The following is a 144,179-nucleotide window of genomic DNA, read 5'->3' on the forward strand; positions in this document are numbered from 1 at the left end:
ATTTGCCAATTGCCCCTTTGGTCCCTCAATTTGTACCACATTTTTGGATTGTTTGTCCAATATAAGGCCCCCTATACCTTGAATGTGTCCACCCACACTTTGCAAAGGCCAATGTGATGGCCAATCTTTCTTAGGTACAATCATGATGTCTGCCCTTGTGTCATAGACTGCTTTGATGGATGTGGCTTCCCCATCCATTTTTAGCTTGCATTCTTCTTTGGGCTTATCTTCCCCTATTACCACAACAGCATTTACTGTTTTATTGCTTTCACTTGTAGATGGATAAGAGGTAGGGATTAAGTGGGCAATTATTTGCCCTTTGGGAAGAAACACAGGTGGGTTTGTGCAGTACAACCAGACAACCAGGCTCTTGGGATTAGATGACAATTGCGCAGGAGCAACCTCGATGTTTCGCGGGGTGTACTTACAATCCCCAGTGACCACGAAGTCACCGTCAATCACTGACCAAGTTCCTCTCTCTGAGCTAACAGAGGCAAAGTGCCAGTCAGTGTCACTCAGAAGCAGTGGCTCGGTCAGGCTCAGCCTGAAAGGCTCGAACAATGAGGTGGTTGTTAGAATTGGCTTTATCAGGTCTTGTGGAACACCCAATTCTGTCTCTGTGCTTTCAGAAGAAACTGGAGTTAAATCCTGCTTACGCAAAGGAAGAATGGTGTTATTTTCATTTTCATTTCCCCTCAGTTCATCTTTCCCCTCTTTATCTCGGGCCACCCACTTTTTGTCTTCACGCTGGGCAGGCTGACGCTCCCGCATCAGTTTTTTTGAGGGGCTTTTGAGGGTTTACCTCCCTTTCCACCCTCCCCCCCCCCCCCCCCTTTGAATTTTTCAAATTCTTTTTTCATTGGACAACTTTGGCATCAATGGCCTGTTTTCCCACACAACATGCATGGTCGATCAGAACTGGCTTTAAAGGGGCGCTTTTTTTGGGGTGAGGAGTGGGTAGCAGGTAAGGTGTTTGACATTTCAGTATCTGCAACAGCAACAGATTTGACATTAGTTAGTTTCCCTTGGTGATTTGTTGACAGGCTCATCCAAGGTATTTTTTCCTCACAAACTTTTAGCATGTCTTGAAGTGTCAGCCAGGGGCTCATGGGTAAGGTTAGGATTGCTGCTCGACACTTATCATTAGTGTGTGACAGCCATTTGCTCTACCAGTTTCCTTTTTAAGTCTGGCTGTGGGGCTTGTAATTCAACAGCCTTGGAGAATTTATTAATGAATTTTACAAATGGTTCGTTTATGCCTTGGTAGATATTGTCATAGGGTGGCAAAGGACCATGAGGTTGAATGCGGAAAAATGCCTGAATTGCTGCATCTTTAATTTTGCCTAAAACAGAGACAGGAATGTCTGAGGCTTGGGTTTCAGCTAACTCTCATTTGTCTTCATCACACAAATGCTCAATGGTAATGGGGTAGCTGCATTTTGTAGCAAACCAGGGAGTATGTTGTTGTGGTTTGAAAGCAAAACGAATGAGAGGCTCCAAGTCAGAGATATAATTTAATAAGAAGAATGGTAAAAAGGTAAAAGCAAAATAAAATAAATGCAATAACACGAAGGATCACTGACAGAGTCAGAATACAACCTGAGCAGGATGGTGGAAGCAGTCCAGGTAAGGTGCTCTTCCTGAAGCAGTGATCCTGTAGAAAGGTCTGGCAGCCCTGCTCCTCTGGGAATCCAGTGGATAAGTGCCCTTGCACTGTCCCACATACCAGCTTATATCCAGGTGAGAATGCTTGGCTCCTCCCCCTGGGCAGAGCGTCTCACAATAGCATGAGAAGTGTGAAATGGGTCCTTGATGGCCCATTAACAGAGATAACCCCTGGAGGGAGTTACCTGTGACTCAAGGGTCATTAGCAGAAGACACCCCAAAAGTCATTAGCAGAAGATACTCCAAAGGCCATTAGCAGAAGAGGCAGGGGGCTTGGGAAAACACTAGCCCACCTGGTTTGAACAGTTCATGAAGATGGCGATAGAATAAATACTTTGTGTACATCCTACACTGCAACCCAGGACATAATCCACCCCTTATTCTATTACCATCTACATCATATCCAAATCAATACATTCTTACAAAGATATGCATACACATAGAGAATAAAATGTTACACACTGTTCTCACTCAAAATTAAGTCTCCCTGTGGTACACTGTCGTCCCTGCATTTCTTGGTTTCAAGTGTTTGAGTCTTTGCAGCAGCTTCTCACGCTGCTTCATGTAAACAATATTTTATTCTTAGAAATTATCAGTATGTCTTGCATTCTTGTTCTCTGAGAGAGAACTTGACTGATGGTCATATTGACCAATGGAGTCAGGAGGTTGTAACCTCTTTGGGCCAATCTTGGCCCTCTGTACAAAATGTATATAAGCCTATTAGAGTCAGATAATAAAGAGCTTTCCATAATTCACCAAGCTGCTGCCTGCTGTCCTCTGTCAAGGTCCACTCCCACGTCTCAACGTGTTGCCCCTCAAAAAACCTGAAGTAACAGCACACAATGGGTTTCCCCATCTTTCTGCATTACCCACCAAGTGTGACCAGGTCCTTGAGCAAAGACAATCCCATGGATGGGTCTGCCTTTTCCTAAGGCGGGATTAATCCAAACAGTCTTCCCTAAAATGCCTTTCATATGTACTGCAGGGACTTTATCCCCATTCACTGTGTGCAAGGGTTCAGACTGGGCAGGACCACCTCGATTAATAGACCCTCGGGTGTTGACCATCCAGGTAGCTTTGGCTAAGTTCATTTCCCAATTCTTGAAGGTCCCCCCGCCAAGTGCCTTCAGGGTAGTCTTTAGTAGTCCTTTGCACCGTTCAACTTTTCCGGCAGCTGGTGCGTGATAAGGAATGTGATATATCCATTCAATACCATGTTCTCTGGCCCAGGTGTTTATAAGGCTGTTTTTGAAATGGGTCCCATTGTCCGACTCAATTCTCTCAGGGGTGCCGTGTCTCCACAGGACTTGTTTTTCCAGGCCCAGGATGGTGTTCCGCGCAGTGGCATGAGGCACAGGGTAGGTTTCCAGCCATCCAGTGGTGGCTTCCACCATGGTCAGCACGTAGCGCTTTCCTTGGCGGGTTTGGGGAAGGGTGATATAGTCAATTTGCCAGGCTTCCTCATACCTGTACTTCAGCCATCGTCCACCATACCACAGAGGCTTCACTCGCTTGGCCTGTTTGATTGCAGCACAGGTCTCACAGTTGTGGATGACCTGGGAGATGCTGTCCATAGTAAGGTCCACCCCTCGGTCACGGGCCCATCGGTATGTCGCATCTCTTCCTTGATGACCAGAGGCATCATGGGCCCAACGAGCTAAGAACAGTTCTCCCTTGTGCTGCCAGTCCAGATCCACCTGTGATACTTTCACCTTGGCAGCTTTGTCCACCTGCTCGTTTTTGTGATGCTCCTCATTAGCCCGGCTCTTGGGTACGTGTGCGTCCACGTGTCGAACCTTCACGGTCAGTCTCTCTACTTGGGCAGCGATGTCCTGCCAAATGTCAGCGGCCTAGATGGGTTTTTCTCTGCGCTGCCAGTTGGCCTTTTTCTAGCGATTCAGCCATCCCCATAGAGCATTAGCTACCATCCATGAGTCAGTGTAGAGATAGAGCCTCGGCCATTTCTCTCGTTCAGCAATATCCAAAGCCAGCTGGACAGCTTTAAGCTCTGCAACCTGACTCGACCCACCTTGTCCCTCGGTAGCCTGTGCAACTTGTCGTGTGGGGCTCCAAACTGCAGCCTTCCATTTCCGGTTAGCGCCTACAATTCGGCAGGAGCCATCAGTGAAGAGAGCGTATCGTCTTTCAGTCTCCGGTAGCTCATTGTATGGTGGGGCTTCCTGGGCACGCGTTACTTGCTTTTCTTCTTCTTCAGACGATAATCCAAAATTGTCACCTTCTGGCCAGTTTGTTATAACTTCCAGCATCCCAGGGCAATTTGGGTTTCCAATACGGGCGCGCTGTGTGATGAGAGCAATCCATTTGCTCCATGTGGTGTCAGTGGCGTGATGTGTGGAGGGAACCTTTCCCTTAAACATCCACCCCAGCACTGGTAATCGGGGTGCCAGAAGCAGCTGTGTTTCAGTACCAATCACTTCTGAGGCAGCTTGAACTCCTTCCTAGGCGGCCAAGATCTCCTTCTCTGTGGGAGTGTAGTTGGCTTCGGAGCCTCTGTAACTTCGGCTCCAGAATCCCAATGGTCGGCCTTGAGTCTCCCCAGGCACCTTCTGCCACAGGCTCCAAGACAGACCGTTGTTCCCGGCTGCAGAGTAAAGCACATTCTTCACATCTGGTCCCATCCTGACTGGGCCAAGGGCTACTGCGTGAGCAATCTCTTGTTTGATCTGAACAAAGTCTTGTTGCTGTTCAGGGCCCCAGTGGAAATCGTTCTTCTTGCGGGCAACCAGATAGAGAGGGCTCACGATCTGACTGTACTCAGGAATGTGCATCCTCCAGAAGCCTATGGCACCTAGGAAAGCTTGTGTTTCCTTCTTGTTGGTAGGTGGGGACATGGCAGTGATCTTGTTTATTATCTCTGTGGGGATTTGGCGACGTCCATCTTGCCACTTGACTCCCAGGAACTGGATTTCTTTAGCCAGTCCCTCAACCTTACTTCATTTAATGGCAAAACCAGCTTTCAACAGAATTTGGATAATCTTCTCTCCTTTCTCAAAGACCTCCCCTGGGGCGTTCCCCCATACGATGATGTCGTCGATGTACTGCAGATGTTCCGGAGCCTCACCTTTCTCCAGTGCAGCCTGGATCAGCCCATGGCAGATGGTGGGGCTGTGTTTCCACTCCTGGGGCAGTCGGTTCCGAGTGTACTGCATGCCCCTCCAGGTGAAAGCAAACTGGGGCCTGCACTGTGCTGCCAAAGGAATGGAGAAGAAGGCATTGGCAATATCAATGGTCGCATACCACTTTGCTGCCTTGGACTCCAGCTCATATTGAAGCTCTAACATGTCTGGCACAGCAGCGCTCAGTGGTGGCGTGACTTCATTCAGAGCACGGTAATCCACCGTCAGTCTCCATTCTCCACTGGACTTACGAACAGGCCATATTGGGCTGTTGAAAGGTGAATGAGTCTTACTGACCACCCCTTGGCTCTCCAGTTTACGAAACATTTCATGTATGGGAATCACAGAGTCTCTGTCAGTGCGGTATTGGCGGCGGTGTACTGTTGTTGTGGCAGTTGGTACCTGTTGTTCTTCGACTCTCAGCAGTCCCACAGCAGAGGGGTCATCTGAGAGACCAGGCAAAGTATTCAACTGTCTGATGTTTTCTTTCTCAACTGCGGCTATCCCAAAAGCCCAGCGATATCCCTTCGGGTCTTTGAAATATCCATTCCTGAGATAGTCTATGCCGAGAATGCATGGGGCCTCTGGGCCAGTTGCAATGGGGTGTTTTTGCCACTCGTTCCCAGTTAAACTCACTTCAGCCTCTAATACAGTCAGTTCCTGGGACCCTCCTGGCACCCCAGAAATAGAGATGGATTCTGTTCCTACATACCTTGATGACATCATGGTACATTGGGCCCCAGTGTCAACCAACGCCGTATATTTTTGTGGGTCAGATGTGCCAGGCCATCGGATCCACACAGTCCAGTAGATCCGATTATCCCTTTCCTCTTCCTGGCTAGAGGCAGGGCTCCCCTATTCCTGGTCATGGCATACATTGTTCTCCTCCTGTACGTATGTTTCTGAGGTCCCTTCCAGAGGATCAGTCATGTCATCATTCCTGTACTGTCTGGAGTTCTGAGAGACTGGGGCAACCTTGATTCTAGATGGGCTTCTTGTGGTAGGTGTTCCTCTTCTCAGTTCACGTACCTGGGCATCTAAGGAGGAGGTGGGTTTTCCATCCCACTTCTTCATGTCTTCTCCATGCTCTCGAAGAAAAGACCAGAGGTTACCTCGTGGTGTGTATCCTCTATCCCTGGCTGGGGGACGCCTGCTCCTAATGGCAGAGACTCTCATCAGCTCTGGTGAGATATGGTAAATTTCTTTCTTAAGTTCTTTTAATTTCTGATGGCCTTCTTCAATCAAGCTCCGGACTTGCTCAGCCAATCTTGTTTCCACAGACGAGACATGGATATGAACTGGGGCAGTGATAGTGTCCTCGTAAATTCTTAATTTATTAGCCAAGACACCCACCTTGTCCTCACCTTCCCTCCATTGCAGTGTTGCCAGGTAACGTGAGTGCATCTCTGGTCCAAGCCGTGCAAGTCTCAGCCACATCCGTGACGTGCACTGGACATCATCTGGGTTTTTAGGGAATCTCTCGTTTTCTGAAAAATGATCTCCAGTACAGCCAGTTCCCTCAGGCTTCGCATACCTTGTTCTATTGTGCTCCATTTGCCTTGGTGCACTTGGAGGTCTTCTTTACAAAGGTATCTGTCTTTCACACTTGTCAGCAGTCGCTGCCAGAGGCTGAGAGGTTCTTGGGTTTTCCCAATCCCCTGGTCAATGACCACATCCTGGGACAGTGATCCCAGTTGCCTGGCCTCAATTCCATCCAGAATGGTGTCATTGGCTGCAGCGTCCCAGATGCGGAGCAGCCAGGTCAGGATGGACTCGTTGGTCTGGTGGGTGAATTCCCTTTGTAGGTCACGCAACTCACCCAGGGATAGAGAGCGAGTAATAATCTCTATCTCTGTCTCCTCTGCTGGCTGTGAAGGTCCTGCTGCATCCTCGTCAGTCACTACGCGGACTGATTTGCTCCTTGACTTCTTTTTCTGAGTGGTGGCAACTGCTACTGGTTTAGGTGGTTCCAGTTCAGTAACGGTTTGTGTGGAGATGCTCACGGCACCATTGGTTCCTTTCTCCTCTGTGACAGTCTGCATAGATGTGGACACTGTTGCCTCACTTTTGGCTTCTTTCTCCTCTGTGGTGGTCTGTGTAGATGAGGACACTGTTGCCTTGCCTTTGGTTCCCTTCTCCTCTGTGACAGTCTGTGTAGATGCTGATGATGTTGCTTTGCTTCTCTTTCCCTCTTCCTCTTCCTTAGGAACACGCTGTATCACACCAGGTAGTGTTTTGATCCTAAGCATGGTGCAGAAACAACAAAGGGCTGTGCAGAGACGACAAAGCAGGGCTGACAATAACATAATACTGTCCTTGGCATCCAGAGGGTACTCAATATTTTCAAAAACTGCTGTGTGGTGCCTAAAAAGCTGGAAAAAATCATTCTTTACTCCTCCCCACAGGAGCTGAGTGAGATTGTTGAGGCCCCAGATGTAGCATCCTAGACCAGGACATGAATCCAAAACTGGGTATATATTCTGAATGCTGTTCATTGCCTCGGAGTTTATCAAGCAATGGACATAGTAGACCAATAAGGCAATTTTAGTACCATACCCTGGTCTACGCAGGAGCATTAAGACCGGCAGATAGTACCCCATGTGTGGAAAAATATAGAGAGATAGGTATAAGACACATGTAAGCATGTTGAGCATCATAGCAAACAGGTGTCTTCTCAAATACAAAACTGTAGTTCTGACTTTTCTCAGTGCCTCGTGCCCCACGTTGGGCACCAAAAAATGTTGTGGTTTGAAAGCAAAACGAATGAGAGGCTCCAAGTCAGAGATATAATTTAATAAGAAGAATGGTAAAAAGGTAAAAGTAAAATAAAATAAATGCAATAACACAAAGGATCACTGACAGAGTCAGAATACAACCTGAGCAGGATGGTGGAAGCAGTCCAGGTAAGGTGCTCTTCCTGAAGCAGTGATCCTGTAGAAAGGTCTGGCAGCCCTGCTCCTCTGGGAATCCAGTGGATAAGTGCTACATGCACTGTCCCAAATCCCAGCTTATATACAGGTGAGAATGCTTGGCTCCTCCCCCTAGGCAGAGCATCTCACAATAGCATGAGAAGTGTGAAATGGGTCCTTGATGGCCCATTAACAGAGATAACCCCTGGAGGGAGTTACCTGTGACTCATGGGCCATTAGCAGAAGACACCCCAAAAGTCATTAGCAGAAGACACCCCAAAGGCCATTAGCAGAAGAGGCAGGGGGCTTGGGAAAACACTAGCCCACCTGGTTTGAACAGTTCATGAAGATGGTGATAGAATAAATACTTTGTGTACATCCTACACTGCAACCCAGAACATATGTCTTTTAAAATACCTTTCCATAAAGCTAACCACAATTCATATTCTTCCTCCTCACTATGGCATTGAATTAAGTATTTTAAATCTGCTGGGAGAACTGTTTTTCTTGATAATTGGGCATTTAAACAGCCTTTAAAAAAAGGGGGGTTTTTTTCCACATTTTCTCAAAGCCTTGCAAAGATCCTTTACTGCATTTTGTGATGTAGGTTTCCACTCTGTTGTTGTGTCCCCACACCTGGTTTGATGGTATGTAACAGGAGTGACGGTAGCTATGAGGTTGGAGTTTGAACTGCCTGATTCTGTGTCAAAGCAGTCAGTTTCGCAATGGAAGAAGGGGGAGAAGGGGGCGTGGGAAGGGGGGAGAGGGGTTGGGCGACCATGGGAACTGAGCTGGGGGGCATGGGAATCCGAGTTGGGGCGGGGCCCCCGAGCCTCGGGGGGAGTGGTCTGGCCTTCCGATGATGTCGTTCGGTAAGCAGACCTCAGGGCGGGGCGGGGACGGAGGGAAAAGCTTGTGGGAGCTGGACTGGGACGGGGTTTGGGACTGCGAGGGATGCTGGGAAGGAGAAAGGGGACAAAGAAATGCCAAAAGCCTTTGCACATGGCTTTCACCATCTTTAAATGCCCACGTGGCTCAGTGCGGCATGGGAGAAGGCTGCTCCGAGCACTCACTGGGATGGGAAGCAGCCCACGTGGTCCTCTCGCAGAGGCAGAAAGCACGTCCACTTGCTGCACACCGTGGGGGAGTGGGGTCGCTCCAGTCGTAAACTGTGAGGGGTGGGCGAATGAGATTGCGTTCTCTCTTCACGGCTCTGCAGAGGGGGGATTTGCCCTTTGTGGCAGCCGTGGCAGAGCGAAGGAGCCGCCTGCGCCGCGCTACGCTCCCTACAGGAACCAAGAGAAGGAGACTGCCATGCATTTACTGCGGTGAGGGGAAGGTGTTCGCCGCCACTCCAGGCAGAGCACGGGGGACTTGAGCCACTCACGCCAGAAAAGCGGGGATGGCTGGTGCCGCTCGCCGCTTTTTGATCTCTCGGCACGGCGCGGGGTGGGGAGCAGCTGCATCTGCTCCGGGGGTCTGCCGCAAGGATTTGGGGTGGGGGCTGACGGCACTTGGTCTCCGTGGTCACCGTCAGCTGCCTCCCGAGGGAGGGAAGTGGCAGCGCCGCCCAAGCTGTGTTTGCCATTTCGGGGGGGAGGGGGGGGAGGGGGATGGGGCCCGCTGCTTTTTCATGTGCTTGGAGGGAGGACTGGGGGAAGGGGATTCGTCTCCACCATGGCGCCGGGGGGAAAGCGACCCCCACATGCTGCCTTCGCTGCCACGCAGGGATTCCTGCCACTCCGAGCAGAACGTAGGGAAGCCGCACATTTTGGGGCTTCTCCACCGGCGCGTCTCAGAATGCTCTCTCCGCCCGTACCACTCAGGGCTGGGCAAAGAGGACTTTCCATGCCATGGTGAAACAGATTTCTCTCTGCCGTTCATCTCGGGGCTGAGAGGGGGGCTTCCCCGCTCGTTCCGCTTGGAGGGACATAGAGATTGGGGGGAAAGGGACCGGCCGCTCTGTGGTGAAGCAGATTCCTCTCACCTGCGAGTTCTCTCACAGCTCCGCCACCTGCCCAGCTCGGGGCCGCGTGGAGCCAGAATTCGCTCCCGTTCAGAACAAAGAGAAAGTGACTGCATGCTCGCTTCACGCCATGGCAAAATAGATTTTCTCCGCCTACGGCATGGGGACACGGAATTTCACCGACTCTGGTCGCGGCTTCCCCCACGGGTTTTCCATCTACGCTCCTTGGAAGAGACCAAGGAGTGCCTGCATCGCTCCCGCTCGGACAGAGACAGCTCTCTGTGCCAGAGGGGCGAAGGGGGGGTTGGAAGCGGTTTCGGGAGGGGGAAGGGCACGATTGTATTTTGTTGCCGCCTGGCGCCACCGCCCCGGAGCGCCTGCCGCTTCCGCCGCCTGCGCCACTTTTTGGAGCCGCATGGCCACTAAAATTAAAATGAGCTCGGCTTTTAACAACTGGGGAAGGTTGGGAAGAAAAATTCTGATCTGCCTGGCCATGGCTAGAATTGAGTTTTCGGGAAGAATGGCCAATTCTGCCTGAATGAGAGGGGAGCTGCATTCGCAAGAAGTCAGGGCAGAATGGAAGCGAGTCTTTTCCTATACTCGCGGCGGCCAACCGGTTCTGAGCTGCGTGGGACCGTAGGGACCGCTCCGATTCTGCTTCCTGCAGAATGCCAGGCTTAGGGAAAGAGGGGACGGGGCTGGGGGAATGGAAGACCCGAGTGAACAATTCCTTAAGAGACTGCTCTTTTTTTCCCATCTGGCCGCGTGCCAAAATGACCCGCAGCTGGTGAGGCCATGTGACAAATTTTGCAACATGCAAATCACCCGCGTGGCTTAAATTTGTGAAAGTTTTGCACACCGTATCCCAAAAGCATGCACTACTACATAAATCTGTGGTTGTATCAGGGAAATGAATGAACAGAATCTTAACGAATTTTTTCAGGTCCTTTTCAGAATACTTAACTTTTGCTGCTGTTAATTCAGAGCAAATTCTCAAGAAAACACTCTTTTTGGTAGCAGAAACACTTGCACTCATGTTTGTTAGATGTTAAAATCTGCTACACTGGAACACACACCGCAAAAAGCAGAAAAATGAATGTACAGCAAACACACACACCTGACCACGTGGTGGGGGGGGGTGGCCGTGCCTGCCACAGCCACCAGGTGTCGCTGTAGAACAAAGAGAAAAGCCCATAAATTTGTAACCAGCCCTGCTCAGTCACGTGGTCGTGGAAAGAGAAAGAGATAGAAAAAGTTTCCACGGATGGATTTCCCCAAAAATAAATGCACTTTCACGAATATTTTACGATTGCACAACCGATTTTCCCAAAATCCTTGCTTCTCAGGGGAAGGGACCCTAGGCATAAAGCCTCGTTCCAGTAGGAACCCAAAGTTACCTCAAAAAAAAGGTAACTTGCTTACCGTCCAATGAGGAGAGAGAAATTCACGATGGTGTTGCTTCCACACCTCTGGAAGGACCCTCTCTGGATGCCGAGGGGCCTGCTCTTCCTCCGCTGAGGGTGGTTTTTCAGCGGTGAAAAACGTGCCAGAGTTTTTTTGCCGATTCCCGCAGTCGGGGTTTCGAGGTACCTGTATTTGCGTGGATCGCCTTAAAATCGACCTCATGGTGGCAGCCTTGCTCTCATGCTTGTTCAGCACACCCTGAGACCTCGTGCTTACTTTTTGTGGCACGGTGCTCTCATGGGTACCTGAGTCGCCAAGATTCAAGCCTTGCCCCATGTCTGGGCGCCAGATATGTTGGTGTCCTGAGCTGCTTTACCATCTAGCTTGCTCTCTGACCAACATATAAGGAAGGTTTGGTGGGTTTGAACCTCAGGCTGGAGTGTGATCGATGACATGGGAGAAAAGAGTGGACTCTTCATGTGGGTTTCACTAGGCTTTATTCCACTCAGGGAGCTGCCCACGTGCAAAAGTGAGCTCTGGCCCTCTGTTCTCACCTTAAGTACCTGGGGGTGTACCCCGAGTAGGGGAGAACCTAGAACCAATCGAAGAGGAGGGAGGGTGTGACCCAGAACAGGGAAAGTTAACAGAACAATGAAGAAAGGTGGTACCTCAGTACCTTGCTGAATCACAGGGCATTTTCACTAGTATCTTCCAGAACTTTTCAGGTGATTGTAAAGGTCAGTCACCAGGGAAAGACCACCAGGGGGTTTGCGGATGGGGGTGTCAGAACAAACCATTATAAACAAATAACAAAACATACAGAATTACTGAAAACCCAAAATGCACACCGCAACAGGGAAGTCTGGTGTGTGCCTTGAGGAGATTTGATTTGGGGTGAGAATAGGCAGTGAATTAAATTGTGTTATGCTAATTTCTATATAACACTATATATTTTCACTTCTCTGGTGGCTATATGCCCATCACTGCACTGGGCATCTTGCAGTGCCTGTCTCTACCACTCTAGAGATAGGGATCATAACTCAACTCCCTTTTAATTGCCATATCAAGAATATTTTAGTAAAAATCACGTAGGTTAATAAAGAATGAACTTTGATGAAACTGGACAATCACAGTAGTGATGGAACCAGAGCTGGTTTAAATATGCGACAATCCAACACTATATACCAGCTTTTCTGCACTGAAAGACTCTTATGACAGGTAGAGCTCAAAGTCATGTACTAAATCTGGACAGGCTGGATCAATGGGCCAAGGACAGTTGTATGATTCTATTCTATGATAGATGGGAAGAGGCTTGTGGTATGAGGTTCAAGAAGGCCAAATTCCAGGTCCTACACTTTGGCCACAATAAACTGCAGTGCTACAGACTGGGGCAGAATGGCTGGAAAGTGGCCCACCAGAAAGGACCTGGGGGTGCTGGTCAAGAGACAGCTGAACATGAGGCAGCATATGACTAGGTGGCCAAGAAGGCAAATGGCATCCTGGCTTGTATCATAAATAGTATGGCCAGCAGCACCAGGGCAGTGATTGTCCCCCTGTACTTGGCACTGGTGAGGCCACACCTCAAGTGTTATGTCCAGTTCTGGGCCCCTCACTACAAGACAGACATTGAGGTGCTGGAGTGTGTTCAGAGAAGGGCAACGAAGCTGGGGAAGGGTCTAGAGAGTGAATCCTATAAGGAGCAACTGAGGGAGTTTGAGTTGTTTTGCCTGGAGAAAAGGAGGCTCAGGAGACCTTATCACTCTCTACAACTACCTGAAAGGAAGTGGTAGCCAGGTGAGGGTTGGCCTCTTCTCTCAGGCAACTAGTGACAGGACAAGAGGACATGGTCTTAAGCTGTACCAGTGGAGGTTTAGGTTGGACATTAGGAGGAATTTCTTCACAGAAAGGATGATTAGACATTGGAATGGGCTACCCAGGGAGGTGGTGGAATCACTGTCCCTGGAGGCATTTAAGAAATGACTGGACATGGCACTTAGTGCTATGGTGTTGTTGACAAGGTGGTGATCAAAGGTTGGACTTGATGATCTCAGAAGCCTTTTCCAACCTAAATGATTCTGTGATTCTATAAATCAAATCAAGGGGCATTTTATAAGGATGGTTCATAGACTAAGGGAATAATATCTATGTGTATATGTCAAACGATAGAAAAGGTGATGCTGTATTGAGAAGTGTGGGACTTGGTATGATGCAAATGGTTTGGAATAAGGGATGGATACTCTCCTGGGATAGAATTAATTTTCTTCCTAGTAGCCTGTGTTTTTGACTCAGTATGAGAATAATGTTGATAATTCACTGATATTTTTAGTTGTTGCTGAGTTGTGTTTATACTAAGTCAAGAACTTTTCAGCTTCCTATGGCCTGACAGAGAGAAGGCTGGAGGGGCACAAGAAGTAGAGAGGGGACACAGCCAGGACCTGAACTGGGCAAAAACATATTCCATACCCTAGAACATCATGCTCGGTATATAATCTGTGAGGAGTTAGCCAGAAGGGGCTGATCACTGTTTGGAAGTGGCTGGGCATCAGTAAGCAGGTGGTGAGCAATTGCTTTGCGCATAACTTCTTGGGTTTTATTCCTCTCTCTCTTTTTGTTATGCCCCTTTTCATTACTGCTGTTATTCCTATTATGATATTTTACTATTTTATTCTTATAATATTTTATTTTGCTCCAGCACCTCAGTATCTTTTGTGAAGTGAAGGGCCCAAAACTGGACACAGTACTTGAGGTGCAGACTCACCAAGGCCAAGTACAGAGGGACAATCACTTTCCTGGTCCTGCTGGCCACAATATTGCTGATACAAGCCAGGATGCAATTTGCCTTCATGGCTACCTGGGCACATGCCGGCTTGTATTCAGCTGGCTCTTGACCAGCACCACCAGGTCCTTTTCCACTGGACCTCTTTGCAGCAACTCTTCCCAAGCCTGCAGCATTGCAGGGAGTTGTTGTGGCAGAAGTACAGGCCTCAGCACTTTGTCTTGTTGAACCTCATTCCATTGGCCTCAGCCCATTGATCCAGCCTGTCCAGATCCCTCTGCAGAGCAGATCAATGCTCCTGCCCAACTTAATGCTGTCTGCAAAAATACTGAGGGTGCACTTGATTCCCTTGTCCAAATCATTGATAAAGGTATTAAACAGGGATGGACCCAATACTTAGCACTGGGGGACACCACTAGTGACCACCCATCAGCTGGATGCAGCACCATTCAGCACCACTCCCTGGGCCAGACAGTTTTTAACCCAGCTAAGAGTGCACCTGTCCAAGCCATGGGCTGCCAGTTTCTCCAGGAGAATGCTGTGGGAGACAGTATCAAAGGCTTTACGGAAGTCCAGGTAGACACATCCACAGCCTTTCCCTCATCCACTAGGCAGGCCATCTGGTCATAAAAAGAGAACAGGCCGGTGAAGCAGGACCTTTCTTAAACCTATGCAGGCTGGGCCTGATCTCCCAATTGTCCTGTATGTGCTGAGTGATGGAACTCAAGATGGTCAACTACATAACCTTCCCCAGCACCAAGGTCAGGGTGACAGACCTGTAGCTTCATCCTTCTGACCCTTCTTGTAGATGGCCAATGGGATGCCCAATCTCCAGTCATCTGGGACCTCCCTGGTTAGTCAGGATGGACAACAAATGATGGAGGGTGGCTTGGTGAGCCCTTTCACCAGCTCCCTCAGTACCCTCAAATGAATCCCATCCAGCCTCACAGACTTGTTAGTTTCTAAGTGTCTCTGCAGGTCACTAGCTACCTCCTCCTGGATTGCAGGGAGTCTGTTCTGCTCCCCATTTCTGTCTACCAGTTCAGGTGGCTGGTTGCCCTGAGGATAACCAGTCTTACTGTTGAAGACTGAGGCAAAGGAGATGTTAAATACTTCAGCCTTTTCCTCATCCTTGGTGACAATGATCCCCTCCACATCCAGTAAAGGATGGAGATTTTCCTTGGCCCTCTTTTTGTTGTTATTGAATTAATAAAAACATTTTTTATATTCTTTCACAGTGTGCTGGTTTAAAAAGTAAACCATTGGGAGAAATGAACCCCACTCAGCTGCCTCAAGAGAGACTACAGGTTGGAGCTACAATTTACTTAAGAGATTACAATAAATACAGTGATACAGAGAAACTGGTTTTTACCCACAAAGGCAGAGTATAACCTAGAACCCTGTTGGTCAGTGATGGTCACACTCCTGTTCAAGTAATGGTTGCAGTCCTGTTGAAGCAACAATCCTCCTCCAGATCTATCAAGTGGTGCCAGAAGTCCCCAAGACCAAAGATTATATATGCTCAGGTTCAGGTGGGAATGCTCAGAACCTCCCCCAGGGTGGGGATGATGTAATAACACTGGGAGTCATGGGAGATTTTGGGAGTCTTTGATGGTCTAAGTCCTTGCAGCTGCCTATTCTGTTGGTGCCATTGAATCCATTATGGCTCATTAGTAGAGATGACCTCTCAGGCTGGGTGCAATTGTGCTGGTGCTTCCCCATAAGGGAGTTATCACAGATGAGTCATTTGTGTGAAGGAGAAGAAACACTACCCTGGTGGCAGGGTTTGCTTTTTTCCTTATCTCATTTTACACCCAGCTTGTAGCCTGAGGTGTCAGGTGTTCACTGGGCAGCTACTGAAAATGATCCATCATTGACAGTTCATCAGAAATTATATAGAGGGGGGGTAGAGTACAAAGTTTGGTTCTACCCACATAGTGCTAAACTGGAACTACTCCTGTAACTAGGACACACAGCTGTGGCCAGATTGAGCTCTAGTTGAGCTTTTGCCTTTTAAATTTTCTCTCTACGTGACCTAATGACATCCTTGTACTCTTCTTAGAGTCTGGAGCACAAGTCCTATGAGGAGCAACGGAGGGAGCTGGAGTTGTTTTGCCTGGAGTAAAGGAGGCTCAGGGGAGACCTTATCACTCTACAACTACCTGAAAGGAGGTGGTAGCCAGGTGGGAGTCAGTCTCTTCTCCCAGGCAAGTAGTGACAGGACAAGAGGACACAGCCTTAAGCTGTACCAGTGGAAGTTTAGGCTGGACATTAGGAAGAAGTTCTTCACAGAAAGGATGATTAGACATTGGAATGGGCTACCCAGAGACGTGATGGAGTCACTGTTCCTGGAGGTGTTTAAGAAATAACTGGATGTGGCACTTGGTGCCATGGTGTTGTTGACAAAGTGGTGTTAGATCATAGATTGGACTCAATGATCTCAAAGGTCTTTTCTAACCTAGTTAATTCTGTGATTCTGTGATTTCTGAGTGTCCTGACCCTTCTTCCAAATGTCATAAACTCTCTTTTTTTCCCTGAGTTCCAGCAAAAGCTTCCTGTTCAGCCAGGACAGTCTTCTTCACCACCAGCTCATCTTTCAGCACATAGGGACAGCTTCCTCTTGTACCTTTAAGATTTCCTTTTAAAAGTATGTCCAGCCTTCCTGGACCCCTTTCTTTTAAAGGGCTGTTTCCCAAGGGAATCTCTCAAGCAATGTCCTGAACAGGCCAAAGTCCACCCTCCAGAAGTCCAACCTAGCAGTTTTATTGACCCCCTTCCATACTTCACTGAGAATCAAAAACTCTACCACTGTGTGATTGCTATGCCCAAGACAGCCTCTGACCACATCTCCCACCAGCCCTGCCTCTGTTTGTAAACAGCAGGTCTAGCAGCACATTGCCCTTGGTAGGGTCCCTTACCAGCTGTGTCAGGAAGTTCTCTTCCACACACTCCAGGAATGTCCTGGAATGTCTCCTCTCTGCTGTGTTGAGGCAATTTCCAAATGCTGGAAGTCAAGCAGATGAGGCAGAAGGCCAGCTTGGCTGAAATAGGATCATCTCTTGGAAATAAGGCAAAAAAGGAAGGTGTATGGCCAGTGGAAGCAAGGTCAGGCGATGTGGGAAGAATACAGTGATGCTGCTTGCCACTGTAGGGAGAAAATTTGTGCAGCCAAAGCTCAATTGGAGTTGAAGTTGCCAGAACTGTGGGGAACAATACAAAGAGTTTTTTCAAATATATATAATGGCAATATGTCATCCCTGCATTTCTTGGTTTCAAGTGTTTGAGTCTTTGCAGCAGCTTCTCACGCTGCTTCATGTAAACAATATTGTATTCTTAGAATTTATCTGTATGTTTTGCATTCTTGTTCTCTGAGAGAGAACTTGACTGATGGTCATATTGACCAATGGAGTCAGGAGGTTGTAACCTCCTTGGGCCAATCTTGGCCCTCTGTACAAAATGTATATAAGCTATTGGAGTCAGATAATAAAAGAGCCTTCCATGTTTCACCAAGCTGCTGCCTGCCGTCCTCTGTGAGGTCCGCTCCCACGTCGCAACGTGTTGCCCCTCTAAGGGCAGGGGTAACAAGTGGTGACCCCGGACGTGTGGGAACAGGGGTCTCCCATCACAGTGGTGACCCCTCCGTGTCTGGACTGCAGCTCGGTCACATCTGCTGACCCTTTGTGTCTGAACGGCACATCTGGACACTGTCCGTGTCTGAACGGACCCCTGACGTGGGAGAACAGGTCACACCGGTGACCTCCGACTGTGAGAGAACTGCACGTCGGTGGACCTCTGTGCTCAGTGAGAGACTGTACCTGCTCTGCCTGAGGTATCGTGGTAAGAGATAATGATCTCTAAACCCTCCTCAGATGAGGAAATCCTCATGTTGGACCTTTGCCTTGAGGTCCTGAGGAGAGAAGAAGTCTCCTTTCCTGGAGATGCTCTCCAGAAATTGTTCTATTATGCTAGAACTCATGGGTTTTTTTGCAGCCTTGAAGAAGTTTTTTCTACAGCAGAGTGGAAGTCTTTGGGTGACTATCTGCTCCAGGTTTTCTTTGCAGATCGCAGTGTGAAGCTTTTGGAACTCATAGCCACCTGGAGCAGGCTGGAGAAGGTGCTGCCTAAATTGCAGCTTTCCAGCTCTGAGGACAGCTCCAGCCCCATCGGGCTGGGTTCCAGGGAAGACGGTGGAGTCATTCCTCCTGTTCCTGCTCCGCGGAGGCGGGCAGGACAGCCGACCCCCCTTCCTCGGAAAGGCAGCAGAATGGCGGGAAGCCTGCCTGCACTCAGCACAGCTGCTGAGGCGGGCACAGGGTCTTCTGTAGAGCAGACCCCTTCCGCACCCACGCCTTATCGGCGCTGGAGTGTGGAAAACCTTGGGGCTTGTGAAAGCCCCGTGGGACTGGAGAGATCAGCACTCCCGAGTCCCGTGCCGAAAAAACGGCGGCGGAGGCGAAAGATCGCCTCCCCCACTTCCCTCCCTCCCCCGTGCTTTCCTGGCCTTGGAGGCACCGGGAGCGCTCTTGGATCAGGGGGGCGGGGTGTTTTTTGCGGGCTGCTCGCATTGGGGATTTTCCATAAAATATTCCGTGCAGCAGGACGGCGCAAGGCTGCGCTGTCCCGGGGCGCCAGGCAGGGCGGTCCTGCACCCCCGCAACGGGGACTTGCACGGCACACACAGGTTCGTGCAGTTTGGCGACAAGCCAAGTGCCCCGGCGGAGCGGGGGTGGGGGCCTGCCCAGCCCGTGAGGGGTGGGCTAGCCCCGCGCCGAGCGGCAGCGGAGCCATCCGGCATCGGAGCCGCAGCCGCGGCTCTGCTTGGGAATGCAGGGACGGGACACCCTCCCAGCCCCCCCGCTCCTCCCTTGGAGGCAGCTGCGGGCTCTGCGCTGTTCGGTTTAAAGGGACAGCGCAATCACAAGCGGGTGTTCCCCCACTGCAGAGGATCCCGGGGTGCCGGGTCCTCCTCAGTCTCGCATGATGTCACAACCGAGGCTGATGCTGTGGGTGGCCATGGGTCAGCCCGGCGCCCCCTGCAGGGCAGTGATGGATTCTCTCGTTCTCTAGGTGCAGTGAGACAAGTTCTCACCCCTGTCCCTGTGGAGCACACGGGACAGGATTCAGAGGCCCATGATGCCTCATCTAATGCTCAGGCCAGCAAGACTAATGCTCAGGCCAACAAGAAACAAAGAAAGAGAGTGCAAAAAAGAGGAATCAATCCTTTGCTTCTTTGTGGGAGGTGTGGACGGCCAAATCACATGGCAGATGTTTGCAAGGCAAGCCATGTGAAAGGCCAACCTCTGTCAAAAGGGCAGTGGGATGCAAAGAGGAAGTGTGCTCGGACAGAAGAGTCTTCCCAGTCCCCACAGCCGATGGAGGTTTGTTGGGAAGGTTTAGTCCCACACCCACCTCTCCCTGTCAGTGTCCCTGAAGGGACCAAAATTGTTTAATTTGTGTTTGAGTTTTCTGTTCACAGGACAAAGAGTTGGTGGTGAGAAGGCAGTTTCTCTGAAGTATTGAGCTGCCTGGATTTCACTGGACTGTTGCTCTGATCAGAGACTGTCCTGGAACAATTTGGAACGGACATTGCGATTTTTTCCTTTGCTGTTTGGCAGCTGGAATGGACTGTCTTTCAAGATCCATTTGTCACCCTTGGTGACTTGGTTTGGGAGCTGTTGGAACAGGATCATCTGGAAATTTCAACCAGTCCTGGGACGTTCCTGTGTTCTGCATCGAAACAGAACTCTGGGGACTGGAGGTTTTTTATAACACCTCCAAAAAGCCAATCCTCAATTGTGAATCTGAATGATTGTTTTCTGTGATTCATTTGTATCCTGCAGGTATCACTGGCTGATGAATGTCCAATTCCTTGCACATTCTGGAATGGGTCATTTTTGCCCCATCTGCCACAAGGCGGCAAAATATTGTTTGAAAAAATAAACAAACAATCAAAATTTTTTTGTTTGAGCTAATTATTGCTCGATTTCAGCCGCAAAAATGGCAATCAATCATTTTTGTATGAGCTCATTGCTCGATTGATAAATGCAAGCAACAATGCTTGCGAATTTGATGGGTGCAGATATTTGTAAAATTCATACTCTCAGTACTATGGGAGGAATTTGAATGGAGCTTTGCAAGCAGTGTTTCTCTGCCAAATGCTCTGGAGCCATGAGCTGTTGCGAGTGGCAAGAATCCTTTGGATTTCCTTTTTGCGGCCCAAAAAATATTCAGAAATTTAGTGCAAGGACCCACTGTCTTTACAGACAATTTGGGAGGACGAGGTAGGCCAGTGTTCCTTGGAAGGATGATTTTGAGGGCAAATTTTGGAAGCCCCTGAGGATGGGCAGCCCATTTGGTTGTATCGGGGCTGCTGTCATGGCATTTCCACAGTTTTCCCAGAAAGTTTTTCATTTAGTCACGGATTTAATTTCTGTGGTTGACATGGCACACAGATGGGTTGTTTAATTTAAAGGGAGTCAGCAATGTTGTTTGTTCCATTGGCTGAAGAACCTGTGTTGTGCCACAGAGGCCTGGTTCTTCAAAAACAAAAACGGGGAACGCAGGGTGAAACCCCGCAAATTTAATTGGCAAAGGCTTTGCATGCCATGGAGCACCTTACAGGTGCCAAAGAATTTCACTAACCCCGCAATGTGAAAAGCAAGAAACCGCGACCGAATGAAGGTCAACAGAGGAGGAACCACTGGTCCTCCCATGGGAACAGAAATTGAACTGTAGTTCATTTTCTTTTTTCCTTTTTTCTTTTTTTAAGGTAAAAAGGGTGAGATGTCGTCCCTGCATTTCTTGGTTTCAAGTGTTTGAGTCTTTGCAGCAGCTTCTCACGCTGCTTCATGTAAACAATATTGTATTCTTAGAATTTATCTGTATGTTTTGCATTCTTGTTCTCTGAGAGAGAACTTGACTGATGGTCATATTGACCAATGGAGTCAGGAGGTTGTAACCTCCTTGGGCCAATCTTGGCCCTCTGTACAAAAAGCTATTGGAGTCAGATAATAAAAGAGCCTTCCATGTTTCGCCAAGCTGCTGCCTGCCGTCCTCTGTGAGGTCCGCTCCCACGTCGCAACGTGTTGCCCCTCTAAGAGCAGGGGTAACAGCAATAGGCAGTGTAAAATAACATTGGCCCATTACAGGATGGGGATGGTCACCTCACAAATAGGGACAGAGATGTTTAGTACATTCTTTGCTTCTCTTCGACACAGATGATGGACCAAGGGGGTCTCAGTGCCCTGAGCTGAAGGACCACGACTGTGAGAATGATCAACCCCCAGTCAACCCTGAACTACTGCTCCACTTGGATCCCTACAAATCTATGGGCTTGATGGTATTCAGCCAAGAATCCACAACAAACAGCTGATGCCATTGCAAAACTTCTCTTGATGGTTTTTGAGCAGTCTTGGGACTCTGAAGAGATCCCACCTGACTGGAAGCTGGCGAACATTGCCCTGATTTTCAAGAAGAGCAAGAAGGATGACCCCAGATATGGTAATACAGGTAGAAAACAGGACTGAAAGCACTGCTCAGCTTGCCACTGACATAGATGTGCTAAGCCTAGTAGGCTGCAAGCCCTGGCAAGTCAAGGCAGAACCCTGAAGGAGGAAGCAAAAGATAATGGTGTGTTTTGTTTGGGACAAATCATGCAAGACCGTACATGCCTATGCGAGTCTGTGCAAAGCTATGATTTAGCAATGTTACTAAGAGACATGATTGTTGCTAAATTTAGCTATAGTTGAAAAGGTATCTATACTGACCTCTGTAATTAATAAACTGGCTTCATGCATCCAAACCATGGAGACTCCATCTCTTCAATCACCCAACACCCAGAAACTATAGGCCTGTTAATCTCACTTCAGTGACTGGTAAAATAATGGAGAAGATTATTCTGGGAGCTGTTGAAGAACACCTGAAAGACAACAGTGATCAGTCACAGCCAGCATGGCTTCATGAGGGGAAAGTCCTGTTTATCAAACCTGATTTCCTTTTATGACAAGGTTATCCACCTAGTTGATTAAGGGGAGCCAGTTGATGTCATCTTTTTCGATTTCAGTAAAGCTTTCAATACTGTTTCTCCCACGATCCTTCTGGACAAAATGTCCAGCCCACAGCTGGATAAACACGTCATGTGATGGGTGAGCAACTGGCTCATGGGTCAGGTGCAAAGGGTTACAGTGAATGGGGTGACATCAGGCTGGTGACCTGTCAGTAGTGGGGTTCTACAGGGTTCCATCCTCAGCCCTGTGCTCTTCAACATCTTCATTAACAACTTGGATGCAGAACTGGAAAGGATACTAAGCAAGTATGCAGATGATGCAAAAATGGGAAGACCTGTTGACTCCCTTGAAGGCAGGGAGGCCCTGCAGAGAGACTTTGACCAATTAAAAGGCTGGGCAATCACCAACCATATGAAGTTCAACAAGGGAAAGTGGTGGATTCTGAACCTGGTATGGGGCAACCCCGGATATACGTATAGACTGGGGAACAAGATGCTGGAAAGCAGTGCTGCAGAAAGGGACCTGGGGGTCCTAGTCAATGGCAAGTTGAATATGTGCCCTGGCAGCCAGGAGGGCCATCCATGTCCTGGGGTGCATCAGGCACAGCATCAACAGCTGGTCAAGTGAGGGGATTGTCCTGCTCTGTTCTACACTGGTATGGCCTCACCTCGAGTACTGGGTGCAGTTTTGGGCGCCACAATATAAGAAAGATATAAAGCTATTAGAGAGTGTCCAAAGGAGGGCAATGAAGATGGTGAAGGGCCTTGAGGGGAAGCCATATGAGGAGTGGCTGACGTCACTTGCTCTGTTCAGCCTGGAGAAGAGGAGACTGAGGGGACATCTCACAACAGTCTACAACTTCCTCAGGAGGAGAAGAGATGGGGCAGGCACTGATCTCTGATGACCAGTGACAGGACCCAAGGCAATGGCCTAAAGTTGTGTCAGGGAAGGTTTAGGTTGGATATCAGGAAAAGGCTGTTCCCCCAGAGGGTGGTTTGGCACTGACACAGGCTCCTCAGAGAAGTGGTCACACCACTAAGCCTGACAGTTCAAGAAGCATCTGGACAATACCTTTGGGCACATGGTGTGACTTGGGGATGGTGCTGTGCAAGGGTTGGAGTTGGACTCAATGATCCCTGAGCGTCCCTTCAAACTCAGCTGATTCTGAGAGTTTCCAGAACACATCCAGCTGGTTAAAGTCTCCCACAAGAACAAGGACTGGTGATAGTGAAACATCAGACAGCTGCTTGTAGAATAATATATCCACCTCTTCATCCTTGTTGGGTGGTCTATAACAGACTCCCACCAGGATCTCTGCCTTGTTGGCCTCCCCCTGATTCTTACCTGTTGGAGTCCAGGGCATCCCTCTGGGCGCCCTGGAAAGTCACAGGCCTCAGTAGAGAGGCCTGGGACCCGAAGAAGAGGGTCTGGGGTCTGTGCAGGGGGGTTTGCCTGGCACAGAGCCCAGGAAGACACAGTCTTTGATTTTGGTCCATGAGAAAAACTTCTAACACAGAGAAGAATTGCAAGTCACAAATGTGTGACAGACAGTAGTGTAGTTATCACCAGGTAGAAGATTTTGTAGTTTTGGGATTTTTAGAATGTAGATGCAAGGGGACAAGATGGTGGAATTAGGGTGGAACCCTGAGTTCTTCTTCTTCTCCCTTGACATCCATCTTCTGCAGTGATGTGGGCACAAAGTAGTTTCAGTGGATTGGGTCAAAGTAGAAATGACCCTTCTAGTATAGTTACTAGGCATTGGTATGAAATAGTAAATAATAAGCATGTAGTTATCTGAATAAAACCAGAGTGACCTCCCATTACAGGGGGGAGTCACATCATGTCCAAGCTACTGTGAACACCTTGGCCGGACACAAAGAACTTGCAAGATAAGAATTAATAAACAACGCGAGAAACCAAGAAAACCAAGGCCTTGAGACTCTGCTTCATTCTCGCGCCGAGCACAGACTCAGACTTAAAACCTTCAGAGGTCGGGGAGGGAAAAATTCTCCCTTGAACTCACACAAACCACCAGCCTTGGACTCATGGGCAAAAAGAAAGAAACATTAAACCCGAGACTTACCCAGACACCTAACCTGATCATCACTATCCTTGAGCTCTATACAGTCAAAACACTCCCTAGTATACAGAGCCACTTCACCACCTCTCCTTCCTTGCCTGTCCCTTCTGAAGAGCTTGGAGCCATCCATTGCAGCACTCCAGTCATGTGTGTCATCCCACCATGCTTCTGTGATGGCAAGTATGTCAGAGCTTTCCTGATGTACAATGGCTTCCAGCTTCTGTTTGTTACCCACACTGCTGCATTGGTGTAGGTGCACTTCAGCTGGGCTATCAATTTAATTCCCAACATTGGCCTGCCAAATAATGATTTTGAGAATAGTGGAGTAGAAAGGTCAGAGGAACTGCTTGCCTTTTTTTTTTTTTTATTCTGCCCTTTTAAACAAAACAAAACAATATGAGTAACAACAATTTTGATAAATGGAGAGGACAAACTAATTAGAAAATATTATTTGTGAAGATAAAACTTATTCAGAATTTTTCACAACTTAATGAGGAGAAAAGCTTTCAGGCAATTTCCATTTGTAGAACTGATATGTGTAATAGGTTTTATTCTAGATATTAGGCATTCATATTTAAAACTTTTTTTCTTTTATGTTTAAATATTTTTAAAATATCTAATGCATCCCTTTGTATGTCCTTGTATGATAGCATATGGAGTCTTAAAAATGGAACAGCAGTAAAACAATATGCCTATCCCATATCTTTGACCTCTAATAATGACAGTGATTCAGAGCACCCAGTCTACATAGTCAAAAGATCTAAATAGTTCATGAGGAAATGTATGGGCTTCCAGAAGGTGCTCAGAGCTCCTAAGCTGGATTTTAAACTTTTAAATAATGAAGCTCCTTCTGCATCACTGCCAAATTTATGGAGCTGTGAAAGGTAAAGAAAAACTGATTTGCCCAGGTCTATCTGGGAAGATCTTCATACTTAAAATATATATCAATTTGCAGCATAAAAATTTGCAGAGCATTTTGCAGGCATATTATTCTGTGAACGTATTGTTATGATCCTGCAAAGGCTTAAATACTATTTAAATTAATGTGCTTAGTTTTCAGCATGGTGAATGTGCCCGTTTGTGATATTATGCTTAGAACTTTACAGGCAAGATACCTTTGCTAAGAGTCATTAAAAATGCAGAAATTAGCAACAAGTCTCCAAAGTAACTAATAAAAGGAATCAGTAGCTGGAATGGTGTGAAAAGAACAATTTCAGGAGCAAGTAAAAGCTGAATTTTCCAATCAGTGAGACTAAATTGAAGTATGCATGAAGCTTTTCAATTTGTAGTACAGTAAATATGGCATGTGCTTGTCATGAGAGATTCCTTGTTATTTGTAAGCAATCATCCTAAGAAAAATCTATATTCAGAAGCAGTTGTGGAGATCTGCCATAATGCTATTTTCTCTTTTTGGTGACATAATATACTGGCCACTGTGAAGAAGCTTTTCTTTTGAAAAAAAAAAAAAATCAGTAAAGAAATCTGTGGTGCAAGATTCAAAAAAAGAAAGATGAAAAGGAATTTTGTACCAGGAGTAAGAAAATTAAACCCATAGTACTGTGTGCTTTCCTCATTACAAGTTTATATCCATCTTTTCTTGGACTGGATTCACACATAAAAGTACTTTTCAAAAGCAGGTATTAGAAGGAAAGAATTATCAGAAATATACAGATAAAATATCTGTAGGGAACTTTAAAGTAAATTAAGGAACTGAACCAGAGTATTCAATGTTGTAATTTGTTGTTTGCTTTAAAACTAAAAGGAATACAAAAGAATTTGGCCGGCTATTATAAAATCCTGTTACTGTAAATAATTCCATTACATCTAACACTCCTACTTGCATAAAGCTATAGAAATAATTTATTATGTTCAGGCTCCAGAGTCCTACTGTGTACCAGAGAATTGAGAGATTAAAGATCACAGAATCACAGAATCAAGGAATCACAGAATATGTAGGTTGGAAGAGACCTTCAAGATCATTGAGTCCAACCCAGCCCTAACACCTCAACTAGGTCATGGTATTAAGTGCCACATCCAGTTTCCTTTTAAACACATCCAGGGATGGTGACTCCACCACCTCCCTGGGCAGACTATTCCAGTATTTAATCACTCTTTCTGTGAAAAACTTCTTCCTAATATCCAACCTATATTTCCCTTGACGCAGCTTAAGACTGTGTCCTCTCGTTCTGTCAGTTGCTGCCTGGAGAAAGAGACCAACCCTCAGATGTCTACAACCACTCTTCAGGAAGTTGTAGAGAGTGATAAGGTCACCTCTGAGTCTCCTTTTCTCCAGGCTAAACAACCCCAGCTCCCTCAGTCGTTCTTCATATAGCTTGTTTTCCAATCCCTTCACCAGCTTTGTTGCCCTCCTCTGGACATGTTCAAGCATCTCAACATCCTTCCTAAACTGAGGGGGCCAGGACTGGACACAATACTCAAGGTGTGGCCTCAGCACTGCTGAATACAGGGGAAGAATGACCTCCTTGCTCCTGCTGGCCACACCATTCCTGATACAGGCCAGGATGCCATTGGCCCTCTTGGCCACCTGGGCACACTGTTGGCTCATGTTCAGTCAGCTGCTGACCAGAACCCCCAGGTCCCTTTCCTCCTGGGCACTGTCCAGCAACACCGTCCCCAGCCTATAACGCTGCAGGGGGTTATTGTGGCCAAAGTGCAGGACTTGACACTTGGACTCATTAAACTTCATTTTGTTGGACTCTGCTCATCAATCCAACTGTTCCAGATCTCTCTGCAGAGCCCTCCTATCTCCCAAGCGGTTGACACATGCTCCCAGCTTAGTGTCATCCACAATTTTACTAATGAAAGATTCAATAGCCTCATCCATGTGATCAATGAAAATATTGAACAGAGCTGGCCCCAGCACAGACCCCTGAGGAACACCACTGGTGACTGGCCGCCAGCTGGATACAGCACCGTTCACCACTGCTCTCTGGGCCCGGCCATCCAGCCAGTTCTTAACCCAGCAAAGAGTGCACCTGTCCAAGTCCCGGGCTGCCAGCTTATCCAGGAGTATGATGTGGGAGACAGTGTCAAAAGCCTTGCTGAAGTCCAAATAGACAACATCCATAGCCCTTCCTGCATCCACCAGGCGGGTCACCTGGTCATAAAAGGAGATCAGGTTGGTCAAACATGACCTACCTCTCCTAAACCCATGCTGGCTGGGCCTGAGACCCTGGCCATCCTGTAGGTGCTGCATGATGACACTCAGTATAAACTGGTCCATTATCTTGCCAGGTACTGAGGTCAGACTGACTGGTCTATAATTACTGGGATCCTCCTTCCCACCCCTTTTGTGAACGGATGTCACATTGGCCAGTTTCCAATCTTCTGGAACCTCACCAGTGAGCCAGGACTGATTGTAAATGATGGAGAGATGTAGAAGCCCCTGCCTCTGAAGAGGACATTGAAAGGGTCATGCACCCTGCACTCCCTTGGAGAGCAGACAGTGCATGAGCACCCCCCAGCTATGGATTGGCTACCCCAGTTCTGTTCCCTGGTTGGCCAGTTCTGTATCCTTCCCTTGATTGGTCCAAGTTTCGATCCCCTAATTTGTTTATTAATGTTCTCCCTGATTGGTCCCTTTCCTCAGTTTCTAACCCCATTGGCTGTTGGTAAAACCCCACCCCCTTTGGTAGGTGCATAAAACCCTGACAGCCGAGCCCTTCGGGGTCTTTGGTTCGTCGGCAGAGATGAAGTAAAGAAGCCTCCCGGAGACCATCCCTGGCTCCTGTGTTTCCTTCTGCACCGCTTGGGATCACCCCCTCAGGAAGAGCAGCCTCCAACAGCTAGAGCCTTGTCCGGACTGACAGTCTTGGACTTCACAAAAGAGCTGAAATCTGCCGAGGTGCCCTGCGCCACCTGGGCTGAGGCTGCCTTACTCAAGGCAACTCGCTAGGGAAGGTCGCTGCCCTCAGAAGAGCTAACCGGAGGCAGAAGCGGGTGGCGATAGCGAGAGGCTTTGCAAGCTCATCTGCCAGCTCCCTAATAACCCTGGGATGAATCCCATCTGGGCCCGTAGATTTATGGGTGTCCAAGCATCTCAGCTGTTCTCTGACTGCCTCCTCTTGGATAATGGGGGGACCATTCTGTTCCCTGACACCATCAATGAACCCAGGAGGACAGTTGTCCTGTAAGCAAGTTGTCTTCCCACTGAAAACTGAGGCAAAGAATGCATTAAGCACTTCTGCCTTCTCCTCATCAGCAGTTACTAAATTCCCTCCCTTATCCAACAGAGAGCAAAGGTTAGCCTTACCTTTCCTTTTACCATTAATGTATTTATAGAAAGATTTTTTTATTGTCCTTTACAGAAGTCACCATTTTGAGTTCAAACTGAGCTTTGGCCTCCCTATTTTTTTTCCTACATTGTCTAGCACCCCCCTTAAATACTTCCTGAGGGACCTGGCCCTCCTTCCAAAAATTATACATCCTCTTTTTATTTCTGAGTTCATCCAAAACCTCCTTGCTTATCCAGGCTGGACGTTTGCCTCGTCGACTGGTCTTCCGGCACACAGGGACAGTCTGTTCCTGTGCCCTCAAAAACTCTGTTTTGAAGAACACCCAGCTTTCCTGAGATCCTTTGTTTTTAAGGGCTGCTTCCTAAGGAAGTCTCTGAATAAGTCTTTTAAATAGGCCAAAGTCTGCCCTCCAGAAGTCCAATGTAAAAGTCTTATCGATGTTCCTCCTGATTTCACCAAATATCAAGAACTCTATAATTTCATGATCGCTCTGCCCCAGTCATCCTCCAACCACCACATCTCCCACCTGCCCATCTCTATTTGTGAATAACAGATCCAACATAGTCTCTCCCTTTGTGGGCTCACTCACCAGCTGTGACAAAAAGTTATCATCCATGCACTCTAAAAATTTCCTGGACTGTCTCTTTTCTGCTGTATTAAGTTCCCAGCAGATGTTTGGCAGGTTGAAGTCACCTACAAAAACAAGGGCTGATGATCTTGAAACATTCTCCAGCTGCTTATAGAATAAGTTGTCTATCGGCGATTGAAGGAGAGACGGGGAGACCGACCATGATCAGAATCCGATTTTACTCAGGTTTTCCAAGAACTTATATACCATTTCAGTAAGGTTAATAATTTCTACTACAATAATTAGGTTAAAAGGTCATACAAACAACTCATACATTTTTCAACATATCCATGTAGGGGGCTGATTGAATCTTCTTCTCTTGAGCAGATTTCTAATCCCATCTTCTCATGAGCTCAAAGTTCTGTTTGTTCTTTCCAGGGCATCCTAGTCACCAGACTAGATATGCTAATTAAGTCTGTCTTACTCTCGTGAATCCCCACAATTCCCCCTTCTGTATTAACCAAAACCACTCTTTTAACAGCCTTATCAATCAATTTCTGCACACATTGAAGCAAGCAAAGTACCATAACTAACATAATTATTATTAAAATTATAACATACATTCCTATTCTAAGAAAATCTTTTAGCCAAGGTGTCAAACCCCAGCCACTAAACAAGTTATCTAGCCATGATCCAGATTCTACCTTTAATTTAAACACACTATCCTTCAGCAACTGAATGCTTTTTTGGATAGATTCTGAATGGTCCGAAAGGTTCATAGGTCACAGACGACAAAGACAATTCATCATCACAATATTCATTAAATGCATGCAAGCTGCGTCTTATTCTGCAGGGATACTTGTGCTGTAAAATCACGATGCATTAGGTGTCAGCACAGTCAGCCGTCCCAAACTACAGGGACCTCCCTTGATGTGTGAAGGGATTGCTGCCCAGGCTCGATCTCCACACACCAGGAACATTCCCGGCGCCAGCCACAGGGGGGCGTTACTGGACTTAGAAGGGCTGCTAGAAGTGTAGCTACACCAATAGGTCTGGTTCCTACACACGAGATGATAGGCAGAAACATCCCAAGCTTTAGACTGTTTTTTTCCTGTGTAATCAAAATTGATACAAAAATCCATTTTTACAGAACCCAGGAGTTCTAATTCTTGTGGCTCCAAGGGAGTTATTGGAAGATAGGGAGTCCACTGATCCCATGTGTCAACAGGATTTGAGCTCTGTACAATGCTTTTAGTAGCTTCTGGTATTGGCCAGCTATCTAATGGCAAGCCTACTAAACAGGTTGAAAATGGATTTTCTGGGGATGCAGTGGCCAGGCATAAGGTTTCTGGTTTGGTTGCATTAGCCAGGGTTACCCAAACATTTGTTTTGGGTTGGTTAACAGGCCATGCTGTACTACCATGGGCAAGCAATGCTAAAAGGCATAACATTTGATTCAATTCCATTTTTGCTTGTTTGTTTTGATCTATGTTGTGGAGAGAAAAAAGATTTCTTTCAGCGTATCCCCCTTTCAAAAATCAGTGAGATTTAAGGCACTTACTTAATTGTTTGTTTGCATTCCAGTTTGCAAATGTGGCTGTGTTCTGCTATAATTAAAAATTTCAATGGCTGTATATCTGAATTATACCAAAAGAACTCTGTAATAACTCTAGTTTTCACACCTTTTGTACTGACAAAGTTAAAAGTTCACAGTTTCCCAGATAGTATAAAAGATCATCAGCTGCAGTCTGGGCGGGGTTCCTCTTCTGTCTCTTCTCCTGTGGAGTCTGAGGTGTCAGCGGAGGTGTCAGCTCCTGGCAAAGGTTCCCGGAATGGCTTCACATTCTTGACTGGGATCCAGCGGGGTCTACTTTCGGAGGAGATACAAGCAAAGCCCCTCCTCCAAGTGATCAAGGGGAAAGGACCCAGGATTTTACCAGATTCTGGGTCACGAATTAGTACTGGTGGTTTTTCCTTGCAGGAAAGCAATTTGGATGAAGCAAAATGTCTAATCATGGGAGGATTTAAATTTGTTATTGAACAGTTTAAAAAATTGAAAACATATAAGGCTTTATACAGTCGTTCAGCAGGGGTGTCTCCAGCTCCCCCTTTTTGTTGTATTAAAAGGCGTTTGAGGGTGCCATGGGCACGCTCTATAATGGACTGCCCTGTGGGTGAGTGTGGTATGCCTCTTTTGTGGGTGATTCCCCATAAGGAGAAAAAATCTGCAACTCTATGGGAAATGTATGCAGGTCCGTTGTCTGTTTTAATCTGTTGTGGGATCCCTAATGTAGCAAAGGCAGCTGCGAAGTGGCGGCAGATGTCTTTTGCTGACTCTCCTGTGTGGGCTGAGGCAAACAAAGCACCTGAATATGTGTCAATGGACGCATGCACGAATTTTAGGGGGCCGAATTCAGAAAAGTGTGTTACATCTGTTTGCCAAATCTGTAGGCTTTGCAAACCTCTTGGGTTAACTCCTGTGTTCACATTAAGAAGACTGCAACGCTGACAGTCGGGACATGTAGCTATAATACTCGAGGCCTGAGCTGAAATCAATTCAAAAAGTCTTACCAGAGCTCCAGCATTTTGATGAAAGAAGGAGTGGCTTAGTCTTGCTTGCTTTATTTTGTTAGGTAAAACATGCTGTACTGGTAAAGCTAACAAGTCTGCCTGGGCGTTACCTTCTCTGAGATAGCCCGGGAGATTGGAATGTGACCTAATATGCATTACAAAGTAAGGAGCAGTCCTTTTGTCTAACAGACTTGTTGCCATAAGGCCTCTGTTAGCAGTAGTTAGGCTAAGGAGTTGGTTCCTGTGCAGGCCCATGAGAATGAAATCTGAGAAATGAGGCCTGAGAATCTGCTGATGCAAGGAACAACGTTTAAAGGACTTAGTAGAGCATATAGTACATAGGTATACAAATTACTTGTGAAATATGATTACATGGTTACCAATAAAATGTTTCTATGGTGGGAGTTAAGCTTAGAGAATTAACCTTTATTTTAGCTAGAGCAAGCGTGCAAAATTTATAGCCTTTAGAAAGGTTACCTGCAAGATGAATGTGAATGTTTAAAGTAAAATACGTAGAAGGCTGCACGTAGGCTGATGAAGTAAGATTTGTAACAAAGGTATAAAAGATAAGCATCTTTTGTAACCAACTCGGGACCCTGACTTTGAGACGCGAGTCCTCAAGGTCCTCGGGGCCCCTAAATAAAGCACCGCATAAACTGACACTCTGTTGGTTTGTGTTTTCTCTCGGGATCGGGCAGCAGTTTTCTGGCGATTTCTGGGGAGTCATCGACCCGCGCCCGACCCCGCGCCTGACGGACGACTGTGAGAAGGTAAGCCCGAAAGGTGCTTTATTTTTTTTAAGGTTTGGGTGCCTGCCTAATAAGACGGGACGGCGATTCCCGCAGGGTTGGGCGAAATACGTCTATGGTCTGGGAAGCCTAGGCGCCGACCGTCAGACGAGGCGAAAGCCTCGCAGGCTCGGCACTTGCCCCTCGCGGCGACGAGAAGTGGCAAGATTGGTATTGGTATTGGTACTGGTATTGGTATTGGTATTAGTATTAGTATTGGGGTGTGTGTGTGTGTGAGCAACTTAAAGTGTAAAAAAAAAAAAAAAAAAGAAAAGAAAAAAGAGAAAAGAGAAAAAGAGAAAAAAAAAAAAGAGAAGAAAAGGAAAAAAAGAGAAAAAAAAAAAGAGATGATGCCGTTTAAAACCTTTAAGACTTTGGTACAATCTAATGATAAGGTCCCAGGGAATTCCCCCTTGGGATGTTTACTGGGAAGGTGGAAAAAGGAAGGATTCCACCAAGAGTTACATAAAAGTAAAATGATTGATTATTGTAATCATCGATGGCCGCTATATGAAACTGGTGGCCCAGAGTGGCCTTTGAATGGATCTGTTAACTCTGATGTTATAACCCCTTTGATGTGCTTCTTACAGAATAATGAGAAATGGGATGAAATACCTTATCTTGATTTGTTTTATGCTCTCAAAAACAAACCAGAGTGGCAAAAGGAGTGTGGAATTATGATCTTGCAAAAGACAGAGAATGGAGATGGTTGTTTAGGATGTAAAAATAGAAGTAAATGTGATGAGTGCATTAGTAAGTTAATGAGTACAGAGGAAGACATTTCGTTGCTTGTATCCCCTAGTGCCCCCCCTTTAGAATCCTCTGAAGAAGAGGATGGAGCAGAATGTGTGTGGGGGGAGAAAGTGGTTTCCTGGGACTCGGGGAAAAGTGATACTCAAGAGACACCTGCGAGAAAGGTGAAGGAGAAGCCGAGAACTCCCTTAGCTGAAAGAACTAGAAAAGGGAAAAAGGGTCGGGAGGACCCTCAATTAATGGCCCCATTGAGGGAAGCGATGGGGGCGCAAGGAGAGAAAGTAGTGGTTAAAGTCCCATTTTCCCCAGGCGATTTGATGATATGGAAGCAGTCAGCCGGGTCGTATCGGGAGGACCCAGAAAGAGTGGCTCGTGTGGTTAAAATGGTGATAAAAACTCAGAATCCGGATTGGAATGATTTACAAGTTCTACTAGATACATTAATGGACTCCACTGAAAAGGAGATGGTATTACGGGTCATGACGGAGAAAGCTAGGGAAATGGTGCGGTTGCAGCTGGCTGAGGGAACTTTGAATGATCTGGTGCCAAGAGAGGATCCTGGGTGGGACCCGAACACAAACAGGGGTTGGAAAAGGCTTAGAGACTACCAAGAGTTGCTGATTGAGGGAGTTAGGACTGGAATACCTAAAACCTTAAATTGGTCTAAATTATATTCTGTAAGACAAGATAAAAATGAATCTCCTTCTGCATTTTTAGAACGGCTGAAAGAGACAGCCAGGAAATATACTAATTTGGAAGTGGAAGGAGAATCAGGAAAATTACAATTGGCTTTGATTTTCATGGGGCAGTCGCAGGAAGACATTAGAAAGAAGTTACAGAAATTAGAAGGGGAGGACACGAGGAATTTAGAGAAGATGTTGGAAGTTGCTTGGAAAGTGTATAATAATAGGGAAAAGGAAACAGTGAAAAGGCAACAGTCTAGCATGTTAGCAGTACTACAGCAGGCGGTGGGGGGTGATAATAGAAGGGGGCGGGGAAGAGGGAGAGGAGGTATCAGTCACGGGAGACTTCTGCAAAGTCAGGGAAGAGGGGGAGCTGGGAATATGTTGGGGGTCCAGAGAAGGTTGGATATTAATCAATGTGCCTTTTGTAAGCAGATGGGGCATTGGAAAAACGAATGTCCAGTGAGATTGGGAATGGGGAACGGAGCAACTACTATGGGAAATATGGGAACTTTCGCTTCAGGGACAGCAGACGTCGCTCAAGCATATGTTTTAGGAAACTATCAGAGTCAGAGCTGACTAGACCAGGATCTCAAAGTAACCTTAGAAATTGGGGGACAAGAACATGAATTAAGAGTGGACACTGGAGCAACACATTCAGCATTAAACACAAAATTAGGACCATTAAGTGATACTAAAATTCAAGTTGTGGGGGCTATGGGAAAAATGGAAGAAAGGGCTTTCTTACAGCCCCTAGATATTAAATTTGGAGGGAAGGCGTTTGATCATCAGTTTTTATATTTACCTAACTGTCCAGAGTCTCTTCTTGGAAGGGACCTATTGTCACAATTAAATGCAAAAATAATATTTGAAAAAGGAAGAGTTAAACTGGAAATACCAGATGAACAATTGTCCAAATTATTTGTATTTAAAGAAGTTGAACCTACCCCCGTCCCAGAGGAAATAGAGCAGGCAGTAGTACCTTGGGTTTGGGAAACAGGAGTCCCAAGAAAATCCAAAGCAGCCCAGCCAGTGGTAATTGAATTAAAGGAGGGAGCACAACCTGTTAGGGTGAAACAGTACCCTATAAAGTTGGAAGCCCGGGAAGGGGTAGCCCCTTTAATCGCTCAGTTCATTACGCTAGGAATATTACAGGAATGTGAATCTGAATTCAATACCCCTATTTTTCCCGTAAGGAAGTCAAATGGTAAGTATAGACTAGTACAGGATTTAAGGGCAATAAATAACATTGTCAAAGACATTCACCCGGTGGTGGCCAACCCGTATACTTTGTTAACATCTGTGTCAGAGAAATTCCAATGGTTTACAGTTATTGATTTAAAAGATGCCTTCTTCTGCATCCCACTGGCATTAGAAAGTAGGAAATATTTTGCCTTCGAATGGGAAAATCCGGATACCGGACGAAAAAGGCAGCTCACTTGGACACGACTTCCCCAAGGATTTAAGAATTCTCCTACAATTTTTGGAAATCAATTAGCCAAAGAGCTGGAGGAATGGAAGACGACTCAGGTAAGAGAATCACCCTTCTCTTACGTTCTCCTCCAGTATGTGGACGACATCTTTCTGGCTACAGAACAACGGGAGGTCTGTCTAACCCTAACTATAGAACTGTTGAATATGCTGGGACAAGGAGGATATCGGGTTTCAAAGGAAAAGGCCCAATTAGTCCAAGAGAGTGTGATATACCTAGGCTGTGAAATCTCAAAGGGGGTAAGGAAATTGGGAATCAATAGAGTTGAAGCTATCTGTGCAATACCCACACCCCGAAACCACCAAGAACTAAGATCCTTTTTAGGAATGGTGGGTTGGTGTAGACTCTGGATACCAAACTTTGGGCTAATGGCTAAACCCCTTTATGAAGCTTTAAAGGAGTCTCAACTGCAGTGGAACAAACCACAGGAGAAGGCCTTCCTAGATCTGAAACAGGCCTTGAAAGAGGCACCTGCACTCGGCCTACCAGATTTAAATAAAGACTTTCAGCTATATGTCAATGAGAGGCAGCGACTAGCCCTGGGCGTACTAACCCAAACCCTCGGATCGTGGAAGAGGCCTGTTGGGTATTTCTCTAAACAACTGGACACTGTGAGCGCAGGATGGCCGGCATGCTTGCGGGCAGTGTCAGCCACAGTGATACTGATCCAGGAGGCCCGAAAATTGACTCTGGGGAGAAAGATGGAGGTGTTTGTGCCCCATATGGTACTGGCAGTTTTGGAACAAAAAGGGGGGCATTGGATGTCCTCTAGCAGATTGTTACAATACCATGCATTGCTCAGAGAACAGGATGATGTTGAGCTCAAAGTGACTAATTGCATCAATCCAGCAGAGTTCCTCCGCAGTGAGCAGAATGAGGGCGAATTAACACATGACTGTGTGGAAACCATCAAACAGGTGTACGCTAGCCGACCGGACCTGAGAGATGTGCCCCTGGAAGTGCCAGACTGGGAACTGTATACCGATGGATCCAGCTTTGTAGAGAATGGAACCAGGTATGCCGGGTATGCAGTGGTGACCATCACGCAGGTGGTGGAAGCTAAGGCCCTCACTCCAGGAACATCTGCACAGAAGGCTGAAATTATAGCATTAACCAGAGCCCTGGTCCTGAGCAGTGGGAAAAAGGTAAATATATGGACAGATTCAAAATATGCATTTGGAGTTCTGCACGTACATGAGGCTTTATGGAAAGAGAGAGGACTGTTAAGTTCACAGAGGACATCCATTCGACATCGGAATGAGATCCTGCTGCTACTGGAAGCTGTGTATAAGCCAGTGGAAGTGGCTGTGATGCATGTAAAAGGACACCAGAAAGATGAGGGAAAGATTTTTCGAGGGAATCGGCTGGCTGATTTAATCGCACGAAAAGCTGCTAGAAAGGTCTGGACTGAAATGGCGCTGATTCCAACGAAGGTAGGACCAGTACAACCTTATATGGGACAAAAACCCAGTTATTCCGCTGAGGATGAGAAATTGGCACAGCTGGTCCAGGCCCAGAAGAATGCAATGGGATGGTATGTGACTGGGACTGGCCCAGTAGTGGTCCCTACCAAATTGATGAAGGTGATTTTAGAAACTGAGCATAATAAATGCCACTGGGGAGCAGAGGTATTGGTAAAATTTCTGAAGAGGGAAATTATCTCTAACCAGATGTTAACAATGGCTAAACGAGTGAATGCCATGTGCCCAGTGTGCCTTAAAAACAATCCAGTAGTGAGGAGGCATATACAACTAGGGAAATTACAGGTAGGAGCAGAGCCAGGAGATTATTGGCAGATAGATTTTTCCGAATTGCCCCGATCACAAGGATACAAGTATCTGCTGGTGTATGTCTGCACGTTTTCGGGATGGCCAGAGGCATTCCCTTGCAGAACTAATCAGGCCAAAGAAGTAGTGAAAACATTAATGAGAGAAATCATTCCGAGATTTGGGGTTCCATTAGGGATCTCTTCTGACAGGGGACCTCATTTTGTGGCAGGAGTGGTACAGACAGTCGCCCGACTGTTAGATGTTACCTGGAATTTGCATACCCCATGGCGGCCTCAATCCAGCGGGCAAGTAGAGAGGATGAATCAAACCCTGAAAGGACAGATTAAGAAAATCTGTCAGGAGGCCAAAATCCAGTGGCCTCAGGCCCTACCATTAGCCTTGTTAAGAATTAGGATTAAACCTCGGGAGAGGATAGGAGTAAGTCCATACGAGATACTGTATGGCAGACCATATCATGCTACAGTATTAAAGGGAGACCCTCATGTAGTAGGGAATGATGTGCTTTTTAATTATGTATTGTCTCTGAATAAGGTACTTACTGGCCTAAAAGGAGCCCTGCAATGGAACAGACCCCTGCCGCTGGAAAATCCTGTCCATGACATCCAGCCGGGAGACCAGGTCTATGTGAAGAATTGGAACACAGACCCTCTGAAAGAAACATGGGAAGGCCCACGACAAGTGATCATGACCACCTTCACCGCAGTAAAAGTCGAGGGGATCGACAACTGGATACATTACACCCGAGTCAAGAAGGTGCCGACCCGTTGGGAAGTTCAACCGTTAACCCCCACTCGAATGGTGTTCCGGCCCAAGGACAGATTCTGATGGTTGGGTTCTTGCTGATCTGTTTATTACCTTTAACCAATGAATTTTTAGTTATTACAGAACTCGAACCCAAAATAGTGATGATGGAAGGAATGAATGTGTCTATGACCTGTCTGTTCACGGACAACCAGAAAGTTGGATCCGACGAAATCAATATAAAGTGGAGGAGACAAGGGGCAGAACAAATTCATACAGGTATAACTATGGTTTGGGATGAGGATGAGCAAAAAGGAAATACCACCCTGCAACTATCCAATGTCACAATAACTGACAGCGACGTTTATCGTTGCGTAGTCTGGATAAGAGAGAGTTTTGATTATGGGAGTTTCAAATTGAAAGTTTTACCATGGGATACTGGGAAAATAAGTGAAGAAACTGTAGCTGTAAATGTAACTCCAGTCTCAACTCAGGTGGATATGTGGGACGGACCTCCTTTGAGAATAAATTGTACCTTCAAATTGGAAAAGGAATGTTATCAGGATATCCAAGTCAAATGGTGGAAACAGAATAAACATCAGCAATGGGAAAGACAGCTGGGGAATATAAGTTGGTGGACTCTGGGAACTTATGGGAAGGGGTGGCTGAATTATACTGATCCAAAGATAGGAGAGACAGAAGGTATATATCTGTGCATAGTGTCTTGTGGAGGGAAAGGGAATTTTGGGTTACGAAAGGTGGAGGCAAGGGCCCACTTAGGCTCTGAAATTAAGGCCCAACATGGAGAATATCAAGTGACCAAAGGGAAGGATGTGATTTTTACTTGTGAAGTTAAAGAAGGCCAGCATTTTTCCGAGTATGGATGGTGGTTTGGGAAAAATTTAACATCTGGAAGGAAGTATCAGATAGAAAGGAGATTAGGAGAATCAATTATCCTGATAGTAAGGAATGTGCAGCCAGGAAAAGATGAAGGCATTTACTGGTGTTGGATAGCACAGGATGATTGGTGGGCACATGCAAGAACGATGATGTACCTAGACAAGATGAGAGTGACTCGGCAGGTAGATAATGAGGTAGGGTTACCAAGAAACTCTAAACAGGAAAATCTGGTAGTAGGACTGATACGAGACTTTGGAAAAACTCAGAATGTATCATCCATAACTGCTTGTCTACCTTTACCCCATGCAGCAGGGGATCCCATACCCTGGGGAATTATTCCTATCACTGAAATGCCTCCGATCACCAGAAATGGGACAAAGGAATGTAGGAAAGAGTTGCATAACCGTACTGAGTGGACAGTTAAAACAACAACTCTCCGCAAACAGTGGTCATCACCTGGAAGTAGAGGGGATTGTGAAGCCTTAACCAATTCCAAATTTATCACGATTGGACGATTCAAAAATGTAGGATGGTGTGAATATGATGAGGTGCAATTGCATAAAATGCCCACTACAAAATATTACTATGAAGTAGTTTGCCAGGATGGCAAGGAAGAGTGGACTACATGGCAAGCAATCTGGGGGCCAAGCTTGCTGGAAGCATATAGTTATCTGGGGAAAATTGGATGGTGTATACAATGGACTGGTGGAAAGAACCAGACACATGCCCACGTTCTGACAGCAGAAACAAGTCATAGGAAAATGACAGAGAAAGTAGAGTCATGGAATTGCACAAGGGTAATTACGTGTGATACACCAGGAGAGCAGGTAGGGCTGGTACCAGTGAAGATTTTGCTGAAATGGGGATGTGAATGTAGAGGATACAACCACTCTATAAAAGGAGAATTAAAAGGGCAAAAGCAGGTGAATTGTAAAACTACTACCATAAGGAGTCCAGGGAATTTAGTATGGGTCATGGGGCATGGAATGTGGACCACACATATACCTATAGATGGATTGGTAACCCAAATAACGTTGGGAGTGCCCACATTATGCCCATTCTGGAAACAATCAAGATTGACAGATTTGGACATAGGAAGGAGGAATAAAAGAGAGGTCATGGAAGGAATAAATCCAGAAGATGAGTGGCATGAACCATCAGGAGGGGTCAAATTGGGTTGGATGTTAGAATCATTATTTGCTCCCATATCGACCTATAGAAATAGGGAAATGCTCTACCGGCTTTTGGGACAAACTGAGAGATTAGCATCAGCCACTAAAAAGGGGTTTAAGGATTTGAATTTGCAGCTACAAGCAACTAGTAGGATGGCTATACAGAATCGAATGGCATTGGATATGTTGTTATTAAAGGAACATGGTGTCTGCGGGTACTTACATGATAGAACAGATCATTGCTGTATCCATATCCCAAACGTTACAAAGGAAGTAGAAAAAGACATAAGTCAATTGGAAGATCTAGAGTCTAAAATACAGGAAACCAAAGAAGATGCTGAACACAATTGGATTGGAGCAATATTTAGCTCCTTAGGGATCCAGGTTTCTGGTTGGATATCCTCTGTTATTCAATATGTAATAATGATTATAATCTTGGTTGTGATTGTTTTTGTAGCATATCGTTGTTTCTTAGGAATGATCTTTAGGGAAAGGATGCATACGAGAAGAGTCATGAAGGCCATGACCTGAAATGAAGTCATGACAAGAATTAATCCACCACCATCTTATATGTAGACTGCTGCATGAAGAAGAAAATTGAGCATCTTTGCAACTGGTTGAAGAATGCTCAAAAGGGGGGAGTTGTTGCCATAAGGCCTCCGTTAGCAGTAGTTAGGCTAAGGAGTTGGTTCCTGTTGCAGGCCCATGGGAACCAAACCTGAGAAATGAAGCCTGAGAATCTGCAGATGCAAGGAAAAACGTTTAAAGGACTTAGTAGAGCATGTAGTACATATAGGTGTACAAATTACTTGTGAAATATGATTACATTGTTACCAATAAAATGTTTTCTATGGTGGGAGTTAAGCTTAGAAAATTAGCCTTTATTTTAGCTGAAGCAAGCGTGCAAAATTTATAGCCGTTAGAAAGGTTACCTGGAAGATGAATGTGAATGTTTGAAGTGAAGTATGTAGGAAACTGCACGTAGGCTGATGAAGTAAGATTTGTAACAAAGGTATAAAAGATGAGCATCTTTTGTAACCAACTTGGGACACTGACTTGGGATGCTAGTCCTCAGGTCCCCAGGGCCCTCGAATAAAGCACCGCATAAACTGACACTCTGTTGGTTTGTGTTTTCTCTCGGGATCGGGCAACATTACTGGTTGATATGTCCAACCCAGCACTTCCGGGAGTGGCTGTGCATAATTCTGCGACGGAGGAGACAGAGCCGGCTGGAAACTGTAAGTTGGTTCTGGGAGCTGTGGCTGTGAAGGCTGTGGAGTTTGTGTTTTGTCGTGTTGCCATCTTGTGTTGTGAGACGAGTTTCCCTGCAAAGGTTGGCCATTTTTGTGAAATTTAGAACGACAGGAATTAGCAAAGTGAGGACCCTTCTGGCAACGAGGGCATAAACTCGGTGTTTTTGCCTTTTGCACCTTTCGGCAGTTTTTCTTTATGTGCCCAGGCTCCCCACAGCTAAAACAAACAGACTGTTTCCCGGGCAGTATTTTCAAAGCAGCAAAAGCTTCAGCTATACCTTGCCCTAAATCTTGGGAGGTCACAGCAGTAGTATAATCCAATGTCCCCAGGCGGTTACAAGCCTCGACCATCTGAAGTAGTGTGGGCTCTGGGTCTGAGGGGAGAGTTTTCAAAAGGCGTTTGCAATCTTCATTTACATTTTCGATAGCAAGTTTTAGCATAACCACTTTTCTTGCGTGGTCATTTTCGATCTGTCTTTCCAGAGTTTGTTTCAGTCTGTCCACAAACTGCATATAGGGTTCTTGTGGAGCTTGCTTAATATTTATGAAGGATTGTTGCGGGGTTTTTGCATCAGGCACTTTGAGAAATGCATATTTAGCTGCCTCAGTAACCCCCTCCAGGGCTTCCCTCGGCAAAGCAGCCTGTGCATTTGGATCGGTATGCGCCCCCTCACCAGCCAATTGGTCAGCAGTTAAAGCAGCCAAGGCTTGGTTTGCATGCCCTGCATATGTTAAAATTAAATTTTCCAGTCTTTTTTTCCACTGTGCCATGAATATTGCATATTGTGTTGGGGTAAGCAAAAGGTTTGCCAGGAATTTAACGTCATGAGGGGTCATCAGGTGAGTAGAGAAGGTTGCTCTTAGTAAATTGCTGAAGTAAGGGGACCCCAGACCATATTCTGTCGCTGTTCGGCGCAGTTCCTTAATCTCTGAATGGCTTAGGGGCTCCCATCTCGGATTCCCCCCCCCTCGGGCCGAGTTGCACAGGAGCTACAAAGATTTCTGCCGCAGTTTCAAAGTCTCTGTCCTTAAGGGCTTTCTTTTTTAGCTGTAGCCAATTGTTATACGTTTTTGGAGGGAATGGGTCCGGATCTTTTTCGGGGCCGGGGTCGAAAGACTCTCCGTCGCTACTGGAGTCACTGTCCGCATATTCAATTAACATTTGGCGGCTCCGGGGTCGCTGGTGGGACCGCGGCAAGACTACAGGTGGCGTCTGTGCTCTGTCCCTGGCTTTCGTCAGGGATGGGGTGCGGACGGGAGAGAGAGGGTAGGACCCAGGCTGATCGGGTTTTAACACGGCTGCAGGGCCCGTCTCCGCAGTTACTTCACAGGTCCCCTCGCCTTCCCCCTCTCTTTTAATCGCGTTCATTACCGCCCTCCAAGCAGGGAGCAGGCGAAGCTCTGGCTCGTGGCCAGGCAGCGTAGCCAGGTCGTAGAGTTTTACACCGACCTTGTCCCAGTAGCAGAAAGAAAAAATAGAAGAAGGGGTAGTGTCGGGGAATATACGTGACACCCATCGTAGAAGTGACTTAAGGTCCCTCTTAAGGATGGGGGATCCATGCTTGCTCAGAAGGCGTAGCATGGTTTCATAGACGTCTCTCTCGGTGGACATTCCCTGTCCCATATTTTAGTTCCCCTGGCTCACCTGTCACGTCGCAGCGTACAGGGATTGTGAGCCCAAACGTGGTTCTTTCACCGTCACGATCAGTTCCAGGGGCGTCGCCGATTGCCGTCAGATAGCCGGTTCTTCTCCTCTTACACGGAGCACCAATTATCGGCGACTGAAGGAGAGACGGGGAGACCGACCATGATCAGAATCCGATTTTACTCAGGTTTTCCAAGAACTTATATACCATTTCAGTAAGGTTAATAATTTCTACTACAATAATTAGGTTAAAAGGTCATACAAACAACTCATACATTTTTCAACATATCCATGTAGGGGGTTGATTGAATCTTCTTCTCTTGAGCAGATTTCTAATCCCATCTTCTCATGAGCTCAAAGTTCTGTTTGTTCTTTCCAGGGCATCCTAGTCACCAGACTAGATATGCTAATTAAGTCTGTCTTACTCTCGTGAATCCCCACAGTTGTCCACCTCTTCCTCCTGGTTGGGTGGATGGTAACAGACTCCCAGTAGGATGTCAGCCTTGTTGGCTCTCCCCTTAATTCTTACCCATAGGCATTCAACTCCATCTTCATTAGTTTCAATACCTATAGTGTCAAAAGCCTTCTTAATATAAAGGGCTACCCCTCCAACTCTTCTCCCTTTCCTGTCTCTTCTGAAGAGCTTGTAGCCATCGAGTGCAGTGCTTCAGCGATGAGTCATCCCATCACGTTTCTGTGATGGCGACTACATCATAGTTATGCTGTTGCACCATGACCTCCAGCTCTTCCTGTTTGTTATCCATGCTGCGTGCATTGGTATACATGCACTTCGGCTGGGCTACTGATTTCACCCCTAACTCAGGCTTTGCACCCTTGGGCCTGCTTCCAGGCAGCCCATCTGCATCCCCTTCCCCTTTCAAACCTAGTTTAAAGCCCTCTCAAGGAGGTCTGTCATCTCAAAGATGACAGTTGCTCTTTCACAGCAGGATTAACTAGCTCAGTACTTTTAGTTAGATCTTAACTCAGAGTTAATTGTCACAGATTGGTAAGAATTTTCAATATGGAACTACAGTTCTTAAAAAAATTATACAATCTAGAGGAGGAAAAATTAAAAAAATATCCCAATTTAGAAATATAAAAAAGATGATGATTTTCTAAGCAAAAGAGAGAGTTCATGCTGGCATGAAAAAATGCAACATTTAAGATACAGAAAGGGCATTTCACATTCAGTAACAGGATAAAATATTTGAAATTATACATGAAAAAGGGAGAATAGAAAAATGAAAATCTTCAAGAAGAAAATTTTCATATTTAACTTTTAAATCCCAATATTATTAATCAGTACATCTAATCCTGCCAATATTGCTGTCCTATGGTGACTATGATGCTTGTATCCCCAATTGTCTGTTCTGTGTGTGCTGTATGTTGTGTTCTGTACCTTTAAGATTGGTTCTGAGAGTGAAGCAGGGAAAGAAGAAATGTGCAGTTTATTTTGAGAAAACAGTGTTCACTCCTATGCATTTTTTCTCTGGACTCTGTGTTCATCGGAGGCATGGACAGTGGCCAGACAGAAATCTTTTTTTGTTTTTAGTTAGTTTAGCTACCTGAGGCAAAGAAGTTTCATGGATTGTTTTTTTTTTTTTTTTTCTTTTTGTTCTTGGGACTGTTTAAATCTGCTCTGGACTGAAAAATTCAGAGGAGGATCGGGATCTCATGCCTATGGCCCACTGGGGCCTGAACCTTGGCATTTTCCAGCACTGAAGGGACTGGGACTGATAAGAGACTGAGAGAGCTGAGCTAACTGACAGCAAGGACTTCTCTCAGTTTTGCCATCTCTCTTCAGAGTGGTAAGAGGTTTTGTTGTTTCATATTATTCCTTTATGCTTGTGGACATTTTGTTTGTCAAATAAATAGGTTATTTCCACTTTTCTCTGAGGAAGTTCTTTTCCTGGACCAGCTGAGGGGAGAGGCTGTTTGGGTTTTCTCTCCAGAGGAACCCCATTTGGAGGTTTCCTCCCAAATTTGCCCTAAATCAGGACAATTGTAAATGGGATGGCCTCATCACCTTTCAAAAATCTCATCTAGCTGAGGTCTGAATTAGCACAACAGTACCACTATAACAACCTCTTCCTTTGATAACTCAAAAGAACTTCACAGAAACAAAAGCAGAACTGTAAATACTGTGCATAGGACTTCCAGTCACAAAATATCACCATCTACAAATAAAACACTCCCAAGCCATGCTGCAAATCTAGGAGGGAAAAAAGCTGTGAAGTAATTTTCTTTCCAAGGACAAAAGAAAGTATTGGAGAAACTCTTGAGCTTTTTATAACCGAGCAATGCCTATGGATATAACTTATGCTCATCAGCTAAGTTGTGCTCATCAGATATACTTTATATGAAAAGTCAAAGCCTTTATAATAAAAAGGCCTGAAGAGTGTGCTGAGTTTCAGACTATGGTTTGTGGAATTTTGATTGTTTGGGAGAACAGCTCTTCTGCTTTGCCTAAAATGTCTCTGCTCTGACTTTCTGCATTACTGCCTTTCTGATTTCATGGGGAAATTATAATTTTAATTAATCACTTCAGAAACTGAAACTGTCAGTGGCCTTTTAAAGTTACTAAAAAAACAAAGCACACTTTTAGATGAACATTAATTTTAAAAATATTTTGGTTTATTTTTATGTTTCCCCCCTCCAGTGCAAAGTTTAGAGAATGCATTTTCATACCTAGAGGATAATTACACTTGAATTTTGCAACTTAAAGTTTAGAATTGAGCCTTTTGATCATTAGATTTTTTTTTTAACTGTTAAAGTCCAAGTAAGCAAGCAAATCTGTGCAGAAATAACCCTTTACATTGTTATTATTACATACTGTGGGAATAAATTTTGTTTAAAGTGCATTAATAAAAAGTTAATGAAATTACAGGAGAAACAATCTAATATAGCAATAATTAGTGCATTCACTGTGCATCTGAAAGGAAAAGGGGAAAATGGTTTTCACTCATTTTGGCCTTTAGTATTGTGTCCAGGTTTCCAGGATTCTGACATCAGAACCCAGATAACACTGATTAGAACCATAGGGCTTTACAATAAAAGCTAAAATATTGACCATATGATGGCAAAAAATGATTAACTTATTCTCTTCTAGCTACCCTCTGATGAAGTTGGTGGTGTTGTGGAGGAGGACATCCTTCTTGACAAAGACCATGATCGCTCAGCATTGTAGGCAACATGTTTATGATTTTGTATGTGAGTCTTGAGGAGATCCTTCTGTTGTTGGCTGATTGTCTGGCTAATCAGTTCAGGGAGAGCTTGAATGCTGCCAGTTAGAGTTTCCAGTTTAGTCTCCAGAGTAACAATTCTCTTCTCAAAATCTTCACTTCTTTCATTTAAGTCAGAAATCATATCATACATGATGTTTTGAGTCTGAAAGTAGAAGGATGTAAAAAAGGGTTAGAGAGATCTTACAGATATTGTAATATGCAGTGCAACTCAACAAGGTTTCCTATCTTAAATCCTTTTGCATTTCACAAAAAGAAGATATGAGTATTCTAACAGGATCTAGTCTTTTGAATTCATTTTACTTGCAGATGTATGACAGACTTCCTACTGGTGCTAAATTTGTTGAGCAGAAATGTAACATTGATATGGTGAGTTGCATTTTAAATGTCAAGCTCTTATTGAACTCAATGAAATACCTGACTCATTAGAAGTTTAGTTGCTTAGAAATGCACCATCATAAGATTTGTGAACAGAATTAGTTGTGCAAGCCACAAGGAAAACAAAGCTTTCAAAGTACAATTATGCACCCTTCACTTTTCTCCATTTCCTCTGATTTTTAAACATCTTCGTACTTTTAAAAAGAAAACAATTATCTTGTTTTCTCCTTCTACTGTGCTTGAATGTGTTGTTTTCACTCTTTGCTCTACATTTCAAAAACAATCCACTCAACTACTCTTATTACAAGTGTACACTCCTCTACTTCTACCTTCCCCTATCTATCTGTCTTCTACAAAATGGTGTTTGGTATCAGAAAGTCTATTGGGTAAACCTTAAAATGTCATAATGTTTAGTACAAATGAAATCTGAAGTGTGTTAATTTATAAAGTCTGTAACTTTCTATTTGACTTCCATTTGTTTCTTTTATAATTAATGCAGGGAAATTACTAAAACTAATGACTGGATTTCTTCCTCTTGTTGATTGAGACTTCAGATTAGACATAATCAATATTTAAAATAAATTGTCATAATTCAGTAGATAAACTGACTGAAGTTTATAACCCGTTATAAAGGAATGAAAAATTAATTGAATGACTACCTGAAGTTTAAAGTACAGAAATATCAGATAAGTGTCTATAATGCATTTTCTCTGTCCTGTATCAAGATGATAGCATAATTGTTGAAAGAAAACAAATCTACATTTAATAATATCTGAAAAGTTCTTATCAGTTGCCAGAAGCAGAGTGAAGTGTATTTTCAGTAACTGAAGTTGTCAGGTGTTTCTCTACTACAAAAGAGGAACAAACACTGAAAGTTTGCTTTGATGTTGCACTTTAAATTAATTTGGGTTTTGAGGTGCCTGAAGACATTTGTATGAGAAACTCTTGGGAAAAGTGTATAAATACTCTAATGAAGATTCAAATGAAGTTCATATAAAATAACTGTTATATATTGCAGTCTAATGTGAAGTATGGAATGCTCTCTGTTCAGCAATGTAAGTCTCGTTATTGTTTTCTGTTTTTTTAAAATGCAACATTTAACAACAGGCAAGTAGTGTGTGTTAGGTTATGTGATAAAATTTTAATCTGCACACCCACAAATGAGCAGAGACAGACAACGGCAGGTGGGGGATCTGAAAAATACCTTGTCATGGCTACTCTCAGGCCCATAAAAGGAGCCAGGAGTCCATAACCAGTCCATCTCCACGAGCACAGGGGCAGAATAGAATTGAATCAAATAGGATAGTTCAGTTGGAAAGGACCTACAACAATTATCTTGTCCTATTTTCCGACCACTTCAGGGCTGACCAAAAGTTAAAGCATACTATTAAGGGCATTGTCCAAATGCAGCTTAAACACTGACAGGCATGGAGAACCAACTACTTCTCTAAGAAGCCTGTCCCAGTGTTTGACCACCCCCTCAGTAATGAAACACTTCCTAATGTCCACTCTGAACCTCTCCTGATGCAGCTTTCAATTATTCCCATCCATCCTGCCATTGGATACCAGGCATATCAGCAACTCCCTCTCCATTGCTCTCCTCAGGAAGCTGTAGAGGTCACCCCTCACCCCCCTTCTCTTCAAACTAGACAACCCCAGTGTCCTTAGCTGCTTCTCATAGGACATGCCTTTTACCAACTTTGTTGCCCTCCTTTAGATGTATCCAAGTGTTAGAAACCGGTTTAAACACAGAAGACCAAAGAAAACAAAGTCTCTGTGAATAAAACAGATCAAACCCAGAAAGGTTCAAAATATACCCCAAAACAGGATTAAAACCAAACGAACTTAGATGATGGTGCTCAAAAAATTGACATTTTATTTAATAGTAAAAGAAGGAAAGAGAAAGTGGGAAAGAGAGAGAACGAGAGAGAGAGAACGAGAGAGAGAGAGAGAGAAAGAAAGAAAAAGAAAGAAAGAAAAAAGAAAGAAAGAAAGAAAGAAAGAAAGAAAGAAAGAAAGAAAGAAAGAAAGAAAGAAAGAAAGAAAGAGGAAGGAAGGAAGGAAGGAAGGAAGGAAGGAAGGAAGGAAGGAAGGAAGGAAGGAAGGAAGGAAGGAAGGAAGGAAGGAAGGGGTGTACATGGGTGAGGGGGACAGGGAGAGCGTGACAGTGGTTAGGTAGAAACATCGCCCTTCCCAGGGTCCCAATGACATCTCATTGCTCCCCTCTGTTACAGTTCTCAAGGTGAGGCTGTACCAACACTGACCACACTGGAATAATCACCTCTTTTGACTGGCTGATTATGCTGTGTTTAATGCCCTCTTGGCTGCCAGGGCTCACTGCTGACTCATACTGAGCCTGCTGTCAACCACCACCTCCAGATCCAATGGTATAAATTTTTTGAACTGCATGAAATTTAACAAGGGGAAGTTCCAGATTCTACATCTGAGACAGAACAACCCTGGTTGTGTGTATAGAGTAGGGAATGAGAGACTGGAGAGCAGTGCTGTGGAAAGGGACCTGGGGGTCCTCATCGATGGCAAGTTGAATATGAGTCAGCAGTGTGCCCTGGTAGCCAGGAGGGCCATCCATGTCCTGGGGAGCATCAGGCACAGCATAGCCAGCTGGGCAAAGGAGGGAGTTGTCCTGCTCTGCTCTGCACTGGTGCAGACTCACCTCGAGTCCTGGAGGCAATTTTGGGCACCACAATATAAGAAAGATATAAAGCTATTAGAGAGCATCCAAAGGAGGGCAATGAAGGTGGTGAAGGGCCTTGTGGGGAAGTCATATGACGAGTGGCTGAGGGCACTTGATCTGTTCAGTCTGGAGAAAAAGAGACTGAGGGGAGACCTCACTGCCATCTGCAACTTCCTCATGAGGGGAAGCAGTGGGGCAGGTACAGATCTCTTCACTCTCATGACCAGTGACATGACTCAAGGAAACAGCATAAAGCTGAGTCAGGAGAGGTTTTGTTTAGATTTCAGGAAAAGGTTTTTCCCCCAGAGGGTGGTTGGGCACTTGAACAGGCTCTCCAGGGAAGTGGTCGCAGCACCAAGCCTGACAGAGTTCAAGAAGTGTTTGGATAATACACTCAGACACATGGTGTGACTTGGGGATGGTGCTATGCAGGGCCGGGAGTTAGACTCAGTGATCCTTGAGGGTCCCTTCCAAGTCAGCATATTCTCTGATTCTCTGGTTCTATGATTCTTTGCTCCCTTTCTGCAGGACTGCTCTCAAGACACTCCTCTCCCAATGTATAATTTATAATTTTAATTGTGCCCAGTGTTACTCCATCCCAGGTGCAGAATCCAGCATTTGGTCTTGGTAAATGTCATGCCATTGCTGACTGCCCAATCCTCCAGTCTATCTAGATCCATCTGCAAGGCCTCTCATCCCTCCAAAGATTCAACAGCACCTCCCAGTTTGGTATTATCAGCAAACTTGGTAATGATGCATTCAGCTCTTGCATTCAGAAAATTGATAGAACTGGCCCTATGTGGGAATACAGATAGAGAGCAGAACTGAGTACTGCTCAGCTCATGACAGAAGTAGACATGTTAGCATTGGTAGGCCATAAGCCCTGGCAGCTTAGAGCAGAACCCTGAAGAAAGAAGCAAGAGAGAACAGTGTGCTTGCATGTATTTTGGTATGCAAGTCCATACATGTCTGTGCAGGTCTGTGCTAGCCTAAAGTTTAGCAATGTTATTAAGAAACATAAGATATGGTTGCTATAGTTATTATTGCTTAAGTGAGCAGCTATTTTTAGTTGTAGCTGAAAAGGTATATATACTAAAGCTTTGTGATCAATAAACCAACTTTTTGCATCCAAGCAGTCAGTCCCATCTCTTCCATCACCATCAGCCCTAGAACTGAGTCCTGAGGAATACCACTAGTGGACAGTTCAGAAAAACTACATCCACTGCCTTCCCTTCATCCACTAGGTGGGGGACCTTATCACTGGTTAAATGGGACTTTCCCTTTGTGAACCTGTGTTGACTGTGTCTGATGATTGCATTGTCCTTAAAATGCCTTTCAGTGGTACCCAGTATGATCTTCTCCATAATTTTTCTAGGTACTGAGGGTAGACTAACAGGTTTGTAGTTTCCCTTCTTGAAAATTGGAATAACATTGGCCATCTTCCAGTCAGCAGGGACCTCCCCAGACTCCCAAGATCTTGGGTAGATGATTGTGACAAGTCCTGCCATAACTTCTGCTAGCTCCTTCAGTACTCCAGGATCCATCCCAGCAGGGCCTGTGGATTTATGAACATTCAGCTGATGCAATTGTTCCCTTACAATTTCAGCATCAACAAATGGAAAGTTACAGATATTGGTTTCTTGGGTTTGTCTATTTCTTCCAAATTCTCTCCTTGTCTTGGGTTGGAAAGACAGGTGTCTGCTAAGGAAGGCAGGAGCCTCCCTTGAAATGGAAAATATAAACCCCCTCCCTCTGAATTGTTATAATTTTGAAATTAAGGGTCTCTCAGGCAAAGAGATGGGAATAGGAATAACAGTTCCTAGTAAAGAACTAGGAAAATGAAAATAAAAATGCAGTAGTACAAAAAAACCCACCATTAATGGAGTCAGAATACAACCTGACACCATGTTGGTCAGGGTGTTGGTAGCAGTCCAATTAAATCGTGGCGCTGACGAGGATGCAGCAGGACCTTTGCAGCCAGCAGAAGAGACAGAGATAGAGATCATCACTCGCTCTCTATCTCTGGATGAGCTGCATGACCTACAAAGGGAATTCACCCGCCAGACCAACGAGTCCATCCTGACCTGGCTGCTCCACATCTGGGATGCTGCAGCCAATGACACCATTCTGGATGGAATTGAGGCCAGGCAACTGGGATCGCTGTCCCAAGATGTGGTCATTGACCAGGGGATCGGGAAAAACCAAGAACCTCTCAGCCTCTGGCAGCGACTGCTAACAAGTGTGAAAGACAGATACCTTTGTAAAGAAGACCTCCAAGTGCACCAAGGCAAATGGAGCGCAATAGAACAAGGTATGCGATGCCTGAGGGAATTGACTGTGCTGGAGATCATTTTTTCAAAAGACAAGAAATTTCCGAAAAGCCCAGATGATGTCCGGTGAACATCACAGATGTGATTTAGATTTGCACAGCTTGAACCAGAAATGTACTCACGTTACCTGGCAACACTGCAATGGAGGGAAGGTGAGGACAGGGTGGGTGTCTTGGCTAATAAATTAAGAATTTACGAGGATACTATCACTGCCCCAGTTCGTACCCATGTCTCGTCTGTGGAAACACGACTGGCTGAGCAAGTCCGGAGCTTGATTGAAGAAGGCCATCAGAAATTGAAAAAAGAACTTAAGGAAGAAATTTACCATATCTCACCAGAGCCAACGAGAGTCTCTGCCATCAGGAGCAGGCGTCCCCCAGCCAGGGAGAGAGGATACACACCACGAGGTAACCTCGAGTCTTTTCTTCGAGAGCATGGAGAAGACATGAAGAAGTGGGATGGAAAACCCACCTCCTCCTTAGCAGCCCAGGTATGTGAACTGAAAAGAGGAACACCTACCACAAGAAGCCCATCTAGAATCAATGTTGCCCCAGTCTCTCAGAACTCCAGACGGTACAGGAATGATGACATGACTGATCCTCTTGAAGGGACCTCAGAAACATATTTACAGGAGGAGAACAATGTATGCCATGACCAGGAATAGGGGGACCCTGCCTCTAGCCAGGAAGAGGAAAGGGACAATCGGATCTACTGGACTGTGTGGATCCGATGACCTGGCACATCTGACCCACAAGAATATACGGCATTGGTTGACACTGGGGCCCAACGTACCATGATGCCATCAAGGTATGTAGGAACAGGATCCATTTCTATTTCTGGGGTGCCAGGAGGGTCCCAGGAACTGACTGTATTAGAGGCTGAAGTGAGTTTAACTGGGAACGAGTGGCAAAAACACCCCATCACAACTGGCCCAGAGGCCCCATGCATTCTCGGCATAGACTATCTCAGGAATGGATATTTCAAAGACCTGAAAGGATGTCGTTGGGCTTTTGGGATAGCCGCAGTTGAGAAAGAAAACATCAGACAGTTGAATACTTTGCTTGGTCTCTCAGATAACCCCTCTGCTGTGGGACTGCTGAGAGTCGAAGAACAACAGGTACCAACTGCCACAACAACAGTACACCGCCAATACCGCGCTGACAGAGACTCCATGATTCCCATACACGAGATGATCCGTAAACTGGAGAGCCAAGGGGTGGTCAGTAAGACTCATTCACCTTTCAACAGCCCAATATGGCCCGTGCGTAAGTCCAGTGGAGAATGGAGACTGATGGTGGATGACCATGCTCTGAATGAAGTCACACCACCACTGAGCGCTGCTGTGCCAGACATGTTAGAACTTCAGTACGAGCTGGAGTCCAAGGCAGCAAAGTGGTATGCGACCATTGATATTGCCAATGCCTTCTTCTCCATTCCTTTGGCAGCAGATTGCAGGCCTCAGTTTGCTTTCACCTGGAGGGATGTGCAGTACACCTGGAACCGACTGCCCCAGGGGTGGAAACACAGCCCCACCATCTGCCATGGACTGATCCAGGCTGCACTGGAGAAAGGTGAGGCTCCGGAACATCTGCAGTACATCGATGACATCATCGTATGGGGGAACGCCCCAGGGGAGGTCTTTGAGAAAGGAGAGAAGATTATCCAAATTCTGTTGAAAGCTGGTTTTGCCATTAAATGAAGTAAGGTTGAGGGACTGGCTAAAGAAATCCAGTTCCTGGGAGTCAAGTGGCAAGATGGACGTCGCCAAATCCTCACAGAGATAATAAGATCACTGCCATGTCCCCACCTACCAACAAGAAGGAAACACAAGCTTTCCTAGGTGCTATAGGCTTTTGGAGGATGCACATTCCTGAGTACAGTCAGATCGTGAGCACCCTCTACCTGGTTACCCGCAAGAAGAACGATTTCCACTGGGGCCCTGAACAGCAACAAGACTTTGTTCAGATCAAACAAGAGATTGCTCACGCAGTAGCCCTTGGCCCAGTCAGGACGGGACCAAATGTGAGGAATGTGCTTTACTCCGCAACCAGGAACAATGGTCTGTCCTGGAGCCTGTGGCAGAAGGTGCCTGGGGAGACTCAAGGCCGACCATTGGGATTCTGGAGCCGAAGTGACAGAGGCTCCGAAGCCAACTACACTCCCATAGAGAAGGAGATCTTGGCCGCCTAGGAAGGAGTTCAAGCTGCCTCAGAAGTGATTGGCACTGAAACACAGCTGCTTCTGGCACCCTGATTACCAGTGCTGGGGTGGATGTTTAAGGGAAAGGTTCCCTCCATGCATCATGCCACTGACACCACATGGAGCAAATGGATTGCTCTCATTACATAGCATGTCCATATTGGAAACCCAAATTGCCCTAGGATTCTGGAAGTTATAACAAACTGGCCGGAAGGTGAGACTTTTGGATTATCGTCTGAAGAAGAAGAAAAGCAAGTAACGCGTGCCCAGGAAGCCCCACCATACAATGAGCTACCGGAGACTGAAAGAAGATTTGCTCTCTTCACTGATGGTTCCTACCGAATTGTAGGCACTAACCGGAAATGGAAAGCTGCAGTTTGGAGCCCCACACGACAAGTTGCACAAGCTGCCATGGGACAACTTGGATCAAGTCAGGTTGCAGAGCTTAAAGCTGTACAGCTGGCCTTGGATATTGCTGAACGAGAGAAATGGCCGAGGCTCTATCTCTACACTGACTCATGGATGGTAGCTAATGCTCTGTGGGGATGGCTGAATCGCTGGAAAAAGGCCAACTGGCAGCGCAGAGAAAAACCCATCTGGGCCGCTGACATTTGGCAGGACATTGCCGCCCGAGTAGAAAGGCTGACCGTGAAGGTTTAACACGTGGACACACACGTACCCAAGAGCCGGGCTAATGAGGAGCATCGCAACAACGAGCAGGTGGAAAAAGCTGCCAAGGTGAAAGTATCACGGGTGGATCTAGACTGGCAGCACAAGGGAGAACTGTTCCTAGCTCGTTGGGCCCATGATGCCTCTGGTCATCAGGGAAGAGATGCGACATACCGATGGGCCCGTGACCGAGGGGTGGACCTTACTATGGACAGCATCTCACAGGTCATCCACAACTGTGAGACCTGTGCTGCAATCAAACAGGCCAAGCGAGTGAAGCCTCTGTGGTATGGTGGATGATGGCTGAAGTACAGGTATGGGGAAGCCTGGCAAATTGACTACATCACCCTTCCCCAAACCCGCCAAGGAAAGTGCTACGTGCTGACCATGGTGGAAGCCACCACTGGATGGCTGGAAACCTACCTTGTGCCTCATGCCACTGCCTGGAACACCATCCTGGCCCTGGAAAAGCAAGTCCTGTGGAGACACGGCACCCCTGAGAGAATTGAGTCGGACAATGGGACCCATTTCAAAAACAGCCTTATAAACGCCTGGGCTAGAGAACATGGTATTGAATGGATATATCACATTCCTTATCACGCACCAGCTGCCGGGAAAGTTGAACGGTGCAATGGACTACTAAAGACTGCCCTGAAGGCACTTGGAGGAGGGACCTTCAAGAATTGGGAAATGAACTTAGCCAAAGCTACCTGGATGGTCAACACCCGAGGGTCTATTAATCGAGGTGGTCCTGCCCAGTCTGAACCCTTGCACACAGTGGATGGAGACAAAGTCCCTGTGGTACATATGAAAGGTATTTTAGGGAATACTGTTTTGATTAATCCCGCCTCAGGAAAAGGCAGACCCATCCGTGGGATTGTCTTTGCTCAAGGCCCTCGTCACACTTGCTGGGTAATGCAGAAAGATGGGGAAACCCATTGTGTACCACAGGGAGATTTAATTTTAAGTGAGAACTGTTAAAAATGGGTGGAGATAATATTTTTCTCCTTAAAATGCCTTTATTAATCAGCTCTTACAATGGTTGCTCGAGGGGTTTTGGCAGCCCGTTGCGCCGTGGAGGAGGAGAGTCCTTGTCAGCTCTGCAGCAGGAAGTTCAGCAGGGCTGGAGAACTCTTCCCTCGCTGGGAGTGTTCCCAGAGTTCTGAATTCCCTTTGTTTGCCTCGGGGTCTCACTCCTGATTTGGTACTTTTAAGTCACAGTGAATCACAAAAACTGGAAAAATCAGTTCCTCTGATACTCTAGGGTTTACACGGCCTAGTATTGGTTTTTGTGTGTTTTGATTTTACTTAGGTTTATTTTTATAAGGGGTTTTTGGTGTTAAAAGGGTCCCGAGATGCACCTGGGATTTCTAATTTGCATGTACAGGGTCGCTCCGGGAAGCAGGGGCTGCAGGCTCTAACGAACTCATGGCAGTTTCGCAACAGCCATGGCGTCTCGGAGGTCTCAATGGTGGGCAGCACCGGGGCTGTGAGGTGGGGACGGAGCGTGGCGGGCGCGGGTTCTTTTTTGTTTTTTGGAGCGGGGCGGCGGTCTGGGCGCGCCACATGGTGGTTTTGCGGGCTTTGGGGTTTTCCGCGCCGGGCTTGGGCCGGGGCCGGCTATGCCACGCTGGGAAGGCCGAGGCAGACTCTCGATGGCGGCGGCTGGGGGCGGGGGTCGGGGCCGGGCGGCCCCGCTCACTTTTTGGCTTTCTTGGCGGTGCCTGGGGTCCTCGCGGTGGGCACAGAGGAGCGGCCGGCTTTCCCTTCCCCGGCCCCGGTGGCGGCAGCGCCGGGCCCCGGCGGCAGTCCGGCGGGAGCGCCTGGCGTCGGGGGTGGGGGTGGGGTGCCACAGAGGTGGCTTTTTACTGTTACATTACAAGATAAACATTCAAGATATTAATACACTTATTACATAACAATCAGGGGTTTCAATTCTCCAAATTTAATTTTTATCAAGAACAGTGTGTAATGTTTCATTCTGTATGTATATGTATGTATGTATGTGTATGTCTTTTTAAGAATGTATTGATTTGATGATGTAGATGGTAATAGAATAAGGGGTGGATTATGTCCTGGGTTGTAGTGTAGGATCTACACAAAGTATTTATTCTATCACCATCTTCATGAACTGTTGAAACCAGGTGGGGGCAGTGTTCTTCCCAAGCCCCCTTCCTTTGGGCTCTCTTCTGCTAATGGCCCATCAATGCCTTGCCCATGACTCTCAGGTAACTCCCTCCAGGAGCTATCTCTGTTCAATGGGCCATCAAGGACCCACTTCACGACTCATCATCTCATTGTGAGATGCTCCGCCCAGGGGGAGGAGCCAAGCATTCTCACTTGGATATAATCTGGGATTTGGGACAGTATGAGTAGCCCTTATCCACTGGATTCCCAGAGGACCAGAGCTACCATACCTTTCTACAGGATCACTGCTTCAGGAAGACCACCTCATCTGGACTGCTTCCACCACCCTGCTCAGGTTGTATTCTGACTCTGTCAGTGATCTTTTGTATTATTGCATTTGTTTTTTTTTATTTTACCTTTTTTCCTTTCTTCTTATTAAATTGTATTTCTGACTTAGAGCCTCTCACTCGTTTTGCTTTCAAACCACTACACTGAGCCACTAGGCAGAGCAGTTAACCTACCTGGTCACACCTCCCACAGGAGCTATCACCTATTATCTCCAGGAATATCCTTGCATACACCCCATAATCTGAAGCTTGTGTGATCACATGCTTTTACAGGAGCTGTCTGTGTGACCGCATTGTTTGAACTTATACTGGGTGCTGGAAGCTCAGGAGAAACAGAGGACATGACTTTTTGCCAAGTGGTCACCATGCTTCTGTATGCCTGCCTGCTGAGTACTGCAAAGGCATATAGGAACTCAGATTAAGGATTCAGAGCAAGGAACTCCCTGTCCAGGCCTCTTACAGAGTTGTCTGAGGAGACCCTCAGCCCCAATGCCCTGATGTGAAACCCATGAGGATAAGTCAATGTGGGAACATGTTTTCGACTGAGGGGTGTTGCTGCCTTGGCGTATGGGACACATGATAGGAGGCAGGGGAAGAGTATTTTGGGATTGCACAGGACTCAGGATATTTAGGGAAGGCTCGGAAAGGGAGGAATCTTGGTGATTTGGAAAGGAATAAGTGTGGGAAAATGGTGGGGCAGGGAGATTAAAAATACAGAGTGGCTGCCATGAAAGACAAACCACCCCCATGTTTTATTATACTATATATATCTGGTATCTTCCTTATCACCTTATCATGCGTGTGTCTGTCCTGTGGTGACTTTATGATGCTTGTATCCCCAATCATCTGTTCTGTTTATGCTGGATATTAAGTTCTGCACCTTTAAGACTGGTTCCAAGAGCGAAGGGGGAGAGAAGAAGTGCACAGTTTGTTTTCAGAAATTGCACTTACTCCCCCACATTTCTCTTTTCATGCAGACTGTGTTTTCTGCATCACAGACATGCGGGAGAGAGCTCTCCTTTGCTCTTAGTTCTTTTTTAGCTAGCTGAGGCAGAGAAGTTCCCCGGACTGTGACTTTCTCTTGGAACTGATCAGCCTGCTCTGGACGGAAAACACTGGAAGCTCACACCTGTGGCCCACCAGGGCCCAGGATGGGGCATTTTACAGTGCAAGAAGGACTGATAGGAGACTGAGCTAAGCTACACCTCACAAAAAGGACTTCCTGGATTTGCCATCTCTTCAGAACAGCGAGAGGTTTTATTGTTTAATATTATTCTTTTTTTTAATGCTTGTGAATACTTTGCTTGTTAAATAAACAGTTTTTTCCACTTTTCTCCAAGGAAATCTTTTCCCAAACCAGTTGGGGGAAGGGCCGCTTGAATTTTACTTTTTAGAGGGACCCCATTTGGAGGTTTCCTCCCAAATTTGCCCTAAACCGAGACAGTGTGTGTGTGCAATTTAATAGCCTCTTTTAGTTGATCTCAAGTAGCTTTAAAAAAGAATAAAAAATCCTTATATCAGCCAAGTGAGCAGTTATTATTCATTATAAAATCTTTGAAAAAATATAGGCCTTAGTTATTTGTCTAAAGTCACTCCTTCATAAGAGAACAGAAATGGAAAACCACAACCCTTAATTTCCATCTGTATAAAGGCCTGTTAACGATAGTCCCTCATAGCATAGTCTGACAAGAAACCTCTTTATTACACAGGACCACACAAACATTTCCTAGTCAAAGTTCAACCTAAGCTTTTGCCATGGTTACTGCAGTCTCTTTCAGCTTCTCTCAGGATCACCCCTTCAGTTATGAAATATTTTCCAAATGTTCAAAAAATAAAAGGTACATTCAAACCTTGTTCAGAGCCATAAACAAGATGTTTCACTTAATAAATGTTAACCCAAAGCAAATATATGTTTGTATTTTCTAGAATTAACAAAGATGTTTACAATATTTGCATGTATAGTTCATAACATTTTCACTTATGAACTCTTCATTTGGAAAGGGTGAATGTTGATTCAAAGCAACAATAATTGCCTACTAACCTTTGCCAGGTCCACCAAAGTGTTGGCTTGATCATTCAGTTTCCTTTGTTCCATTTTTACACTTCTTAATCTAAAAAGTGGAATTTTAAGTCAGATTTTTGTGTGTGCCCACATACACCTGTGTGGTTATCTTAGGACTTTTTAAAAGCATGCGTAAAGCTTAGTATGGACAATGCCTCAAGTGCTTTGTAGAAAGTCAGAATTGGTTGTGTTTGGTATAATGAGAAACATGCGTCTTCAACACCACAAAAGAAAAAAAGCAAGCAAATGTCATGTCCTTGAGACTATTGTTTGCCATGGGTAAAGTTGCATTCAAAAGGGGATATAATTTATCCAGATTATATGAAAGCCATGTTCCTCAAAGCCTCAGTGTTGTTATAAATAGATATAGGAAGAAACATAGAACAAAAGATTTTTGTCATTAATGTTGTTACTAATCAAGAATCTTCCCATGCCTACATTACTAGATACAGCTATTAGCCCTGCTCCATCAGAAATGGCTTGAATTAGCAGGTGTTTTAACCTGATGGAAATACAGTGATAAGTGAGTTTCTCATTACATTTAAACAGATCTTCCATCTGACCAGCAGCCAAATAACCAACATGCTGATACATTTGATTTTCTTACCACTCTGAACATTTGTGAATTTAAATATGCTTACATTTAAAAATTACATGAGACATATGTTTCCAATGTACTATTTAACTTGGACTTCTCTATAAAACATGAAAGAAGAATAAAGGGTACATTTTCTCTTTAATGCTTAGCTAACTGCATTATTATTAATTAGTGATGCACATACTCTGAAAGATATGTAGTTGACCTTTCCTAGGTGTTCCCTGAATCAAACTCCATGTCTTTCAGATTAACTATTACATGAGTGATTTTTAGATGTGATTTTAAAAAATAAGCAAATTATCTCTGAAGTATAAGTGGGTTCTCATTTATATATATATAGCACAGACTGGAAAAAATACCTCTAGGTAGTGGTAAGTCTTCAGCTGCAACAGCCAAATTAAAAAATTAAAATGGCAGATGTTTGTACTAAAATTTATTACAAGGAAATAGGAAACATTTTTTTATTTGTATGTACTTCACTTATCACAGCAAAATATTATGATTCTGGATTGCATTTCCATGGCAGCAATCAGACCACTGAAGTTCACAAATAAAAACTTTTTTTGCATGCAAACTGTAGTAAATTCTGCAAATTTAGGAATGAACAGCTCATGTAACTTACTTCCGAGCTCTGTTTTCATTTTGTTGAAATAAAAGAGACAAAATAGAAGACACTGTAAAATACACTAAAACAACCAAATGAGCACCTTCCCATTAACTATCACCTGCAGATTTTTTCTTTTTGCAATATATAAAATGCCTTACCACTGATTTCACCTTCCCCTTATTAAGTGTGCATGAGAAAGAAAAAAAGACTGACACCAGCTGAAGAGAGAAATCACAGGCAATATTTTTAGACTTCTGAGGGGTGTGATTGTGAGTTTGAGATTTATCATTATCTATTCTGATTTCTTGAATAAAGTTGGCCTTGAAAATTCACATCTTTTATTCCTGTCTCCACCCCAATGATTGGGAAGGTGAGGGAGGGGAAACAATAAAAAACTTAGGAATCCAGAAAGACAGAAGAGAGACATTTGCTACCAAGAGGTCCCATGTTTCCTTGAGAAAAGTTCAAAGATGCAAGGAGAGAGAAAACAAATTGCATACAGTACTCTTCTGCAGCAGGAAGCAAGAAGACTGCTAGAACAATGTTTCTATCCATGGTCCATTCCTCAGCATACTGAGAAAATTATCCAGTTTTCTTGCTTAAATACAACACATTTTGGAATAGGTAACAAAGTGCTGAAGGACAAGAGAAAAATATATTATTAACATAGATACTCAAAGCTTGGCTGGCACAGCTAGGAAAATATCACTGGTGCCACCTTCACACACCTCCCCGCCATGATTAATGAATTTTTAAGATAGGTGCAGAACACCACTATAGAACTTGTGAAGCTCTTCAGGGTTCGATTATATATAAAGCTGCAGATCAAAACTCCTATGCTTTTACATTTAGATTCCTCTTTTCATGCACAAATGTATATAAATGCACACCCAGAGAAAACAATAAATAACAAGATTTAAATGTTATGGAGTAACCTTTGCACTCAGAGATTCAAGTCCATAAAGGATATACAGGACATGCCACTTTCTATCCCACAACCCCTGACATTCCTCCCAAATCCTTTAGGCTAAGCAGGATGACAGAACTAATAAAATCCCCTTTCTATCTACCAAAAAATGCCTCAGCTCTATTGTCTCAAGCTTTTCTAAAAGAGCACAGTAATATTTAACCCTGAAAGTTTGCTAAATATTATATAGTAATTAAGGTTTGTAGAATAGTTCATATCTTCTATAAGGAATGCAGGTGGATCAGCTGGATGATACCCCCAGATGTCCTCACAGCCTGGGTCACACACAGTTCCATGCTTAGAAATTATCAAAACCTCCATGTAAAAATAATCTTTATCAATCTACATCTCTCCAGCATGTCATGGAAAACCCATTTCACAGGTGATACAAAAAGGCTGTATAGGCATCTCAAATAGACAAATAGCACCATGGGTCCTAGATATTCCTTACGATGAGTCTGTGGCTGCTGGGGACAAAAGTCTTTATTTCTCCCATGTAGTCCAAGGAAGAGAAACTGAATCACTGTGCAATTTTAGCTGCCTGTGGTTTAGAAAACTCCTACAAACACTCTCAACAATTCGGCATTACCCTGTGCTGGATATGACCAGAGTATTTTCTAAATAGATACTACAGTAAAACTTGGTCTTACTCTGAAAGAGAGAAAATGCAAACTCAAGAGCACAATTCTAGGAAGGGAGAGATTGCATGTGTGAGGGAAGGAGAATGTGTGCAGAAGAGGAAGAGTGCACAGAGGAGGAAGACTGTGTGCAAGAGAGAAAAGGAGATGAGAGCAAGGGTGGTGAGGGGAAGAAAGGGGGAGGGACACAGACAAAAAGATACTGAGAGACAGCAAGAGACAGAATGCAAGACAGTGTAAAAGGGGAGAGTGCTCACAGTTTTGTCAGAAAGAAACATAGAGGGGGAGTGGGGAGGGAGAGAGAGGGAAAAAATGAAACAGAATGAAAGGGAGAAAGTAAGCAAGAGAAAGAGAGAGAGAAACTGGAAAGGGGAAATGTTGCAATGTGCATTTTGGGTTTTCTAAAGTTCTGTATGATTTTTGTTATTAAGTTCCTGTAATGGTTCATTCCTATTCCCACCCCTTTCCTTAATCTCTGTCGTTAAATTTCTCAATAGACCTCCCCCTCTCTATTGTATCTCCTTAATAGCCCTGTCCCAGTGTATTGTATCCCTATTGTATCTTATCTATGGACACTCCCTGGTATTTGATGGTCCTGGCTCCAGGTGGCTCAGCCAAGGCTTCAGGTATCTCCACACCCCTTTTACCCCAAAATGGCAATGTAAATCCCCCCTGTACCTAAATCACTCCCCTTCATTTCCATCAGTAACGCCCCTGTTCATAAAGGCAAGTAAGAGCCAAAAAGAGTCACTCACAGTTACACACTCATGCTCTGACAACCTGGGCCTTCGCCCTGAATAAGCACCTTCCTAAGTAACACCAAGTGTGAGCCGCTCCTTTCTTCCAAGCAAAGTCACGTCTCTGTCTGAAATCTGGACCCAAAGGAATAACTCGTTTATATGATATCTGAAGAGCAGAGCTAGCCAGGAGACAAACTCGGAAGGACCATAGGGAGAGAGAACAACAGGGGCATGAGAGATTGAGAGAGAGGGAGGGGGGAGGAACAGGGAGAAAGAAAAAGGAGTGAAAAGACAGAACAATACAGAGTATGACAGAATAAGAGAGAGAGAGAAATATCTATTGTGACAGAAACTTATAGAGGGAAAGAGAGGTAGGGAGATGGAGAGACAGCCATGTAGCAAGAGAGACTATGAAAGGTAGTGAAAGTATGGAAGGGAACAAGGAGGGGTTGAGAGAGGAATAGGAAAAGATGCTGAAAAGAGATGAGAGAAAATTAGAATGAGAACAAGAGAGAATAAGGAAAAAAAACAAGATGGGAGGCGACAAAGAGTGCTCAGACAAGAAAAACAAGGTAAAATTGTACTTACTGATGAATAGCTTGCAAGAATTTTCGTTGATGTTTTCTTACTTTTGCATGGTCTACCTTTTTAACCAGCTTTGTACTTTTATAAATTAACCATGTTTCTCTGAGTACATTGGCGGCTGCATTTTTCACCGGTTTCATGAAAGAAAAACATCAGGCTGACAAAAATAACATAATGGGTTTTTTCATTTTTTCTAATATAAAGTCTTTCTAAAGCACTTAAGACTGTTTAACTGTGGGAAGTGGGTACATGAAGAAACTGCAGCAGTGAGGCCAGAAAGCAATTGCCAAGTAATTTCCATGTTGTTTATAAAAGTAATATTGGGACAAAGTTTCTTTCCATCTGGAAATTACTTCTCCCTTTTGAAAAGAGTTAGGACCATTTGCTGTTTATGACAATATAAATTACAGTGAAGGATTATTAATTTCTTACTTGTATGGCAATTAACTAGATGCATTTTATAGGATCATAAAATTTATCTCTTTTGTGTTCTATCATTATTACCTTTGTTTCTCTTAGCAATTCAACAGTCATAACTTTTCAGAGCTGTTAGAACAGTTTTTTTGGCTTGTTTTGTTTTTTATATTTTTCCTTATTCTGGCTCTTTTCTTACCATTCTTAGAGGAGATGAAAAAACAACTTGTCAATAAATGTAGTCAGTGTTCTACTTCATGAGTGCTTTGATTTTATTTTTTTTTAATTAGGCTTTTTATAAAATGTTAAACACAAGAATACCTACAGTTCCCTCCTAGGCCCTTCAATATTCCCAAGAATATTTTAAAGCAATAGACAAAGAATTTCAATTAAATAATAATTAGTGACAAAGTTACTAGGCTACTTGCAAAGGCCAGTTCTGGTTGCTGACCTGTATTTTCTCTCGCTCTGGCTTTGTATCATGCCAGTCAATGCAGTGTCAGAATCAACCAAATGTATAGATGAAGACATTTTAGGAATGCTATGCAGTAGCTCTTCCCAGCAGGACCTCCCAAACTTGAAATCATAAAAGCACTGGAGGACTTAGATTCTGACTTTATGGAAGCAGAATCAGATTTGAGAGACTTCCTCAAGACCTCTAGTCCTTGCATTTCCAGAAGATCTGGTTGTCTTCAGGCTGTGAGGAAACATTTCTAGTATCTGTGTAATGGATTTGTGATCTGAGGTACATCTGAGATTTGGTTGCTTGTTTCTCTTGCTTTTCATTTCCTTTGAATTTCATGAGTCTGAAACTCCCAAAACACCACTTGGATACACTATTAAACTGGCATTTAGATTTATATGAAGGATAACTGATTAGAATAAACCTTAAAATTCAATATATCCTTCTCATATGCTGCATAGAAGTGTATCAGTTTAATATGTTAATCTTTATTTTCACATCTTAAATTGTTGGTTGTATCAATTATCTTTCAGCTGCAAGGACCCTCTATAGAAGAATATTCAAATCTTCAAAATCTTCTGAGAACCTGCTGTTGCCCTCAACTTCAAAGAGAAACTTGGAGCATTCAATTCCTCCACATAGCACCTTGCAAAATCACACCCATGAAAAAGTTAGATAAAAAGAATGGAGCATGAAACCATTTAAAACAAATACAGAAATAAATTTAATGCACATTTCCTTTTCAGTTGTGAATATAAAGTGTGACTTACTCTTTTAGTTAGCTGGGTGTCCATCATGAAATTATGTACATGTTTTTCAGCTTTGGTAAGTTCTAATTTCCTTGCAACCACAGCTACCACCAGTGCAGTGCACCCAGCACCCTGAAAACAACAAAACAAACCCTCAAGATGTTACTACTGCATTTTGCAGAGTTTTTAATGGAAGTTTCTCCTTTGCTGTAGAAATATGGTAGGCATCAGGTGATTGATCCCTGATAAACATGCTACAGCAATTTCAGTTCAGAATAATAGAAGTCAGCAATTACAGACTGGTAAACTCCCAAGGCATCAAAATAATTGGTGAGCAGCATTATTTAAAAGTCCTGCTTTTTTATCATTCAAACACATTCCATTTCTAGTGCATAAATAAAGGGAGTGATCAGAACAATTTTAAAGTTAAAACAAGTAATCCAAGGATGATCAAAAGAGAGTTCAAGGCCCTGGGACAATTGGTGAAGAAATCGGGAGCACAGGTTATTTTTTCCTTTATTCTTCCCACATGCAGGCAGTAACACTGAAAGAAACAGATGCACCCAGTCTATTAATACATGGCTCCATGGCTGGTGTCACCACCGAAATTTTGTTTTCTTTGACAACAGAATGCCCTACATGGCACCAGGCTTGCTGGCATCAGATGAGATTCATGTCTCTCAGGAGGAAGAGGATCTTGGGTCTGAAGCTAGAGTGGCTTATTGATAGGGTTTAAAACTAGATATGATGGGGGAGGGGGGGGGTTTCATCAGGATTCCTTGTGATAGAGTGTGGGATGACATGCCATCCTGATATCGAGCCCCTCAAGATTTGAACCAAATGTTACAATTTTATTTTTGTTGTTAATCAGTAGCTATAGCTAGGCAGTTATGATTAAGCAATTACATTGTGACTTTTGTAGGCTTGACTAATCTTTTGTTTTAAGGAAAAGGGAACAGAATCCGAAGATGAATGGGCTGTCGGTGAGAACTAGGAGTGACATCAGCAGGACTGAGCAGTAACTGGGGGAAAGGGAATTGCAGCAGTTGCAGATCACAACCACCAACTCATTGACCACCTACTCAAAACAGACCCCAAACTCAATTGAAGAGAAGAACTGTGCCTGCATACTAATTAGCATGAGAAGCCAGATGTATAACTGGCAAATAGGGGTTTAAGTACTAATTAATGCAAAAGCTATGCAATCTGTAATCAATGAATGCTGATGCCTGTTTGTTAAAATGTATAAATAGTCTAAAGTTTTGATGATCGAGGAGCCATCCTTTCAGGGGTTACCACCTGGCTCCCTACTTTGTGCAAACTAGAATAAAAATTAGAAATACCTCACCTCAGTGTTCAAATTGGCACTGTGCACTGGGTAACAAGCCTGCACTTGGGACAACAATCCCACTCATACCAGTTAAATGCCAGAGCCAGCAAGAGATGCCCAGAGCCTGAAGAGGGATTGCAGGTCAGCAGGAGAGCACCTGAAGGACAGCACCAAGGAATTCCAGCCCCTCCGGACAGAAAGTCATCTTCATTGGGGGCCCTACTTAAATGCCTCTATGCTAACACACACAGCATAGGGAATAAACAGGAGGAACTAGAGATGTGCACACACCTGCAGGGGTATGACCTTGCTGGCATCACAGAAACATGGTGGGTGACTCCTCTAACTGGAGCATTGGAATGGAAGGATATAGGCTCTTTAGGAATGACAGGCAGAGACAAGGAGGCCATGTTGCCCTCTATGTCAATGAACAGTGGGAGTGCATGGAGCGCCTGGGGATGGGTGAAGAGCTTATGGGTCTGGACTAAAGGGAGGACAGGGACAAGTGACATCATAGTGGGGGGTCTGCTACAGGCCTCCTGACCAGAAAGATCAAGCTAATGAGGCTTCTATAGACAGATAGGAGCAGTCTCACATTCACAACCCTGGTCCTCATGGGGGACTTCAACCACTCTGACATCTGTTGGTGAGACAACACAGCAGAGCATAAGCAATCCAGGAGGTTCCTGGAATGTATTGATGACAACTTCCTTCTCCAAGTAAAAGAGAAACCAATGAGGAGAGGTGCTATGCTGGACCTTATTCTCACCAACAAGGAGGAGCTGGTAGGGAATGTGAAGCTCAAGAGCAGCCTGGGCTGCAGTGACCATGAAATGGTGGAGTTCAAGATCCTTAGGAGAGCGAGGATGATGTACAATAAGCTCATTGCCCTGGGCTTCAGGAGGGCAGACTTTGGCCTCTTCAGGGGTCTGCTTGGTAGAGTGCCATGGGATAGAGCCGTGGAGGAGATGCCCAAGAGAGCTGGATGATATTCAAGGATTGTTTCCTCCAGGTTCAGGGGCAATGCATCCCTACAAAGAAGTCAGGGAAGAACACCAGGAGGCCTGCATGGATGAACAAGGAGCTCCTGGAAAAACTTAAACAGATAGCCTACAGAGGATGGAAGTAGGGAAAGGGAGGCTGGGAGGAATACAGAGAGACAATCAGGGATTTGGTTAGGAAAGCTAAAGCATTGGCAGAAGTAAATCTGGCCAAGGACATCAAGGGTGACAAAAAAACTTCTTTAGGTACATCAGTGATAAAAAAGACTAGAGAAGGATATGGGAGACCTGGTTTCCCAGGACATAGAGAAGGGTGAGGTACTCAGGGACTTTTTTTGCTTCAGCCTTCACTAGCAAGTGTTCCAGCCACACCACCTAAGTTGCAGAAGGTGAAAGCAGGGGTTGAGAGAATGAAGAAATGTCCACTGTAGGAGAAGACCAAGTTTGAGACCATTTAAGGAACCTGAAGGTGCTCAAGCCCATGGGACCTGATGAGATAAATGCATGAGTCCTGAGGGAACTGGTGGAGGAAGTGGCTAAACCACTGTCCATCATATTTAAGAAGTTTTGGCAGCCTGGTGATGTTCCGATGGACTGGAAAGGGGAAATAAGGAACGCCTGAGCAACTACAGGCCATTCAGTCTCACCTCAGTGCCTGGCAAGATCATGAAGCAGATCCTCCTGGAAAGTATGTGTCGTGGTTTGACACTGGCTCAATGCCAGGCACCCACGAGAGTCTCTCGCTCACCCTCCCCTGCCACAGTTGGGCAGCAGAGAGGGAAAAAGAAATTAACAAAGGGTTCATGAGTTGAGATAAGGACCAGAAGAAAACATTTCAAGGGCAAAACAGACTCAACTTAAGTTGCAAAGTGAAATTTATTACTAACAGAATTAGAGGAGGATAATGAGAAGTAAAATAAGCCCTTAAAACACCTTTTTTTTCCCCTCCAGTTCCTCCCTCCTTCCCACCAACAGCACAGGGAGACAGAGCATGGGGGTTTTTGGGTCAGTTCATCACCAATATTTTCTTCTGCTGCTCCAGTAGAGGAGTCCTTCCCCTGTGAGACCATGGGGTGCCTCCCACAGGAGACAGTTCTCTGTGAACTTTTCCAGCATGGATCCACTCTCATGAGTAGCAGTCCTACCACACCTGCTGCAAATGTGAGTCCCTCCCACAGGCAGACAGTCCTCCCAAAACTGCTGAAACGTGGGTCTCTCTTCCATGGGGTGCAGTCCTCCAAGGATAGGCTGCTTCAGCCTGGAAGCAGGGGCCCCCTCTCTCCACCAGGTCTCCCACTGGATCACAGCCTCCTCCAGGCATCCACCTGCATGAGCATCTCCCCCAAGAGCTGCAGGTGGATCTCTGAATCCCCCATGGACCCATGGGCTGTAGGGGAAAAACCTGCTTTACCATGGTCTTCACCATGGCCTGCAGAGGAATCTCATCTCTGGCGCCTAGAGCACCTCCTTCTCCACTGACCTTGGTGTCTCCATGTTGTTTTCCATCACACGTTCTCACCTCCTCCTCTTCTCTGACTAGAAGAAAAACTGTGTCTTTGTTTTGATTTTCTTATTAAATATGTCATCACAGAGGCATTACCAACCTCTCTCATTGGCCCAGTTTTGGCCAGCAGCATGTCCATCTTCAGAGCCATCAAGGTTTGAGTCTGCTGGACACAGTGGAAGCTTCCAGCAGCTTTTCACAGGAGCCATTTTTGTGGCCCCCTGCTACCAAAAACCAGGCTGTACAAAACCAACACACTATGCTAAGGCACATGAGAAATAAGGAGGTGATTTGTGACAGCCAACATGGCTTCACTAAAAGAATATTGTGCCTGACAAATTCAGTGACCTAAAATGGAGTTACAGCCTTGGTGGATGAGAGAAGAGAGACCAACATCATCTATTTGGACTTGTGCAAAGCAATTAACACTGTCTAGCACAATATCCTTGTCTCTAAACTGGAGACACAGGGATTTGATGAATGGACCACTCGGTGGATAAGGAATATGGTGGATGGTCAGAGCTGTGGTCAACACTTCAGTATCCAAGTAGAGAGCAATAGCAAGTGGTGTTCCTCAGGGGTCAGTACTGGGACCTGGGGGTGTTCAACATCTTTGTTGGTGACATGGACAGTGGGACGGAGAGTATCCTCAGCAAGTTCACCAATGACGCCGAGCTATGTGGCTCAGTCGACAGGCAGGAGGGAAGGGATGGCATCCAGAGGGACCTGGACAGGTTTGAGAGGTGGGCCTGTGTGAACCTCATGAAGTTTGACAAGGCCAAGTGCAAGGTTCTGCACCTGGGTCAGGGCAATCCTAAGCCACAAGTACAGACTGGGTGGAGAATGGATAGAGTGCAGCCCTGGAGAAAAAGACTTTGGGGTGTTGGACAAGAAGCTCAACATGTCTCAGCAATGTGCACTTGCAGCCCAGAAAGCCAACAGTGTTCTGGGCTGTATTGAAAGCAGATCACAGGAGATGATTTTTCACCTCTACTCTACTCTGGTGAGACCCCACCTGGAGTGCTATGTACAGTTTCTAGGGCCCTCAACATAAGAAAGACATGGACCTGTTGGAACAAGTCCAGAGGAGGCTGCTAAGTTGATCACAGGGCTGGAACACCTCTGCTACGAAGACAGGCTGAGAGAGTTGGGGCTGCTCAGCCTGGAGAGAAGACTCCAAAGAAACCTTATTGCAGCCTTTCAGTACCTAAAGGGGGCCTACAGGAAGGCTGGAGAGGGACTTTTTTTGCAAGGGTATGCAGTGATAGGACAAGAGGGAATGGCTTTAATTTAAAAGAGAGTACATTTAGGAAGAAATTCTTTACTGTGAGGGTGGTGAGACACTGGAATTGGTTGCCTAGAAGTTGTGAATTCCCCATTCCTACAAGTGTTCAAAGCAAGGTTGGATGGGGCTCTGAGCTACCTGGTCTAGCTGAAGGTGTCCCTGCCCATGGAGCTATATGATCTTTAAGGTTCCTTCCAACCCAGGCCATTCTATGATTGTATGATTCTATGATTAATATTAGTAAATAAATGCAGAATACCCTATTTTTAACAATTCTCTTGAATGTACAGGAACTGCTATAGAAGAAATAGGATTATATTAGTATTTATCACACACAAAGTTTTTTTAGTATGTTCTTTAAGGCCTAAAGATAAATTTATCATTAATTTAGTATTTCATTGCTTTAATATATATACAGTCATTCAATGGATGGTTGTAGTACAGGTATTGGTTCTTATCTATGAAGCATAGACTACCAATCTCCTGACAGGGAAGAGGTATGCTCTAGATGAGTATAGTCCATATATTGAATGCATTCCATGAGCTAATATAGTACATGGGGTAAATCAATTAATGTATAATTATAGTTAGAAGGCAAGGAATTTGGGACCCCTGACCCAGGACTCAGGTGTGAATCAGATATTCTTAAGGGAGCCAGGGCCTCTTTCCCTCTGGGAGCAGCTTTTAATGAGTGTAAGAGAGAGGTTTGTCCACAGAGAGAGAATGCAGGAGTACCATCATAGAATGCACTGGAAGACCCTTGAGGAAGGGATCCAACAGCTGAGAGAAGTGGCAGTATTGGAGGTACTCTTTGGGAGGAGCAGATAGCATGATAATGACCCTGACAAGGCCAGGTAAACAGCAAATGTTGTGGAATCTGGCAACTCTAGGGCCATCTCAATACGCCACCTTCATTGCAACAATTAATGCCGAGGACAACTGAGAGACAGTGGGTTCTGTTGCCAACAAGCTTAGAAATTACAAGAGTATGATCAATGGCCTGATGCAGACTCATGTCTCTGCTGTGGTTAAGGAACTCAAAGAGGAGATGAGAGAGGTGAGGGAGGAGATGAGGAAGATCAGTGCAGCACTGAGTCACAGGCCCCAAAGTCAGAGCCCAGCGTCCCCCAGCTAGGGAGAGAGAATACACCCCAAGAGCGGACCTGTGGTTCTTTCTGTGCAACCATGGGGAAGACATGGGAAGGTGGCACGGGAAATCCACTTCTATCCTGGCAGCACAGGTGCGTCAACTCAAAGAGGGAAACACTAACCAAGGGAATTCCATTAAAATGAAGGTAGCCTCAGCCTCCCATGTCCGAGTTGTCAGATATTAAAGAAGTGAGTATGCTCTGTCAGATCCCCTTGAAAGAACCTCTACTATGTATACCCAGGAAGGAAATAATAACCAGTGCTATAGGGGCCCTGACTCTAGCCAGGAAGAGGCACGGGAAAACCGGGTCTTTTGGACAGTGTGGATCCGATGGCCTGGAACATCAGAGCCACAAAAATATGAACCTTTGGTTGATACTGGTGCACAGTGTACCCAAACACCATTGGGACATGTCGGGGCAGAACCTGTTTCCATTGCCGCAGTGACAGGAGGATCACAGCAACTGACCTTGTTGGAAGCCGAGGTGAGCCCGACTGGGAAGGAGTGGCAGAAACATCCAATTGTGACAGGCCCAGAAGCCCCATGTATTCTGGGCATAAACTTCCTCTGGAACAGCTATTAAAAAGACCCTAAGGGACTCAGATGGGCTTTTGGGATAGCTGCTGTAGAGGCAGAGGGCATTAAGAAATTGAACACCTTGCCTGGACTATCGAAGAACCCATCTGCAGTAGGACTCCTGAAGGCAGAAGAGCAATGAGTACCTGTTGCCACCTCGACAGTGCACTGCCAGCAGTATCAGACAAATTGAGATGCCATGATCCCCATCCACAAGATGATCCGTGAGCTGGAGAGCCAAGGGGTGGTCAGCAAAACCCACTCACCCTTCAACAGCCCCATCTGGCCTGTGCGCAAGTCTGAAGGAGAATGGAGATTGACTGTGGACTATTGTGGCTTGAATGAAGTGACTCTGCTGCTGAGCGCTGCTGTGCGAGACATGCTGGAACTCTAGTATGAGCTGGAGTCCAAGTCAGAGAAGTCGTACACCACTACTGACATTGCTAATGTGTTTTTCTCCATTCCTCTGGTTGCAGAATGCAGGCCTCAGTTTGCTTTCACTTGGAGAGGCGTGCAGTACACCTGGAACCGACTGCCCCAGGGGTGGAAACACAGTCCTACCATCTGCCATGGACTTATCCAGGCTGCATTGGAGCAGGATCAGGCTCCGGAACATCTGCAGTACATCGATGACATCATTGTGTGGGGGAAGACTGCAGCTGAAGTGTTTGAGAAAGCAGAGAAGATCATCCAGATTCTCCTGGAAGCTGGCTTCACCATCAAGAAGCGCAAAGTCAAGGGACCTGCCTGAGAGATCCAGTTCCTGAGAGTTAAGTGGCAAGATGGATGGTGTCAGATTCCCACTGAGGTCATCAATCAGATCACCGCGATGTCTCCACCAACCAGCAAGAAGGAAACACAAGCTTTCTTAGGCCCCATAGGTTTTTGGAGAATGCATATTCCTGAGTACAGCCAGATTGTGAGCCCTCTCTATGTAGTTACCTGGAAGAAGAACGATTTCCACTGCGGCCCTAAAAAGCAGCAAGCCTTTGCTCAGATCAAACAGGAGATTTCTCATGCGGTAGCCCTTGTCCCAGTCAGGACAGGACCAGAGGTGAGGAATGTGCTCTACTCTGCAGCCGGGAACAATGGTTTGTCCTGAAGCCCTTCTCAGAAGGTGCCTGGTGAGACTCAAGGCTGACCACTGGGATTCTGGAGTCAGTGTTACAAAGGATCTGAAGCCAACTATGCTCCCACAGAGAAGGAAATCTTGGCCACCTATGAAGGAGTTCAAGCCACCTCGGAGGAGATTGGCATGGAAGTACATCTCCTCCTGGCACCCCGATTACCGGTGCTGGGGTGGATGTTTAATAGAAATGCTTCCTCTACTCACCATGCCATTGACACCACCTGGAGCAAATGGATTGCCCTCATTACACAGGGCACCTGTATTGGAAACCCAAATTGCCCTGGGATTTTGGAAATAATTACAAACTGGCCAGAAGGTGAAAACTTTGGTCTCACGGATGAAGAGGAGCAGGAAGAAGTGACAAGGGCTGAAGAAGCTCCACTGTATAACCAACTGCCAGTGGAAGAAACACATTACACTCTTTTCACTGACGGTTCCTGTCGCATTGTAGGCATGAACCGGAAGTGGAAAACAGCCATATGGAGCCCCGCACGACAGGTCGCACAAGCCACTGAAGGAAAAGGTGGGTCAAACCAACTTGCTGGGCTCAAAGCCGTTCAATTGGCCCTGGATATTGCTGAAAGAGACAAGTGGCCAAAGCTATACCTCTACACTGATTTGTGGATGGTAGCCAATGTTCTGTGGGGCTGGCTGGAAAGGTGGAAAAAGGCTAATTGGCAGCATAGGGGAAAACCAATCTGGGCTGCAGATGAGTGGAAAGGCATTGCCACTTGGGGAGAGAAGCTACCTGTAAAAGTCCGCCATGTAGATGTCCATGTCCGCAAGAGTAGAGCTAATGAGGACCACTGAAACAACAAACAAGTAGATCAAGCTGCAAAGATAGAGGTGTCAAAGATAGACTTGGATTGGCAACACAAGGGAGAGTTGTTCCTAGCTCGATGGGCCTGTGATGCCTCAGGTCAGCAGGGCAGAGATGCCACCTCTAAGTGGGTATGAGACCAAGGGGTGGATCTCACCACAGACAGTATTTCCCAGGTTATCCATGACTGTAAGACGTGTGCTGCAATCAAGCCGGCCAAGCGGGTGAAGCCCCTATGGTATGGTGGGCAGTGGTCCAAATATAAGTATGAGGACGCCTGGCAAATTGACTACATCACCCTTCCCCAAACCCACCAAGGCAAGTGCTATGTGCTGACCATGGTGGAAGCCACTACTGGCTTGTTGGAGACCTATCCTGTGCCTCACGCTACTGCTCGGAACACCATCCTGGGCTTTGAAAAGCAAGTCCTGTGGAGACATGGTACCCCTAAGAAGATTGAGTCTGACAACGGGACTCATTTCAAGAATAGCCTTATCAACAGCTGGGCTAGGGAACATGGCATTGAGTGGGTGTACCATATTCCTTATCACGCACCAGCGACCGGGAAAGTTGAACGGTTCAATGGCCTGCTTAAAACCACCTTGAAGGCACTGGGTGAGGGGACTTTCAAGAACTGTGAGATTAATTTAGCAAAGGCCACATGGTTGGTGAACACTTGAGGTTCCACCAACCCAGCAGGTCCTGCCAAATTGGAGCCTTTGCAAACAACAGATGGAGATAAGGTTCCAGTGGTACACATGAGAGGTATGCTGGGAGAAAGTGTTTGGATTAATTCTGCCTCCAGCAAAGACAATCCCATCCGTGGGGCTTTCTTTGCTCAGGGACCAGGTTGCACCTGGTTGGTGATGCAAAAGAATGAAGACCTGATGCATACCTCAAGGGGACCTTGTTTTAGGGTGAACTACCCATGACACTGTCTGTATCCATATCTGCATGTATACATGTATATAATTTAAAGGTTTAAACTCAATGTAATATGTTGGTATAGGAAAAAAATTTGGAGTGGATAATGTTGGGGGTTAGGTTTGTTCCTTTTTTACTCTAAAGAATTTTCCTTCCCCATAAGTTGCTAGGAGACTAAGTGCTAGGTACTTAAGGGTGCTTGACCAAAACAAAGAGGTGGCCAAAAGCTCGGAGGGGGACATAACACAAGTTTTGGGGCAGGTAAAGGACAGAGCGTGACGCAGCTCGGGCTCTCTGGTTTTCGGCATTTTGGAGAGAGAGAGAGGATGGCCAGGCTACTGCTTGCTGTGGGAGGAGTTCACTGTCACCAGAAAGTCCAGTCCTGGGAAATCTACCATCATCTGCTCGCATGCCCTGGAATTCTGAGCTTCTCCATCTGCCCTGCTGGAGCTGGGCCAGCCTTGCCCCACTGTCACGGCTTCTTCAGCACTGCTCTTTTTGCTATGGTGTGACCCTGCAACCCTGTAGCTGTGTGTCTTTAAGGAGTGGAGCTGAAGCTGAGCCCAAAAGGCCTCTCTCATGGAAAAGCCCCTTGGGAATTCTCAGGCAGGGGGATCAGCTACCACACCTACACACACCACACGGCTAGCTCAGCTTGGAGAAGAGAAGACTCTGACCTCGGGTCAATTCCAGCCAGGTTTATTGCAGGAGCCAAAGAGAGCCAGGGCCAAGAGGCCGAACTCCACCCCCCATCTCCCCTTAAGTAGAGGGTCTAGGGGTGGGGCAAAGGGCAGGTTAGGGCATTGACATGAAGCCAATGGAGACACACTGAGGAAGAAGGAAACAAAAGGCCAAGGAGCCATTGAGAGGGGGCAGAACCGGCCAAACCATTGTGTACAGAGCACATTACAAGTATCTCCTCAGGCAGGATGGGTAGTTAGGGTCTGTCTTGCCAAGGCCAGACCCTGGGTATTACATTGAGTGGCTGAAGGGACTCCACACACTCCTCTGCCCTGCCAGGACACCCTGCCCCTGCTTGCCGGGGACATCCTGCTGTCCCAGCTACCAGCCCGGGACTTTCCACTGTTCCAGCCTGGTGCTCTGAGGGTCCTGCAGGGGCACCAAGACTAAACTGCCCTGGGTTTTTGTGAAGCAAAACCCTCAAGGTTCTTGGTACTTTTTTGTTATTAATGCTGTAGTTGTTGTTTTTGTTTGCTTTGTTATACATACTAGTAAGGAACTGCTATTCCTATCCCCAAATCTTTGCCTGAAAGCCTCTAACTGCAAATTTATAATTGGAAAAGGGGGGGGGGGGGGGGGGTGGTTTACATTCTTCATTCCAAGGGAAACTCCAGCTTTCCCTGGCAGATACTTGTCTTCCCAAACCAAGATAGTCATCACCCCGTTACACACCCATATCTCATCTGTGGAAACAGAGCTAGCTGAACATGGACAGCTTGGAAGAGAAAATTGAAGAGGGTCACCAGAAACTGAGAAAGGAGCTTAAGGAAACAATTTACTACATCTCGCCAGAACCAACAAGTCTGCCATTAGGAACAGACATCCCCCAGCAGAGGAGAGAGGATACACTCTGCAAGGTAACCTATGGTTTTTCCTTCAGGAGCATGGAGAAGACATGAGGAAGTGGGATGGAAAACCCATCTCCTCCATAGCAGCCCAGGTACATGAACTGAAAAGAGGAATAACGACCGCAAAAAGCTCATCTAGTGTCAACTCTGCTCCAGTCTCTCATGGCCAAAACTCCAGGCAGTATAGGAATGATAACATAACCGATTCTCTTGAAGGGACCTCAGAAACATATCTACAGGAGGAGAGCAATGTGTACCATGACCTGGATTAGAGGGGTCCTGCCTCTAGCCAGGTAGAGGAAAGGGACTGTAGAAGCAGTGGCCTGCTCAGACCATCCTGACCTTGATTAACTGCCCTTTTCCCATGGGAAAGCACATACCAAAGGATCAACTCCAGCCATAAATACATATGTGAAATGCTTTGATGTACAACCCAGAAAACTGGGCTGTGAATGTGTCTGGGATGGATGACTGTTTCTCAATAAGAGCTAGAAATATTGGCTCTACTCTTCATGTTTTTGTGTGGTTGCTTTCTCTTTCCTACTGGCTGACTGTGTAGTTGATCCTAAAACTTGTACACAGAAGAAACATATAAATACTCAATTGTATTTAATGAAAACGATCCTGCTAGATGAAAAAGTGGTGGTCTGTTATCTTCAATTGCTACAAACTGTGCCCGCACTGGGACTCAGAGTGAATCTCTGGTAGCAACATCACGTTCAAACCGAGCTGTGTGTCACTGTGTGTAGCTTCCTGCTACAGCTCAAGTGTTAACTAATTCTTATCTCCCCCCCTCCACTACCCCTCCACCTGATTTACTCCTGCAATCTCATTCACCCCCGACATTAATGGAGAAATTCAGGGAAGAAGCCCTAAAAAGGGGAGATATTTCCATGTTCCTGGCCATGCCATTCAATTATCAGCATAAGAAATCCACTCAGTATGTACAACCTCAGTTTGAATTAATAAAAGAAGTTTGTAATGCTGTCTGAGATTACAGACTGCAAACACAATATACTATGGGATGGATCGACTCTAGTAACTATGGGTACACTATGGCTTGTGCTTTTTAAACTTATACTAACGTCAGCACATGTGCTGGTTTTGCATTGATTGACATTTAGTGAGGAGGAAAGAAGTGATTTTTTTAAGAGGAACTGCTAAGAGTCTTCTTCATTCCTGACAAAACCAATCAGTGACTAGTTTTGAATAATGACACCTTGTTAAACCACTAGAAAGCTGAACACACCTCTGTGAACACACATGTTAAAAACAAACAAAGCCAGGGAAATGCTCTTCTTCTTCCGGCCTGGGAACAGGCATCAGGCCAGTCCGACCTCCTCCATGAGGCCAGGCCGGGCCTCTTCCCAGGGAGCCAGCCAGGCCCTGTCTGGGCAGGGCCAGGCCCCTGTAGCTGTTAACATCTGGCTTCCAGGCCGGTTCCTTTCCCCCCCAGTGCAGTCATGCTGACCCACAGCTGAAATTAATCACAGTACTGGCCTGAGACCAATCATGCGGCCAGAGCGGCCACAGCCATTCTGGCCCGAGGCCCCAAGATCCCGGCACAACCCCCGGCACAGTCCAGCCTGAAATCCATCATTGTGACTGCTTCTGCCACCGCCAACTATCTTGATCATCCACAGGCCCCAGGTGAGATATTAACTGTTTCATTGCACAGATGAAACTTGCAGAGCATTGATTCCCTCTTGAGTGAGACAAAAGGACAGAGTGAAAACACATAGAGAGACAACATGAAGACACCAAGGTCAGTGAAGAAGGACTCAAGTCCCAGATGGGAGGAGAATGAGGAGATGCCTTAGTCTTAGGCTGAAATTCTTTTGTAAGGCCATGGTGATGGACTTGATACACTAGAATATCCCTTTAATTCATGAAAGAAGTATGGGGAGATGGAGTGTTCAGATTACAGACATGAGCAAAGACATTCGTGCTGAAGCAAGTAATTGTTGAAGTAGCTGTGATCTCATGAGAAGCTTGAACAGAGAGATGAGAGTGATGAAGACCCTTTGCCCCCAGGGAAAGAAGACCTTTGTTCCCAGAGATGAAGATGATCTCAGAGACAGATGAAGAGAACCTTTGCTTTTGAACAGCTTATCCTTAAAATAGTACCCCATAAGTTGGACATGGTCCATGAAAGCAGCTGTGGGAAGGCTGCATAAATGGGAGGGACTTCACAAATGCAGATTTCCAGGTGGCTGCTATTTATGAGAATTGAAGCCACAAGACAACTGTTTTCTTGTGGAGAAGTCTCCATGACATGACAAAAGAGACTCCCCTCCCTAAGAGAACTGATGAAAGACTATTTTAGAGGTGGTAAACGGACCTAAGTACCAAGGTTTTGTTTCTGTACGTTGTCAGTGGGAAAGAAAAGAAGCTTGTGGGAGGCAGAGAAGTGTTCTGAAGGTTTTATTCTGATTCTTATTATTTTTTTCTTTTCTTTCAGTTTTGTTTAAATAAAGTTTTCTTTATACTCTTTAAAGTTTGAGCCTGATTTGCTCTTCTCCTAATCTTATCTCGCAGCAGAAAATGAGTAAATAATTCTAGTGGGTACATTGGCATTTAGCCAGCACTTAACCCACCATAGCACAATATACAGTGTGTCTGTCAGAATGGAAAGATCTTGCTACTGTACAAACTAAGGATAACATTGCAAATTTAGAAGCAGGTGGTCTGGATGAACTGGTGAGACAAAGCAAATATGCTGCCTCCGAGGCCCAAACTAATATTACATCAGAGCTCCAAAATAGCCATAAAGGCTCTTAAAAGAGTCCCAGAGATTGGATGAAAGGACTTTGCATCCATTCGACAAAGCCCTCAAGAATCGTATGTAACATTCATTGTTAGATTGCAGGCAACCATTAGTAGGCAAATAGAAAACGAAGAAGCAGCCACTGTAGTGTTATTACAACCAGCCTTTGAAAATGCTAATGCAGATTGTCAGAAAGCACTACGCTATAAGAAATGAGCATGATAATTTACCCACCTGCATCAAAACCTGTCAGAATATGGGGACAGAAGAGCACAGAGCATCTGTTTTAGCTGCTGCCTTACAGCAAGCCTCTAACACACATAAGAAAATGCCCCTCCCCCCCCCCCCCCCGCTGTTTTAATTGCCAGCAAGAAGGGCGTTTGCATAGAAATTGTTCCACTTGAAAAGAAGGACAGAACGGCTCCCTCCCTGCTGCTTCCTCCCCCCCTTCCTGTGTCAGCAATGTAAAAAAGGTTACTACTGGAGTGAAGCAAGTAGGTCAAAATTTGATAAAGACGGTAACCCTCTCACCCCATGGCAGGGAAATGGGAAGAGGGGTGCGTGACCCAGTGCCCCTCAAACCAACATGGTCTTTTCAATCCAAACCCAGGACTCTCAATCTCCTGCCTCCTTGCCAATACCTGCAGGAACGCAGGTTTGGATATACCCCTCTCAGACGATGCCCTAATTACAGATTCAACTATTCATGTGATAAATACAAGGTTTATGGACCTTTACCATAAGGATTGTTTGGACTTTTAATTGATAGATCGTCCATCATGAAGAGTGGTCTCATAATACATGTTGGTGTAATTGATTCAGACTATTTAGGGGAAATTAAAGTGATGGTTTCAACTAACACCCTACCTTGTTTTGTCTCAAAAACCAAAAAAATTGCACAGCTACTATTACTTTCTTTTTTTCTTCGGGCAGTGAAATATGTAGTCTGAGAGGCTGGTGGGTTCGGCAGCACCAATGTCCACATTCACTGGTTCTGACAGATTACAAGTGGAAAGCCCTTACTAACTTTACAATTAAATGACAATTCTTTTATTGGCTTACTGAACACTGGTGTAGATGTTTCTATCATTTCAACATCTTCATGGCTCCCACAGTGGCCTCGTAAAACAGCAGATGCCTAGAAGGCATTGGGTGCCATAAAACCCCTAAACAAAGTGCACTTATTCTTACAGTCACAGGGACGAATAGACACTGAGCAACTTTACAACCGTTTGTTTTGCCTTCTCAGTTTGTGCTGTGGGGTCATGATTTCCTTTCTCAGTGGAATATTACTCTTGTGGCAAATGCAGCAAATTTAGCAAACAGATTACTGATGTAAATCCCCTGATCAAACTGTGGTGGAAGACAGACATGCTTGTTTGGGTTGATCAGTGGCCCTTTGTGGGAGATAAATCCTGTTCACTCTTGCTCACCAGAAAGCACTCTGGGAAAGGTTCAGCTAACAGCGAGGTAAAAAACAGGTTATATTGTAGGAGCATCCATGGATTACAGGGACAAGGTACTTTTCTGACCTGAGATATTCTAGAATATGTGGTTTTATTGCAAGGGTCATGGGTAAAAAGGTCCTTGCCTCCAGCCACCAGCCTCGGCTGAAGGCAAGTCCCAAAGAGAGAGAGAGAAAGAGCAAGAGGGTAAGAGATAAGAAGAGGGGAATGAGAGAGCAAGGTGGCAGGGGTCAGAGTGCAGCAGGAAGAGAGCAGAGGTAAGAGAGCAGGGATAAAAGAGAGCTAAGAGAGTAGGGGGAAGAGAGAGCTAGCAAGAGCCAGAGAGAGAGAGTGAGAGAGCGAGGTCTTTGTTACAATACATTATATCTCTTTTTGTGATGAATATTCTAATTTACAATGACCAACCAATACAAGACACAAAATCCTATAGAATCTACATACAGCCTATAAGAACTACTACATTACCATGTGTTATATTTTAAACTCTAAAAACTACTCTTTAGACTTTTCTGTTTTGCTACATTGACCTTTGGATCCCTTAGCCAGCAGAAAGGTATTGTTCAATCAAAAGGGATTCTCCTTCAGCTGGCTAGGCTATTGTCTTCAGGTTATATAGTAACTAAGACTCAGTATCCTACAACTCAAAGTAAGCTTCCATTTCTATTTCAATTATAGGTTTCATATTTTCAGAATCTTTTGCTAAGCAATCATATTTATAAGGTTTCCCTGATTCATCTTCCCCAACATTATATAACCAGAGAACAAATTGTATGGCTGGCATATGGTCACCTCATGCATGAGGCAGTGATTGGGTGAGGAGACACATGGACACTGTGTGATCAAATAGGTGGTTGGGTAAAAAGACACATGAACAGCGACACCGCAGTGGCAGGCAGCCAATGCGTGTTTGTTTTGCTTAAGTCTAGAGCACCAAAAGGCCTGGTATTTTGCAAGAAACAATTTTCTTTGGAACAAGCAAGAAGGAGGTCCGTCTGTCCATCTTTATTCTTTATTGCTACAAATGACAGCCTGAACAGGGGCATGTCACAGGTGGTGAAAGATGTGGACCACATTGGTAGCAACCTCCACTGAAGCACGAGTTGGTCGACCAGAAAAATTCAACAAAGAGACCAAAAAACGCGCACCCATTGCCTACCAGGTGAGCAGTGGGGAAATTATGGGAGGAAAAATGTCCCTGGAACAAAGACAGAGCCTAGACCTTCTACAGAGGCTCTTGCATTGGCAAAATACAGACATTTCTGATGCTAAGCTGTTATAAATAACTATGTAGTTATTGTCTTTCGCTGTCATTGGCTTTTATAAATTATTTTGATATAGTACAGTTTGTAATTTCTTTTTAACTGCTTTTGATATAATATAATTTGTCAGCCTTTTATGGTTAATACCCTAATCCCTGTGTAGATTGTATATCTTAGTACAATAAATATATATTATATTTTAGCCTTTTGCGAAATATTAAAATAAAGGCTATGTACTGTGTATTATAACATTGACTTTTGCAGAGGTAATTGTAGTTGTGAAATAATAACTAATGCCAATAGTAAAATAGCTAAAGTTGATTGAAAGTACTTGTAAAAATAACTAGAACCTCTGTATGATAAGATAACATTGAAAAAAACCCCAGGCAAATAACACTGAAAGAGCAAGGAGGAATCTACCACTGACCCTTCAGCTATCAAAAACTGTCAAACCACAGACCGGGGGGGCCTTATGAGGAAATAAAATACAAGACTCTCAAAATCACATCTGCATTGTGGCATGTACTCTAAGAAGATGAGGTCAAGGGTCGAACTAAGATAAAGAATTCCTGGAAAATGTAAACTCAAAGGAATGTTTGAATATGCATAATCTTCATTAATATGCATTTGACCAATGCTATGAGAAAATATATAAGAAAAGTTGTTATAGTTAACTATGTGCTTTATGGCAGTTTGCCAGGCATCCCAGCGCTGGATACTGTCCCTTTTATCCCTTATTAAACTTTTAAAAATTTTAAGGAGTGGGTCTTTTTTCTCACATAACCTAAGTACCTTGCTGAACTGGGTGTCCATGCATGTGAAAGACTTCCCTTCTACTGGGACTTTTCAATTGGAGGCCTGGCAGGCAGTAGGACAGAAGCTTTTTGATATTGCCAGGAATGGCTATGCCTATGCTTGCAAGCATCTCGCCACATGGGGGACTATTATGGCGACTCTTAAAGAAACCCGCATGGAGGTCTGCCATTTTGCAACTTCAGAAACTGATTCCCCTGAGCCCTAGGCTCCACCCACACCCACTTCCAACACACCGGATGATTCCGAGATCAGTCCATCCCCTACGGTGCTGCTTGACCTTGATGAAAATTCTTACCCAGGTGGTCCTATTGACCCATAGACCCTGAGCAGAAGTCAGAAATCAGGCCCTGATACAATGACAGGGGACTTTATTTGTGAATCACAATCCGATGGAGGGCAAATTGCAGGCACAGCCTATAACATTAGGTCAGTGGTATTCACTGGATGAAGAACCACAAGATTGTTACTATCTTGGGACCAGGGGTGTCCCAGGAGTGTCAGTGCAGCTTAAAGATATTGCAACAGATTGTCCACATTGGAGCAACTTTTGTTATGGGTTAAGGAGCCTTGTAACTGTTTTCTAAATGAGAGATGCTTTGATGTTAAAAACTCCTGCATGTAGCTGAGGCAGGGAATGCTGAGAAGTATACTGATAGTGAACCGGAGAAGGATGTATTGCCATCAGCTCCTGTTACTCTTGGAAAGAAGCCAGACCTGTACTTTCCCTTGAAATGACCCTTACTCCTGTCTCTGGAACCCTCTGATACTCCCGTGCTTAGTGGTGAAACATTTGCACCATGGGTTGAAGCTGCTTTGGGGGGGCGCCGCTTCCCTCCCCTACTGAATGTGCATCAGCCATGTAGTCTTCACAGAATGCAAGTATCTTTTGAAACCAGTTAATGAGTGACTGTTAATATACTTGTAATGGCAGGCCTGGATTTATAAACTTGTATATACTTTCTGTAAAGGAAAATTGGAAAATTTCAGAATTGTTAAGCTTTCTGAAAGTTACTTAATTGCTGCTCTGGTTATGAGGGTCTGAAGGGCATAATATTCAAATTTACAGAAACAACCTTTGTGTCAAAGACAGCTGAGAAAATTTTCTGTATGTCACATTTTGTAAGCGAGAGAGAAATAACCTACAAGAAATCAGTAAGTTTGCATGCCATTTTACAGTTAAGAAAACTTCTGTCTCATTTTGAGCTTTTGGGAAATACTTACTTTGTCTCAACCTTAGCGTCTTTGTGAATGCAATCTATTAATGTTAGAAAATAGGTTTTACTGAATCACAGAAATATTTTTTGCTTTTATTAAATTTTTGTATTTTCAGTAAACTGTAGATTTTGACAGGACTGTTTATTAGAAAAAAAATTAAGGTTACTTGTGTGAATGTAGTGTATTTCTGCCTGCAGATAGCATTACATAATTCCTTGCTTTAACATTGCTTAGCAAGGTCTAAACTCTTCAGAGGAAATATGCATGTATTGTATGGTTACTAAAACTTGTCATGTAAAATGTATACTGCCCTTTCAGGAACTTTGATTTAAAAGTATGATTGGACTGAATTAATACTGATTTTTTGCTTAGTAGTAACTGAAAGGAATGAAAAGGAGGTGTCTTTACAAACAAACTGTGGGCCTGCTGGTAGATGAAGCCAGATACTGAGAAGTGAAAGAAGCAATGGGGGCAACCATATATTCCATAGGAATTCCACTAATTGACACAGACTGTTACTCACTCAAGACAGTGTTACAGCCCTGGACTTAAAGAAAAAGAACAGACACACAAGGAAAATGAAAAAGGGGGCAGGGGTACACATTAGAAGGGGATCTGTATTAGGTGATTAGGGAAGTCTGTACCTATAAAGTACCTCAGCCAATGGGGAAAGACATGGAAATGCAACCTGGAAATTAGGATAAAAAGCAGGCTGTGTCCTCTAACAATTTGAGACACCCCATGGGAAATGCCCCATGGCCTCTCCCTTTATTTTAATAAAGTTACAGGACTCTGTCGCCTTTTTGGACATAAACCTCTGGTGCTTGTGGATTAATTTTCCTGACAAAAGTTGGATCCCCTTTTGAGGTAAACTTGGAAACCTTAGCTGGTAAAGGTCCTCCAGGTCCTCACTGTGAAATGGGGCTCTGCATCGATTGCAGACTCTGGGTGATGGCAAAGTATTTAGGCAGTTGATGATGTATCTTTCTAAATCACTATCCTTTCTTTCATGTACTAATGATTGCATATATTACCTTGCTTATTTTTGCTTACTATGAGCATATTGTTTTATTAGATGTATTGTTTTACTTTTTGTTGCCTTACTGTTCATAGTAAGAGAAGTGCATGTTATTAAAAAAAAAAAAAAAAGAAGGGGAAATATGGGTCCTCAAGAACATTTAGATAATGCAGTATTTACACTAGATTTTTGAATGCAGATCATCAATTTGGATCCCCAACAGAGCTATACTGCTCTGAAGATTTAAGTGCACAGAACCAATTTCCAAAAGTTTTATGTAGGGATCCACAATTGGGTGTGCAGTGGCTAGGCCCAGCTGATTTAGTAATCTGGGGGAGAATGTATGCATGTGTTCTATCTCCAACAGGTCCAAAGTGGTTACCTGCTCATCAGGACAAACATCAGTTGCCTTCGAGGAGACAAAGCCCAATTAGAGGAAAAATTACTTAATCACCATCCAGCCCTTGTAGCCAAGGCAGAAGCAGAGGTAGGGCTGCCAGGAACATGGCTGTTTCTGGAAGCTTACAGAGGCAGTCTGCCAATAGAAGCCTTGTGTCCCACTGCACTCACACCATCATATTGTTGTGTTCCTGCTTACCTTCTTCAGTTATTTCCTGTTCCATGCTTCCAGAAAGACATTCAGTGATGTTGAAGTCAACATTTCCAGCTAATGGACTCCCTCTTGCCTAAACAGCACGGCCCCCAAACTCCGTCCATAAGAGCTCTGGAACAGTAGCCATTTATTTCCAAATGCAGAAGAAGCAACCCTCTTCCTGGGGACATTGGACACCATCTTTTTGTTTTCCTATGATGTGGGTCACTTTGTCAGTGGCATAGTTGTTTTTGGTGGATTTTTATTGATTGTGATATGTATCCCATGTATCTTATCTTGTGTGCAACAGATGATCAATAATAGTCTTAATAAGATAATGGCTTTACAGGTGCAGACTGTTTTAACTTTAGAATAAATGAACCCTTTGTGAAAAAAAAAAAAAAAAAGCTAACAAAGGAGGGGAAGATACGGGAGATAAGAAATCCTGTTCACTTCTGTTCACTTGTGCTCACCAGAATGCACTCTGGGAAAGGTTCAGCTAACAGCGAGGTAAAAAACAGGTTATATAACCAGAGAACAAATTGTATGGCTGGCATGTGGTCACCTCATGCATGAGGCAGTGATTGGCTGGGGAGACGGGTGGACACTGTGTGATCAAAAAGGTGGTTGGGTAAAAGGACACATGAGCAGCCACACCACAGTGGCAGGCAGCCAATGCGTGTTTGTTTTGCTAAAGTCTAGAGCACCAAAAGGCCTGATATTTTGGAATAAACAATTTTCCTTGGAACAAGCAAGAAGGAGGTCTGTGTGTCTATTCCTCATTGCTGTGGCTCTTGAAAGGGGAAAAATTGACACAAGCTGAAAAGCTTGTTGATGAACAATTAAAATTAGGGCACACTGTACCATCCAGGTCTCCATGGAACACCCCCATATTTGTGATATCGAAAAAATCAGGGAAGTGACAACTGCTGTACAATTTCAGAGCAATAAATTGGGTAATAGAACCTATGGGTGCCTTGCAACCTGGGCTACCAACTCCTTCAGGGATTCCCCAGGAGTGGCCAATTGTTGTGATTGATCTTCAGGATTGTTTTTTTATGATTGCATTGCATCCAGAGGGTTTTTATCGCTTTGCATTCTCTTTCCCCAGTTTAAACTGTGAGGCACCTATGAAAAGGTATCATTGGGTTGTTTTGCCACAAAGTATGAAAAATAGTCCTACAATTTGCTAGATGTTTGTAGCCAGTGCCTTGGAACCAGTCAGACAGAAGTTTTGCAATGCTTTGATAACCACTACATGGATTATATTTTAATTGCTTCACAACATCAAGCTGAACATGACACCATCCTTTTACATATGATTCCAAGTCTGGATAGTTCTGGCTTACAAATAGCTTCTGAAAAAGTACAAAAAATGGCACCTTAGAAATACCTCGGATGGTGTATTAGTGAGAAATCTATCCACCCACAATCCCTGAAATTGGTGCCTTCTGTAAAAACATTACATGATTTGCAAAAACTGTTGGGCACAATAAATTGAGTTAGGCCGATGCTCAGCATTACAAATGAAGAAATGAGCCCTCTGTTTTAATTGCTGAAAGGTGACACTGATTTGTTGTCTGCACAAACACAAAGGAGGCACATCTCAACTTTGAGATAATTGCAGAGAAAATTAGCTCCTATAACATGGCCCGTTATGTTGAGGATTTACGTGTGACTCTTTTTGTAATTAATAACACTTTTCAGTCTTTTGCCATTCTTGGTCAGGTAACCACAGATGGCAAAGATGTTTATTTTTTTAGAATGGGTATTCCTCCCCCATACTTCTAAGCAAACAATAACCACTCAATTAGAAATGTGCTTTGATGTTGTTACCAGGGCAAAGAATGCACCAGTCAAATATTAAGGCAAGATCCTGTCATTCCTGTACAGAGGTATGAATTGGATTCTTTACTACAAGACTCAATAGCTTGTGCTGTTTCTTTTGCTGATTTCTTAGGGAAAATCTTGTTTCGTTTGCCATCTCACAAACTCCTTTAGGCTCTGAATTCTCTCCCACTAAGTCTTACCTTCTTTGTTGCCTCAGCCCCAATTCCAAATACCAGAAGAGTGTTTATAGATGGATGAGGAAAAGCTCACAAAGATGTGGTGACCTGGCATGATGGACTCGAGTGGAAGGATCATGTTGTTACACAAACTGGCTTTGCGCATGTAGTCAAACTCAGAGCTGCAGTGGAGGCGTTTCATTTTTTTCCCTAACTCACCATTTAATCTCATAGCAGATATTGCATATGTTACCAGAATACTTCTGTGAATGCCTGATGTTTCTCTGCACCTTGTAAATACTGCTGATATAACCCTGTTACTTGTTGATTTAATATCTTTCATTCATTCTCATCATACACTGTTCTTTGTCATGCATATTCACTCCCATACTAACTTTCCAGATCTCCTAATGGAAGACCACACTCATGCTGACTGCTTGATGGTGGCAGTCATGTCTAATCAGACATCTACAGCTGCCTCAGAATCTCATGCCTTTTTTCATCAAAACACTGCTGCTTTATCCAAAGACTATGGTATTTCAATGTCCCAGGCATGCATGATTGTTAACGCTTGTCCTGACTGCCAGCATTTTTCTTCTAGTGCGCCCAGTGGGGTAGTATGAAGAGGGCTGGCAGTCTGCCAATTATGGCAAACTGGTGTTATGAATGTTCCATCTTTTGGTCAGCAGAAATTTGTTCACTGTTCTGTTGATTTAGTTTCAGGCTTTTTAATAGCCACTGCACATACAGGTGAATCTGTAAAGGATGTTCGTTGCCACAATGGGCTGGCCACAAAAAATTGACACTGATAATGACCCCACTTATCAATCCAATTTTGTAGCTATGTTTTTACAGGCCTGGGGTGTTCGCCACTCCTTTGGAATTGCCCGCAGCCCCACCTCTCAGGGAATAGTGGAACAGATGAATCTCACACTGAAAAATGTCCTTGCCAAACAGAAAAGGGAGGACCCAGGAGTGGCATTGAAGGATGAACTGGATTTTGCTTGTTTTACTTTAAATTCTTAAATCGTTCTAATGACCCTTTTGCTCTTACAGCTGCAGAATGTCACTTTAAAAGCCCCAAAGATAGGTTGCAACATCCTAAGGTATTATATAGGCAGATTCCTGATACAACCATCTGGCACAGACCCACTGATCTATTAACATGGGGTTGAGGATATGCTTGCCTTCTATCCCCTACAGGCCCATTGTGGGTACCAGCTAAAGCTGTCAAACCGTACCATGAGCTGGAAGGACACCCAGCAGAATACTGTGCCAGAGATGATCAAATTGAAGCTGACCAACCCCTCAACAGGGAAGAAGAGGAAGAGAAGTAACAACATAACATGGAGTGATCTCAAGGTTCTGGATGATGAGGCATCTAGAATGATGCAGTGTGTGGGGGCAAACCACAAATACCTTCTTGGCCTATGTGGCCATTGTATTGGCTAACTCGAAAGTAAGACTTTTGCATTATGTTTTGCTATTTAGCTTTTGTGTTATGGGTGTCAACACACAAATCTACTGGGCTCATGCTTATGACCCTCTGCTGTTTCATCCAGTAACCTCATGGGACCCGGAAATTCCCATTTCCAATAGCAACTCTAAAATACTAGGAGGGGAATGGCTCCCTCCATCTAGGTCATTAACTAATGGGACTGATTGGCTATCAGTTGAAGGAAATCAAACTTTCATAGCAGACTCCTATCCCCTATGCTTAACTGTAGAAGAAGGGAATACAGGTGACCTGGTCCCTGGTAAGTAACAGCTGTGTTAATTACCCAATACAGCCTCACCCCTGATGAGTCATAGCTATGTCCAATAAAGATAAGTGTGATAAAAGGGAGTGGGTTAGCTGGTGAGGGGAGAATCGTGAAGAAGGAGGATCCTTGAGGAAGAGGGAACAAGAGGATCATGAAGAAGAAGGATCCTGGGGAGAGAGAATCACTGCTGTGAGGTCAGTCTGGGTCTGCAGTTAGAGCCTGTTGTTGAAACCTGCAGTCACAGTCTAGGTAGGTAAAAGCTTGCATTCAGAGTCTGCAAACTAATATATGCAGTCATAGTTTAGCAGGAAATAACCAGCAGTCAGAGGCTGCAAGGGAAACCTACAGTAGGAGCTTGCTGCAGCCAGAGTCAGTGAATAGTTGGAGTCAAGATGGCTGAGCTGTAATGAGGAATAAACCAGGACCCTTTTCATGCTGTGGAAAACAAGAAGTCTGTGTCTCAGCTCATTTCTACCCTCTAACAAGAGGGCTACTGCAACACTTAATTACTTGCAGTGCCAGCACTTGCACCCCTTTCACATTACACATGCATGTGACAAAAAAATTATACTGGCAAAAAGACTATCTTATGAGCAATTTAAATTCCAGGGGTTAATACATCATATAACCCTATAAACACCACCACAGCTCCAAATGATTTTCCCATATGTGAGCTTTGAACTCTCTCACCTTCGGTGCTTATTTCATGGTCTCTGTGCAGGATGGAAAACCCCGAGTAACATCAGACACATGTAAGAATGCACCTCACCATGGTGGGGTGTGCACCACACAGTAGCAGGGGTTTCCATATTAGGGAAGGATTTGGGTTTCACTCTTGGTCTCACTTATAAGGTAAAAAACCAAGGACTTTGATGCTTTTCTTATTTTATTTGGCCATGTGCCAGCACAGAGATACCTAGTTGGATCTTTAGAACTGTACCTCAAAACCTGTTGCTATTTCTATTGGGCAGGGTGCCAAGAATCCTGCCTCAGTTGTTACATACTTAAAAGAAAGCACAAAGGCCCTCGTGGCATTTTTGGGGTATTTTAGCAAGTACAAGCATCCTCCTTGCACCTGACACTGCTTTTTTCCTTTGTTCTGTATAGTTTGTTATTTTCATCTTAATTAACACATTTTTGCTTTTCAAACATCTCCACTGATGCCATCTCACTAATATTTTTAAGCCTTTCTGGGGCTGCTGGTCAACCCCAGAGGTGACTCACCTGCAAGGGGCTCATAATACTCTGGCTCCCCATAGCTGTGTCAGATACACTCCCTTAATCTATCAGTGTCAGAATGAGACCCACAAGGTCATTTTATCTGTAACAATGCCAGACTTGATGTAAATGGCTCATGCTCAGGAAGCATTAGCTGGAGGCATGGAGGACTCTTGGGGTCTGTTACACAGATTCATGGTGGCAATGGTGAATCCCTCCCTCATACAGTTCATTGGTGATTAATGCTCCCCTGTTGCGGTGTGCATTTTGGGGTTTTCTAAGGTTCTGTATGTTTTGTTATCAGTTTTGTAATGGTTTATCCCTTCACCCCTCATCCCCAATTCTCTGTGGTCTTTCCATGGTAATGGATCTTGTCAATCACTGTCACCACACCCTAAGCCTGAAAAGTTCTAGTAAGGCTTCAGGGTGACTCAGCCAGGTATCAAGTTCCTCACTCCCCTTTCTGTTCATAGATGGCCCTGCCAATTGTCCCCTGTTCTTGGTCACTCCCCCCCCCCATCCCCGGGATTGGTTCTAGGTATCTCCTTGCCCGGGAGACACACCTGGTACTTAATGGGCAACCTGAGGCCCTGAGACTCACTCTTCACAGGGGTTTCAGGGTTGAATAAACCTATCTGCTTCCCACATGAGAGTCCTCCTTCTTCCACGCCATGACCACGTTTCAGTCTGAGGTTGAGACCCACCAAACATCAAAGGTACAAGGCTGTACCCTTCATATGTGGACCGGTGAGAGAGCTAGCCGGTAAAGCTGCACTGGACACCAGCATAGTCCCATTTCTGCCTCCATGAATATGAGCTTTGCATTATTCTCATGTGTCATCTACATATTGAATAAATGCCACTTAAAACTCTCAATACCATGATCTGAATAACACATCCTTATGCATTCTTATTAACAACAAATATGACAGTTGAACATTGTAATAAATCTTATTGCATCACAGCTGTTAACCCTATGTAGATTTCTTGCATCACTCCTGAAAATATAACTGAGTGGAATTTTACTTATCTCATACCCTTGCATCGGCATGCAGAATGATGGATTCCTGTGAATCTTGCATGGGAATAGGAAGGAGAATTAGGAATTGTGTATCTAAAACGCTTGTTTTCAAAGGACTCCAAATGAACTAAGAGTTTTTTTATTGGTTTATATTTTTTTGTATCTGCTATTGCTATTTTAGCTTTATCTGCTATTGCTGCCTTAACTGAATCAGTCAAAACAGCTCATGAAGTTCATTCTGTAATGAGAATTTTCACAGATGGGCTAAAAATACAAATGGTAATTGATCAGCAAATATTGCCACGCTTAGATGCCCTTGAGGCTGCTTTGCTATAGGTAGGAGAAAAACAAAATGCCCTAAATACTTGCTTATGCCTTTACTGTGATTGGCAGCACACAGATGCTAACAGGTATGTTACCCCTGTAGAGTGGAACAGTTCTGAAACTTCCTGGGATAAGGTGAAGGCTGATCTAAAAGGGGCATTTTCTATAAATATGGAAAAAACCATAAATGAATTAAGAGATAGCATCAGGAAACAATCTGAAAAACTTCAAATCATGTCTGTAGAGAGTTTCCATAATATACTTGCTAACAGCTTTGCCTGGCTTAACCCAAAAACTTAGTTTAAGGGACTGAATTTACGCATATGGCTGTTTGGCGCTTTGGGAATGGGTCTCTTTCTTGTTACAGGATTTCTTTGCCTCTGGAGACTGTTCCAAGTCAGCAAAAAGGCAGAAGAAAACGTGATGGCTTCCTTTGTGATCGATTCTTCCTTAAACAAAGAAGGGGGAGATGTAGAAGCAGCGGCCTGCTCAGGCTATCCTGACCTTGGTTAACAGCCCTTTTCCCATGGGAAAGTACCAAGCGATCAACTCCAGCCATAAATACCTATGTGAAATGCTTTAAAGTATGTCATGGGTTAACACAGCTTGGTTTTTAAAGAGGAAACAGTTCCCTGTAAGGACCTTGGAATTTCCTTTGGAAAGGACAGGGACCTATCAGAGGCAAATTTTTAGATACTGACACATTGTATAACCACCAAGAAAGCTGGATGTGCCTTTGTGAATACACATATAAAAATTTGAGCTGAGCCCAGGAGACCCTTTCCTTCTGACCTCAGAAGAGATAAGAAGGCAGCCCAGCTCCCTCCTTGAGGGGGCCGGGATGGCCAGGCCTGCCCGGGCCAGATCTCTCACTGGGAGCCCACCTGGCCCAGTGACTCCTGGGCAGGGGGAGGGGAGGAGAAGATGGCCCGGCCGGGATTGGGTTTCCAGCAGCTGTTAAAACATCCTGTCGCTAAGCTGTGGGGCTGAGTCTCCCCTGCCCCCAGCGGCTGCCGGGCAGAGGAAGGAAGCTTCCCCCAGAAGCTTCTAGCTGGCTCAGCCCGCGGCACTGCTCGGCTCAAATTCTGCTGCCACCAAGTTCCAACCACGGACGAGCGGGGCTCCGCTCTAGCTGCGAGCCCCCGAGCCATCCTGCCAGGGCCACGGAGAAATCATGCAGTTGAGAACACTGAGTGCCTGCTGCCCAGCGGAGATCACATGACCATCTGTAGGCCCAGGCAAGATATTAACTCTTTCCTTGACAGATGAAACTTCCAAAGCACTAATCCTGAGGAAAAGGACAGAGTGAAACGTGGAGGAACACAGCATGGGACTAAAGTCAGTGAAGAGAGAGAGAGTAAAAATCCTAATTGAGAGGAGATGGAGAAGATGCCTTAGTTTTTGGGCTGAAAGTCTTTTATGAGCCATGGTAATGAACTGTAATATATTAGAATATCCCTTTAAATCGTGGAAAATATGGATTGGAGAGATGATTTGGAGCAAAGGTATTTGTGATGGACTAAGTGAATATTGATCTTATGAGAAGCTGTGATCCCATGAGAAATTTGAACAGAGAGAGAGATGAGATAAGAAGCCTCTGCCCCAGGGAAGATAAGAGAGATCTCTGTTCCATGAGATGATTTTAGGGAAAGTGAAAAAAACCCTTTGCTTTTGGAGCCATTCATCTTTAAAATTGATACCCCATGAGTATGCATGAGTCCATGGCCCACATGTAGCCGCGGGAAAGGCTACATGTTATGGGAGGTTCACAAAAGCAGGTTCCTGTGAGGCATTGATTTAGAAGAATTAAAGACTGTAGTCAAAATAGATAGTGCTGAGATAATGTAGCTAGGACTTCCCTTTTGCTAACAGAAGCCAGACTGAAGGAACTGATAAATCTTAGAAGGAACTAATAAATCAGAGAAGCTGTCAAACTAGGCTTTTGCATCCTGAATAATCAATAGACCCCATGAATACAATACAATCATAAATCAAACAGTCCTGGAAAAAACAGGATTTAGCTGTCACGAACACTAAAGGTTAAAAAGTCAAGGGAGGAAGACCCATCTTACTTCATCATTTTGGGACCCCACCCTATAAAAAAGACCACCGACCCATTTCAAAGAACAAACTACGCATGCTTGATGGCTTTTTGGGCTAATTTCCATACGAAGCGGGGAATGGGAGGTACCAGAGCTATGAATATGCATTTGTAGTTTGTGTATTCAATACTCCTGAAGATAAAAGACCCTGTGATGATCTGTAAATTGCGCGTGTGTTTCTGGGAGCTATCCCGCACGCTGCCCAGCATCGTAATAAACATACACTTTCTAACTTTAAACTGTTAGAGAGTCTTTGTCCATCATAGTTGGATATTGGTATTAGATCAATATCCATAGTTTTTAAATAAATCACCTGGGTGGCTGTTTTTTGTGAGAATTAAAACCCACAAGAGAACTGTTCTATGTTGTCAGTGGGGAAATTCCATGGCAGACTAAAAGAGACTTCTCTCTCCAAATTAACTGATGAAAGACTATTTTATGGGTGGTAAACTGTCTAACAGTTCCAGATTTTGTCCCTTTATGTTGTTACTGGGAAAGTGAACAGTTTGTGGGGAGGGAGAAGTGTTTTGAAGGTTTCATTTTGATTCTCATTTTCTTCTTTTAGTGTGTGCTAATAAATCTATCTTTATACCCTTTAAGTTTGAGCCTGCTTTGCTTTTCTCCTAATCCTATCTCACAGTAAGAAAAAGAGTAAATTATCCTAGGAGACACTCAAACCACTATACTAAATTTGGAAAGCAGACATTGATGAACATGAAACCATTACAATGTACAACCCAGAAAACTGGTCTGTGAATGTGTGTGGGATGGATGACTGTTTCTTGATAAGAGCTAGAAACATCAGCTCTATTCTTCTTGTTTTTGTGTAGTTGCTTTCTCTTTTCTACTGGCTGACTGTGTAGTTGATCCTAAAACTTGTACACAGAAGAAACATATAAATACTCAAGTACATTTAATAAAAATGATCCTGCTAGATGACAAAGTGGTGGTCCATTATCTTCAATTGCTACAGGGACCATTGGATGTATTGGACTGTGGGGACCCAATGGCCTGGCACATCTGACCAACAAAGATATACAGCTTTGGTTGACACCAGTGCTCAATGTACCCTGATGCCATCAAGGTATGTGGGAGAAAAATCCATTTCTATTTCTGGGGTGACAGGAGGATCCCAGCAGCTGACCATACTGGAAGCTCAAGTGAGCTTGACTGGTCCAGAGGCCCCATGCATCCACTGCATAGACTATCTCAGGAGTGGCTATTTCAAAGACTCAAAAGGACATTGCTGGGCTTTTGGGATAGCTGCTGTGGAGACAGAGGAAATCAGACAACTGAATACCCTACCTGGTCTCTCAGACGACCCCTCTGCTGTGGGACTGCTGAGGGTTGAAGAGGAACAGGTACCAATCGCCACAGCAACAGTGCAATGTCGGCAATACTGCACCAACAGACTTTGTGATTCCCATCCATAAGATAATTCATGAACTGGAGGGCCAGGGGGTGGTCAGCAAGGCTCGTTCACCATTTAACAGACCTATATGGCCAGTCCGTAAGTCCAGTGGAGAATGGAGACTGATGGTGGATTACCATGGCCTGAATGAAGTCATGCCACCACTGAGTACTGCTGTGCCGGACATGCTGGAGCTTCAGTATAAGCTGGAATCCAAGGTAGCAAAGTGGTATGCGACCATCGATATTGCCAATGCCTTTTTCCCCTTTCCTTTGGCAGCACAGTGCAGGCCACAGTTTGACTTCACCTGGAGGGGTGTGCAATACACCTGGAATCGGCTGCCCTAGGGGTGGAAGTACAGTCCCACCATCTGCCATGGACTGATCCAGGCTGCACTGGAAAAGGGTGAGGCTCCAGACCATCTACAGTACATTAATGACATCATTGTATGGGGGAACACAGCAGAGGAAGTCTTTGAGAAAGGAGAGATTATCCAGATTCTCCTGAAAGCTGGTTTTGCCATTAAACAAAGTAAGGTTAAGGGACCTGTTAAAGAAATTCAGTTTCTAGGACTTAAGTGGCAAGATGGATGTCGCCAGATCCTGAAGGAGGTAATCAACAAAATCACTGCTATGCCCCCACCAACCAACAAAAGGAAAACACAGGCTTTCCTAGGAGCCGTGGGCTTCTGAAGGATGCATTTCTTGGAGTACAGCCAGATTTCCAGCCATACACCCATGGATGGCAGTACTAGATATAAAAGATATGTTTTTTGTGGCTCCCCTACAGGAGGAGGATAAAGAGAAATTTGCTTTTAAATGAGAAGGTGTACAGTTGTCATGGTTTGACACTGGCCAAATGCCAGGCACTCACAAAAGCTGCTTGCTCATCCTCCCCTGCCACAGCTGGACAGAGGAGAAAATAAAAAAGAAATTAACTAAGGGTTCATGAGTTGAGATAAGGACCAGGAGAGAACACTCTGAGGGCAAAACAGGCTCAGCTTAGAGGTACAAAGTGAAATTGCTACTAACAGAGTCAGAGGAGGATAATGAGAAGAAAAATAAGCCCTTAAAAATACCTTTCCCCCCCAGCCCCTCTCTCCTTCCTACCAACAGTGCAGGGAGACAGGACGCGGGGGTTTTAGTCAGCTCATCACCCAAGGTTTTTTTCTGCTGCTCAGGGAGAGGAGTCGTTCCCCTGTTAGACTGTGGGGTCCCTCCCACGGGAGACAGTTTTCTGTGAACTTCTCCAGCGTGGTTCCAATCTGATGAGCAGCAGTCCTCTCAAAACTGCTACAACATGAATTCCCCCCATAGGCAAACAGTTCTCCCAGAACTGCTGCAGCATGGATCACTGTCCCATGGGATGCAGTCCTCCAAGGACAGGTTGTTCCAGCCTGGAAGCAAGGGTCCTCTCTCTCCACCAGGTCTTTCACTGGACCACAGCCACCTCCAGACATCCACCTGCTCCGGCATGAACACCTCCCCCACAGGATGTGGGTGGATCTCTGTATCCCCCATGAACCTTCATGAGCTGCAGGGGGACAGCCTGCTTGACCATGGTCATCACCATGGCCTGCAGAAGAATGTTGGCTCTGGAGCCTGGATCACCTCCTCCCCCTCCTTCTCCACTGACCTTAATGTCACCATATTGTTTTCCTCACATGCTCTCACCTCCTCTTCTTCTCTGAGTAGAAGAAAAAACTGCACATACCCCCACTTTGTTTTGATTTTCTTCTTAAATATGTTATCACAGAGGCATTACCAACTTCTCTAATTGGCCCAGCCTTGGCCAGCAGCATGTCCATCTTCAGAGCCACCAGGGATTGGCTCTGCTGGACATGATGAAAGCTTCTATCAGCTTCTCCCAGAAGCCACCTCTGTGGCCTCCCCACTACCAAAAAGCAGGCCATGCAAAACCAACATAACAGTATATCTCTAACCAGCTCACTCAGGAGTATAAACATTCACCCACGATTGCTCATGCTGCACTTGCTGAATTGTTAGACAGTCTCACTCACCCCAGATGTGAAGCTGTATCAATATATAGATGACATAATAATTGAAGGAGATTGCCCCAAAAAGATGGGGAAAGCAGTTGCAGCTGTATGGGAAACATTATATTAAGCAGGAATCAAAATTCCACCTGAAAAATGTCAAGGGCCAAGTAAAGAAGTAAAATTTTGGGTGCTTCATGGATATCAGGCAGCACAGTCATTCCTCCAGGCACTTTAAAGGAAATAGAACAAATACAGATCCAAGGCTGGCTGCAGCTTCTCTGTATCCCCAACTTCCAGAGCAGGGGAATCAGGGAAACACTGTTCCTATGGCCCCCCTTGAGGATAGTGACAGCAAAGGGGGAGGAGTACAGGATATTGTATCCCCCTCTAGAACTCTCAGGGGTCCACCAGATGCCCTTACTCCAGGTTCCTTTGGGGGAGCAGGCTGGGGAATTTGGGTTTGTAATTGTGCCGCTTACTACTCAGTGTTTAAAAGGGTTGAAAATGGAATTACCCCCATATTTGGATGACCCCATAGGGGTGGGGGAAAAGATAGAGGAAGGAATATCTGAGAAATGCAGATTATATGTGGAAGGATTGGGATTTTCTTTTGGGAATTTGTTTGGGTCACCAGAGAAACAAATGATTTTGCAGAAAGCTTGGCAGCTGTGGGAGGATGAGCACTCTCAAGGTGGGGCGGGGCGGGGGGGGGGGGGGGGGGAGGTGCTAGACACAATGCACTTATGATGGATGATGCAATCCCCAGGTGGATTCTCAGTGAGACCCAAATAATCAGGCCAGTCTGGCCCACCTTTGAGATTACCATGCACATTTAATTAGAGCAATCAAATCAGTGGTTCCCAGAACTAACAGTGTAGCCAAGGGCATGTCCTTAGAACAAGAAAAGAAGAAAAGTCCTTCTCATTGGCTAGAAAGGACTAGAGATGTCTTGCGGAAGCAAGGGATCTGGATCCTGAGGGACCAGCAACTGACGCATTGTTGAAGTTACAGTTTGTTACTAAATCCTGGCCTGATACAAGGAAAAGAATACAGAGAAATGAGGAATGGCAGAATAAGCCCCTGGAGGAGTTGGTTAGAAAGTCACAGCAGATGTATGTAAGAACGGATGAGGAAAAGGCGAAGGTGAAGGCAAAGGTGATGGCAGAGTTTCTACAGCCCCTGAGGGATAAACCAAGGGGTTCAAGGGGAGCCCCCAAGACCAAGGCAATGGGGTCAGCCACAAGGATCTAAGAGAGGCATGCCCTCCCAGGCAGAGGAGAGCTGACTGAAGCAGCAACTGGAATCAGTATGCCATCTGCAGGGCAGAAGGACACTAGAAACAGACAGGTGGATGCTCAGGAGGAGGAAATCCATCGATGGATGGAAATGGATTGTTAGGGTTGTCAGGGGCTCCCATTATACCAGGGACTCACCACACTGGAGCCCTTGATAACATGCAGGGTGGGCCCAGACCCAGAGGAAGTGTGTTTGCTGATAGACATGGGAGCTGAAGGAGGGAAATTTTCAAGAAGTTCTTTGATTATTCAGGGGGTAATTGGGAAAGATGAGTCAGTGCATTTTATTCATCCGCTATTAGTAGATGTGGGGGATAAGTTTGAAATGCATGAGATTCTGTTTGCTCCTAATTGTGATTGTAATTTATAGGGAAGGGATTTGATGGCTAAATTGGGAATGCAAATTAATATTGTGAAAGGTGATAAGAAAGCTAACACTGTTGTAACTGTGTAAAATGTCTGAGAAGGTGTCAGAGACTGAAATAGTTAATGCCTCAAACACTGATAGAAAGTTTTGCCCATTATAGCAAAACCGTATGGAGAAGCCCACCCCTGCCTAAAAGATGCCTGACTGGGACTTTGGACTGAAAGTCAAACTGCTGATTAGAAACCCATTCTTCAATCATCTCAGACTCGGGGAGAAAGAGACGAGTAAACAAGGAAAGGAATGAGACTCAAACCCAGAAGCCATGCTGAGAGTCACCCCTGGCTGAGTTTTGGGTGGGGGAGACCACAGTGCACAGAAGCCAGGTTTACACATGCTCTCCCCAAAAAAAAAGAGGCAGGAGGAGGGGAGGTTTTGGGTGTGTGGCATGGCCTCTGGTCAGAGGCAGTGAACACCCATTCTCCCTTAGACAAAACTGGCCCAGCTGTGGAACTCCCAACCCCACAGGCCACATCTGCAGGACATTCATGTGAGAGGCAGCTGAGATGTCATAATCCATCAAAGACCCCTTCCAAATTGCTCCCCAGAGGCCTTGCACCACAGGATTGCACGTGATGCAACAAATCCAGAGTTTGCTGCAAGACGCTGCTCCCCCCTCCGGGGGACATACCTGGACATTGCCACCTGGCCTGAATGTATATCAACCCATTGGATTCTATGCTTTTTGGGGGGACCTTCACCATCAAGAAGACCAGAAGAAGAGGATCAACATGACGCCATTGGTATCTATGGAGTAGTGATACTTTCTGCTTAGTCTGTCTCCACTTTACTCTCTCCCCCCCACCCCCCAAGCTCCTCTTTCCCTATTTATTTCTCTTCCCTTTTCTTTCCCTCATATTTACTATCAAATAAAATTCATACTATTGTCACTGGCGTATGGTCTCGTTTGCACCTTAATTTGGGCTGAGGAAGTCCTAAATAATGTTAATAACCAGACCTTAACAGAAGGCCTGTGCTGAAGTAAACCCAGAAGTGTGGGAAGCCCCAGGGAAATATGGAAAATTAGATATGGACTCTCTCCAAATTATTTTGAAACAACCAGGACAAGTGGTGTCTAAAAAGAAATACCTTATTTCAAGGGAAAGAAGGAGTTACAGCCTGTCATTGAGTCCCTGCTAAAGGCAGGTCTTTTGGAGCCATGTATGCCTCCTTATAACATTCCTATCCTGACAGTTAAGAAACTGGATGGAAGCTACAGAAAAGTGCAGGATTTAAGAATAATAAATTAAATTATCAAACCAAGGCATGCCATGGTTCCAGATCCTTATACGATCCTGAATCAGATCCCTTCTTCACATCAGTATTATGCAGTACTTGATTTGAAGGATGCTTTCTGGGAATGCCCATTCACACAGGACAGTAAACAGTATTTTGCCTTTGACTTGGAATAAAAGGAAGAAAATGGTAAAAACAACAATTGACATGGATGGTGCTTCTGCAGGGATATACAGAGTCACCGGTTCTGTTTGGGCAAGCCTTGCAGAAAATATTGAGTGAGTTTACTCAACCCTCAGGAGTTAGGTTGTTACAATATGAGGATGATTTGCTTTTATCAGGGGAACAGGAAAAGGTGGTTGAAGAGGCTAGTGTGAAGCTGCTTAATTTTCTTGCTAAAAAGGGCCTTAAAGTATCTGAAAAGAAGGCACAGTTGGTAGAGAAAAAGGTTAAATATTTGGGGCACATTTTGACTGGAGGCTTACAGTGTATTGATCCAGAAAGAATCCAAGGGATTTTAGAACTACCATTACCCAAGACTAAGAAAGTTATGGCAATTTTTAGTGCTGGTAGGATACTGCAGAGCATGGATCGAGGCCTTTTCTGTTTTTGCATGACTACTGTATGACTTTTTAACCCAAGACAGCCCCAATGTTGTGGTATGGACAAAAGAAGGAGAGCAAAACATTAGAAAATTAAATGACAAATTGATTAATGCCCCAAACTTAACTCTTCCAGACTCAGAAAATGAATTTGAGTTATATGTGGGTGTTAAACAGGGACATACTAAAGGAATTTTAGTACAAGAACATGGGGGAACACAGTGGCCTGTTGCTTATTTTTCTACGATGTTAGAGCCAGTGGCCAGAGGGTGGCTTTATTGTCTGCAGAATTGTGTAGCCACAGCCTTAATGGTGACCGAAAGCCAAGAACTGACTGCAGAGGGATCTCATTGTTAAGGTCTCACATCAAATTAAGGCCTTGTTAACTGAAAGAGCTTCTAAGTGGATGACCAGCACTAGGTTATTACCATATGAAACTTGTTTAATGGAACAGGAGGATTTGAAATTGAGGAGTGGGGAAGGGTTTAACCTAGCCTCCTGTTTAACTGACTCTGAAGGAGAGGATGGGAGGTGGGGGGGGGGGGGGGAACTCATGAGCTAGAGAGGATCTATGAGATACTCCCTGGTGAAATGGAGGAAATGTGTTTATTGATGGGTCCTCAAGGGTGGTAGAAGGGAAATAAGCTACAGGATATACTATCATTAAAAGACAGGAATTAAAAGAAGGATGAAAATTGCCATCCGCATGGTCAGCTCACACTGCAGAACTGTATGCACTCATAAGAGCCTGCAAACTATATCAGGAAAAGATAGTGAACATTTTTATGGATTCTAAATATGCATATGGTGTAGTGCATGCATTTGGAACACTGTGGGAAGAAAGAGGTCTGCTAACGTGTAGGGGAAAGACACTAGCTCATGAGAATTTAATTGCCTGCTTATTGGAAGTAGTGAATTTACCAAGGCAAGTGTCAATAATATGTATTAAAGGACATCAAGATGGATACTCAGAAGAAGGAATAGGTAATCGATTAGCAGATGAAGCTTGAAAGGCAGCATTTCTACCAGAGATATCTAAAATATTGCCTCTTCTCCCAGTGGTTCAACCACTGCCAGAGAAGATGTCTTTTTCACCAGAGGAATTGGAGATAATTAAAAACAGTGGAGCAGAAGAAAAGAGGGGTAATTGGTTTACAAAAGATGGTAAGCAATGGGTGCCAAAAGCATTGGCAATACAAATATTGAAACAGCTCCATGAAGGGAGTCATTTGGACTCTCGAGGATTGGCAGAGGCCTTCCTCAAAATATATGCCGCCTTGGGTTGTAGTAATGCACCCCCAACTTATCAAGTGTTCCCATATTAGGAAAGGATTTGGGTTTCATTCTTGGTTTCACTTATAAGGCAAAGAACCAGAAAATTTGATGCTCTTCTCACCATAATTGGCTTGTGCCAGGACAAAGGCACCTGTTGAATCCTTGAGCTGTACCTCAAGAACTGTAGCTATTTCTATTGGGCAGCATGCCAAAACCCCCTCCTCGATCGTTCTATACTTAAGGGAGAGCACGGAGATATTTGGGGCATTTTCGGGGTGTGATAGCAGGTGTATGAATCCTCCCTGCACGGCTTTTACTCTTTTGTTTTGTATAATTTGTTAGTTTTGTCTTTATTAAAACCTTTTGCTTTTCAAACACCTCCATTCATGCTGTCTTGCTATTTTTATAAGCCATTTCTGAGGCTGTGGGCATCCCTCAAGAGTTGATGCACCTGCAAGAGGCTCATAACATTCTGGCCTCCCGTAAAAAGCATCACTGGGTCTTTTTGTTTTAGCAAAACAAGCTATTTAGGGGTGCCTGGTTTGTGCTAAAGTTAATAGCCAGACTACAAAGGAGATTGCAAAGGGGGAGTGACACTGAGCTGTACTGCCTTTCCAACAATGCCAAGTGGATTTTACTGAAATGCCCCAAGTGGGAAGGCTTAAATATCTCCTAGTAATAGTATGCCAGCTAACAGGGTGGCCAGAAGCATTTCCAACTGCTTCAGCAACTACGGGATCAGTTACTAAAGTATTTTTGGAACAAATAATTCCAAGGTATGGGATTGTGGAAGCAATAGATTCAGATAGAGGAATTCCTTTTACAGGAAAGATCCTTCAGGGGGTTGTGGCTGCTTTAGGAATATAAGAGAACCTCCATACCCCTGACACCTCCAGAGTTTGGGTTGAGCAGAAAGAATGAATGGAGAAATAAACAAACACCTTTTGAAGCTGGTGACTGAAACTAACATGCCATGGATATGGCTTTTGCCATCAGCTTTGCAAGAATAAGGGCCAGACCCAGAAGAGATATTCAATTATCTCCCACTGAACTGATGTTTGGAATTCCTTACTCTGTTAATTCTTTACTTACTGGGGAGGTGGAGATAAGTGATGTATATTTAAAACATTATGTGGCCAGGATACCGTCTCTTGTGAAATGTCTTCAACAGGAAGCTCAGCTGGCACAGACCCTGCCTTTGAAATTTGCTGTTCACAACATCCAGCCAGGAGATTGGGTGTTAGTTAAGGAGTGGAAAGAAGCACCACTAGTGGCGAAGTGGCGTGGACCTTTCCAAGTGTTACTGACCACAGAAACAGCAGTCAAGACCACTGAACATAGGTGGACCCATAACACTCAGGTCAAAGTCTCTAAAGCCCCAGAGATTTGGGCATCTCAACTGGAGAAGGACGGGACACCGCAAATGACTCTCCGCAGAAATGGACCAGAGCAGCAGCCAGTGTGTTGACATTGGGGGAAGCCCCGTGTGCCTACCTACAAATTGACTGCTGAAATAGTCTGCATGGACATCCCTCCTTTTGAATCTCCAGTAATTGGTGGGCTAATACTAGCTGTCATGGTCCTCTCTATGTTGAGTTGTTTCTGTGCACTCACCACATGTGGTGCAGAAGACAATGTGAGAATTAGACTAGGTAATTAGATTGTGGGGGTGCTGAAATTGTTTCATAGTTTTTTTAGTTGTAGGTTTGATGTGATTTGGACTTTAACCCCAGCCAGGTAAAGTTCTTGGCTTGGAATGTTCTTATCAGAAGTTGATAAGAGTTTCCAAGGCAACCTAACCCTCTGCCCAGAGTTTCGGTCATCCCATTGTCTTTTCCCCCATCACAATGTATATTCTCCCCCCCACCCATCATCTCCCAGGCCCGAAACCTTCTCGGAGAGGTGTCGGACAGTGATTGGTGGATCTCCCAGGACCCCATCCCAATTTACCTGATTTGTTGATGTTGTGTATTGCATTTGGCCTTACCCACCTTGCTTTGTTTCATTGGTCTTGTAACTTGTGCCCACCCCTGAGATTTCTGGGGAACAAAAACCCCTCGCAAACCAGGCCCGGGGTCACTCTCCAGAGGCACAGGCCTGGGACCAGGAACTGCCCTGTGATCCCCAAATAAAACCTTCTTCCTGAGCCTTGAGAGTGTCCCCTCTTTCGAACCACGGCTGTGACAGCCAAGGCAAAGGTACTGCGGAGCCAAGACCCACACAAAGGTACTGTTGGGGCGTATCAGAGCTAGCAGGGTGGCCCAGCCGAACGCTGGGCTGGCCTGAGAGACAGAAACGCGAAGCAACATTAGATTACACCCTTAGAATATTTTTCTAAATATCAGTAATACTACTTTTTATTGTCAGCAAGGTTTGGGCCAGAGGTGGGAAAATTGGTTTTTAGTCTTGGGAGAAGAAATAGCAAAGAAGCTTTAACTTCAGCAACTGTTGGGTCTGGGGAGGGCCAGGAAAATCTTAAGATTGGCCATGGGTGGCTAGCCCAGTCAAACTGTAATGGTGGGTCAGCACCCTAAGTGAGTTCCATAATGGGATGGGATTTTGGGATGAAGAAGGAAGTCCATTTCCTGAGAAAGGCCCTTATTGCCTAAATAGGACAAGGGAAGGAGGTGTGTATGTGGGGCAGAGCACTTGTGAATACACACTGTCTCCTGGCTATGATTGTACAATTCCATCCTGCAAGACACTCAAGTGTTCCAGGTGCAAGGGGAAATTGAATCAGACCCATGTACAGAACTCTATGGGCAATTGAGTAAAATGTTCCTATGCCAGGTTTAAAGGCACTGCTTGTAAAAGATTGAGCTTGGACAGAAAGGTAAATACTGCTATTCTGACCTGCCAACGAGATAATGCTACCAAAGCAAAACACGTAGCACAGGTATTTTGTTGGGCCTGGTGGCACCAAAATGAGATCAGGTCTTATTTCCAAGAAATTTGGTCTAACACCAACCAAATGAGGTATAATTGTGTTTGGCGACCAAATGCAGGACCATGGAGGTGTGAATACAGAATTGGGGGTCATATCGTGCTAATGGGACCTCTGGAGAATGAAGATACCTTGTGCTATCATGCCCCATCACATAAAAAACATGGAATGACCCCTTCCCAAATGGAACTTGGGCCTTGAAGGGTCATTATTGGATTTGTGGACAGCATGCATATAGGAGGTTACCTCCAAACTGGTCAGGAACATGTTTTGTGGGATAAATTAGGCCCTTGTTTTTCTTATTATCACAAATTCAAGGAAATACTTTAGGAATTATAGTATATGATGATTTAATAAGGGAAAAGCAATCAATGGATGGATCCCTGGCTGGAGGAAGCACTCAAAAATGTGGAAAGGATGAACGGCCAACAGAAGGAATCATACAACACTATGGATCAGCATCTTGGAACCCTCTTGAAGTAATTTATGGAGCGAGAGAGCCAAACTATAATCTAAATTGAATAATTAGGTTACAGGCTGTTTCGGAAATTTTAACTAATCAGACTGCTGGGGCCCTTGACCTTCTTGTTGACCAGGCTACCCAGATAAGAAATGCAATATTTCAACATAGAATGGTGTTGGATTATGTATTAGCAGAAGGGGGAGTGTGTGGAAAACTAGATGACTCAAACTGCTGTTTGCAAATAAATGACAACAGAAAAGTGATAAAACAAATAAAAAAGAAAATGAGAAAGCTTATGTACCAATCCAAACGTGGAAAGTATGGGAATGGGACTTTTTATGGTTACCTGGTGGACTATAGGCTAAACAAATGCTATTTTTCCTCATTTGCTATAGCAACTCTAATCTTTTTACCATGCATGATACCTTGCTTAATGCAGCTCATTCAGCATGTGACCAAGGGGATGCAAGTGGTAGCCATGCCTACTGATCCAGAAATGGCTACAAAAGGACAGAGAATTATGTCACTGCAAATAATTGCAAAACCAAAGAAGACCCAAGAAGAAGAGATTAAGTCAATGGCAATTAAAGTTTGTAAAGACAATTACTGAAAAAATAAGAAGAGAAAGGACTGACAGGAATAAGGTGAATGTCTCTTTACAAACAGATTGTGTGAATCCGCTTGTAGATAAGGCCAGATACTTGTAAATAATAAAATAATGAGAGAACTCATTAATTTTAGAAAGTTTTACTAATTGACACAGACTGCTGCTCAGCCAAGGTTGAGCTAAACTCCTGAACTTTGGGAAGAAGAACAAAGACTTAATAGGGTTATGAATATTACCTTCTCTGCCCAGGGTGGACTTAAAGCTAATGTTAATGATCACATATCATGTGTTATATGGGGGGGTACATATTAAAGGGGACATGTAGTATGCAGATCAGGAAGTCTGTACCTTCCAAGTACCTCAGCCAATGGGGAAAGGAAGAGAGTGTAATGCGGCCAGGAAATTAGGCTAAAAGAAGGCTACTTGCTTCAATTAATTGAGAGACACCCCACTGGACATATATCTGATGGGCCCTCTTGCTCTGTTCATGAATAAAGTTACTTTTACAGGGCTCCTCTGTCTCCTTTGTGGACACTAATCTCTAGCAACATGAATTTTCCACACACATTGCAGGGCAAGACCTGCTACAGACAATGCCAGCACCCCTCATCTGCCACCAGGACTGCTTTGTAAACTCCCATCTTCCTTTTTTTTTTTATTCCAGGGAAAAAGTTGAACCGAGAGGGACTCCTCTGACATCTTATCCTTGTTCTCTGGGCCACATGGGCTGCTATGGTGACCGTCATCTTGGGAGGAAAGGGGTTCTCTGCCATCTTGTTTTTTCTTTTCCCCGGGGAACCATGGGAGTCAGCACCTTTGTATCTAGTGGTTATTGCTGTTATCTTGGTTGTTACTGTTTTTCTTTTTAGTGAACTGTTATTTTTTCACTTATATCTTCTCACATTTGTCTCTCCTTATTGGTTTGTATTGGTTTTCACAGACTGGTTTTGCTAGTGGGGGGCTTACAGGGGTGGCTTCTGTGAGAAGCTGCTAGAAGCTTCAACCATGTCTGGCAGAGCCAATTCCTGGTGGTTCCAAAGATGGACGTGCTGCTGGCAAGTCTGGGCCAATTAGAAATGTTGGTAATGCCTCTGTGATAGCATATATAGGAAGAAATCAAACAAAAAAATTTTTGGGCAGTTGTAATTGCTGTCAGAGAAAAGTGGAGTGAGAAAATGTGAGAGGAATAGAACCTGCAGGCACCAAGGTCAGTGAAGGAGGAGGAGGAGGCATTCCAGGCACTGGAGCTGTGATTCCTCTACAGTCTGTGGTGAAGACCATTGTGAAGCAGGTTGTCCCCCTGCAGCCCATGGAGATCCATGGGGTTGCAGAGATCCACCTGCAGCTCATGGAGGAACCCCACGATGGAGCAGGTGGATGCCTAGAGGAGGCTGTGGCCCTGTCAGAGACCTGTGGAGAGAGGGGTCTTGCTCCCATGCTGGAGCAGCCTGTCTTTGAAGGACTGAATCCCATGGAAGAGTGACCCATGCTACAGCAGTTTGAGGGGTACTGTTGCCTGTGGGGTGGACTCACATTGCAGCAGTTCATGGAGAACTTTGTCCCGTGGGAGGGACCCCATGGTGTCTCAGGGAAATGACTCCTCTCCCTGAGCTTTGGAAGAAGCCACAGGTGATGTACTGACCATAACTCTCATTCCCTGCCTCCTTGTGGTGCTGGGGGAGGAGGTAGAGCTGGGAAAGAGGGAGCAGTGAGGGGAATGTGTTTTTAAGGGCTTATTTTACTTTTCATTATCCTGCCCTGATTTTTTTAGTAATAAATTCACTTCATATCTCTAAGTTGAGCCTGTTTTGCCCATGATGGTATTTGATGAGCAATCTGTCCTGGTCCTTATCTCAATCTGTGAACCCTTTGTTAAATTTTTTCTCCTCTGTCCAGCTGCAGAGGGGAATGAGTGGGCTGCTTTGGTGAATGCCTGGCATTTGGCCCAGGTCAACATGGTGAAAGGAGAGTGGTTAAAACTAAGGGAAGGTAACTCATTTTGGAGTCTTCACCCTATTTATTGTCTTTAAGACAACTATTCAACTCCTGTCATAACCCATGAATTTCTGCAATCTACCTGCACATTCTATCAAGATTTACTGTCTACCCCCATTGGAATGAACCTTGCACTGGTGAAAAAATTACTGCAGCATGATGATATGTGTTGACTGCTGGAACGTGTCCAAAACAATGGACACTGAATTCTTATTATTGTTCATCATGACACAGAAGACATATACCATGTCTTAGAAAGAGTGATGAGAGATGGAGAACATCACTGGTGGGGCATTTTGTTCATGTGGTCATCAACCACAACAGGAATTCTAGATCTAATGTTGCACTCTACTGTAATCTTGCTCATTTTTGTCATAATATACTTATTGTTGAATATTATTCTATTTGTTAGAGGGTGGATACTGGCTAGACAAATAACACTGTCCCTCAGACCTTCTTGCATAGATAATATTGTTCCATCAATTTCAAAGAAGCCATTAAAAAAAATTAAGGTAACCTGATTAAAAATTTCCTCAGTTGATAATTGGAACATAATTAAATCTGTTTATAGGCACAGAGGCAAGAGGCAACCACATCACGAGTCTGTGGGGCAAAAGAAGTTGACTTCAGTAGTCACGGGGTGGATTGTGGTGGTTCCCCCCCATTTTTCAGGCCGCACTGCGATCTGAGAATTGCTTGTTAGACCTCAGCCTTGATGAACAGCCCCTGGGCTGAGTTCCTCTCAAACTTATCAGAAACACTGTTTGCTCCCAGGAACTAGTGCTGACAAAACTTATTTTCTCAATAACTGATACCAAAAAGCTCAAATTCAATTTCTACTGTGACTGTGAGCTTTTAGCAGAGAAGATACCGTGTCTACGGACCTTTAGCAGAGAAGCAAGGCATGCAGAAATTGCTCTTCAAGAAAGGATGTTGGACGATAAAGAGGAGACATCTGGCTTAGGAATGTAGCTAAAGCCAAAACAAGGACTGAGTTTAGGAATTTGGGGAACATGGGTGAGAGATTTTATGGTAATGGGCAAATTAGGCATGTAGTGACTGTATATTAGCAAGACACTTGTAGAAATCAGGGGGCACGTTAGGAGGAGTTATCCCCTGTGCCCTTCCAGGAGCCTGAATAAATGATACTCTCTTTAACACTAAAAATTGGTGTTAAGGAGTTTGATTTTACCCAGTTTTCGGTAATTTGGTGACATAACCACCCAAGTGGGATAATATTTTTGTTCTCAAACTTGCAAAGTGTGTTGACCTGAAATGCATCCAGGATAAAACATTGTTATGACTAAAGCCCACTGTCTTGCAACCCTATAAACAGTGGTCCAAAGTGAGACCCTTTGAACTCTCCTGGCCCACAGCAGCTGCAACCAGCAACCTCCCTCTGAGTGGGGCCTCTCAGAGCCAGTGAACTCTCAAGTTTGCTATATTCGAAGGATCACCAAATGATGATGGATCCTGGGCTGATAACCCCACTCCTTGAGGCTCAAACCTTCACCCATTGAGAAGATGGCAAGGCATTCAAAATGAGAATTTTACTGAATTCAAGGGGAATTTTTCACAGGTACCTTTTACAGACTATGTGTCTGTGTGCATACAAGTGTGAATATGCTAGAGCAAATGTGGGAGAAATGCTGCTCTCCTGTATTCTTAGTACTTTAGATTTGTAAGTTAGACTTGTAAGTTACTGTTGTAATCTACTTGGTAATTTGGATGCTAGGGAATTAACTTTTTCATCTTGAAATCACATCTTTTTCCACAATAAACATGAATTGGTTGCTATAAAACTTTTAGAAGCATACCTGTTTTGAAAAAATACAATTTAGGAGCAATGAACTTTTTGGTCTTGGAGTTTAGGCAGGAGGATATAGTCATTGATATGTTCACTGTTTCATACTTTGTATCTTTCAGATCTTTTACCAAAGAAAAAGTAATTTCAACTTCTAAATTTCTCTCATTGATGCATAATTTTCTTCACAAATATGTCAGCTTGCCAAAGCCATATTGCTGACATCCTTTAAAATTTAATTATGGGTCAGATTTTCATTACTGTTTTAACTACTATCACACACTTTCTACCTGACTCCTTTTTTGTTAAGAATGTTCTGTCTCTAGAGGTATTTAGCCCAAACTCTTCATGCAATCCTGACTATGTAAGTACTACCTAGTGTTTGGAGCCTTACTGCTTCAAATGTAGCTGCAGAATTTTTATTCATAAAAAACAATCAAAGGCATGAAGGTGAATATCATCTGTACCTTTCTGTAGTGGTTTCGTGTTCGTTGAATTCTGTTTTGCCTAATTTAGTGTAGTGGTTTGAGTGTCTACTCTCTTTTACCTCTGGGAGGTAGGATTTGGGAGAAAAAGGCAAAACAGGCCCCAACTTAAGGTAAACAGATAGTTTATTAACACACACTAAGGAAAAAGAAAAAAACAAATGAAACTTCTAAACCAACCATTTCCTCCACCACAAACTGTTCACTTTCCCACACAACATAGAGACAACTATGATTTTCAGTCAGTTGCAACCATCTAAACATAATCTTGCATCACTTTGGGAGAGGAGTCTCTCTAGAATTTCATGGACAGACAGGCCACAAGAAAAGGTCTGGTGGGTCTCAATGTCACAAATTTGCAACCACCCAGAATTTTGCAGATCTGTGCAGTCCCACCCATTTAACAGTTTCCCAAGCTGCTTATGGGCCTCAGCATATTTGGAGTACCATTTTAAGAATGCTTCTTTTAGTACAAAACAAGGATTCTCTTCTTTTATCTCTAAAATCATCTCTATCTCAAAAGAAATAGAGACCTCCTTTTAGCCCAGGAGCCGGGGCTTCAAAATCACTTCCCTTTAAAATCATCTTCATCTCAAAAGCTGAGACCTCCTATTACCCCAGGAGCGGGGGCTTACTCTGTTCAGAATTCTCAATTAAATCTCAATTATATCAATACACACAACCTTTGGCTAGAACCTGCATTCTCCCAAACAGCATTATGATATTACAAGATATAGTCCATATCTCCATGGTTTACATCCAGAGAAGTCCAGTCAAAAATGTCCACTTCCTCCATCCCTTCTTCCAATAGTCTTTATCAGTTCTTTTGCTGACTTTGTCTCATGCTGCCTCTCTAAGTTTTAAATCACTATCTTCCATGGGGGAGAGAAAGGGTTAATGTCTTTGCCCAGTCTTTCTTTTCTCTCCAGCTGACTCCTCGTGTGGAACTTCAAGGCCTAGCAGGTGATGGGGGTTGGGGAGGGGCGGGAGGGGAGGGAAGCATGCTCAGGAACGCTGCTAAGATGACCGTCCCCCACCCTGATCAGATCCAAAGCAGACTCAAACTTGGATCAGCTCCCTGAGGCTCCGGAGAAAGATTCTCTCCTCCCTCAGGCCAGCGGCTCCAGCAGCCAAACCAAGGTCACAGCTGCCGTGGCCCCTTGGTGCAGGACCAGCACTGCTGATCTGCAGTCTTGTCCTCCCCCTGTCGGCAGCCGAGAGGGGACACAGCCGGCCTGGGCCGCTGCTTGCTGGGCAGCGGCCCCTGGAGACTTGGCTGAGCCCGGCCCCGATCGCCAGGGAGGGCAGTGAGGCCTGGACCTGGGCCTCTAACTTACGAAGTGATGTTAACTTCTTGCCAGCCGGAAGAGGAAAAGGGGTTGACTTGGGCACACTCAGCTTTATATGGGTATTACCAAAAGTCGCCTTCAAATCTCTCAGTGGTCAAACCACATTCCAATAGAAATAACTGGCCCCTGATAGGTCCCTGTCCTTTCTAAAACAAAGTGCAAGGTCCTGGCAGGGCAATATTCCATTAACCAAAAAACCAAACTGTGTTAACCTATGACACCTTTACCAACCTAATTTTCAAAGGGATCTTGTTTCAGTTGTGAAAAATAAATGCAATGTGTGCAATTGGTATATATTAAACCCTCCTGTAGTTTTTCACTAAAATAATGGAAACAGATGCTGTAAATAATTTTATACCTGATTCCAAATGGTGCTGTCATATGCAAAATGAAAAGTACAACTCAGAATTTCACCTTCTGTGTAGTTAATTCATGAGCACATAGAAAATCTTGCAATAATCTGGAGAATGTATCTGATATTTTATTTTTACCTTGTTTTCATCATAATAAGATTGTACAGCCAACCCACATCCATTGAAATTTTAAGACCAGTTGAGATGCTGCTGTCATTTGCATCAGTATAAATCCAGTAGCAGTGTGAAACTCATGGTATCAACATGATTAGTATCATTACTAACATTTTCATTGCACTTCTGCAGGGCTTGGAAATTCCATGATTTCTATTACAGTAACTTTTTTCATACTGAAAATGCCAGGAATGATGAGCAATTTGTTTTGAATAAATATTCAAGGCATATTAACCCAGAATTTACCTGTTGTCAAGGATGTAGTCAGAGATGATAAAGAGGAGGGATAATGATCTAATACCTGCATCTTGAAGCATTTGTGATGCTGTTTAGGTTTTGCCTTTTTTTTAAAATATATGTTCTCTGTATTCTTCACACATATATTTGTAGCTCTGTAGTCTATTGTATAAGTGACTAGTTTTCCCAGTACTTTTCCATGGCCTTTCCTTAAGCAGAAAGACAAAACAAATTCCAGAGCTCCAAGCCCTGTGAGGTACAAGGCTCCGTGCTATCTTGGTTCTTCCTGGGAACCAAGGGTGAGATCAACTCTTCAAGATACATACAGATGGACAAAGTATAACTAGTGCTGAAGGGGGGGCTCCAGAGTAGGGGCTTTACCTAGGGAGGAATTGCATCACCACTTGTCCTCCTAATTGGTGATTTTTATCATTTATGCTAATTTCCTAAAACCCATAAAATGTACTCACCCCTGGGGGAGGATGGGCTTTTGTGGACATCTTTCCATAACTGCCTCTGGCGGCCTTCAAATAAAGATCCCCTTTTATATTACCTCCTTACTAAAATTATCTCAAGTTTCATTTCCAGGCTGAGAAAAAGGCAACATTTGCTTCTTATTTCTGAAGTGTTTGGAAAGAAGGAAAGCATTATAACAGGGTTCTGCACATCTCTGTGGCAATATATGCTGTATGTTCTCTTCTTTTCCTAATGAACTTATGTTCACTTTTTTTCTGACATCAAATTCCAGCTCAGAATGAAGAACAAAGACAAACATCCCAGAAGACAGCAGATATGAGTTTAGTCAACAGCCTTTAGAAGAGCCTTCTGAGTAATCCCTGTGCTTCCCACCTGTATTTTCACCAGATTGCAAATTCTGTATTTAAAGATATATGCATTTGACACTACCAAAATTTACTGGAAGGCTTTTTCAATAAAGGTCAATGACCTGAAACCTGTCAGATGTTAAACAACAAAAAAGAAGCATTTGGAAAAAACGTGTTCAACATTACAAAAATGTTTTACTATCTAAACATAAAATACATACTTTTATAAACAACAGATATACTGAAACACCTGCTCAAAAAAAGAAACTTCTTACTACCATTTTTTTCCAGTCATAATTCCAATATCCATGTTTTAATAGAAGGTATATATTGAAGCTGCATTACTTTTATGATCAATGGATCTTACTGTCAATATATATTATGTCCATCCTGAACTTCTCACTCACAGGGAAATTTATATGGGGGCTTGATACAAATAAAAGTGGAAGGATCAGGAAGTTTTTTAATTCTTATTTATTGTAAACATGCAGAAATTTCCACTAAAATTTATTGCCCTACTCCCTATGTAACTTGAACCAAATATTATAACACAAAAAAAAATTGAAATTAGATATGAAGTACTGAATATGTATGGCCTAACAATTGAATCAGTGGTAACAAAAACTCTTATAATGAAAACTGCACTACATAAATACATTTAAAGCAATTGAAAACTATGGACCATACATTATTAGACTTATAAGAAACAATGTAGGAAACTATGCACAAGCAAAATGTTTTAGGAGACTAGCTACCATCCCAGTTCTACACCTGCAAGTAACTACATTAAGAAACAAATATCTGTAGGTTTGTTCTTAGAAGTGATCCAATTACACATGTCCAAAGACAGTCAAGAAGATGCGATGTACTAACATTTAATGAAAGACTATTGAGATCTTGAAGCTGAGAATTGCATCAGGGTGGAATTGTTTCTCTGTATTTTATTATGCAGCTCTTCATTCTATCTATAGAGGAAGAAAGCCTTACATCCGATTACCATGGAATGAGAGACCATGGAATGGTACAAGTAAGCCTATATACTTTAAAAGTTATCAAATAAATATTTCTGCTATGACTACCATGAGCTTGGGGATTAATTCCAACAAACTTAATCTCATATCCAGTGAATAAATTCTGAAATACTCACCATGATTCCAGTGAGTAAACAGACCCCTTTCCCACAGTATGTATTAGGTACCATGTCACCATATCCAATGGATAAAAATGTTATCGAAATCAACCACATTGCTCCAAGGAAGTTGCTTGTAACATCCTGTTGATCATGGTACCTGAACAGAAAAAGAAAATAATTTCTTTATAATGAAAAGTTTTGTTAGATTTTTGTGCTGTCAGAAAGAAATCTCACTAACTGGTGTGTGGTGGATTGACCTTGGCTAACAGTCAAATATCCACCTACTCACACCTCCCTGCTCAGCAAGGGGGAGACAAAATAAGTTTGTTTAATGAGAAACAAAAAATAAACCCCCCATTTCCCAGGCTTAACTTCACTCCTTTACGCACGACTCCTCTACCTGTTCCCCCAAGCATCTCAGAAAGGATGGGGGTTACAGTCGATATATATGTATTAGACCTGGCTAGGATAGAGTTAATTTTCTTCAAAGCAGTTCATGTGGTGCTGTGTTTTGGAATTTTTACCAAAACAGTACTGATAACACACTAATATTTCAGTTATTGTTGAACAGTGTTTGCACAACATCAAAGTCTTATCTGTCTCTCCCATTGTCCTCCCAATGAATAGCTTGGGGGGAAAGAGGTTGCACAATAGGTGTGGGGGTGCTGAAATTGTTTCATAGATTTTGTAGTTGTAAGTTTGATGTGATTTGGACTTTAACCCTAGCCAGGCAAAGTTCTTGTCTTGGAATGTTCTTATCAGAAGTTGATAAGAGTTGCTAAGGCAACCTAATCCTCTGCCCAGAGTTTCGGTCATCCTATTGTATTTTCCCCCATCACAATGTATTCTCCCCCACATGCCCATCATCCCCCAGGCCTCAAAACCTTCAGGAGAGGTGTCTGACAGTGATTGGTTGATCTCCCAGGACCCTATCCCAAATTCACCTGATTTGTTAATATTGTGTATTGCATTTTGGCCTTACCCACCTGGCTTTGTTTCATTGGTCTTGTAACTTGTGTCCACCCCTGAGATTCTGGGGGAACAAAAACCCCCTGCAAAGCAGGCCGGGGGTCACTCCCGAGAGGCACAGGCCTGGAACCAGGGACTGCCCCTGAGTTTCCCGAATTAAACCTTTCTCCCTGAGCCTGGAGTGTCCCCTCTTTCGAACCACGGCCGAGACAGCCAAGGCAAAAGGACTGCGGAGCCAAAGACCCACGCAAAGGTACTGTTGGGCGTATCAGAGCTAGCAGGGTGGTCCAGCTGAACACTGGGCTGGCCTGAGAGACAGATACGCGAAGCAACAAATAGGCTGTGAGGGAACACAACTGGGCAGATGACCTGAACTAACCAGAGGTATTCCATATCATATAATGTCATGTTCAGCAATAAAAGGGAAAAGAAGGGACTTTAGGGAGTTAGACATCTTTTGCTCAGGAACTGGCTGGGCATCAGTATACCCACAGGAAGTAGTGAGTGGAGGCCCTCAAGCCTCTAAGGGAAACTTTGAGGGCTTTGCCCTGGAAGAATCTATCATTGGCTCAGAGAATGCCTCATAGCTTATGGTGAGCAAAAAAGGTTCCCCCAGGGTGCTCTGCAGCATTATGTTAATCTACCTCAGTTTTGCTTTTCCAATTGGCCTGTGGGCCTTGCCCACCTCTACTGTTCATAAATGTCCCTGGTTCCCAAGGTTTCTCCTTTTCCTGTTTCCCCATTGGTTGTGGTTTCACTGATGGTCTGCCTTTATGTCTCCTATAAACCCTTTTCCCTGCCCTTGTATCACCCCTGTCTTCAGACCATTGGGTCCTGACCCCCATACTTAACCCTTGACATTCCTTTGATCTGTCTTTCCCTCCCTGAAACCTTTGGTATGCGTCTGCAAAATAAACCTTGCTGGAACTTATACAGGAGACCCTTCCTGCCTTTCTTCACTGAGCTAGCCGTGGTGTGTGTGTGTGGATTTGAGTGCCTTGCTTGTGTGCCCACCCAAGTGGCTTCTCCTGAAGAGATGCTTTTCGGGGAGAGGTAGCAGCAGCCACCATCCATCTCCATGCTGCTACAGTGGTGCATGATATCTTTTTTATTACTTCTTTATTTCTTCCCTCTTCTTCCACTTATCATTCACTTATTGTTTGTTCATTTGTTTTATCTTAACTAACCCCCAAGTTTCCTTGGTTTTATTCTTCCTTTCCTCTTCCTCTGTCCCACAGTGGGGGAGAAGTGGGGCAAGCAACTGTGGTGCTTATCTGTCTACCAGGGTTGATCCACAACAACATAACAGAGTTTTTTTGCCACTTCTTCCTTCTCACACTTTTCCCCTGCTCCAGTGTATGATTTCTCCAAGGACTGCAGGGGAACACCTGATCTGTCATGATTTCTTCCGCAGGTTTCAGGGGAATCTCTGCTCTGGTGCCTGGATCACCTTCTCTCTTTTTCCTCCTTCTCTGACCTTGGTGTTTGCACTGCTGTTTCTCATTCTCTTTTTCTCTTCTCCTCTGCCCATGCAGTGTTTTCTGACCTTTCTTAAATATGTTTTCACACAGGCACCATCAACTTTGCGGATTGGCTCAGATTTGACCTGTGGTGTGTCCATTGCCAAGCCAGCTGGAATTGGTTGTGTCCAGCATGGATGTCATACCTGCAGTCCCCCCCATTCCCCAAACTTTGCCATATGTACCCAATATATTGGCATTAAAGTTATTCTTGCAATCTAGTTATTTCTTTTTACAAGCACATATAAGGGATTTTATAAAACTCAAATACAATTACATCAACAGTAAAGAAACACAAGATACAACAACAGCCCAAGTAGTACAGATATTAATGCCATTTTAAGTGAAGAAATAACAGGCTTGATGCTGCAGAAAAGCTCTGGGAAGAATGGGAGAAAGCAGATTACGCACAATCTGAAAACGAGAAAGGCGTCCTGTTTCCTCAAAGCCTGCAAACTTTGAGAAAAATAAGACTGTCAAGGTGATGGATTTATTACAGGCCTGAAACCAGGTTGTGTGCAAAGAACTGAACAGAGATTCTCACACTAAGAGTTTAAGTACTATCTTAACTCTGCAATAAACCCATTCATTTGCTCTCAGCTTGAGTCTCGCATTCATACATCACAATTTTATATTTTAGTATTCTGTTAACGTTATTCAAAGAGTGGAAACCTCTTGTTTTTTAAGAAAATCTTTTCATGGGGACTTAAGTCCTGTTGATCCTCTGCAGTTGTATAAGACATCACTCTACTGTAGTTACTCCAGTCTGAAGCATATACGGAAGCCAGAAATGGATGTGTTGACAAGCAGAGAGCAGAGCAGATCTCTGTCTCCTTGGCTGAAATTTAAATCTGTAATCTGTAATTTAATAATGAACTGTCACGCTGAATTAAACAACCTAGGATCTCCCCTCTCCTTCAACATATTTAAAATAAATAGAACTGTATGCCACTGTATTCCTCATCATCACAAGATCTTCACTTTAAAAATAAGAAAACCTCCCTTTTATGTTAAAGTCAAGTACTAAATGAAATTTCCTGATGTGCTATTTGTTGTCTTATTTTTACCATTTTACTGGAACATGTTCATTTTTTTCCTTTAAGGAAAACAAGCTTAGATGAATAATCTAGTATTCACATTACATATACATCAACTCAACTGGAAAGCCATAAAACACCTTTTAGGTATGAAACTGGCCATTACAACTCAACCTGTGAGGAAAAAAGGCCTAACACTAATGTAAATGGAATTTTGCTTCCCAGACACAGACTAACTCTGCAGGAGAGACTGCCTGCCTGCCTCAAGGTTGAAATAACCACTGCAGCTGTTGTGTAGCCTCAGGTTAGTTCTATGTGCTGTTGGATTCTCAAAGGTATTATTTTAACCAGTCCCAAAACCACTGTCTCACAGAAGGTCACAGAGTACCACTAAGTAATTAGCTCATAAATCCATAGGCAACCTATTTTCCATCTGTAGTGGTTTAACTCCAGCCAGCAACTAAGCACCTCACAGACACTCATTGAGTCTCCTGCCAGCAGGACTGGGGAGAAAATCAGAAGAGTAAAAGTGAAAAAAAATCTCTTCTGCTGAGATAAAATAGTTTAAAAGGTAAAGTAAAAGCCGCACACTCAATCAAAGCAAAACAAGGAATTCACTGCTTTCCATGGGCAGGCAGATGTTCAGCCATCTTGTGGGGATTTCAGGTTGAAACAGGGCAGAAACACCAATTTTGTGTAGTGGTTTTAGTTTGCCAATATCTGTTTCCCGGCCAATGCATCAATTTAAATGTGGGTTGAATGCCCAGTAGAATTATTTGCTCTTTCTCTGCTGTGAGATAGGATCAGGAGAAAAAGCAAAGCAGGCTCAAACTTTAAAGGGTATAGAGAGCTTTAGTAACAAAACTACAAGAGAGAAAAAAAATAATAAGAATCAGAATAAAACCTTCAAAACACCTCTCCTCCACAACTTTTCTTTCTCCTATCACTGAAAACGTACAGAGACAAAACTTGGAATCCAGGTCAGTTTTCCACCTCTAAAATAGTCTTTCATCAGTTCTCTCAGAGAGGGAAGTCTCTTTTTCCATGCCATGGAAACTTCTCCACAAGAAAAAACAGTTCTCTTATGTCTTCAATTCTCACAAACAGCAACTGCCCGGGAATCTGCATTTGTGAAGTCTCTCCCATATCATGCAGCCTTCCCATAGCTGCATAATGGGCCATGTAAACTCATGGGGTACCATGTTAAGGATGAACAGTTCAAAAGCAAAGGTTCTCTTCATATCTCTTTGAGATTATCTTCATCTCTGGGAACAGAGGTTTTCTTCTTCTTCCCTGGGAGCAAAGGGTCTTCATCTTCATCTCATCTCTCTTTGTTCAAGCTTCTCATTTGGATCACAACTACCTCAACATCTACTTGCTTCAACATGGGTATCTTTGCTCATATCTACAGTTTGAACACTCCATCCCTCATCCTCTTTTTATGAATTACAGGGATATTCCAGTGTATCACAGTCCATCATTATGGCTTTACGAAGAATTTCAGCCTAAAACCAAGGCATCTCCTCGTTCTCTTCCCATCTAGGATGTGACTCCTCTTTCACTGACCTTAATGTCTTCATATTGTCTCTCTACGTGTTTTCACTCTGTCCTTTTCTCTCACTCAGAGAGGATTCAATGTTTTGCAAGTTTCATCTGTGCAAGGAAAGAGTTAATATCTTGCTGGAAGCCTGTAGAGGACATGATGGTTTTTTTCTGAGCAGTGGCCAAAGGTGGTAAATTCAGGCCACGCTGGGGCTGTGCCAGGATCTCAGGGGCTGTAGCTGCATTCAATTCTATCTCTGGGGCCACTCTGCACGGCTGCAGAGCCATCCCTGCTCTCGGCCACATGATCTTTCCTGGTGCTGGGACACTCCCTTGGCAAGGTGACTTGGTAGCGGCAGCTGGAGCTGTTTATGGTGAAGGATTCTTCAGAAAGCAGCGTTGGGGGGGAACTGCTTAACGGCAGGATGTTAACAGCTGCTTGAGCCCAATCCGACCAGGACTGGGCCTTCTCTCCTCCCCTCTCCCTGCCCAGCAGCCGCCGGGCCTGATCTGGCTGGGACAGGGTCCGGCTGGCTTCCCAGGAAAAGGCCTGGCCCTATCAGCAGGGCCTGCCCGGCCCAACCCCACGGCAAAGGGGAAGTCGGGCCCATTTGTTACCTTTTCCTAGGCTGGAAGGAAAGAGAACTTTTCCTGGATTTTCCCCAATTCTTAACACGTGTATTAACAGAGGCATGTTCAACTTTCTAGTGGTTTAACAAGATGTCAATATTCAAAACTAGTCACTGATGCCATCTCAGCATGGCTCACAATGAACTTTACTTTATTAGGGTTTTTTTTAACCAGCTGTGCTGCAGACAGAAAGGCAAAGGCAGATGGCACAGCCTGCACAGTGCCAGCGGAGAGCACATGGCCAGCGCCAAGGGGCATGGCGAGCAGCTCCCCAATTTGGAGGCCAGATGGAATCAACCTTTCAGCACTACAGAACTCTATAAAAACTTTTCAATTGATAGAACTTGAGAACAAACGAAGCTAGAGACACCAATTCTCTCCCGGGTCAGAGAAAAGGAAAAGGTGCAGACACGTGAGGAAAACAACATGGTGACACTAAGGTCAGTGAAAAGGAGGGAGGGGGAGGAGGAGGTGCTCCGGGAATCAGAGCTGAAATTCTTCTGCAAGTCGTGGTGAAGACTAAAATATAACAAATTGTTTCCCTGTAATTCATGAAGTGCATGAGGGGATGCAGAGTTCACCCACAGCCCGTGAAAAAGAGTACTCACACTATAGTGCGTGGATGCTGAAAAACTGTGATCTAGTGAGAAATGCGAACAGAGAAAGAAGACCCTTGCTTTCAGAGACAGAGAAAGAGGACCCTTGCTTCCAGACTAGAACAGCTCATCCTTAAAAGACTATATCCTATGAACTAATGACTCATGAAAACAGTTGTGGGAAGACTGTCCATGGGAGGGACTCACTCTGCAGCAAGTCAGGTGGGACTGCTGCTTGTGCAAATTAGAACCACGCTGGAAAAGTCCACAGAGAACTGTCTCCTGTGGAAAAGACCTAACGGCATAGCAAAAGACACTCCTCTCCCTAAGTGAACTGAAGAAGGATTTTTTTAGAAGTGACAAACTGACTAAAAACCCCATGTTTTATCTCCCTGCACTGTCGGTGAGAAGAGAAGAAAAGAAGGGCTGGGGGGGGGAGGTGTTTTAAAGGTTTTAGTTCTCATTATGCTCTTTTAATTCTGTTAATAAATTTTTCTTTATACCTTTAAGATTTTGAATCTGTTTTGCCCTTAGAGTGTTTTTCTTCCCAATCCATATCTCAACTCATGAACCCCTTTGGTTGTTCTTTCCCCCTCCTCTGCTCAACTATAGCAGAAGAGAATGAGTGAATGGTTTTTCATGGGTGCCTGGCTTCTAGTCAGTGTCAAAACCCAACAGGGCCATTGATGAAAAGCCACTTCTTAATCTGACTTGGCTTTCAAACAGGTCAATCTGGATAAACCAATGGCCTCTGAAAAATGAGCAGCTTCATCAAGCCTGGATCCTTGTGCAAGAACCATTACATTTGGGTCACATAGTCCCTTCCACCAGCCCATGCAATACACCTATTTTCATTATTCCTAAGAAATCAGGAAAGTGGAGGCTTTTACAGGATCTCAGGGCAGTCAATGCAGTCATTTCACCTATGGGGGCATTGCAGCCAGGAATACTTAATCCCACAATGATTCCAGAACATTTGGAATTAGTGATAATTGACTTAAAAGACTGCTTTTTTTACAATTCCTTTGCATCCTGATGATGCACCTAAATTTGCCTTTTTTTTTTTTACCATCTGACAATCATGAGACCCCCATGGAATGATACCACTGGGTTATGCTACCTCAGGGTATGAAAAACAGTCCTTGTCGGAGTCCAGGGCATCCCCTTGGATTACCTGGGACCCGAGGAAGGAAGTTTGAGCCCTGGACAGGGAGGTGTGGAGCTGGTCCAGGGGGTTTGGAGACCTTGGCACAGAGCCCAGGAAGACACTGGCTTTGATTTTAGTCCATGGGAGAGGCTTCCAACACTGAGAGAGGAATTACAAACCACAAAGGTGTGAAAACAGTAGTTTAGCACAGCACAAGATGAAAAATTTAGTAGTTTTGGGGTTCTTAGAATAGAGGTAAGTGGGGGACAAAATGGAGGAGTTAGGGTGGTGCCTTGAGTTCCTCTCCTTCTTCCTTGTCCTCCATCTTCTGAGATGGTGATGACACAAAGTAGTTTGAGAGGATTGGGTCAAAGTAGAAATGACCCTTCTAGTATAGGTACTAGGCATTGGTATGAAATTGTAAATAATAGACACATAGCTATCTGTATAAAAGCAAAGCAATGCCCCATCGGCAGTTAGTCGCTTCGTGTCCTAGCCACTGTCTGGACCTCAGCTGGGAGTGGAGAAAATTTTGAGATATCAAATAATAAACAACACGAGAAACCTGAAAACAAGGCCTTGAAGGCTCCACTTTTTTCTTGTGATGTGTCTCAGGGCTTTTAGAGGGCCAAGGACTTTTAATCACCTGAATCTCGGGTGAGAAACCCAACCTGAGAAGTCCTACCATCTGTCAATTCGTTGTTCACTCAGCAATACAACCAGTGTAGCAAAAATATCCATCTGTTTCCATGCATCACTACATGGATGATATTTTAATTGCTTCTGAAAATTTTCCATTATTGCGTGACTGTCTTGCTGCTTTAAAGGTAACACTTGCCAGCAGAGGCTTATGCATAGCCACAGAAAAAATCCAAACAGAACCTCCCTGGAAATACCTGGGTTTCAAATTATTAGAGACAACAGTCATCCCACAGCCAGTAACCCTAAATAATGACATACGCACATTGAATGATTTGCAAAAGCTATTAGGCGCTAATAGTTGGATTCGCCCTTTATTGGAAATCACCACAAAGGAATTATCCGCCTTATTTCAGTTCTTAAAAGGAGACCTAGACCTCTCTTCCCCTAGGCAGTTGACAAAAACTGCCCAAAAGGCTTTAGTGACTGTAAGTGATAAAATCAGTAAGTCCTTTGCCACATGTCAAAACCCAGATTTGGCTTTGCGGCTGTTTGTGATTCTGCAATCTTTCCAACCCTATGCTCCTATTGGTCAATGTTATATACAGGAACATCATCTCTGGCTATTAGGATGGGTTTTTCTGCCACACACCTTTTCAAAAACTATAACCACTCGAGATGCTTATTTGACTGCTGTCGATGGGATGACTCTGATGCCAGAGTCTGACAGGATATGATCTGGCAGTAATATATCTCCCTATTACTTCAGCAGAATTGGAGAACCTGTTCAGGGATTCACTGTCATTTCAAATTGCTCTTGTGGACTGAAATGGACAATTTTTTCGCACGATGCCTTGACATGCCCTGCTACAGTTCTTCAAAGAACTTGCCTTTCAACAGCAAAGACTACAAACGAAAACTCCAATGCCTGATGCAAAGACTGTTTTCACTGATGGATCAGGAAAGACACACAAAGCTGTCACCCTGTGGAAAAATGATAAGGGACAGTGGGAATATTCAATAACTTTTCAACCTGGATCTACCAGCTAGTCGAACTGGCAGTTGTGGTAGAAGCCTTTTGCCTTTTTTTGCAGGAACCTATTGACATTGTGATTCTCTTTATATTAGAGGAATCATTGAGAGAATAGAGCATTAATTCCTGAAGGAAGTCTCTAAGAAAGATCTTTTTGTGTTATTAACCACTCTGTACAACTTTTTACTTCACAGATCTCACGAATATTACATTCTGTATCTTAGGTCACACACCACTCTGCCTGGACCTATAGTGGAAGGTAATGCAAGGGCAGATGCTCCAGCATTAGTCCACCATGAGGCCACAGGTCCTGCCAGAAGACCTACTCCAGCATGGGCTCCTTTCCACAGGGTCACAGGTCCTGCCAGAAGTCCACTCAGGCATAGGCTCTCCACAAGGTAACAGCTTCCTCTAGGGCACATCCATCTGCTCCAGCGTGGTGTCCTCCATGGGATGCAGGTGGATATCTGCTTCACTGAGGACCTCCATGGACTGCAGGGGGACAACCTGCATCACCATGGTCATCTCCACAGGCTGTAGGGGAATCCCTGCTCCGGTGCCTGGGAGCACCTCCTCCCCTCTCTCTTCACTGAACTTGATGCCTGCAGGGCTGTTTCTCTCACATTTTTTCTCACTCATCTCTCCCAGCTGCTGTTGTGCAGGGGTTTTTTTACCCTTTCTTAAATATGTCATCACAGAGGAATTGCCAATGTCACTGATTGGCCAGCAGTGGCTCTGTCTTGGATCTGGCTGGAACAGGCTGTATTTGACATGGAGGAAGCTTCTGGCATCTTCTCACAGAAGCCACCCCCGCAGCTTCCCACCCCCACTACTAAAGCTTTGCCACAAACCCAATACAGTGCTCTATACTGCTCTGGTCTGGAAAACTCAGACTCTAGTGTTTATCTTCAGTTGTTTGAGGAAAAGCATCAATAGGCACAAAACTAACATTAAGGACTGGAGAAATCTTAATTCTTCCTCTCTAGTCACATGTATTATGATGCACTAACTCCATGATCACATGCTACTTTTTACCCTTCCAAAAACCACCCTATTAAATTTTTAGTGCAAAGTACAGCTCTGCACCAGGGATGGACAACAGTAGCTGTGGCAGGACATCTATCCCCCTTCCTCCCAGATAGTTGGTGCATAAAGAGATAACCTGGACTGAAATGCCCAGCAAGGGGTCATGTCTGGTGACAAAAGGGCTCAGGCTTAAGCTAAGAATCAACATCTTAGTCTGGAGAGCAGATGTGGAAAGAGATAAAAGAAATATTCTTGACTAAGAGACACTTTTGCAAACTATAAAAGACATTAATTATAACAGAGGCAGAAGCCTCTACATGCACACCCTGAAGGTGTAAAGGACTTCTCCCCAGAGTTTGGATGCAAATTCCATAGTTACTTCCCTGGGAATTGAGAGAAAGGATCTTGATGTGTGCCCCATCAGCAACTGGATGGTAAGGTACATTGAACCCTAAGTTATATTATTTCTTCACTAGCTGTAAAATTAATGGTACCTTTAACCTCACGCTGTATATACCTAGTAGTAGTTTCTTTTGTCCTTATTCCTGTGTAGTATTAGTATGTTTTAAGTCTTATGTCTGTTAGTTGTGTCTATTAAATATATAATTCATTCTATAATAGACTGAATCAGCCATTATTAAAGAACTTGCGAATGCGAGTGGGTTTTGAGGTGCCAGCCGCCTCAATAAAGCTACTGCCTGCTTCCGGAGGCCTGGGCAAAAGGCAAAGACTTATCTAAACCCTCACATCCATTCATAACAGTAGCACATAGTTTCTTGACTCATTTATTGGAAATGAAAAATCAGATTTTAATTTTTAATAGTGCTCTCACAAACTTGCTACATGAAGTTAGCCACATGTATTACAGCTCTTTTTTTTTTCCCCTCACATTCTAAGGTTTCAGAACCATACTTTGGAGTTTGATTTGCCAAAGACATGGATCCTCAAAGCCGCATCTAAAAACCAGTTAACTCAAAGTTCTCTGTAATGACAAGAATTTTTAATAAGAAGTTTAATAAGAAGATTTGTTTCTTAAATTAGACATCCAAATTTTGCATGACAAAAAACATTCTTCACTTGGCCAAAAATACTGGCATTGTCCAAAGCACTGAAATAGCCTTTCAAATGCCTCAGTATCCATAAACTAATCAACATGGATGGAAAATTCATGGAGAACAAGTAACCAATCAGGATTCCCACAACACTCAGGAAAATGAGCTGTTGATACCTTTTTTTCTTCTAGCAGCTCAACAGTCATGTCATTTACCATGGATAGCAAACTTGTTTTAAGTCTCTTCTCAAGCACAAAGCTGATTCAGCTCAACATCTCCATCTTTCTGTCCTAACTGTTAGAACACAGGTTGTGAAATCATTCCAGACTTTCTTTTTGAAGCTAATCATTCAAAATCAAAGGAAGCTCCTTAATGAGCTCTACTGTTATATTCACTAACAACTAATTGACTCCTAAAATTTTCCTTTATCTTGCATTTCATACTTTCTCTGGAGATACTGTGCTCCTACTTTACACACACCCACCCACCCCCACATCCTGAAAGACGGAGGGTTTGTGCTTTGTTCTGGGGGATTTTTGTTTGGTTTGGTTTTAAAGTTGATATCAACTGGAATCAGTTGACATCTAAAGAATCTTAAGTACTTTGCCAAAGAAAAAGTTCAGAAATAGAAGCCTTAGAAAATCAGAAACAGAACTAATCATTTTGCACTTAAAACTAAGCCAACTACCATTTTTTCTGACATAGAATAGCAGAACTAGATAAAGGTGTTTTTTTTTCTTTTCTCATGTATGTAAGGAAAGGGGAGGAAAGAGGAGGAGGGGAAATTACACAGCAAAGATAATGCTGAATTCTCAGAGAAGGCTGACAAACTGAGGTGTCTGAAGGTACTTTTCTCTCACAGATCTAATTTCATTTATCAGCATGCAAATTATTATTTTTAAAATCTTTTTTTTTCCCTACAGCAGAACTTTTATTGCTTTCCATAAAAAGCAGTGAAGTACAAGCCCACAGTTATAAAATTTGTTCATTATGCCCAAACTTCTCAAAAATATAAACAATTTTGTTAAGAGAGATTATAAGTGGCTGCCATCTTCAGAACCTTCAGGTACAGGGATTTGTCCTGTCCAGAGGGTCTTTGCCCCATTATGATGGATGCCACTTACAGGTTCCACCAGTAGTAAAGCTGAGCATATAGCCCAGAGACACACACATACACACAAAGGATGCACATAAGACATTGGCATGACCAGCTACATGGACAAGGCATTGCCTTTAACAGCACCAACTTATAGGACTTGCATAAAATATAAGCATAGACAGCCAAGTCCCCATCGTCCTCTTTGGCTGGCAGAGATAGAAGGTCCTTAGTAAAGGCACACACATAACACTCTCCAGATTCAGATCCACTGGCGCTGAGCCACTCACCTCACTTGTGTAAGTCCCTCCCAGTAGCTGGCATTAAGGGCACACAGTGGTCCCATCCTGGGTGCTGGAGGCCCTTACTCCCTCCATCCACTGGCACCAAGACCCCCACTTGCTCCAGTTGCTGACACCACAGGCTGGGATGCCTACCTTTGGCTTGACTTCAGTTGCTGCCACCAAATCCACTCACACTGGTCCCCCCAGTAACTGGCACTCCAGACACAAAGTCTGTAGGATGCATCAAGGTGCTCCTAAGAGTTATGGCTCCACTAAGTACTAAAGTGGAGACCTTTGCTCAGTCACTCCAGGTGCTGGCACCACAGGTGTAGGGGTGCCTACACCCTTGGTCTGACTCTAGTTGTTGGTCCCAAATCCACTCATTCCAGTCAGGCCATTAGCTGGCACCCCATCCTTACAACATTCACACATACAGGATAGAGAGATTACACAGAAAGATAGTTAAGAAAGGTTTTAAGAACATAGGACAGACTGCAGTGATCAAGCACATGGCTCAGTCAGACAAGCATACTGACCCACCAGTTTATATGTGACTGGCCCCTTTTATATCCCTTTCTGTCTATTCCTCAGCGGTTCCTCCTTGATTCCATTTACCTGAATATTCCTTCATCAGTCTGCATAGTTCCACTGACACTTGCCATGCTGCATGTTCCCCCCTTCTCCAATATCTGGACCCAGAAGTTTGCATCTTTATCAGTTGCAAAGTCCAGGTTGGCCTTTCTTTAAAATGATGTCTGCAGTTTCTTGATAACCCATCAGTGTGTGGCTGAAAAGGTTGGTTTTTCATCTTTGTCCCCATTATGTTTGTCTGTCAGATCTGTGCCTCCTCTTTTTCCTTACCATTCCATTTGACAAAGACCACAATCAGATAATCTTACAGAAATAAACGTTCTCACACTCCATGTGCCCTTATCAATTTGTGTAACTGACCATCTTTGGTTTTTGTTATTATCTCTTAAAGTTTGTCAGTCTGCTTTGTGCATCTATATGTATTGCTTCCCCCTTTTCCTTGTTATCCCATTTGACAAGGTCCTTGGTCATATAATCTTAAGGGAGCAAATGCTCTCTCATGCATGTACCTTTACAAATTTTACCAACATGAACACATTTCCTAATAAAAAACACACTGAAAACAGATAACAATACAAAGGCCCAGCTGATATATTTTTCCTTAGAGTTAAAAAACAAAATAATCTATGGATTCATCAAAATGGATGGTCTAGAAACACAGGAGGATAAAACTGTAGCCTATATAGTGCAGTACTGTGGAAGAAACCATTTTACAAAATCGAGGCAGAATTATTTTTAGATAACTTTGGGTCTGAGCCAAAGCCTGTTGTCAATAGAATTAATTTTATCAACTGCCTCAGATTTTGGACTAGGCTCATGCCCCATATAATGGGCAATGCTAGAGCCATGTATTTATCTTAAAAAAACACAAACAGTACTTGCTCTTTGAATATATTTTAATGTGTTTTATGAAAAGGTGAAAGGTTATATAAAGTTTAATGCTTCCATAAGTGACACTGCTTGAAACTAGACATATTTTACTAAATATTTATAAAGACAATTTCAAACATGAAATGTGTACTTGAGAGTCATCCAAAAGTTATACCAGATTTCATTAACAATTTGGTACTAATGTATTGGGGACAATCAGTACATTTTGTTTTATGAACTATAAGGAAGTAAAAAAACATAAGTATATTGCTATAAAGCAAATGAAGCAAAGAAAGCATTTTTTATGCATGAAACAATAGCATGAGGTTGTCAATATTTTTTTAAAATAAGCATTTTCCCTTTTTTGATTTTGTTCTTTCCAGAACTCTGATGAGAAGGCTAGAAAAATACTTCAAGGTTTGTAGGAGCATCTGTGGACAGCAGGGAGAGGGAACTCTGCAGACCTGAGACACTCTGACAACACGTGGTTTGATTGCAAGGGTTGTGGGTAAAAAGGGCCTTGCCTTCAGCCACCAGCCTCAGCTGAAGGGAAGCCCCAAAGAGAGAGGGAGAGAGAGAGCAAGAGGGTAAGAGGTGTGAGAGGTAAGTGAGGTGGCAGGGGTAGGGGAGGTGATCGAGGTAAGAGCAGTAAGCAAGGTAAGAGAGCGAGGACCTTGTTAAAATACCCTATATCTCCTTTCATGTTGAATATTCTAATTTACAAGGACCAACTGGCACGAGATACAAAACCTACAATCTTTGCATACAGCCTATGAGAACTGCTATATTACCATATCACTCTGTATTCTAAACTCTAAAGGCTATTTTCTTATCTACCTTTTCCCCCCCGGATACCTTGGTTGGGCTACACCCTTAGGTCCCTTGGTGTCCCATTGTTTGTTATCACTTTACCCATCTTCTAGTTAATCAGTCTTCCTGCCTGCCATGCCTACATCTCAAAGCTCGCTTTCATTTCTATTTCACTCACAGGTTTTATATTTTCAGTATTTCTTGCCAGGCAATCATATTTGTAAGCTTTTCCTGTCTCATCTTTCCCAACAAAGGTTAGTTTCTGTAATGATATGAACCTTAAAAAAATAAACCCCACAACAAAACAAACAACCCAAACCTAGTAGTATTAGTCATTTTACAGCCACATTAACATATAGAAACTTCTCAAAGTACTGTATACAGTACAATTACCTGACTTATACCAGAGAAGACTTTAGCTCAAGATATGGCTGAGATAGGCAAACTATTCATTTCTCCTTCTAATCAGTATATCTTGCTAAGAAAGATAAAACAGTTGGGTTTGCTTTCCTCATAAGCACCTACATGCCTGCCAATACACTTTGGATTTACACTTGAAAGACACCAGATGATAATCACATTTGACCCATTCAGCTTGAAGATTTCAGTGTTCAAAACTCACAGATTTCAGAAATTAAAGTTGCCACAAACAACCTTAAATAATGAATGATGAATAACCTGAAGACATTTTTTTGCTAGAGAACAAAAATGCTATCTATGCATAAGGCAAAGTTTTGTTTCTCTCTGCTACAACCAACGTATTGCTGTAAGCTTTATACTGGAGTGAATGGTATGCTGATTAAACTATGGTAACAGACCTGTGTCCTGCCTCTCATGGCAATACAAGTTGAGAATACCATAATTTTCGTCAGGCTATCAGAAACATAATACAGCCATAGCACTTAACTGTGGTCATGATAATGAAAGAATATTCTCATTTGCTTACATGGACCTCTGCAGTATCATATTTGAAGACAGAAGTATTGCTCAGTCAAATATACCTGGGAAAAATACTTAAGCCAGATGCTCTGGTTTAGGTCTTGACATATTACCATGAAACTCTGTAGCATTGGGAGTATGAGATTATACGGTGTTTGACTCTTCTACTTTCTTTCCCTTACATTCTTATAAAAAAAAAAAAAAAAAAAAAAAAAAAAGAGAAAAAAAAAAAAAAAGAAGAGCATAAAATCGAGCTTTTTTGATTTTGCAGTTTTAAGTTTATTTGCTGTTTGCTTTTGGGACAGCATAACACTTAAGGATCAATCAACCCTATAGGGATCATTCTCATTTTCATGACAATTATTATTAGAATTATTTAGAGAGAATGACCCCTTAGGGGCCTATTAATTCTCCTCCTTTCACTTGCTTGACAGAATCGGCCTTCTGCAAGACTACATATACTGAATCCAAAGACATGTAAAGTTCCACATACAAATGTGATTGCAGAGCTACAGCAGGAAGAAGACGATTAGACACAGAACTGAAGATGTTTGTCCCTCTAGTAGAGTTGGGACCACTTTATACATATAGTATTTCTGAAGCTACAAAACATTCATTACAATAATGGATAGACAAGACAAATTTAAGACAAGAAAATATTTCCTCTGATGGTAGGACTACATTTGAATGTTACCTTTTATAGAACTCGAGAAAAGATGTGAGCAAAGGTCAAGTGACTGGGAAAATAGTCTTAAGCTTCTCTAGACTGTAACTTTTGATTTCAAGAAACTGAGTCATGATTCACTCAAGGGAGAAGAGCACAAAGAATTCCAACTACATTGATCAGAAATCCCTTTAAAATTAATAGGGATCTAAAGTCTTACTTTTCTACTCCACACAGTTCCAGTTAGTTTCTCCTTTAGGTTTAGGAGTAGTGATCAAACAGAAGTAGGAACAAAGCTGTAGCACAGTCAGAAAGCCTTCTGCAAAGAATGGACCACACTTCCTGAATATCTTCCCCAAAGAGTAAGAAAGCAAAATGTAAGTGTACAGAATAACCGCATTCCCTGCACTTCCAAGCCTCCTCTGGACCCCCTCTGTTGGTGTGACTGGTATCTCCTGCTCCTGATCCTTGGTAGTATGATTAGCATGCAACTAACTCCATTTATAAGGCAAACAGCCATTTTCTGTGATGTATTAGTCCCCTTTCCCCTCATTATCAGGTCCTGTGAACCAAGTAGACAAGTCAAACAGATTTCTTCTTCCCCTCTCTGTTGGCATCAAGGTTCCTGGGCACCAGTCTGACTACTCCCCTTCTTACTGACCTTGAGGGTCCTGGGCATGCAGCCAACCAGGTGGTGGTGATGACCCTGTCACAGAACAGGGAAGTGTTAACAGCACACAGAGCACTGTCTATAAAATCAAGCAGTTACAGGTCGTAAGTGGGACTTGGACAATGTAGTGGGTTGACCTTGGCTGGGCACCAGGTACCCACCAAGCTGCTCTATCACTCCCCAGCGGGGCAAGGGAGAGAAAAATAAGATGGAAAACAACTCGTAGGTTAAGATAAGGCAGTTTACTAAAGCAAGAAAAAAGAGAAAGTTTGCACGCACATGATCAAGGGAAAACAAATTAATCTCTACTTCCCATCGATGAGCAATGTTCAGACACTTCCTGGGAAGCAGAGCTTTAGCATGTGGAGTGGTTGCTCTGGAAGGCAAACATTGTAAAATAATGAATATCCCCTGTTCCTCCTCCCTCCCTTAACTTTTATATCTGAGCTGATGTCATATGGTATGGAATATCCCTTTGGTTATTTTGGGTCAGCTGGCCTAGTTGTGTCTCCTCCCAGGAATGTGCCCACCCCCAGCCCCTTGATGGAGGGGAATGTTGGAGAGAGTGCTGATGCTGTGCCAGTGCTGCTCAGCAGTAGCCAAAACACTGGTGTGTTATTGTCCTAGGGTGACTTTCTGATGCTTGTATCCCCAATTTTCTGTTCTGTTTATGCTGTATGCTAAATTCTGTACCTTTAATACTAGTTCCGAGAGCGAAGACGGAGAAAGAAGAAGCGTGCAGTTTGTTTGCAGAAACTGCTCTGACTCCTCCACATTCCACTCCTAGACTGTGTTATCTGCAGCACAGACAGACAGCGGGACAGAGATCTCTTGTACTTTTAGGTAGTTTTTAGCTAGCTGAAGCAGAGAAGCTCCCTAGATGGTGTTTTTCTTTTTTTCTTGGGATTGTTTAAACCTTCTCTAGACTGAAAAACCCAAAAAAGCACCAGGAGCTCACACCTGCCACTCACTGGGGCCCAAGACGGCATTTTCCAGCGCCGGAGGGACTGATAAGAGACTAAGAAAGCTGAGCTATAGCCACAGAAAAGACTCTCAATTTGTCATCTCTCTTCAGAGTGGCAAGAAACGTTATTGTTTCATATTATTCATTTTTTTATGCTTATAAGCACTTTGCTTGTTAAATAAATAGTTTTTTCCACTTTTCTCTGAAGAGATTTTCTCCCAGACCAGTTAGAAGAGGGGCTGTTTAAGTTTGCTTCCCAGAGGGACCTTATTCGGAAGTTTTCTCCCAAATTTGCCCTAAACCAAGACAGTTATCAACCCCTTTCCAGCTCCCAATGCAAAGCACAGCACTGGGAGGGCTACTGTGGGAGAATGAACTCCAGCTCCACTAGACCCAATACAGACCAGAACTGCTGCTGGACAGTTGTGACAGACCAAAATGCAATCAAGTAAAAAAATTGCCAGACATGGGTTAAGATTGACAGGAATAAGATGAATGTGTCTTTACAAACAGACTGTGAGAATCTACTTGTAGATAAGGCCAGATACTTGTAGATAAGGAATTAATGAGAGAACCCATTCATTTTAGAAAGTTTTACTGATTGACACAGACTACCGCTCAGCCAAGGTTGAGCTAAACTTTGGGAAGAAGAACAAGACTTAATAGGGTTATGAATATTACCTTTTTTGCCCAAGGCAGACTTAAAACTAATTTTAATGATCATGTATCATGTGTTATATGGGGGAGTACATATTAAAGGGGACATGTAGTAGGCAGATCAGGAAGTCTGTACCTTCCAAATACCTCAGCCAAGGAGGAAAGGGAGATGTGGATGCTGTTAAGCCAGACAGTGTTAATACAAACACACTCCCCTGGAGAGAAACCAGACAATAATATAAACGTGCCCCCTTAGAAAGAGAGCAGTTAGGCCAGACAGAATATAAACACAACCCCCTAAAGGAGAAAACCCGGCAAACAGCTATGTTATGGTGAAGAAATGTGTTAATTGGTTATACTCCATTGGCTCTTTTTTACCCCAGCCTATTGGTCTGTTTTGGATCCTTCCTCTGATTGGTCCTTTTCCCAATTCCTCTCCCCATTGGCCAAGTTGTGAAACCCCACCTCTAGCTACCCTATATGATCCCTCTCGCCTTGGACCAGGGGGTTCCTTTCCTGTGGACTTAGTGGAAAAAAAAGCTTTCCTGGAGTTCGGAAAGACCCCTTCTTGCTTTTACTCCTGTGTCACCTGGGGTGGCAAACATGGCTCTGCTGCTCAGGCAGCCTCACAAAGAGCAAATCACTGCACTTGATAGTGCATCTAAAGGCTGATCACTTTGCACCTAAGTGTGCATTAAGAGCTGAATCACACTCTGCCTGAGAGTGCCTGTGCCTCTGTCGATCTAGGTGTCTTTTTAAAGACACTTCTAGCGAGGAAGATCAAGACACCTTCACCACTGGACCAGACTACGACAGGGAGAGGATGTAATGCGGCCAGGAAATTAGAATAAAAGAAGGCTACTTGCTTCAATTAATTGAAAGAGACCCCACTGGACATATATCTGATGGGTTCTCTCCCTTTGTTAATGAATAAAATTACTTTCACAGGACTCCTCTGCCTCTTTTTGGCTCTTACTTCCCTTTATGAACAGGGGCGTTACTGATGGAAATGAGGGGGAGTGATTTAGGTACAGAGGGGATTTACATTGCCATTTTGGGGTAAAAGGGGTGTGGAGATACCTGAAGCTTTGGCTGAGCCACCTGGCTCAGCCAGGGCCATCAAGCACCAGGGTGTGTCAATAGGTAAGATACAATAGGGATACAATACACTGGGACAGGGCTATTAAGGAGATACAATGGAGAGGTTCAGGCCTATTATGAAGTTTAACGACAGAGATTAAGGAAAGGGGTGGGGGTAGGAATAAACCATTACAGGAACTTAATAACAAAAATCATACAGAACTTTAGAAAACCCAAAATGCACATTGCAACATGGGAGATTATTTTCTGTTGGGCATTTCCCACTTCTTCTACTTCATCTCCTCCTACAAGGATATCATTAATGTATTGATAAACATCTAGATTCTCAGCTATGGGTATTTTTTCTAACTCCTGGGCTAAAGCATGATGAGCCAGGGTGGGGGAATGTCTATACCCCTGGGGGAGTCTTGTGAAAGTGTGTTGCTGTCCCTCCCATGTAAAAGCAAAATGATCCATGCCTCCTGGTTGTAAAGGTATAATAAAAAACATGTCTTTAACATCTATAGTTGCCATAATTGAGCCTTTTCTTGAATCAATGTTATTAATTCAGCTAGGTTTAGGACAGCTGCTTGTTGTGGTTTGAAAGCAAAACGAATGAGAGGCTCCAAGTCAGAGATATAATTTAATAAGAAGAAAGGTAAAAAGGTTAAAGTAAAATAAAATAAATGCAATAACACAAAGGATCACTGACAGAGTCAGAATACAACCTGAGCAGGATGGTGGAAGCAGTCCAGGTGAAGTGCTCTTCCTGAAGCAGTGATCCTGTAGAAAAGTCTGGGAGCTCTGGTCCTCTGGGAATCCAGTGGGTAAGTGCCCTTGCACTGTCCCAAATCCCAGATTATATCCAGGTGAGAATGCTTGGCTCCTCCCCCTGGGCAGAGCATCTCACAATGGGATGAGGAGTGTGAAGTGGGTCCTTGATGGCCCATTAAACAGAGATAACTCCTGGAGGGAGTTACCTGTGAGTCATGGGCAGGGCATTAATGGGCCATTAGCAGAAGACACCCCAAAGGCCATTAGCAGAAGAGGCAGGGGGCTTGGGAAAACACTGCCCCACATGGTTTCAACAGTTCATGAAGATGGTGATAGAATAAATACTTTGTGTACATCCTACACTGCAACCCAGGACACTGCTGTAAGAGGGTCTGTACTAGCATTCAGCCTGCGAAAATCAATTGTCAATCTCCACTTCCCATTAGGCTTTTGCACTGGCCACGCTGGATAATTGAAAGGAGAATGAGTATTAATTATTACTCCTTGTTCTCAAAGCTCCTGTATTACTGGTTTGATACCCTCTTTGGCACCCAAAGGGAGGGGATATTGTTTAACGTTAATTACTTTGCTGAATGGTAGGGAGGGTGCCGCTTGGAGCAGTCTAATGTTAAGACGTGGCGTGCCAAAAAGATCACAGACGCCCCTCCGAATCCATCCACTGCCTCCCAACAAGGACATTCATCCCTAATAAACTGGTTGGAATGTTTCCAATCACTATGTTAATAGAGAGTAAATTTTCATCTCCTGGCAAAAGGAGCTTTACTAGGGCCAAATTCATACATTCTTTACTTCCTAGGGCATTTAAAACACAGCATTGTTTCTTTGTTGGGACAATTCCACACTTCTGGGCATCTTTTTCTCTTAGTGCAGAGATTTGTGCCCCAGTGTCAACCAGAAAGGTTACACGTGCTCATTTGGGGCAAGTGATAGCTGTGATCAATATATATCTTGATTTATTTTTAGTGAGCATTCTCAAATACATCCATGCTCTGTCCCTTTGCTCACTTATAACCGCTGGAGAATCTAGTTTCCCTGGTCCTGTGTTTGCTTTGGCTCACATTCTAGATTCTGAGGGAGAGGGTTTGTTTTGGCTCACTGCCTGGATTCTGAGAAGGGAGGGATGCACTGGGTTGAACAGATAGGTTCAGTTTTTGATAGTGCCAATTAGTTATTATTTTCTGTAACTTATCAAGGGGCAGACCATCCATCCCCTCTCTGGGGACCCCCGTTTTAACTCCCAATGACCACCAATGTTGACGGTTAGAGATCTGTTTCCCCTTATCTGATTTTTCACTGTGAGAGGCTCTGATAAACTGAAGGCCCTTTGTTTTTTTCTGAATCTTCTTCCAGGGTTTTTACAGGTCCATATTGTCTACTATAATTGATCAAATCTACTGCAACCTCACTCCATGTCCAAACTTTACGGCTACCAGCAGATGAATTAGATTGAGAAGCTGATGGCTGGGAGGGGGTCAAGTATGGAGTGAAACCACGATCAGTAGATCTGGTTTGTTCAGTCGGGTTATCAATGAATCTATTTAGTCTCTCTATGGGACCCAAAGCCATTATGGTTTTCTGTAAAGTAATTGCTGTATGTTTGAGTGTTTCTGGAAGCCCTCGAATTAAGGGGATCATCATTTCAGGCTTCACAGGCAATTGCATCGGGGATTCAAAACCAGGGATCAATCTTTTTTCATGAATCATTTGCAGGCAGGCAGCTTTGTGGACGCTTTCTAAAAGTTGGTCGGGGGTACTAACTATAGCTAAAGGGTCTCCCCTTTCCAGAGGACTAATTCCCCTGGCCCAGAAAGCTGCGCGCTGTCAGGGACCATGTGTTGCGCTTGTCTCCTGTTGTGAAGAAAACTCCATGTCCCCAGTATCCACTGACTTCCTGTTCAGTTAGTTTGATTTGATCTCCACCAGTGAGGGACACTCGGAAGACATATTCTTTCTCCGATTCTTGTGGGAGCTGGCCGTATTCTTTCTTTAACTTAGTCAACTCAGTAGCACTACATGGTATTTGTTTAGTTGTAATATGTGCTTCAAAATCTTCATCACTAATATAATTATATTCTATTTTGAACAATGGTCTCAAATGAGGACAGCAGTTTTCCCCACAATTATTTACTAATTTTAATTCCTTATGGAGATATATTTAATTTATGTGATGAGTTTCTTTTTCCTCTGCCTCCTTTAAGGAGTCAGTATTCTTCGAATTTTTGGAATATTCATCTCTCAGGGCAGCCTGTAGCATATGATTTTCATTTCTTTCTTCATCTAATTGTTTTTGCAAAATTTCCACTAAATTTTGAAGAGAATCTATAATTGTTTTTTCTTCACTACACCGCTTAAAGCGGTTGTCAATAGCAGCTGAAAGACACGCCTCTAAAACTGAACAAACTATGGCTTTGTCTTGGCCAAATCTAAATTTTGTCTCATGTTGTAAAAAAAATATTCTATCAATCACACTCTCCAGATTAAACCAATTATCCTGTGCCCACTGCTCCCCCCCCATTGGAGGGCCTAGCCCTGTGTTTTGCTAACAGAGCATAAAATGTGGCTATATCTTTTGCTCTAGAGTTTTCAGTCATTTTATGAAGGGACTCAAAACCACTACAGGGAGGTAAGACTTAGTTACACAAATGCACAGCTCTTGCTGTCTCCCTTTGCTTCCCTGTGTGGGTGAAGAGACCAAGTCTGCCTGGGAGGCTCTCCTTAAGTTACTCACGATTGTCTCTTTGCTACACCAGACAGTCCAAATTCACACATACACAAAAAACAGTTTCCTCTTTTGCACTAAGAGATCTTTTGTGAAATTCTGAAGACAGAGCCCTCAAATTAAGTGTGGGGATGCTTTTCACCTAGGCGTGCGCAGTTTGCAGGGAATTCAAGTCACCTCCCTTACTTTCTAGACACCACTCATCCTTTTCGGGGTGTCAGGCTAGGTGTGGCTGGAGCAAAACATCCTTCCTCTGTTACAGACTACCCACAACCCTGCAAACCCTTCTGTCTCTCAGAATCCTGTCCGTGACGCCAATTTAATGTCACGATCCGCTAATGCAAGCAAGAGTCGTGATGGTTCGTTACCTGATCTCAGAGTGCAAAAAACAACACAGAGGGGATTTCAGTATTCATCAAAACAAATGAACTTTTATTAGTGTCATCAGCAAATGCGATAGAAGGATTTGAAGGGAAATAAAGGATAGCGAGAAAAGAGAAAGAGACGGTGGGGAATAGCTACCAACGGAGAGACGAAGTCCTCGTGATCCGGCCAATAGATCCATCTTCTTCTGTGGGGTGATCACACAGTCTTTGGTTAACTCAGAGGTCCTTATAGTCCTTTCCAAAGCGACAGGCTGTTGGCCAAAAGGTGGGGAAATCGTTATGGTGTGTTCATTTTGAGAGAACTGAGAACAGGTACAGCCGTCAGCAAGTGCAGTCAATTCACCGTGACTTGCCCATTGTTCCTGCTCAGGTTCTGATGTTCTGATGGAAATGTGTGCCAGGTTTTTCCATTGAACACACCTGCAGGCAACACTTGGCAAACGTCCCACCTCAGCCAGGCCAGAACTCCTGTGTTGGGGTTTTAGAGTCCTTTTAGGGGTTTCAGTCTCTGTCCTTGACGATGGTCATGAGGCAGATGAGGGATCTTCAGACCGTCTCTTACACCACCTTAAGATCAATGACAAAGTAATGTTAAGTTTTGTGGATTAAATGGGTCTTTGTAGTATGAAGGTCAATACTGCAGGCAATACTTCCTAAGCAAAGAGCTGTTAATGGATAACATCACTATTGTTTCCAGTTTTTCAATGCTACCAAAGAATCTGAAACAGAAAATGTAAAATATGATCAAATTCTGAAATTGTGGATGCTTAGGAGTTTGGTCTGACTAAAGTGAATTATTAATGTTAAACTCCGTTTTAAAGAGGAATATATAATAAAATAATAACAAAAATGTCCTTCAATGTGAACAGCAGAAAAAAAGACTACAAAGAATCTTTGAGAGGAAGACTGATCTTAAAGTGGAGCTATGTTGCAGAAATGTAGCTGAGTAGTAAATTTATTTATTGTGGGAAAAATTAGATCTAAAATTGAAAGATAAGTAGAGTCATTACAATGATTACACTATTAAAGAAAATTAAAGCTTGGCAGACAAAAGTGTGTGTTTCTTTGCATGTAGTCTGAGCAGTCAGCAACTATGATTCTTCTTGAGTACCCTTTTTGGTGACTGACATTTGCATGAGTGGTTTGCAGTGCTTTGGTCTGTGAATTGGGTCATGATAGGTGATTACACCGAACACTGTAATAGTGTAGCAAAAACATATCTGATAGATCCTCAGAACACATATGATAAAGTTTGAATAATTGATTTTTGTTTGTATCACGCCAGTTTTTAGCCAGAGGTTAAATCCAAATTTCCAGATTCCTCGGAACTCTCTGAGACACCATGCTTTTTCCCCCAGTTATTCTGCTAGTGAAGTTTTCTTGTTCTTCCTTCTTTACTCCATCATAAGGGCCCTCTGGCAAATCTAGCTGTACCTTCAGGACTAGAATATTAAAAATTTTCTTTTTTGGAAAGAAGCAGGGAGATAACCTAGCTGTCTAAAGTACTTGTTTCTAATCTTGTAAAAGTTGGGCATCATTGTTAAATATAGGATATTTAAATATAGAAAAAATTGTGAGCTACTTTTGTAGGGATTTTTATCTGCCCCTAACAATGGGAGTAGTTTGGGAGGTGTAGGATAAGTTATGAGATGTAGGTAATTAAGCTACAAAGCATCACAGAATCATAGAATATCCTGAGTTGAAATGGACCAACAAGGATCATCGAAGTCCAAATCCTGACCCGGAACAGGATACCCCAAGAGCCACACCATGTGACTGAGAATATAGTCCAAGCACTTCTTGAACTCTGTCTGGCTTGGTTCTGTGACCACTGTCCTGGGGAGCCTGCTTCAGTGCCCAACCACCTTCTGGGCGAAGAACCTTTTTCTCATATCCAAGCTAAACCTCACCTGACACAACTTCAGGCCACTCCCTTGGGTCCTATCCCTGATGATCACAGAGAAGAGATTTATGCCTGCCCCTCCACTTCCTCTCATGAGGATTTTGAAGACCGCAATGAGGTCCCACTTAGGTCTCCTGTTCTCCAGGCTGAACAGATCAAGAACCCTCAGTTGCTCCTCATACAGCTTCCCCTCAAGGCCCTTCACCATCCTTGTTGCCCTCCTTTGAATGCTCTCTAATAGCTTAATGTCTTTCTTATATTGTGGTGCCCAAAATTGCCCCCAATATTGAGGTGAGGCTTCATCAGTGCAGAGCAGAGTGGGACAACCCCTTGTTTGACTGGCTGGCAATGCTGTGCCTGCTGCACCCAAGGACATGGTTGGACCTCCTGGCTGGCAGAGCACAGTGTTGAGTCATATTCAACTTCCCAACGACAGGGACCCTCACATTCCTTTCTGCAGTGCTGCTCTCTAGCCTCTTGTTCCCTAGTCTGTACATAAAACCTGGGTTGCCCCAACCCAGGTACAGAATTCAGCACTTGCCCTTGTTAAACTTCATATGGTTGGTGATTGCCCAGCCCTCTAATTTGTTGAGGTCTCTCTGCAGGGCCTCTGCCCTTGAGGGAGTAAACAGCTCCTCCCAATTTAGTATCATCAGCAAACTTCGTATTCCTTCCAGGCCTGTGTCCAAGTCATTTATGAAAATGTTGAAGAGCACAGGGCCTAAGATGGATCCCTGCGGAACCCCACTAGCGACTGATCACCAGTCTGATGTCACCCCCATCACAGATGCATAAAAATGATCTTGCGTTTGTGTCCTGCTTTCAGCTGGGACAGGGTTCATTTTCTTCTTAGTAGCTGGTACAGTGTTATGTTTTGTATTCAGTATGAGAATAATATTGATAACACATGGATGTTTTGGCTGTTGCTCAGCAGTGCTCACCCTGAGTCAAGGACTTTGCAGTGTCTCATGCTCTGACACCAAGCAGGTGCACAAGAAGCTGGGAGGGAGCACAGCCAGGAGAGCTGACCCAAACTAGCCAAAGGGATATTCCGCACCATAGAACATCATGCTCAATATATAAACTAGGGGAGTTACTCAGAAGGGGGTCGACCACTGTTCAGGGATGGGCTGGGCTTCAGTCAGTACATGGTAAGCAATTGTGTACTTGTACAAGTGTTTGCTTGTGCTTTCTCTCACTTGCACTTAGTCGCATCCCCTTGCTTACATCTTTGTTACAAATAGAGACGAGAGCTTAGAAAAGTCCTGCCTTTGACTCAGATTTCTGGCAGTAGCTCTGTTTGAGGCAGCCTGCACCCCAAATGTCTCTCATTCACAAGTTCTTAAGAATAGCTGATTAGGTTTATTATAAAATGAATTATTTATTGAATAGACGCAAAACTTTAAACAGACTACTTACTACACAAGATGAAATAAAAATAACTACAAGAAGATAATATACAGTGTACAATAAAAGGTACCTATATTACAGCTAGCAAAGAAATAGTATAGATTAGGAGTCAATGTAATTTACCACCAAATTGGTGATGGACTACACATAGAATCCTTTCACTCAGTTCCCAGGAAAGTATCAGTGGAATTTGCGTCCAAGCTCTGGGGAGAAGTCCTACATGTTTCCAAGGTGTGTGTAGGAGACTTCTGCCTCCATGAAAGTTTGTGTAGCTTTTATAGGTTGTGAAGTGTCTGTCAGCCAGAAATTCCAGCAGCTCATCTCCCTACATCCTGCTCTCAAGGCAAGTTGTTTATTGTCTCTCTGGTGTCAGAGATAACTCCTTACTGGACAGGCCTGGGTTATCTCACCAATTCATGTGAGGGGGAGGAATGTCCAGAGCTATCTCACCAGCTGATAGAACAGATAAGCTCTTCTGTGGTAGGGGGGAAGTCCTGCCACAGTCTTGCAGCATGCTCAAGCTTTCTCTCATGCTCTTGCATTTCTTACTTTCTAGCTCTTTCCCTTTCAAATATTTGTTCTCCCTCTTGGCTCTCATACTCTTGCTCTTAATTACTTTCTTGTGCTCTCACTCACTTCTGCACAGTTTCTGGCACTTGCTTTCATGCTTTACCTCCTTCTTGCTCGATTTCTCATATTGTCGTGATCAGTACCCTCTACTCGTGACCCCTGGTAATATGGTTATAGAATCATAGAATCATAAAGGTTGGAAAAGACTTCCAAGTTCATCAAGTCCAACCTTTGAACAAATATGACCATGCCCACTAAACCATATTGCAAAGGATGATGTCTATTTGTTTTCTGAACACTTCCAGAGATGGTGACTCCACCACTTCCCCAGGGAGCCTATTCCAATGCTTGACCACTCTTTCGGTAAAGAAATGTTTTCCTAACATCCCACCTGAACCTCCCCTGGCACAACTTGAAGCCATTTCCCCTTGTCCTATTGCTGGTTGTTACCTGGGAGAAGAGGCTGATCCCCACCTCGCCACAACCTCCTTTCAAGTAGTTGCAGAGGGCAATAAGATCTCCTCTGAGTCCTATTTTATCCAGATTGAACAACCCCAGCTCCCTCAGCTGCTCCTCATAAGGCTTGTGATCCAGACTCTTCACCAGCTTTGTTGCCCCTAATAACCAAATGGGCTACATCCCTCCTTTCCACTGCAACCAAATTGTTCTAAAATAAACCTGTCATTTGTATATAGACCAGTCATTCAGTGTCATTTCACTCTAATCCACCCCAAGGTATCTATTAACAAGAACCTCAGTTACACTGCCTCAGGGGCAGTTTGTAACAACAGGGAGACCAGTGACCTCCTGGTGGCCAGGGACACCTCCACCATCGTCTGCTTCCTCCAAGGATTGAGAAAGTGACTTATATTCTTCCATGTCTTTTTGAGGCGAGATTATGATTGTTATTTTGATACGGCAAGCCAAGTATTAATATTTGACCTGATCTGCAGGGGGTCTAGGTGATTAGAAACCATAAGCTAAACAGTGCTATAAAATTCTGTGCTACACTACTTAGAAAATTGTGCTATACTTATTCTGCTTGTAGAAATCCTGTGCTATTCTTAATATAAAATCTATGCTATGCTAATCATAAGATCCAGTCATAAAAAAATAAAGCTTTCATTGTAATGACAACATAGTGCTGTTATCATTCTGCCAAGGATGCCTAAAATAACCTGTCTGTCCCCCTTAGTGTTGGGTAATAGTTGGTTAAATTCAAACCATTTTATTATTCAGTATAAGGATACCACTCCAAACCATAAAGATAAATATTTATTATATGCATGGAACAGACAGAGCTTAAGTGACTTTGTTCAAGGTCACAGTGTATCTATCCATAGGCTGTATTGTCTATCACTTTTAATTTTCTATGTTTTTATGTGTTTATAAATTATTTGCAAACATCTAGCATACTCTGGTCAGTATACTAACACCATCACTTCAATGTTCTATACTACCCATAAAACTATAATCTGTTACCTGGATGATAGCAAAGCATTAGGGTTGACCATATGAAAACCATGCTAACATTCTTTGAATCAAAATTTTTATATTTTCCTTCTGAAGAAAATGACCTGCTCTACTGTGCAGTTCCTGGTGCAGATTGTCTGATACAGGTTAGCATGTGGCCAGAGTCTAATAAGCCACGTGCTAATGTATCAATCTCTGAGGGTCCAGCCTTTGCAGAGAAGTGGCTAAAATTAATTTCAGCGAGACTGCTCTTCAGAGGTGTTTTGTAAAGCAAAAGGTTTAATAAAGAAAAAATAACAAAATAACAAACGTTACAGAAAGCAAATGATAAGCCGAGCACAGGTGTCTGAGAAAAGCTTCTGACACCTTGCTAAGACACTCCAAAAAGCCTTTCACTTCTTTTGGGTTCCTTCCTAAATACTGAATCTCCTAGGAGAGACAATCTGGCTTGCAGCCAATGGAGAGAGATACAGGGTTTGAAGAACGGTGGCAAGATCCAATAGATGCTTCTCTCTTGGCCCTGAGCCAATTACAATGAGAAGGGCACAGAACTTTCTAGTTAAACTTCTTAAAATGTCTAAAAGTAAACTGAAACTCTTTCCCTATTTGGAAGCACCTGCTGAGTGTAGGAAATGCACTCCTACGTCTCACCCATTTTAACTATATTATAAAAAAAAAAAAAAGAAAAATAGTTACTTTGAAAAATTCTCACATTTGTTGATAATTATAATTAAGTTAATAACTTATTGTTTAATAATTTGGGTTTATAACTTAATTGTGGTATTATGGATTAAATAGTTTTGAATTTGGTACTTTCTTCTCTTTTTTAGTCAATTATTTCAATTATTAATTTTTTAGGATTAATATTTAGTCTCTAATTGATTATGAGTTTTATTTTACTTTTGGGAAGATTGTTTCAAGTGAACTATATTCTTTTGTCTGCACTGGATTTCCGTTAATGAAATTTGTAAACTTTTTTAGCATACAGTTTTAGAACAAGATAACATTAATATGATAGTAATAACTTATAAAACCTTTTTAGTACAAAGAATACTCTTTAACTAGTCGAAACTTCACAAAAACTCAGTCTCTGCTTTGAAAATGCTCTAATTCTATAGTGCTAGGTTGTGTCAAAGTGTAGAAGTCTTTTTTGGAGACATGGTTTAGCTGTCACTCAGTGCTTTCTGCATGGTCGTTTTTTGGTGTTTTCTGCAGTTCTCTCTTTCTTCTGTAGTTGTGATTTGACTTCTTTTGCAGA

At 44.0% G+C, this 144,179-nt stretch overlaps 2 protein-coding genes across 2 annotated transcripts in view; both read right to left on the reverse strand.

Moving 5' to 3' along the window:
* Nucleotides 1-45,660: 45,660 nt before the first annotated feature.
* LOC310922196 (small conductance calcium-activated potassium channel protein 2-like) lies at nucleotides 45,661-113,963 on the reverse strand (the record flags this gene model as incomplete). The annotated part of the gene is made up of 5 exons (XM_083882619.1): nucleotides 45,661-45,942; nucleotides 58,584-58,653; nucleotides 62,743-62,870; nucleotides 64,387-64,497; nucleotides 113,865-113,963. 5 exons carry the CDS (start codon nucleotides 113,961-113,963, stop codon nucleotides 45,661-45,663), a joined length of 690 nt encoding a protein of 229 aa, XP_083738745.1.
* A 23,684-nt stretch (nucleotides 113,964-137,647) lies between these two features.
* Nucleotides 137,648-144,179, reverse strand: part of LOC310922062 (small conductance calcium-activated potassium channel protein 2-like) — a gene marked incomplete at its 5' end in the record, with an annotated part of 40,380 nt that continues 33,848 nt past the window's right edge. Inside the window, one exon of the mRNA XM_083882382.1 lies at nucleotides 137,648-138,132. Coding sequence (XP_083738508.1) covers nucleotides 138,124-138,132 — 9 coding nt within the window. The 3' untranslated portion in view covers nucleotides 137,648-138,123. The remainder of the gene's footprint in view (nucleotides 138,133-144,179) is intronic.

Source organism: Zosterops lateralis (genome assembly GCF_965231275.1).
Source record: "Zosterops lateralis genome assembly, chromosome: W".
Classification (NCBI taxonomy): Eukaryota; Metazoa; Chordata; class Aves; order Passeriformes; family Zosteropidae; genus Zosterops; species Zosterops lateralis.